The sequence below is a fragment of the Eleutherodactylus coqui genome, chromosome 3 (genome assembly GCF_035609145.1).
Source record: "Eleutherodactylus coqui strain aEleCoq1 chromosome 3, aEleCoq1.hap1, whole genome shotgun sequence".
Taxonomy (NCBI): domain Eukaryota; kingdom Metazoa; phylum Chordata; class Amphibia; order Anura; family Eleutherodactylidae; genus Eleutherodactylus; species Eleutherodactylus coqui.
This window is the reverse complement of record NC_089839.1, coordinates 200019269-200154285: the sequence shown is the minus strand read 5'-3', so window position 1 is coordinate 200154285 and position 135017 is coordinate 200019269. Positions and strand designations below refer to the sequence as shown.

The window sequence follows — 135017 nt, the reverse complement described above, 5'->3', positions numbered from 1 at the left end:
TCACGTGGTAGCAGATTGGATAGGGCGGATACTACTTCGTATCCCACGTGTATTTTCACCGAAATGATTGACTGTCACGTCCTGAGTTAGTAATAGCATAGACCGCCCATGTTATTCGCGTCTGTTTCCAGTAAAATCGCTGGGGAATTTTTGCGGTGACCGAAAAGCGGTACCCTGTCTCAGATGCGGTTAATTGTCTAATTTCTACTTCTCCTAAAAACACATGCAGCTGGACAAACAAATATATTTATATATATTTGGTTTCGTGTTAAATTCCATCTTTGTCAGCAGAGTTATAAAAACAGATATTTTCATATTAGCGGAAGTATTGCATAATTGTGAGTACATTTCTATAGTGGTGTGACAATCACAGTCCCATTACTCAGAGGGGAAGGGGTCCTCCCTGTATCTCCAGGTGAAAGCTACTTTCAAATGGATCCATATCCTCAGAATGTGCATCCAGCTGAAAACTAAGGCAGAGCAGAGATCCGTTGGCTCTCGTAGGGTCCCACACTAGTCAGTGTCCCCGCTCAGACGTAGCATGACTGCATTGTACCACCTGTGGAAGAGAATCCAGCTGCTCATTGTGGGAAAGATGTTATGCAAATTTCAGGTTTTTTTCTTTAACCCCTTAACGACCAGCCCATAGTGTTTTTACATCCTGCCAAAGTGGGCTTTATTCTCTGAGGATGTAAAAACATGCGTCCTGCAGAGAATAAAGCCCCGTGGGCTATGGACGTGACAGCTCCATGCTGTCGGTGTCCGCAGGTAGCCGACAGCATGGAGCTGTCATCCTGGGCTGTGGGGACCCCCCCCCCCCCCGCATTGCAATCGGCGCTATCCAATGGATAGCGCCGATCGCAAAAAAGTAAATAAAAGTGCCTTAAAAGTTAGAGATTCAGCTGCCCTGATGGATCGGATCCATCAGGGCAGCTGAAAATACTCACCCAGGTTCCCCGATGTCTGCCGCGGAGAAAGAGTCCTCCAGGACCCGGCGCGGCTCTTCTGCACATGCGCGCCAGACGAATGATGTCACACGCATGCGCAGAAGAATGGGAACCCCGGGGAGTTTAAAATCTCTTGGTCCCCGGACCCGCGATCGCCGCTATCCAATGGATAGCGGCGTTCGCGAAAAAGTTAAAAAAAAAGTAAAAATCAGCTTAATTTCACCTCCCCTCATGGATCGGATCCATGAGGGGAGGTGAAAATACTCACCCCCGGTCGCATATTTGGGATTTCAGTCGCACTTAAGCAGCACTGCTGATTAGAGCCACCTGATTGGCTCTTCGGCACCACGTGACCACACAGCGTGCCCACGGATTGCCTTCAGCAGCCGTGCACTACACACTACAGTTAAGCAGACGTGCACTACACACTACACTTAAGCAGCACGGAGTTAGGTTTAGGGTTACCTAAACCTAACCCTAACCCCAACCCTAACCCTAACCCTAAACACTAACCCTAAACCCTATATAGATAAATATTTCCATCTGTTTACTTTATTTAACCCCTTAACGACCAGCCCATAGTGTTTTTACGTCCTGCCAAAGTGGGCTTTATTCTCTGAGGACGTTTCTATATGATGTTTGCACATATTTGAGATATTGCAGTTGGAAATGTGAAAAAATGACGAGTTTTTCAAAATTTTCCCAATTTTGGTGCTTTTAATAAATAAACACAAATTCTATCGGTCTTTTTTTTCTGCCTAAATGAAGTACAACAGGTGGCGAAAAAACAATGTCAGAATCGCTTGGATATGCAAAATCTTTCTGGTGTTTTTCCATGTTAAAGTGACACATGTCAGATTTGCAAAATTTGGCCTGGTCATTAAGGCGCAAACAAGCTTGGTCACTAAGGGGTTAATCAGTACATAGAGGGTACAAGGAGACGACTACTGTGTGGGGGGCATGTAGTGTCCCAGAGTTGGTGGGGTCCCTCCAAAATGTTATATGTCTGTCTCGTGCCATTGTCTCGTCAGTGTCTTAGGCCGCCTGCACACGAGCGGAAATCCCGCCGCGGGATTTCCCGCGGGATTTCCGCCGCTGAAAGTTTGCATAGGAGTGCATTAAAATACGCACTCCTATGCAGACGGCCGCGGTTTGGCCGCGCGAAATCTCGCGCGGCAAACAAACCGCAGCATGTTCTAATTTTCTGCGGGGCACGCACTCACCCGGCCGCCGGCTCCGGTCTGCGCATGCGCCGGCTGCGCAGCAGCCGGCACATGAAAGAGCCGGGGCCGCCAGGCGCGAGTGAGTACGCGCTCGTCCCTGCAGGCGCTCGGGTCGGATCGCGCGGTGAGAATTCTCGCTGCCGGATCCGACCCGCTTGTCTGCAGGCGGCCTTATGTGTAGAATGCATTAGGGTTATGTGTATTGCACCTCTGCAGGATTGAATGGGTTAATGTCTGGAAAATGTATCGTTGTGTAAGTCATGTGACTATGTTTTATATATATGTATGTGTTTGCAAGGTGCAGAGGGAGAGCTGAGGTCTTCTTGCAAGAGTTAGCAAGTCAGTCTGAGAAAAAGTTTGAGTCTGCAAAAGAGTGAGCCACACATACACTGATCGGTCTGTGTGAAGAGAGAATGGAGGAAGCCGTGCGACTCGCTTATGCTTGGCCTGGGCCTAGTCTACCCAGGATATGCCGATGCTACCACTTAGCACTAAGTGAGAGAAGGACTGCTGCTTGGCAAGAGAAAGGCACAAGTAACGTGAGTGTTGACGGGTAGAGTAAGAGTCGCCGGGACCGGGATCACACAGATAACTTGGACTGTGTATCATCTGGAATACCCTGAAAATCCTCCCTGTCACACTACGTTATTTTATTGTATCTGTAACGAACTGCTGTTGTGAATTGGACTTTACTAAAGTTACAGTAAACAGACACTACCGACCATTCACGGATTGTGCAGAACGTTTTCCCTGTGTGTGGACTACGTTATTCTATCGTCAAGATTCACCACAGAGTATGGAACGGTGGGGTCATGTGTGACATTTGGGTTTCAGGTAACCTCTGGTTACTTTGCCCTGTGACCTCCCCCTGCAGTAACTTGGTCAGGTCCCGACCTACCCCCAGGGGAGGAGATGGTAGAGCCCCGTGACAAGGTGTTTATCTACCCCGCTATCTCCTCGGCTGTGGGCCCGCCCCTCGGACACTGCAGGCACAAACATTACTAATGTGTTAAAGGGGTTGTCCCGCGCCGAAACGGGTTTTTTTTTTTTTCAACCCCCCCCCCGTTCGGCGCGAGACAACCCCGATGCAGGGAGGTAAAGAAAGCTCACCGGAGCGCTTACCTTAATCCCCGCGCTCCGGTGACTTCTCTACTCACCGCTGAAGATGGCCTCTTCCTCCGTGGACCGCAGCTCTTCTGTGCGGTCCACTGCCGATTCCAGCCTCCTGATTGGCTGGAATCGGCACGTGACGGGGCGGAGCTACACGGAGCTACACGGAGCCCCATAGAAGACTGCAGAAGACCCGGACTGCGCAAGCGCGGCTAATTTGGCCATCGGAGGCCAAAAATTAGTCGGCTCCATGGAGACGAGGACGCTAGCAACGGAGCAGGTAAGTATAAAACTTTTTATAACTTCTGTATGGCTCATAATTAATGCACAATGTACATTACAAAGTGCATTATTATGGCCATACAGAAGTGTATAGACCCACTTGCTGCCTCGGGACATCTCCTTTAAGGCATATAGGGGCCATAAAAGGGGCACTATTACTGTTTGGTGGCACAAAGGGGGCAATATTACATAGAGGACCACACTATTAATCTATGGAGGCTCAATAGAGGCAGTTTTACTATATCAGGGCACTATTATTGTGTGGAGATACCAAGGGGAATATTTTTACTGCATGGGGCCCTCACAGGAACTCAATTACTGTGGGGCCTAAAGAGGGAACTATTACTCTTTGGACTGCACTATTACTTTGTGAAACAAAAAAATGGGGATACTATTACTATTTTGAGTATCAAGGGGGACATTATTACCATCTGTGGCACTATATTGCCTGGGGCACTATGCATGGTGAGTTTGTGTAAAAGTTATGGAGGGTTGTGGATGTGTTGGAAAATCCAAGAACCAAATAAATCAATGCATTACATTTTAGAGAGATGCATTGTGGGTGGAAAAAGTTTTCATGGTCGTCTGGGCCAGATAGAAAAGTGAAAGTGAATGACTCAAACCAGTAATAACATCACCTGTGAGTCAATGGATATCTTTATAGCCCCTAGCAATGCCACTGGGGCCCATGCATCTAAAATGGAAGGTGCAGGTCTTAAATTTGCCCTATGGCCCAAAGGACTTTAGCTACATCTTTGGTTGCATGTTGATATGAATGGGCACCTTGTAATATTCAGTTGCAGACAGAGGGATAGTCAGAACAGAAGGTTAACTGACTGGATGTTAGTTATTTAAAGGGCGATATCATCACTTCCTCATTGGTGAAGATCTTCCACCAATCATTACAATAACCAGTTTTTCACTTGAATGGAGCTGTGTTGCAGTTTGGACTCAGTACAACTGTCCACAGGAACTGCAGAAGGCACCTTTGCTCTTAGCTTTATTAGGCTCCAAGAGCTTATCCCCTATTGATTATGTAATATCATAGTCCATGATATACCATAGCTTTATATGGTGGGAATTCCCTTTAGCCCCTAGAGCACCAGGGATTTCACCTTTAACCTTATCACCATCATAGAACATGGTTTTCGGGCTATATGTGAGGCATACCCTAATGAATCACGAGGGCAATGTATCACAAAATGTAATTTTATATGGTAACAGAAATATGTTCCTACATTCAAGGGATGTGAAGGTCATATAAAAAGGGTTCTCTGCTTTGGACAATCGCTACTTGTTAGAAGGGTCCCTGGGCAATAAGCTGATCACAAAGTGTGCCGCTGTCGGGACTCCCTACTGTAATCTGTAGGGAAACTTGGCAGTAAGTGTTAATTTTCCCTACAGCGCCACTTCAGGGGAAAATTAAGTGTCCATATTTAGTGGCCCGGAATAATAGGGCCCCTCCATAAAAGTGTGCATACATTTGTCTAACTGCATTGTCAGTATCCTCTGTGTTGCATGATTGATGTGCATTGCATAGCTGCAGCACTGTAAGGCTGGGTTCACACAGGGCGGATTCCCGTTGGAAATCTCGCTGTTTGGCCGCAGCAAAAACCGTGAGATTTCCGCCGGGAGAACCGTCGCGGTTTAAGCCGCGGCGGCTTTGAAGTGGCTCGGCCGCATGCTTTTCCGTTGCGGCCGGCACTCCCATAGAGGAGAGCGCGGCCGCGACGTAAATAAACAAAAAAAAAGTAGATAGACATGCTGCTTCTTTTCAAACCGCGGCTGAGGCGGACGCAGCCGCGGTTTTAGCCGGATTTACCACAGCGGATTAGCCGTCCCGTGTGGACGAGGTTTCTGAGAAATCTCGTCCACATGGCTGGCTAATCCTGAGATTAGCGGCCGCGGGCGGTTTTGCCGCAAGCGGATCTGCTGCGGCAAAACCGCCCTGTGTGAACCCAGCCTAAGAGTTAACTGTCTGGTTTGTGAGATGTCTGTCTGGAAATGCATCATTTTATGTTGTGAGTTTGGAAGTCATGTGATCATGCTTCATATGTGTGTTTGCAAGTTAGAAAATCAGTAGTAGTAGCCAGTCAGTAGGAGTAACCAGGCAGTGTGAGTAGGCTGAGAGAGTAGTTGGAGAATGGAAGAAGCTGAGCGATATCCTGGAATTTGCCCTGGGACTACTACTCCCAGGAGTCATTCCCACTAAAGTAAGGAGAAGAAATCGCCAAGCAGAGCTGCAACGCATCCAAAAGAATGAGTGTTGACAGGATGAGAGTTTGGAGAAGAAAAGAGTTCATTTGTCCAGGAGCAGAGCTGCACAGATAACTTGGACTGTGGGCCCGATAGCCTTCCTGTGTTTTGCCTCCCTGTCTCATCATGACGCCTGGAGGCCAGAATGCCCTCTTTCTGTACCCTTCCACAATTCCCCAAAAAAGGACAAACACCTTTTTATTTGGATAATTTTTGGCCACAGCAGCCTTTATTAACAAAAACTCTACAATGATTACCAAAAATAACGAGGGGGGAGTCCTTAGAGTCACACAATCTGGTGCTACCACAATCAAACTGATACATGCTGCCCCACAGCCGGAGACAGGCTCAGGGGCAATGCAAGCCGCCCTTAGGTGGCTACCACACTTGGGGCTTACAGCCGGCGGAGGGTCTACTGCCCCCCACCACCAGCCAAGTCCCCGCACCAGATACTATACTGATTACAGAGGAGGAAGTCTTAACGGGTGGGACCGTGCCCACCCAACTCCCCCCTACACAATTTCCACTGACTCCAAGGACCCCCCCCACCCGCCACAGCCAGCACGGCTTAAACCTCAGCCTGCGCCGCCCCCAACAAACTCAAAGCCCTTTTGATCCCCTCTTGCACCCCCACAGCCCAAATATCAATGCCCACATCATTCAAGTGTATTCCGTCGTCTGCCTAATACTCTCCAACCCCCTTTTCTAACTCCGTGTGTCTCACGCAGACCCCCCGTTCTGTGCTATAAATGCAGAGATGTGCCTATTAATTTTTACCCTGGCCCTGTTAATGGCTATCAATGATCTGGCAAAACGCCACTGCTTACGTGGGATAATCTCAGACCAAACGATAATCATGTTTGGGTACAATTTTCTAAGTCGCAGGAAATCATACTGAATATCCCGCCTTAATTCCCGAGCAGGGCTACTTCCCAGATCATTGCCCCCCACGTGTAATACCAGTATATCTGGACTCCTGTCAACGCGCCCAAACCTCTCCACCTCCTTCAGTACTTGGCACCACTTCATGCCCCTGATTCCCAACCACCGGAGCACTGCTACCTCCCTCCTAAAGCCCAACTGCCTTCCGTTTGGTCGGACCTTGGCATGCTCCGCTGCCCAGTACACATATGAGTGTCCAAGCAGCCAAACCAGAGACGGTAGCTCCTGACCTGTAAAAGGATAGAAATCACATATCATTCCTCATTGTAAACCCCCGCCCTCACTTTACTTAATTATATAACAGAAAAATTTCTTTTTTTAAATTTTTTTTAAATTTATACATTAAAGGGGTTGTCTCGCGCCGAAACGTTTTTTTTTTTTCCATAGGCCCCCCATTCGGCGCAGGACAACCCCAAAGGATGTGTTAAAAAAAAAAAAAAATTTATTACTTACCCGAATCACCGCTCTGCGACGTCTTCCTTCTTCCTTCTTTTTCCTTCACCAAGATGGCCGCCGGGATCTTCACCCACGATGCACCGCGGGTCTTCTCCCATGGTGCACCGTGGGCTCTGTGCGGTCCATTGCCGATTCCAGCCTCCTGATTGGCTGGAATCGGCACACGTGACGGGGCGGAGCTACGAGGACCAGCTCTCCGGCACGAGCGGCCCCATTCACCAGGAAGAAGACCGCACAGCGCAAGCGTGTCTAAAAAAGCAAGAAGACATCAGAATTAGACGGATCCATGGCGACGGGGACGCTAGCAACGGAGCAGGTAAGTGAATAACTTCTGTATGGCTCATATTTAATGCACGATATATATTACAAAGTGCATTAATATGGCCATACAGAAGTGTATAACCCCACTTGCTTTCGTGAGACAACCCCTTTAATCACTCAACTAACTCTGGTCGAACGTAAAGCTGGAACCGTGTCGAGTTCCATCTACCTATCTTCTTTACCATGTCAGACCCCAACCCCGTACTTGCCGCCTCCGTTGCAGCTCCAATCCTGAACGTATGGGAAGAATACCTGCCCTCTAAACCCAACTTCAACATGACTTTCCTAAAAACGGCGTTAAACTGAAATTTTGACAAAAAGGACCCATCTGCATGAATAAACAGCGGGCCAGGCTTATCCGTCCTCAACTTTCTATACACCTCGAAACACTGTACTGGACATAACCTAGCCCCCGGCACTCGACCCAAAAGGACGCTTTTTCCTCTCCCAAACTGATCCGTCTTCGACTTCCTGAGCACAACTTCCAGAGCCCCCTCGCCCGAAGACACATCCGCAAACTGCAAACCCCCTCTTACCGCCCTGTTGGGTTACACCATTTCCCCCAACCTAAAAGCTCCATAAAAGACTAGTGTAAAAACGCAACGGAACAAAGCCTCTTCGAAGCCGTCTCTACAAATTTCCCTCAAAACTACCCCCATACTCTCCAAAATTGAAAATGTGACTGGACGCCTCCTATCTTTTACCGAATGACCCTTGCGAAAACCCCGCAGGGCTTGCCGCACCAAAAAACCTTTGGTAATGTCTTTCAACCCCCGAAGCTTCAAACCAAAAACCAAACCAGCGATAAAACGGTCCACCTTTGACACAGACCAACCCATTTCCATTGCATTCCCTAAAAAGGTCAACAAAGCTTCCACGTTAATACTCTCTGAATCCATTCCTCCCAGCCCGGTTACCCACTGCCGCCATTGTCCCCAGGCCAACTCATACGCCTTCCACGTACCCTGTGCCAACGACCTCTCAGTCAAACGTTGCGCAGCACGTCTGGCACGTTCCATAATTCCGGAGGACAAATCCGGCCCTCCTCGTCTGCCTCCGGTGCCAACGCCCGAAACTGCTCCCACTGGAAACGAGAAAGTGCATCAGCTAAACCATTATCTGTCCCAGGGACGTGAACAGCCACAATCCACGCGTTCAACGACAAACATGACAACACCAGATACCGCAGCAAATTCACCACAGGCGGAGATCGAGCTGTTACCCCATTAATCGCTTGTACAACTCCCATGTTGTCACAATGGAAGCGCACCTTCCTGTTCCTGAAACTTTCTCCCCATATGGAGACTGCGACCACAATAGGGAACAGCTCTAACAAAACTAGATTTTTTACTGCTCCACTCTGCCGCCATACCTCGGGCCAAGGAGCAGCGCACCATTGTCCCTTAAAATAAGCTCCAAAACCTGTCACCCCTGCTGCGTCTGTAAAGAGTTCCCAATCAAAATTATCGACCTCCTGGTCAATAAACAAAGACTGACCGTTGTACCGGTCCAGAAAGGATACCCAAACTGCTAAATCTGCCCGTATCTCCGCGGTAACACGTATAAAGTGATGACCTGCTTTTACCCCCGCAGTTGCTCCCGCCATTTTTCGACAAAAAACCCGACCCATTGGCATGATTCTGCAGGCAAAATTCAACTTTCCCAATAGCGACTGTAAGTCGCGCAGGGTAATCTTCTTTGCCTGACTCGCCTTCCCTAAATCATGGCGCAACGCCATCAACTTGTCCTCGGGCAACCGGCATTCCATTCTGACCGTATCTGTAACAATTCCTAAGAAACTCAGACAGGTCACCAGACCTTCATTCTTCTCCGATGCCAATGGTACACCAAACTTGTTGGCTACCCATTGCACCGTGGACAACAGTAACGTACAAACTCTGGAACCCGCCGGACCCACACACAAAAAATCGTCCAGATAGTGCAAAATATATTGCACTCCGGACACGTCCCTAACGACCCACTCCAAAAATGAACTGAACGCTTCAAAATAAGTGCATGAAATAGAACCGCCCATTGGCAAACATTGGTCAACAAAGTATTCACCTTCCCAAATGCATCCCAACAGTTGAATGCTCTCCAGGTGAACTGGTAACAATCGGAACGCCGATTCCACGTCCGTCTTGGCTAACAACGCCCCGTGTCCACATCTATGAACCCACCTAACAGCCGTGTCAAACGACGTGTAAACCACTGAACACAACTCTGGCGCAATTCCATCATTAACCGACTCACCTTTCGGATACGAAAGATGGTGAATCAACCGAAACTTACCCGGTTCCCTTTTTGGGACCACTCCCAACGGGGAAACCACTAAATTAGGAACCGGCGGAGTAGAAAACGGCCCTGCCATGCGCCCCAAAGCAACCTCTTTCAACAACTTCTCCCTTACCACTGATGGGAATTCCCTAGCTGAGCGCAGATTCCTAACGGAAGGGGGTACCCGATGCTCTGGCTCCGGTATCCGAAAACCTTCCGAAAACCCCAGCAATAACAAACGCCCCTTTTCCGTGTCTGGATATCTACTTAGAAAGGGGGCCATCTCGAGAACTCTCACCGGCGTCCTCCCTTTACCCTTCAGTACCCCCACTCTTTCCCTTACCTCGTCGAAAACACTTGGACGCCCCATGGGACGACCCACTGCAAATGGAGCAATTATGTTTGAAGCGACAACTTGCCCCAAACTTGCACTGGCCTTCATTATATTGCCATCAAAACCCTGCCTTCCTTTGCCCCAGCGTCCCTGCGCTTCCTGCCGAACTTCCTCCACTAGCTGAGCCGGGTGAGCCGGCGGCCCCGGGAAAGGACTGCCCGAAACGCGTTGGAGCCATAACCTTCAGCCATAACCCAATATCTTTATGATCCCAACGGATACTGGGATGCACCGCTTTACGCTGACGAAACTGCTCGTCATACCTCAACCATGCCTGACCACCATAAGTCCTATACGCCTCCCCGATGGAGTCCAAATAACAAAAAAGCGCAGAACAATTCTCTGGCGCCTTCTCCCCAATCACCCCCGCTAATATTGCAAAGGCTTGTAGCCAATTTGCAAATGTCTGAGGAATAAGCCGCCACCGCTTCTTCTCCTCTTGGTCTTTTTTAGTCTCAGTCCGCTTCCCCTTTTCCAAATTAAATTTCTCCAGGGGCAACAAGGAAAAAATCTCAACATACTCGTCCCTCCATATTTTTTCCTTAACCTCTTTCTTCAGGTGCGCCCCCAAAGGACCTTCTAAGCAAACATACACCTCTCCCCGAGCCTTATCGTCGAGACGAATGGCCTCGCCGTCCTTTTCAGTCTGAACCGCTACAGTAACCCCAGTATTCCGCACGCTACCTGAGCCCTCTGTAACCCCAGAGCTACCCCCGACCCCCACTTCATTTCTAGCGACCTGTGGTACCCACGACGCAACCGGGGACGGGGCCCCAACCCCCGCCCCCATGCCCGCTTCACACCGCTGTAACAATTCCCGAACATTACCCATAAGTTCCCTTAACTCACCCCCAAATACCCCCCTTAAAACACTATCCTCCCCCACATTAACACCTGCTCCCCTTAACCGACCCACAAATGCATCATTAGACAAACAAGACAATGAGCCATGCTCACCTGGCTGCGTGGAGGCTGTGTCCCCACCAGCCGGCCCTGCGAGGTCCTGGACATCCGCGTCGCTACTGGTCCCATCCGAATCGTCCTGCTCCTGGTGTCTTTCATCCCGCTGCGGAACGAACACGACTGACTGAAGCCTGCCCGCGCCAGTCCCAGCGGATCCCTCCTGGATCTGTCGTCGGCTGTTGCTGGACCGGGTCCGCCCCCAGGCTGGCACTTCACCAACAGGGGCCACCGTGCTGACTCTCCTCCTCTCCCTGCCGCTGCCTCCGACTCTCACAGCCGTCCCTGCTGTCTCCGATCTGTTGCAAGATGCTCCCCCGGCCGGTACATCACCAGGGAAGACATCCGTCCTGGAACTCTGCTGTACGATGTCCGACGCCGCAGGCCCCGCCCCCCGACGGGAACGAGTGGTCCTGCCCGCCGTGCTCACCGGCCGCTGTAACGGACTCCTCCGCAGCCGCGCCTCCCTGCCCCGAGGCTTGGGGAGGGAAACAGAACTGCGAGGGTCCCCTGAGGGACTCCTGAGCCGCCGGCGAGCCCTGGGAGCGCTGTCCTCCTCTATCAGTCTCTCAGGCGGTCTTGCCCGACGTGACCTCCGCTCCGGCTCACATGGTCCCGCTGCTGCTGCCGCTGCTGCTCCGCTACCCAGCACTCCTGCCACCTGAGCCTGCAACCAGTCTGGACCATACCGGCTTGCAGCTGTCCTAAGCTCCTCCAGCATCTTCTCCACGTTCTCCATTTTACCAGGTTGGATTTTTCACTCTCTAATCTCTCACTCTTTACTCTCTGCTATCTCCTCTCAAAGGTGACCACCCACGAAGCCCCCCACTTTATATAACCCCCCTCCCACTAAACTTTCCACCTATCCTGACACTTTCCACCTATCTTCTAGCAATTTCTACCCCCACCTCCTCACAATATTAACCCCTTCCTGACTACGGCTATCTGGCCCCACGCGTCATGCGGGGCTTTCTCTTAAAGGGGCCACAACCCCTCCTGCTCCAGCCCGTGACTTTCATGCTGCCTGCACCCGTGCTAAGCTTTGGCCAAATTATTGCTGGACAGTTTGAAGTTGGCATATTTCAATAAAGCAACATTGCTGACCGTTCCCGGCTTTGTTTTCATCTATACTCTGTGTGTATGTGGAATCTAATTTTATTATCCAGTATCACCGCAGATGAAGGAGCGGTGGCGTCACGTGACATCGAACTATAAGCTCTTCAACACCGCTTGAATTGTTCTACACTTGACGGCTCCCCTAGCAGTGGCCTGGACAGGTCACGTTCTTCCCTTACGGGGGAGTTGATGGTAGAGCCACAGTGATGAATGACATCTTAAACCCCGCCATCTCCTTGACTGCGGGCCCACTTGTCGCCCGCCGCACATATACATCAAATCAACCTTTATAGAGTTACAGGCCACTATACACAGTCTCCATTTCTTTGAGTTTGATCCAATGTATATTTAATGCTTTTGTCAGCTTGCAGCATTGATATGATGATTACAGCGAGACGATAAGTGCATTAAATATTCCTTGTAATTATCTAAAGAAGCTTTGAGGAGTATATGACATTTAAGATTTTTAACATGAAAAAGAAGTATCAGATGAAGTGCGTCGCAGGTGCTGACAGGAATGTATATTTAATGTCTTTGCTGTAACATTAGGAAGGTATAAGAGTTGTGCTGAAAAGATTAAATAAGGAAAATTCATCTTGCACTAAAATATTACTGGTCATCATCTGCATTTCGTCACCCCCCCCCCCCCCCCAGCTTTTCTAGACACCTGAAAGGCTAGATTTGTCAGTCATCAGAGAGGTCTGTTGGTCATTAGATGGCCATGTATATTGGTCATTATGTACTTACCAATTGAAGGTGTAGCTATAATGATATGCCCTGAAACCCAGATGCATAAAGGGACTTTGTAACTTTTTACTATTGACAACCATAGGCGTACTGTCATGGATCGCAGTGGCAACCCGACCCCTGCACTGAGGGGGCCAGAGGCCGTCCTCCACCATATATATATGCACATACTTTGCATAACTGGCTGGTCGCTCTGTCTGCAGCACCACAGCGATCACAGGGCAGGCAGTACAGCCAGCCTAAGAGGAAGCAGAGAACAGGAGGAGGAAGGCAGCCACACGGACGGACTGGCAGGAAGTTGAGCACAGTGATGATGTAATTATTGTGCTGCCCCTGCCTCCTGCTGGACAGAGGCTGCTGCATCTGCCTGTCCTGCTGCTATCAGATGCAGAAGTGGTCCGGGCCCCGGGGTATGTGTATATACACGTGTCTATCTATCTATCTATCTAATCTATCTATCTATCTATCTATCTATCTATCTATCTATCTATCTATCTATCTATCTATCTATCTATCTTCAGTGCTATTGAAAAGGGATTGTCTGGTAGCTGTACAACCCCTTTATTGCTTCATTAACCCCTTTTCTTTTTCCATTTTCGTTTTTTCTCCCCCCTTTAAAAAAATCATAACTCCTTTATTTATCCATTGACGTCGCTGTGTGAGGGCTTGTAATTTTTTTCAATTATTTTCTGCTGCCATCTTCTGCGTGCAATAAATTTGTTATTTTTCCATCGACTTAGTTGTGTAAAAGTAAATTTTTGCTGGATGTCCTGTAGTTTACGTTAAATACAACTTTTTGATCGCTGTTTATTGCATTTTTTCTGGAAGACGGTAACTGAAAAAGTGCATTTCTGGCGTTTTTTTTTTTTTTTTGGACAACGTTCACGGTGCTGGGTAGATTTTTTAAATATAGATATAGCAAAAGGGGGGTGATTTAAACTTTTACAACTTTTTTTTACAATTAATAAAACTTTATTGCTCTTATTTTCACTTTTCTTTTAAGACCCCCTGGGGGACTACAACATGTGATGCTTTGATTGCTCCTGCAGTATAATGTAATGCTACAGCATTACGTCATACTGCGATTTGACAGGCAGTCTATCAAGTCACCCCACTGGGATGGCTTGATAGGCAGTCTCCTAAGGCAGCCCTGGGACCTTTCAAAAGGCCCCCGGCTGCCATGATACCTGCACGTCTCCCTGATCTCACCGCGGGGGAGGGGGGGGGCGCACTGGACCCCCGAACATAGTTTGGGGCATTTAAAGAGTTAATAGCTGCGATCGACCGCGTGGCCGATTGCAGCTATTGCCTGTGGGTGTCAGCTGTAATAAACAGCTGACGCCCGCGCTCTATGAAGAGAGGTCACCCCGTGACCTCTCTTCATACATACCCCAACGCTCCAGGATGTAAATGTACGCCCTGGAGGAGGAAGGGGTTAACAGTACTAGACCTCACGGACATTCCAGCATTTTACTTTCTGTTTTTAACGGATCTTTTTTTTTTTTTTTGTAATGAAACAGAAACCAGTTTCCAATTTTTTAAGGGATCCAGTAGACATATCTGTCAAAAAAATCTGTCATTTCTATCATTTTGCTTCTGTTTACATCCGTTTTTATCTGTTTTAACATCTTTTGTTATTCTTCCCTTCCACACACGCTCATTTGGGCTCATTCACATGACAGTGATTTCACTGCGTATTACATACACGACGCACGGCGCGTAGTATACAGTGAATGGAGTCAATGACGCTACATTGATTTTCATTGATCCATTCACATTAACATGTAGACACTGTGAGTAGATAAGCGTGAAGAAGATCGCATCATGCTCTATTTCACCGTGTATCACGAAGGAACAGCCCTATTCTTCTCTGTGAGTAGCCTATGCAACGCTGTCTATACGCAATATATAACGTATCAGCGAAATTGCATACGCAACGTCGCTATGAGGGCTTATTCAGATGACTGTAGGCACAACTACGCTCACCGGTACGGAGTGTAGTTGCACCTGAACGAGGGGAATCGCTTCCTCTTCACCAGCTTTTCAAACTCCGCGCCAGAATGCAGAAGTTTGAAAATAACGGCAGGAAGGTAGGTGGCGCCGCTCTTCCCCGCATGCAGTATTTACCACGTGCAGGAAAAATAGGACAGGTCTTATATTTTCTCGGCCGCACAATTAACGGGCGAGAATCCCCAAAAGTGAAAACGAAACCACTGAAATCCATTAATATGAGTGGTTTGGTTTTGTCTCGTTATACGGCCGATTAACATACACGGAAAGCAGGCGGCGCCAACGAACCGAGCATAACTGAAGCTCAGAAAATCCCATTGAAATCAATAGGAAGTAAAATGGAACCGTTTTTTCCCAATTTTGCCGCTTCTCTGGATAACTAAGACGCTGATGTGCGCAGCCTTACCTGACTGAAACGCACTTATGAGGTCACATCGATGTGACTCCACAGGTCGTGCCGCAGCATCTTACATGACTGAAAACTACTTGTTTACCTGACTGGAAAACACCCATGATATAACATTGTTTACCTGATGGAAGCCCACCTGTCATGTTATAATCCTAGTATTTAGCTTCTCTTCAACAAACAACATCCATAATATCAAATAATATTACCCACATCACCTCTAGATATTTACCTCAGAGAAATAAGCTATTTATTTTATTAACATAGACTTCCTCTCATCCTGTCAGATGGGATGTGACAGATACTGGCTGTGCTCTGAGGTAAGGGGAGAGTACTGGCAGCCATTTTAGATGTGGGAGCTAGTGTATAACAAGCAGAGCCGTGGCACTGCCCAGCTAACCAATCAGATTGCAGATTTCATTGTGAAATGGAAGGTCAGAAAATGTAAGGTGTAATCTGATTGGTTGCTATAAGCAACCACAGTGTACTCCTCTCTGGCCTTGGCTCTCCAGTTGTCTCTCAGGCCTGAGTGTGGGGTCTCCTGCTGTCACTACCTGTGAGTAGCTGCAGATAAGGCTGTACAGCCATTACCCCATTACCGTGTATTTTCTTCTTCAGGCCTAAAATTGCCGGATTAGGAGATTTATAGGACGTTTCTCTCACAGTATCTGTTTGTGTATGTAAACAGTCCAATAAGCAGCCATTGTGTCAGGGCCTTGTTTTGGCTGTTCCATGTAGTGGTAATAGGTGCAGCCAGAATTTAGAATTTGAGTGGAAATTTGCTGCAGAACCTCATAATACACACGTCAGCTGCTGCAGAACCTCATAATACACAAGTCAGCTGCTGCAGAACCTCAGAATACACACATTAGCTGCTGCAGAACCTCATACTGCACACCTCAGCTGCTGCAGAACCTCATACTACACACGTGAGCTACTGCAGAACCTCATAATACACACGTCAGCTGCTGCAGAACCTCATACTGCACACCTCAGCTGCTGCAGAACCTCATACTACACACCTCAGCTGCTGCAGAACATCATACTACACACGTCAGCTGCTCTAGAACCTCATACTATACACGTGAGCTGCTGCAGAACCTCATACTACACACCTCAGCTGCTGCAGAACCTCTTAATACACACCTCAGCAGCTGCAGAACCTCATAATACACACGTCAGCTGCTGCAGAACCTCATAATACACACGTTAGCTGCTGCAGAACCTCATACTGCACACCTCAGCTGCTGCAGAACCTCATACTACACACGTGAGCTGCTGCAGAACCTCATAATACACATGTCAGCTGCTGCAGAACCTCTTACTACACACCTCAGCTTCTGCAGAACCTCTTAATACACACCTCAGCTGCTGCAGAACCTCATAACACACCTCTGCTGCTGCAGAACATCATACTACACACCTCAGCTGCTACAGAACCTCATAATACACACTTCAGCAGCTGCAGAACCTCATTCTACACAACTCAGCAGCTGCAGAACCTCATTCTACACACCTCAGCCGCTGAAGAACCTCATACAACACACGCCAGCTGCTGCAGAACCTCATACTACACACCTCAGCTGCTGCAGAACTTCATACTACACACCTCAGCTGCTGCAGAACTTCATACTACACACATCAGCAGCTACAGAACCTTATGATACACACCTCAGCTGCTGCAGAACATCATTCTACACACCGCTGCTGCAGAGCATTTATGAATGGCTGTGCGCTGCCTGTGATTGGCTGAGTGCTTAGCCAATCAGCACAGCCCTTTCAGGAGGCGAGGATTTTTAAATCCCCGCTGCTGAAAGAGCTTCACAGCAGTGCCGGAGCATGCGCCTGAGCGGCGGAGAGGTGAGTATATAGGGTTTTTTTTCACCAGCAAGGGATGATTTTCATTGGCTGCTCACCACTTGTGAATGCCGGCAGGGGCCGCGGCTCCCCGGTATTCTTGTATTATGTCGCCACCGAAAGTTAGGGGTGGCAACATAATACAGGGGTTTGACATGTTGTAATTCCCCCAGCCTATCAGAAGCTGGGGGAGTGTGTGCGATGGAGGAATCTGCAGCGGACAGAGCGGAGGGAGCAGTGGCGGACAGAGCAGAGGAATCGACGGCAGCACAACACGTTGCGCCGATGGCAGCAGCAGGGACGCTGGAGGGAGTGGTGCCGGCAACAGGAGACAGAGTGCCGGCGCGATGAACACAGCCATTGCTAGCGGAGGCTGGAGGGAGCGGCAGCAGCAGCTGGAGAGCAGGACACGGAGCGTCTGCAGCACAGACTGTGGGTACGCTGTGGGGTGTCGCTATTACTACTGGGGCCGCTGTGGGGTATCCATATTACGCAGGAGTCCGGTGTGGGGTGACCATATTATGTGGGGGGGGGCGCTGTGTGGTGTCCATATTACGCGGGGGGGCGCTGTGGGGTGTCCATATTATGCAGAGGGCTGCTGTGGGGTGGCACTTTGCGATAAATAAGTTGGTTTCGGGTTGCAGTTTGGGCACTCGATCTCTAAAAGGTTCGCCATCACTGCTCTAGATCGTGAAAACTTGTAGGCTGTCAGAGTTGGTGTCCCAAATGATCCCACACAAGTTCTATTGGTGATAAATCGGACGACTGGGCAGACCACGAAAGTGTGACAATGTTGTGGGGGCTCCTGTGACCCCCTTGTGTGTGCGGCTGAGCATTATCCTGCTGCCTCTTGGAAGCCGCCATGAGAGGAACACATGTGGCTGCAGGATGTCCTGAACATATCGCTGAGCTGTCATTGTCCCTCGTACCACTACTAGGGGGACCGACTGTCGTATGCGATGCCCCCCAGACCATCAGACCAGCAGGGGGCAGTGTGCCGCTCCACAGCAAAGGCAGAATTAAGGAGCTTACCATGAGGTCTCCAGACATGAACACTGCTGTTGTCAGTGCAAAAACTAAACCTAGATTCAACTTGCTTCCATTCTGTAGCTTTTGTGGCGTCCGAGTGAAGGCAGACCAATGCGGGGGAGACCACGGGCAACAAAATTGATGTCACGCGTGGTTCTACGATCCTTCCTGACAATGGCGGCAAAACGGCCCAGCACAGTCGCGCGTAGTGGAACAGGGGTGATAGCTATAGTGACTTGGTTTAACAGTTGTGTCACGTGACGCCAGTACCCTGTGGTGATGAACTTCAGTAGGTGTTAATGAAATAACTGAGACAAGTCCACCTTAGCTTAGTTGTAAGCCGAAGGTACACAGTTTACTCAGCAGTTTGTCAAACATGAAGATTTGTACAGCTCACTGTGATGCAGGGTCCAGCTTAGCCTACAAATAACCGTCCTTCAAGTACATCAATAACACAAGCAGATTTATCTTCAACACTCTCTCTCTTTTTGTTTAAGTTTACTCAAGACAGAATCCCATCAGTCTAAGGTATCTGAAGGTTGTTTCCTGAGGATTACTATGCAGATATTTTAGTTATGGGGAATTGGGTCACTTGTTCTTACCCTGGCTTTGGACTTAGCAGGGGCTTGTACCGCTCGCTGTTGTGTAGAAAGATCCAACTTTTTCTCCTCCACGCTGCACTTGGTTCTGAAGCTTGTAGTTTCTCACTCTTCGCTCCCAGCAATGCTAGATCCTGCAGCACCGCTGTACACCTCCGGAGGACTACTCTCTCAACTCCTCCTTCACTTCCTGTCTCTTCTCCCGCACTTTCTCTAAACCCCCTCTCCCACCCTGCTCACTTTCCTGGGCTTGCATCTCCTCCACCAATCAGGGATTTTTATAACAGCAACCAATCCGGAGCCAACCGTTGCCAGGCAGTACAGCCTATGCCCGTAAAGAAAGGGGAAAGACAGGGTCTTTCTCACGTACAATACCTTTATGTCTCCAGAGGCATACATAAGCAGATATTTTTAGGACTGACGATTGTGTGACCATCCTGTAGCACCCCGGGCCGTTACACTTTGTCATTCACGACATCACTGCAAACGAAGGTGATGGTGGGTGTCAAAGGCAGTACATGTAATGGGCCCCATGAGACCAAATGTCCTTCAGCTAAGTGCCTGGAAATTGTTCCGATAGACACAGGGGTGTAACAATGCCGCCCCCTGTCTCTGGATGGCAGACAGCGAAACAGTTGGAGCTGCTCATGCTTGTAGGACAATCAGACGATCCTCTCTACTGGTGGTCTGTCGAGGGCATCCTGAGACCACTTCACACAAGCGGAGGAAGAGGTCACTACACACAAGAAGCCTCTGAGAGCTTTTATAGGCCAAGGGGGAACCACTTTTAGGGCCTCCGGTGCCAAGACCGTTCATCTAATCACCACAACTCTCATCATTTACATATCTGCCTGAGATGGAACTGCATGCCGAGTTTCGCGGCACAATGATGACTTCTTCTAGGTGCTGGATTGTCAATGAGTATAACTTCCATTACCTCCGCAGGTGACTTCCTGATCCCGCTATCCTCCTATACCGCCGGGTCTATATGTTTTATTGAGTTTTTTCTCTTTGTTTACTTTTCCTCCAGGCTTAAAAATGAATCTCAATGTTTGGAACATCAAAGACATGTTCAGCGTTCCTCCAGGAGCCGGGTGAGGGGTTTTCTGTATTTATAATGTAATTTATTTCTACTTGCTACTGCATCAGGTTTAATTCGTGGAAATAAAAGGATTTTAACTCATGGGCCTCATGGGTTTGCTTGTTTCTACGGGCGGCCATCGCATAATTCTCTTCTGAAATGAGCAATTCCATATGCTGAAGGCATTTCTTCCGTCACATCTGTTCATCACAGCTGCTAAGGACACATAATGTCCTACATTTATTATTCAGTTTTATGCCTGATTTGGCCGTAAATTGCACGGGTTAAAAAGTCACATCTGAAATGGTGCCAAAATTGCAACAAATTTGCAACATTTGTCATCTCACTCCATAAAGGCAAACAAGCTAAAAAAAGTCGGACGTGGTCAAACTGTAAATGTACTCTTAGGATGAGTGTAAACAGGGTGGATTTGCTACGGAAAAATTCTGCAGCACTTCCGCAGGTTACCTAAGGGGTTAAACAGATGGGTGCATGCGCTAATCCGCTCGACGCTACAGTGCGTATTAGCGCTTGTACCGGGTTATTTGTTTTTGACTGTTCAAACTCTGCCCTATCTTTTCTCGCACGTAGTATTAATGTGCGATGATCCCTATAGTGAAAACAAAACCATTGAAATCAATGATTTCGTTTCATCCTGTTTTGCAGCCATGACTATTACGGCCACAAAACGGGACAAAAACACACCCATGTGTTTAAGCCCTAACAGCGACAAATCGACACTTGGTACTATTAACCCTTTCCAATCCACTGTCTGACGTCTGAAGACATTATGATTTAAGGCTGTACAGCTCTGATGTTGGAAGACATCCACCAGGGTTCACTTACTGTATATTGCCAGCCTCTCTGCTGTCGGAGCCTATCCAACGTGTCACCTCATGCAGTACTGGCTTTAGTCAGCATAAGGCGCCATTGTATAATAGCAGAAAGAGTAAACCCCCTAGGAAACCCAGGATACAAATTGGATAGGAAAGGGTTAAACAGCCAATGGCAGATTCAGATCTCACAATACAGCCGTGGAGGCTGGCGATCTGGTCTTTTGATGTCACAATAAGGGCGCCCACCCACTGGCGATTTTTTTTTTTCTTTGCGTTTTGCGGTTTTTCTCAAGAGCAATTAGAATTGAATGTACTCCTGTCCACTGGCGTTTTTTTTTGCGTTGCGTTTTTTAACATAGGAACTGTCAGTTGCATATGTGTCCTTATTTTTCTCCTAATGCACCCATGAAAGTCAATGTAAATTAATGGAAAAGCCGCGAAAACGCCGCGAAAACGAAAAACGCCGCGAAAACGCTGCGTTTTTCACGTACGAAAATCGCAAACGCCAGTGGGTGGGCGCCCTAAAGCTCCTTTTACATGATCTGATCTGCCTCATCTGCCGCACGAAATCCGTGGAATGAGCGCTTGCTCATTCATCAGGTGATCATCGGCATCTATACAAACCACGATGATTGGGCATAGGAAGGTTCTTATGAACTTTCCTGTCCGAAAATGAGCCCTTCAGGATTCTTAAAGACATTGTACCACATGGGACTGGAGATAAAGGTATGATTGGTTTCACTGCTGAGATCCTCACCGATCCCAAGACGGGAGTCCCGTGTCCCCACCTTCTCATCACTGCGGCTCGCTGCACTCACCCGCCGTGATGTGGAGATTGAATGGAGTGACATTCTCTCATGCGTGGCACCGCTCCATTCATTTAAAGGGGTTGTCTCGCGCCGAAACTGTTTTTTTTTTTTTCAATAGGCCCCCCCGTTCGGCGCGAGACAAACCCAAGGGATGGGTTAAAAAAAAAAATATATATATATATATATTATATATATATATATATATATATATATATATATTACTTACCCGAATCCCTGCTCTGCGACGACTTCTTTCATCCTTCTCCAAGATGGCCGCCGGGATCTTCACCCACGATGCACCGCGGGTCTTCTCCCATGGTGCACCGTGGGCTCTGTGCGGTCCATTGTCGATTCCAGCCTCCTGATTGGTTGGAATCGGCACACGTGACGGGGCGGAGCTACGATGACGACGCGGGACCAGCTCTCCGGCACGAGCAGCCCCATTCACCAGGCAGAAGACCGGACTGCGCAAGCGCGTCTAAAAACGCCAGAAGACAGCGAATTTAGACGGATCCATGGCGACGGGGACGCTAGCAACGGAGCAGGTAAGTGAATAACTTCTGTATGGCTCATAATTAATGCATGATATATATTACAAAGTGCATTAATATGGCCATACAGAAGTGTATAACCCCACTTGCTGCCGCGAGACAACCCCTTTAAGGGGGGCAGATGGAAATAGATGACTACATTGGCTATTGTTAAATAAACCTCCTTTCAATCTCCTTCTCAGTTGCAAAGGGCGCAGTGAGGCAGCAGTGAGATGGAAAGCGTGACACGGGACCCTGCATCCATACAATTGAACCAGCCACAAATCTCCCATAATGCAACACACTTATCTTCTCTGTAGTACTACCAAAGATATCCACAGGATAGTCTAATTGCTGGGACCCCCATTAAACCCAGGAATGGTGCCCCTGAATTTCCCTCTGTGAATGGAGTGGCAGCGCACATTCATGACCATGGCTCCATCGACTTCTATGGGACTGAGTAAGATTGTTGAGCACATCAGTCTCCGCCTCCCCCATAGAAGTAAATGGAGTGGTGGTCGAGCATGTGCACTGCTGCTGCAAAAATTTGGAGGATTCAAGGGCGACCAGTCTCATCAGTGGTCGGACTGGCAGTGATTGGCCTTTTATCACCGGTGGACAACAGATAAATGTCTTTGATGGTAAAACCCCTTTAAAGGAATTGTCCAGGATTAGAAAAACATAGCTGCCTTCTTCTAAAAACAGAGCTATGTCTGTCCATGGGTTGTCTTTGGTACTCCAGCACAGCTCCATTAAAGTGAATGGTACTGAGCTGCAATACCACATACAACACATGGACAGGTGTGGCGCTGTTTATTGACAAAAGCAGCCATGTTTTTCAAATCTTAGACTGCCTCTTTAAAGGGGTTTTATCATCTCAAACATGCATGGCACATATCCCAAAGAAATGCTGTAAATGTCTTTTAGGTGGCGATTCTACCTCAGGGATCTGCAGTTTTTGGCAGAACCAAGATTCCCTGTTACCTGTCTGCTATGTGGGGAAGTTTACCTATGACTGATCTCTTCTGTTAGGGCTGATATGTGATCTTCCAAAACTGTGAAAGGAATCTGAGGACTCTTTCTGAATTAGAAAGACACTGACATGCCAAAAATCATGGGAAAGGAGCTAATATCGTGTTGGACGCCCTCTAGCCTGGTCAACTACAGCAACTCAATGTGGCATGGATTCCACAAGCGGATGGAAGATGTCTGGAAGGCTGTTGGGTCGTGTCACCTGGATAGCCCCCACAGCTCTGTGATAATCTATAAGTGCAGGATCTCGGGTGCAAATGGACCTCTCCACCACATCGCATAAATGTTTGATTGGGCTCATATTGGGCAAACGGGCTGCTGCATGGACAACTTGGGCCGGATGACACAGTGCATTATACTGCAGGAATATCCCATCATTGTGGGGGGACATGAAGTCCATGAAGGGCTACAAATAGTCACCAAGCAATGAAATACAGTGGCAACAGTCAGTGATGTGTTTAGGTGGACTAGTAGACCTAACCTATGCCAGGAGAACAACCCACACCAGTATGGAGCCACCACCAGCCTGCACAGTGCCTTGTTGACAACTAGGGGCCATGACTTCATGGGGTCTGTACCACACATGATCCTTACTATAAGGCCCGAAACATTTGGTACCCTGACTTATTGGGCCACGTCACATGTTGCCAGTCCTCTAGGGTGCAGATAGCAACCTCCTGAGCCCAAGTGAGGTGCTGTGTCTGGTGTTGTGGTGGTTCCATCAAATGGAAGGTAAAGAACATTACTCTGACCAGCGGAATATACATGTGGGGCCTCCTGTACTGAATGTGGATGTGATTTCTATTCGCATGGTCAATACTAGCAATATGCCACCGGCCGTGATCATTAAGCACCCGTGGGTGACCACTGCACTGCCCACTGTGGGTGGTAACGCCTTCTATGATATATTCCTGGTACACATGACACTGTGGAGTAAAGAGTGTTAAATGCCCGCATAACTTTGGAAATGGAATGTCCCATCTGGCTGGCACCTGCTTTCACGCCTCAACCAAACTCCGATAATTCACAACGTCTTCACATGAGTCCGCTGGCCAGGGTTCAACCTCACTCAGAAAATAACCCCTCACAATTTATACAGGTGAGGGCGCTCCTGAGCATCACCCGAGGTCACTTCACTTCATCATTGACTTACCGCTATCCCAGGAGTTTTGGCATGTCAGTAAAAGCTCCAAGCTGTTGTCACATCACTTCCCTCATTCTTGTAATCTCATACAAGCTACATTATCCAGTAGGGGGCACTGATGAGCACAGTATGAAGCCCAACCCAGGAAATTTGTGCTTAGCCCTAAGCAATGATGACATTTTAAACTTTTATTTCTCTCTCTAAATATGAAGAATGCTGCATATGATTATCTTGTTACATATTAATTAATTCACATGTGATGATGAATTATTATAGGATTAACAAGTCTGCAAACCGTAATGCTGCGCAAAGCGACCATTCCAGCCTGAGTGATTCCCAGTTCCTCTTCGGTTCACAGTTTTATCCAGATGGGTCTCAGCAGGGATCCATGGATTACACCCCACAGTCAAAGTATCAGAGAAACTCCAATCAGAATTCCCAAGATGTAAGTAATGCCGTGTTCATAATGAGTTATGCCTGCGCCGTGGGCAGGCGAAGGCATACAACATCAGTTTAGGGCAAATTAAATAACACTATTTATGGAATCAATGTGAACTGATGCCAGAATGATCTTATAATCTACTTGCATGTATCAATCAGGAACAAACCTAACCCAATCCAATATGCAGTTTCAACCTTGTTAATGATAAAACATAAAGCTCCAATGAAGAAGTACAAGTAAATGTACAGATTCATACCACCATCTGGTGGTTAGTATGTGAATCACTACCATTTGTTGAGCAGTATCTACTGTAACGACAGGGCTACACAACAAGGCAGTGAGATTTGAAGCTTGCACAACTCCGTTCATCTTTTTGCTATTTTCATGGAATTCAATAAACACGATATCTTTCGCCTTGAAGACCAAGTGAAGTGAATTGTCATTTATTTTACTATCCTTATATTATACTCCAGAGATGAGCTTCCTGGTCTTCTGGTGGAGTCACTATATACATACATTACTTTTCTGATTTTGAGTCGTATCCTGTATTATACTCCAGAGCTGCACTCACTATTCTGCTGGTGGAGTCACTGTGTACATACATTATCTGCCCTGTACTGATCCTGATTTACATCCTGAATTATACTCCAGAGCTGCACTCACTATTCCAGATCAGTGCAGGATAAGTAATGTATGTACACAGTGACTCCACCAGCAGAATAGTGAGTGCAGCTCTGGAGTATAATACAGGATGTAACTCGGGATCAGTACAGGATAAGTAATGTGTGTACACAGTGACTCCACCAGCAGAATAGTGGGTGTAGCTCTGGAGTATAATACAGGATGTAACTCAGGATCAGTACAGGATAAGTAATGTATGTACATAGTGACTCCACCAGCAGAATAGTGAGTGCAGCTCTGGAGTATAATACAGGATGTAACTCAGGATCAGTACAGGATAAGTAATGTATGTACACAGTGACTTCACCAGCAGAATAGTGAGCGCAGCTCTGGAGTATAATACAGGATGTAACTGAGGATCAGTACAGGATAAGTAATGTATGTACACAGTGACTCCACCAGCAGAATAGTGAGTGCAGCTCTGGGGTATAATACAGGATGTAACTCAGGATCAGTACAGGATAAGTAATGTATGTACACAGTGACTCCACCAGCAGAATAGTGAGTGCAGCTCTGGAGTATAATACAGGATGTAACTCAGGAGCAGTACAGGATAAGTAATGTCATGTATTTATGAGGACGCTTAGCTACTTATGGAGATTCATTCTATTAAAAAAGTAGCGTTCAAAGATGGACATACTGTAGACTTTATGTAATATCCTTGAGGCTTCCTACACACAGGCGAGCGTGATAACGGGCCATGAAACCCAGCCGATATTGCGCTCTACGGCGTGCTTTTATATAAGGGATGCAAGACATTTCCCTGTCAATCACCTCCTATCCCTTCAGAAAAGTAGTGATTTTTTTTGGCGCGGCTTTCAGCTGTAGTAGAGGATTGGCAAGTGTTTCCCATTGTTTTCAATGGGAAACATCACATCACATGCCGTGCAATGTGTTTTACTATCCCATTGAAAATGTTAGGCGATGTGTTCCAAGGAACACGCAAAGATAGGACAACGTTCATGTTTATAACTCCATTCAAAAGACACACAAATCTTGCACGATTTTCACTGCCGTGTGAAAGCGGCCCAACGCTTACATTTGCAATAATGTACTAAGTTCATATTTCTTACAGAGTGAACCAAGTATGTATCAGAAATACCAGGTGAAGCCTCCTCTGTGCAGCAGTGAGTCCAAAGAAAGGAACACATTTCATGCTTTCGGGATGTCAAAACACAAAGATATTATAGACCAATTTGGAGAAATTAAGAAAAGAGCGAAAGAAAGACATGAAAGGTAAGTTAAAAGAATAGCGTATAATTTCATTACAGCTGAATGTGTATGAAAAAACGTCCAGATAAAATAATGTCATGTAAAAACGGGCGGAAAGAAAGAGAATTCTGTGTGAAGCTGGAAATTCAGATATTAAAACCTTTTGTGTGACTTTTTCTCCTAAATCAGTGAGCAATTACATCAGCTGATTTGCAACATTCAAGGAAGCTTACAGAATGTGAGTAACTATTAAACTATACACATACTTCATATTGACAGAGTAGAAGACTTATGTTTTTCCTGCTTTTCCTTTTTTAGCTGAAAGTACCATTTTTCAACCTAGAGGAAAACACAAATTTAAGATGCCAGTCAATACTCGACAGCATTAATGCAATTTCTAAAGCCTGTGAGTTGTTACCAATTCTTCCATGTTTTGTTTCTTACCACTAGAGGGCACTTGATTCCTGTAAATCATAAACTGCCGACTCTCAGGGTGTGTTCATATGTAATCCAACGTGGTTTCTTCAAAGAATCCGGGGCAGAAATCTAAGGATTGACACTTTTTGTGCCAAAGATGCATTGCGGATCTACACAAGGATTAACCTCGACTTTTCTTTACAAAATTCATAGTAAATATATTGCAGATTGAAATCTGAACGTAGCATTTCCATGGCAGGTGAATGGGGTTGCAGAAACTCATTTACTTGCCTTGGAAGAGGATTGTGATTGGATTTGACATAAACGTCAGTACTGAATCAGTGCCAAAAGTTGTGTTAAAACACACGGGCGCATGCGTAATTACGCTCGCCACTACGGAGCGTAGTTGTGCATGAACCGGGCTTTTTTAGTTTTTCAGATCATTCAAACTCTGCGCTAGTATGAAAAAAAAATCCTTAAAGATTAGAGATGAGCGAGCATGCTCATCCGAGCTTGATGCTCATTCGAGCATTAGCCTGCTCAATGAACTCTCATCCCCAAAATGGTCTGCTGGCACCCCGAATTGTTTTTCATGGAAGGGCTTTAAACATAAGCCCTTACCGGAAAAGCAATCCTTTGTAAAAAATAAATAAATAAACTTACCTCTCCGCCGCTGCCGTATCCCCCGCGGGGATGAAGAACACATCTGCCACAGATGTTTTCTTCATCCCTGCTAGTAAAAAGAATTCCCTGCTGCTACATCTGCCACATCTGTGACAGATGCAGCAGAGGAATTCTTCAATTTCCTACTGCAGCTGTCACACATGACAGCTACGGTAGAGGATCCTGCTGCCGACACCTGGTAATTGTTTTTCAGGGAAGGGCTTTAAACATAAGCCCTTCCCTGAAAAACAATAATTTTAGTGTAAAAAAAAAAAAATACCTGTTCGCGCTGCCATGTCCCCGCGGGGATGAGGAACGCATCTGCCACATGCGGCAGATGTTTCCTTCATCCCCACAAGGAAAAAGAATTCCCTGCTGCACCTACCACATCTGTGACAGATGCAGCAAAGGAATTCTTCATCCCTGTGGGGAATAAAGAATTCCCTACCACAGTTGTCACAGATGACAGCTGCGGTAGGGGATCCAGCTGCCAGCATCCTGAAATTGTTTTTCTGGGAAGGGCTTTAAATATAAGCCTTACCCTCAAAAACAAGAAAAAATGGTGAATAAAATAAATAAAAAAAGAATACTCTCCTTTCTTCAGCTGCCGGGGCTCAGCTGCGTCCAGCCGGCTCTTTTCCCTGCACTGCTCTCTGTAGTATTCAGCATTTTAAATTTTTACACTAAAATTATTGTTTTTCAGGGAAGGGCTTATGTTTAAAGTCCTTCCCTGAAAACCAATGACAGGGTGCCGGCAGCAGGATCCTCTACTGCAGCTGTCATGTGTGACAGCTGCAGTAGGGAATTGAAGACTTCCTCTGCTGCATCTGTCACAGATGTGGCAGGTGCAGCAGCAGGGAATTCTTTTTACCGTTCTTCATTCCCGCGGGGGACATGGCAGCGGCAGAGAGGTAAGTTTTTGTTTGTTTATTTATTTATTTTTTACACTAAAATTATTGTTTTTTAGGGAAGGGCTTATATGTAAAGCCCTTCCCTGAAAAACAATTCAGGGGTGCCAGCAGACCATTGATTTTAATGGAGCCACCGGCAGCAGCCGCGCCTCCATTGAAAACAATGCAGAGCATATGTCACCATGAAAGATGCTTGAGTCTCCCATTGACTTCAATGGGGTTCGTTACTCAAAACGAGCTCTCGAGCATTACAAAAAGCTCAGCTCGAGAAACGAGCACCCGAGCATTTTGGTGCTTGCTCATTTCTATTGAAGATAGGTCCTGCCCTAGGAGTATTACCTACAAATCCATTTGTTAAAAAATGAAATGATAGCAAAATGCTATTAAAATAGAATTAGATGGAAAGCATTTCCATCACCTGTTGACTATATTTATGTAAAAAAAAAAAGTCAAAGGTTCCTTTCAAATTCACTTTCTGTTATTTTATAGCAGAAAAAAATCAGTGTAGTCCGTGCTATTTTTTTCCATTAAAAAGAAGGTAAGCAGACAGAATGAAACTAACTGAGCCTGACTGAAGCTCAGAAAATCCCAAATAATGGAAAGGAAATACAACATTTTTTTTCCATTTTGCTGCTCCTCTGACGGAACAGCTGAACAGAAAGCAAAGCTGCGGATGTGACCGAATCCTTAAAGGAGTTTTTCGGGCATAAAATAGAAATTCTGAAAATGCTAAAATCTAGGAGGTACAGCTAAGTAGCGGCAACCTGGACCTTTTATCTGCCACTCTAGAACCTCTTTTTCTGGTGCAGACGCCGATCTGCCACTGTGGTGCAAACTGTTGGCTACACTTCCAGCATGTATACAGTTTGTTTCCTGGCCAGCACTGTAGCTCCGCACACAGCTCACAGGTCCTGCAACTTACTCGTACCAGCTTTCCTTTTACTTAGGGCTCATTCACACAGGCCAGTGGTGTAACTATAGAGGATGCAGGGGATGCGGTTGCACTGGGGCCCACGAGCCTTAGAGGGCCCATAAGGCCTCTCTTCTCCATATAAGGAGCCCAGTACTATGAATAAAGCATTATAGTTCGGGGCCCTGTTACAGGTTTTGCATTGGGGCCCAGGAGCTTCTAGTTACGTCTCTGACACAGGCACATTGTCACCGCGTATTATACACGCGTAACACACGCTTAGTGGGGCAATGAAAGTCTATGGACTTCCATTCTTCCATTTACACCTGCGTGTGTGCACAGTGTATCGATACGCAGGAGAATAAAAAAATCTTATTTGTATAGCGCCATCTTACTCCACAGTGCTTTCAAGGAGAAATAAATTGCGGCATGCACTATTTCTCCATGTCACAAATGCAGCCCTTGAATTGGCTATGTATGAAATGCTGTCCATCCGCAGGCATTGAGAAGGGGTAGCGTTTGAATATGCAGCCTCACTCTGTACAGAGCGGGGAGTTTGAAATAAAAACCACACTGTGTATGTCCGTGACGTCACATTCCCGGGCATGCGCAGTGCCAATCGCAGACCGTACGTGGTCTCAGCCAGCTGTCTGCCAGCAGAGTGTATGGGCTGTAATGCCTGTGCGAATGAGTCCTTAGAGTGCCAGAAAAAGCCTGCCGAAACAGACAGATGCTCCTGCCCTCCCATCATGCACTGCTCACAGGATGTTGGAGGCTATAGGGAGGGGAGTATCAAATGTGGACAAGACGTCCAAGGAAATGGAGATACTGGTCACATGACATAAATAGAAAATGAAGAAAGTAGCTAGACAGGTACAGGGAACCTATTACCAATTGACTTACTTTAATGATGTACATTACATTTTAAAATGTCAAGTCTGTGCCCAGAGTATCCCTTTAAAGGGATGCCGTTTACTTAACCTTTGACTTGACTTTTGTGGAAGTTATGAAAAGAGCATTGCTCAGCCAAGCTTGGCTGTTTCGTCAACTTAGCCACCTCGAATTTGCGGTGTTTCCATGGTAGCCATGTTTGCCTGAGAATCGAACACCCCTTTAATTCAATTTAAGCAGGTTTTCCAACAATAAATGTCTATGGCATATCAGTAAGGGGTTGTCTATTTTAGAAAAAACATTCATTCATCCAATGGAGGAGGTTCCACATTGAGGACCCTCACCTATTAGCCAAAGTGGCTAAAGAAATCCTCTCTATCTCGCTGGAGGACCAGGCAATTCTTCAATTACACATTAGTCCATTGATTTCAGTGGGAACTGTGTAATGCTTTATTTCCCCTGTGTTTGTGTTGCAGGGAATCGAACATTTGCTAAAGTAGACATCCCCTTTAATGCTGTTTATCTGCTGGAGTTATATATTATATTTATATGGTTGAGATTTTTTAGTTTATATGGTCTTGAGGGTTTGCTGCATTTTTTGTCTCATCTGTTACATCCTTATGGCATTTTTAATTCATTGAAAAAACAACAGAAGCAAAACAGATATAAAATGACATCAATATCTTATGTTTCCAGTACAGGAAAAAATATCATCTTATCATGAATCTATATTAAAAGCGGTACCCCTGAAATCTGATCTGGAGCAAGCAATGTTGGAGTTGGAAAAGAAAATACAGTTGGTGAGTCGGATTATTTGGGATGTGCAGAAACTTGAGCTTGAGGGCTTATTCAGACGTGCGTATATCGACCCGGGTTTTCATGCCCGTCCAATATACGCTGCCCCTCTCCACCCCTTGCCACTGTTTGCAATAGGAGGGTCAGGACGGGGGCAGAGCTAAGTTCCGCCCCCCTCCCATTGCAAACAGTGGTAAGGGGCGGAAAGAAGGTGGGAGCTCAGTGCACTGCTCCTATCCCGTCTCCTCCACTTGCAGAGTGGGGCAGCATATATCGACGGGGCGTAAAAACCCGACCAATATGCGCTTGTCTGAATAAGCCCTAAGGCCTTATTCACACGACCAACTTTATGCATGTATTTCGCCACATAAAAAATTGCCCAAAAATCGTAAGTATTGGAGTATTGGATTTCAATGTATTCATTCAGATAAACAATTTTTGGCCGCCTAAAAAAATCGCAACAGGAAAAAGAGCACATAGGTTACAGTTTTCGGACGCTGATTTTATATGCAGCGTGAAAAGATAGGTCTTACCCTGTCTTTGGCCGAGATAGGCAGGAAGCTCCCGTAGACTTTTATGGAAGCTGGAAAAAGGCAGGGAGTTACCCGGCGTACAGCGCTGGTGAAAGAAAACAGTGGTCCGATTTAAGCGTTTTTGGTCATTCTGAGCATTTTACGGCGATCAATGGTTTTCATTGCTTTTGCCTATTTATTGGCCGATACACAGCAGCTGCCCGTGTGCATGGCTGAAAATACGTGGATAAAGATTGGGACTCGATCGCTGCAATTATTAATTCATGCCCATATACTGTGCGTACGGGCAAACGTCAAGATGCTTACGGTCGTGTGAATAAGGCCTAAAATATCAGACTGTATAAAGCTATGAGCACCATGTACAGCTCTGTACCTTTAATAGTAGCTTTGACTGGTATTATAACTCAGCTCCATTCACTTGAATGAGACAACGCTGTATTAGCCAATTAATGACCACTAATATACCTTTTTATGGTGGTCACCAAGGGGCTCTAAACCTGCCAAAGCGCCTTTTTATGCTTCAGCAGGTTTAGCCAGGTATAGAAGTCCGGTGCTAGGAAGAGCAAAAGCTCAGTTGTCTGATGACAGCTGGGCTTCTGCTCTAAGGCCTCATGTTCACAGGGAAAATCAGGCCCGCCGCGGATTCTCCATGCAGAATCCCGCAGCGGGTCCCCCATGCAGAATCCCACAGCGGATCCCTCCTTTCCCGTGGACATGAGGCTTAAAAAGAAGATTTTACTTACCTTTCCCTCCATCGCGGCCGGATCTTCTGTCTTCGGCCTGGCGGATGTGCTGGGCACGCCAGAAGCATGCCGCGCGCATGCCCCGGGCACTCTATTTTTTTTTAACTCCTGCTCTCCCGCACCAGAGAGCAGGAATTCAGCTTCAGGTGTGCCGCGGATCCAGACGGCTTCCATAAACTTCAACAGAAGCCTGCGGGAGACCCGCACTTAAAATGCAGCATGCTGTGGGTGTTTTCCCGCACACGCGTTCCGGGCCTCAGGGGAAAATGACATCCGCAGGTATTTAAGTACCTGCGGGTGTCCAATGCATCCCTATGGGGCGCAGATCACACGTGCAGCACACCCGCTGCGGATCTCTCCCCGTGGACATGAGGCCTAAAGGCTGGGATCAGAGAAACCTTCAATAGGAAAAGCAGTTAAAATAAGTAAGAATAAACAGTCAAATCATCGTAAGCCGCGGCTGAACTCCATCTGCAGGGAAAAGGTGAGTATCTTTTTTTTTTTTTTTTTTTTTTTACACATTTCAGGATGGTTTTCAGGGAAGGGCTTATATTTTTAAATATAAAACAAATAGTAAATTGTCCCACCTTGTGTGCTTATATTTTTAAGCCTTTCCCGAAAATTCATCCAGCACTCGCCAGCAGCCCATTGACTTCAATGGAGCCGGCTGTATTGCCGGTTCCATTGAATTCAATGGGCGAACAGCGGACAGCACTCCTTTGATCGGGCCCATTTCGCCGAAAGCGCTGCTAGCTGCAGATTTTTCGGTGAATCGTCGGCCCCCGTCACGCAATTTGTGGATGCGCATCCGTCATGCGATCCGCAAATCGCACGAAAAAACGCCCGTCTGACTGAGGCCTTACTGTTCATCGCTTCGTGCTGGATTTCTCTGCCTTTCCTGTTGCTTGTTCTAGATTCCTAGCATTCTGGGATTACTATATTATGCTGCACAGAAACCTTCAATCCTGGCCGTTTAAACCCATAGATGCTGCAGTCAATGCTGACCATCGCATCTCAAAGTTTGACAACAACTTCCTCTGTCAGCCATTGGCTTCATGCAATCCTAAGTTGCAATGGGTTGCAATGGCAGCCAGAGGCCTGACAAGGGCCTCTAGGTCTGCCATGTAACCCAGCCTATTAGACTCTGCCTCCAGCAGGTTCTGAGAATTGGCTGCTATGTGTTCAGCCTTGTATGGCACAGAGTGTTAAGGCAGCAGAAATGTGGTATTAAAGGGGTTGTCTCGCGGCAGCATGTGGGGTTATACACTTCTGTATGGCCATATTAATGCACTTTGTAATATACATCGTTTATTAATTATGAGCCATACAGAAGTTATTCACTTACCTGCTCCGTTGCTAGCGTCCCCGTCGCCATGGCTCCGTCTAAATTCGCTGTCTTCTGGCGTTTTTAGATGCGCTTGCGCAGTGCGGTCCTCTCCCTGGTGAATGGGGCCGCTCGTGCCGGAGAGCTGGTCCCGCGTCGTCATTGTAGCTCCGCCCCGTCACGTGTGCCGATTCCAGCCAATCAGGAGGCTGGAATCGGCGATGGACCACACAGAGCCCACGGTGCACCATGGGAGAAGACCCGCGGTGCATCGTGGGTGAAGATCCCGGCGGCCTTCTTGGTGAAGGAAGAAGAAGGAAGACGTCGCAGAGCGGGGATTCGGGTAAGTAATGAAATTTTTTTTTTTAACACATCCTTTGGGGTTGTCCTGCGCCAAACGGGGGGCCTATGGGAAAAAAAAAAAAACGTTTCGGCGCGAGACAACCCCTTTAAGCTCTCGCTCATGACCTGAAGGTTGTAGGTTTAAGTGGTGGTTCCCAAGTGGTTCAGGTTGGTAAAATGAAAACCCAGCTTGCTGGGGAGTAAAAAGATGAGTGGGGAATGCAATGGTAAACCACCCCACAAAAACAGTCTGCCTAGAAAATATCACAATGTGACATTACCCCAAGGAGTCTGTCATGACTCGGTGCTTGCACCAGGGGACTTTACCTTTACCATGTGTGGTATACTAAAGATGGAATGATTGCATCTTCAAAAAGCAGTGTTTAAAAAGGAGCAATAAATAGCTATCAAAAACTTGCAAGTTTTCCAAAATGGTACCAATGAAAACTACAACTCATCCTGTAAAAAAAACAAGACCTCAAACAGCTTTTTTAAACCAAAAAATAGAAATATTATGCGCTTTGTAATACAGCAATATAAATATAATTTTTTAAAATATATTATTATTGTGCAAGGTAGTAAAAAAAAACTAAACTAAACAATATAAGGCCCCGTTCACCTCTGCAACCTGCAGTTATGGTGTATTTCCGTTGTTTGGCTCTGTCCTCGGAGCCAAACATCTAAAATACTGGAGCTGTCAGTTGTGGCACACGCTGGACCCAAACACGTTAAATAGATCGCATTGACTTTAATGGGGTCAGCCCGACTTTCAGCTTTCCAACCAGCACTTGCCCGGATGAAATAGCACAGATGCAAAATAGGCCACTCACTAAGGGGTTAAACTGTAGCACCACTAAAATTATCAAGCTGTGCTACCTGGTGAGCAATGAAGGAGATGCTGTTTTCTAGTGACATTGACCCTATTAACCCCACCCTTGGTTTGGCAATATTTACCTGAATTGCCATGGGTCTGCTCAGATTTGCCCCAACGCCTGTCCTGAAAGGCAGCATTTGTTTTAAACAGTTGACTTCTTTGGACAATCCCTTCTCATATTCCCAACATTCTGCCCTTTCAGCATTCACTACTCATCCTGCGTGGCTCTCGTCCCTGGAGGACAATTTACTGACTGAACAAATGGCTTTGTATTGTATCTAAGGCTTCTAGTATAACCTGTCTCCTGCTTCTTGTAGAAAGATACAGAAATGACAGATCTAAAATCGAACATACAGCTGCTTTTACTGGCCTCGGATGCAATAAAGTCACAGCAAAGCGAGAAGCACCTGGAGTTGTCAGAGAAATTAACACAGTTGTCAGATTTCATGCAGTCATCGGAACAAAGAATATTAAGCGAAATCTGTAAGAACAAATGGATTTCTCAACCGACCCGTAGCTCGAAAGATGAAACGACACAGACTTCCCCCCTAAGTGTCCAAGACCCGTCTGCTAAACAGCATCTCATAACATCAGTAAGCACTTGTCCAGATGGGCCTTCACCGGCTAATGTCCCTTGCACATGTGGTGGAATCAGCAATACCCTTTCTGTACGGCAGAAAGGAAATCATTGTGTTACAGAAGAAAAAGGTAGAAAAATCCTCAATGTAACATCTGTGCAAAGCGTTAGGGATGCTTTGGCAGATCAAAGAAAGTGGAAGAAAGCAATCACTGTGGATGATCCAGCTGTAACATGTGTACATAATCTCCAACATGTACGTCAAGACGATTGCTGCATGCCGGCTCGGCGTGGCAAGCCACCGAGAAATACCACTGAGAAGGAGAATCAGGTAGTTGTAACCAGATCTAAGAGCGAAAACAACACTTTAAAAATGCCAAACACAAATAAGCAAAGCAGAGGCCTAAAGAAGAAGACAATGAAGAATACTAAACAAGTTCCTTCCAGAGCGAAGAACTCAAAACCTGCCCTGGTCAACAAACCATTTAGTCAAAAACAGGCTAAATCTGTCAAAGCCACTCAAGATTGTTCTACGTTTTTATCCCAGACCTGTGCATCTTCATCTATAGCTGCCATACCTGCGCCGCTGAGGAAAACAAGGAAGAAGAAAAGTTTGAAATTTTCATACTCTAAGTCTCAAGAAATTGCAGAACAATCCAAAATAAAAGAAGGAAGCTCAGGTGATTGGAGCAGATTTGTCAAAGCAGAACAAGAAGCTGGGCATTGTGAGGTGCCCTCAGGGGACAGCAATAATCCGTATTGTAGTGAAGAAGATAAAATGGTCTGGTTTCCGTCCTCAAGCCCCTTACACAACTATAGCACAGCACATCCCACCCAGAAGATGGGCCAAAAGGGTCTTTTCACTTTGTTTTTTGACAGCAGTGATGACACTGATTAAACTGATAAAATTCCAGTGTCAATTTGATTGTTAAAGGGCCACTCAGCTAAAAATACAAAACTCACAAAAATGCTAAAATCTTTCACTCACACGTGTGTAAATGTTTCTAGAAATGTTCAGAACTGGAGATGTGTGAGACAAAGGCCTGGTGATGACAGGGAGCAATAGGCTGCATTCAGTTGAATGGTAGATTCAGATTAAATTAGACTTTCTTTTTTTTTCATTGTAAAGTTTTGCTTTGTAGATTAATAAACTAAAGAAATGACAGTTCTCAGCTTTCTGTATCTTCATAAAATTATAGCAAAAAACTCCTATAATGATTATTCTTGCTTTTGTGATTTTGCAGCATGTTTATAGAGTATTCATGGTGTTGTTTAATTGAAGCCTATGTACACTGAATGTGTACATAGACTTCTTTGTTTGCTTCCTTGGAAGTTTTCCGTGGATCAGTTTCAGTGTGAATCCACATTAGATGGGAAAATCCAGCGATCTGAGCAACTTCTAGAAAGACCGGGTCATCAGTACTAGACTAGCCGGGCTGGGTTTTCTCGTGCAACGGTGTGGAGAGTATACCGAGAATGGTGTGAACGAGGAAATAATCCAGTAAAAGGGTATGCTGTGGATATAAACAACTGGTTGACAAAAAGGATCATAGGAGGACGTCAAAAATCATTCTGTTGAACAGGTGTTCCACAGCCTAAGGCCTCATGTCCACTCAAAAAATACAATCCGTGCAGAATCTGGAGCATGCCGCGTTTTTTCTCCCGCGCATGAAAAACGCAATTCTTTTAAAATGCCATCCGCAGGTGCAAAAATCAATTTAATGGACCCGCGGATGGCAATGATTCCCTATGGGCAAAATCCGCTGCTGGTGGAGGTGTAGTAATACAGTAGGGAAGGTATTCTTGACACGCTCTGGGTCTTTTGAGACCAGTGCATGGACACCGTAACCAGTAGCTGCAGTTCTGAAGGCCAATAGAGGTCTAACATGCTACTAGATGGGGGTCTCTAATACAGGGGCCATTCAATTTGGTCATGTGTGGTATCCAGTGTCAGACTTGGTTTATCTAGGGTGTAATGAGGGCAGGCTTAACTTATATATATATCTCTTGTGAGTGACTGCCAAAAATTGTGATAGCCTGTTTATGAGGCCAACCTTTAGTTGTGGTGTCCTGAGAGAGACGCCAACTTTGTAACACGGGGCTGAGGTATAAAATATATACAAGTATATACACATCCTGTGAGTGGATTTACAGGAATGAAGGGGGTAGTAGTTGTCAGTTCATAACGCCACTGGTCCATACATCGGCATTCGTACACGGCGGATAAATAACACTGGACAAATGTATAGTACCCCGGGTTCTCTGGAAAGGTGGAGGCCCGGTAAAACTTTACTAGTGACTCTTCAAACACAATACAGCAAACTTCAGCAGGCAGAGTTTACAGTGCAGGAAAACGTAATAAATACTCAGCAATACTTGACATGAAAGTCAATGGCCACAGAAGGGCAGTAATGATCTCATAGACTTCAGCACACGTAGGTGTCAGTTAAAGGTGTACCACTATACGGTGATCCAGACTTGAGACGGACGCTTAGGAATCATAAAACAGATTTAGAATTATCTTCTATGAAATATATTGTCACTAGATGAGGTAGTTACTTAAAAAAGGCATCACTCACTCCCATGCGCTTAGCATACGATTTGGGTAGTCTTTCCTTCTCCTCCATATTCAGCGACACAAGGGCTGATGGTGCCCTCATGCGTCTCTGTGGTAGATGGGTGCCCCTCAGCAACAAAGACAGAACTCATGAACTGGAACCCAATCACTCCTACTTATAGATTCCTCCACACCACGTCACATGACACTGTGAGGGTGCATTCACACGAACGTATATCGGCTCGCTTTTCACGCCGAGCCGATATACTTTGCCTCTCTCTGCAGGGGGGGGGGGGAGGGAATGGAAGAGCCAGAAGCAGGAACTGAGCTCCCGCCCCCTCTCTGCCTCCTCTCCGCCCCTCTGCACTATTTGCAATGAGAGGAGGTGGGGCGGGGGCGGGGCTAAGGTCCACGAATTAGCCCCGCCCCGTACCACCTCTCCTCATTGCAAATAGTGCAGAGGGGCGGAGAGGAGGCAGAGAGGAGGCGGGAGCTCAGTTCCTGCTCCTGACTCTTCCATCCTCTCCCCCCTGCACATTAGGACGACGTATATCGGCTCGGCGTGAAAACCGAGCCGATATATGTTCGTGTGAATTCACCCTAGGATAGATACATTCAACATGCAGTCAAGCTTATGATTAATTATTTTAACAGAGTTAACCCTTCAGATGCAGCAGCTGTGCAACACACATACAGAAAATAAACATGACAGTTTGGCACAGTGCATCCACATAAGACAGACATTTTTGACAATAATGGAGGGGTCCAGAATGTTGTTCTGGGACACTACAAAGGTTCACCAATTAAATTTATTCTAAGAGCCCACTGAACAGTAACATGCAAATATTAAAGGGGTTGTATCATAATTTTAAGTTATCTTCTTGCTATTGTTGTTAGCCGTTTAGTTGTTCACGACCCTCGGTGACCCAAAAGGCAAGCTCCCTCCATGTTTTTCGGTTTTGCACTGCTTCTTGCAGTTGTGTGATATCCATGCCAGTATCAGCTTTGACATTATCAGTCATCATGTTCTTTGGCGACCAGGTCGTCTTTTGCCACTGTCCAAGCATTATAGATTTTTCTAGCGACTCTGCTTGCATTACATGGCCAAAATACGTGAGTCTGAGCCGGGTCATCTTGTCCTCGAGTGATATATCAGGTCTTATATGATTCAGCATTTCTCTATTTGTTACCCCCACTGTCCAGGGCATACGTAGCAACTTTCGCCAGCACTAAAGCTCAAATGCATACCCACAGGATAGGGCATAACTTGCTGACTGGTGGGCATCTAATGCTGTCACCCCACCGATCTTGAGAACGGGACTCTTGTGTCCCACTCACTTGTCACTGTGGGGGTTGCTTCTCACCTTGCAGTGACATCACTCTAAATGGAGCCATGTCCACACATGGTGGTCAGCGCTCTATTCATTTCAATGGGGCTGACGGAAATACCCGAGCAGGTGCCCCTCGGGTATCTTGGCCGTCCCACTGAAAGTGAATGGAGTGCTAGTGCGCTTACGCAACCAACACTTCATTCAGCTTCCTCCTCACTGCAGGGTGTGCAGTAAGTCCGCAGTGCAAAGGATAGGAGATATGGGGCCACCATTCATTAAATAGGCAAGATCTCAGCAAGGAGGCCCCCACCAATCAGCAAGTTATTACCTATTCTGTGGATCAAGAATAACAAACCCTTTAACTGTCTAAGATGCAGTACTCTGCCTATCAGTAGGGATTGCGGTGGGTGTCCAGCACTGTGCGCTGTTCATGTGGAGGGTTGGAGGTCCACTCTGGCTCAGGGACCACCGAAGGATTCACCTGTTCTCATGTGGGCCAGGCTGAGCCTAGTGATGTCATTTTCAGATTAGAGCCAATATCACAAGAATTAAATGAGGACTAAAGAAGATACATTATGATCAATAGAGGAAGTTCCTCCTCTCCCCATACAAAAACAAATCAGACTGCTATTTTGTCTTCTCCTGTAAATGCCCCCGAGGACATATGAGCCTGTGTAATGTTACATGCTATCATCGGGAATGACATCACACGTCATCTTACTTGCTCAGGGCTATTTATGAGGTAAGAACAAACTCCAAGTAAAAACAAACATCTATTTCTGTAGACTTTAATGGGCCACAAGAATGTCCCATATAACTATGAAGAGGCCGTGGTATCTCTGCTGCACTTTTATAGGGCAGTCTGTATTTGGAGAGGCTCTTTTATAATTACCTTAGACAGACAGTATTTTCAGTTCTTTGGTAATTGCATAGATTGGAAATCCAGCAGCATTCCAGGTTATGGTATAAAGCTCTGATGTACAATCCACGCATTCCTCTTGTTTATTCTTCAGGTACAACAGGATTGGTGCTTTGAAAAGCGTGAACCATGACGATTACAATGTGATATGTATCTATAGCACGTTTCTATAGAAAATATATTACAAATACGAGGCTGTCCTGCGCTCATCTTAGTTAAAGGGTTGTCTAGGGTTAGAAAAACATGGATGCTTTCTTCCAAACACAGTGCCACCCTTGGCCATAGGGTTGTGTGTGGTATTGCATTGAGAATGGGAGCTGAGCTGTAATACCAGATACAGTCCAGAGACAAGGACGGCGCTGTGTTTGTTAGAAAGCAGCCATGTTTTTCTTACCCTAGACAGCCTCTTTCATCGAGGTTGTACCAATACTGACTTTTATCACACGTCCACAGGATAGGACTTCTGAGAGAGGGGTTCCCTGCCCACCACTTCTCGTCACTGCGGGCTTACTTTACCCACTCGCAGGGATGCAGAGATAGAATGGGCGGCATCTTTGCATTAATTTCAATGGAGCTGAAGGAAATAGGATAGCACATATCTCGGGCAGTGCCATTGAAGATGAATGGAGCAAGACCACACATGCACGTTGGCCACGTCAATCAATCTCCGTCTCACTGTGGCAGGTACATTTAGCACACAGTGATGAGAAGAGGGGGACATGAGACCCCATTCTCTGAATCAGTGAGGGGCTCAATGATGAGACCCCCTCCCACACACTTGCGTTCTTTTAACACTGCGTTCTTTTAACGCAAATGTCAATGAGACTTTCTAATGTTAAAAACGTATCGCAAGTGTGTGCTTTGCAATTTTTGTACGATGCGATTTTAACATTAGAAAGTAGAGATGAGCAAGTAGTGCCTTAGCCGAGTATCTCCCCGCTCGTCTCTAAAGATTCGGGGGCCAGCGCGGGTGACAGGTGAGTTGCGGGGGGAGCAGAGGGAGCGAGAGATCTCCCCTTCCTTCCTCCCCGCCCCCGAATCTCGAGTAATGTACCTTAGCGAGTATACTCGCTCATCTCTATTAGAAAGTCCCATTGACAATCGTGTTTAAAAAAAAAAGGTGTGTAGGTGCCCTAATATAGATACAACTCATTTCTTCTCACCTGCAATGAACTCATAATTATTTTTTTTTTTACTTTTTCAGCAGCAGCGACTGAGTTAAGGTTCTGAATTCCAACTATTGCTATGCCAGTCTTTGTTTTAAGCTATGTAATGTAAGCAGAGGGCACTGTAATGACTAAATTAAAGTTTGTGCCTTCCAGGCAATACTTTGAGTTTGATGCATGTGTCTTGGCTTGTAGCTTAGTATTTTTGTTTCAATGCTTTACTGTAAGCAGGAAGGAAGAATTGCTTCTAGGTGAACGGCCAACTTCCCGTTAAAGCTGATTCATTTTGGATCCAGGAAACCAACCATTTGTAAAGTTGCACAATAACTGCCCAACAACACCACGTTCTTCTCTACTGGTGGTCTGCAACTGGTGTCCTTCTACCTGGTGGTAAACTACTACTTATAACATGTCCTGAAAAAAGTGGGCATCAGGACATGTTAAGAGTTGCTGTTACAGAGCAGTTGGTACATCACAGGTTCCTGGCCATACTTCTGTATTGTTCCAACCAGACCATATTATCCCCACAAGACCATATTCACCTAAGTATAGACTAAACGGCAAGTAGTTATACCATCACTGTAACGGAAAATGAAGACATGGCAGCTCTTACTATAATCCAATAGATTTGGCAATTTATGTTTATCAACCCAGTTTCACACGAATGGTTGGCTGAACCAAACTCTCAACATAATAGATTCCTATGATGTTGTCAGTTCTAGTTAGTAGACCTGCAGTCAGGCTGGGATACTCATCCGTATTATGGATGCATATATGCACCCATAATACGAATGTCTGAGACTGACTTAGGGCTTCTTCACATGACCATTTTAATGGGTTCATTCTCGTGAGAATGCACATGCGGAAAACCGTAGGACCTGCTCTATTTTCCTGATTTTGTGCAGCAAAGGCCCCATAGAAGTCAATAGGAGGTGTGCAAATATGGAAAGGGAAGTGTGAAACACTGTGCAAAATGCATGGAAAAGAACACGTCTGGAGATCATTAGGATAATTAGCCTTTTATTTCACGGAAAGGGTGCATCACACGCATGTGAACTGGCCCTGCATCGGCAAAAAGTACAATCAGCACAGTCTTATTCATATGCAAACACTTTGCACTGCGGAAAGCGTTTTTGTGCATACGCCCATGTGAAGCCGCCCTTGAGGGAAAATAAACTGAGTATACAGGCCAATGAGCTTTTTCCCTCACTTGCTATCCATTGTAAGAACAGACACATTTTTGGGTACATATATTTGTGCTTCAAACACACCCTGGGGCATATCTATTAAAGTTTGGGTGCCAGTTTCCTGGCATACAAAAGTTACAAAGTATGCTTTTTTTTTTCAAATACATAAATTATGGTCTTTTATATTCCAGCCACCAGCACTTTTCTAAAAGAGTGCAGGTCTAGGAAAAAGGGGCGGGGTCACACTAAGCCCATCAGATTAATTATAGGTTTCAGTCTGGAACACGGAAGTGCAGTCAGGTATGATAAATGTATTATGAGGCTTGTGGCTCTTACACAGATACAGACTTGACTTAAGGACCATTTACACAGAGCGATGATCACTTAAATGACAGTTTGAGTGACCGCTTTGAGCGATCACTGTGCATAAACTATTAAGTAGCTACTCAGCTACTTAATAGCAATTTAGTGTTCAAATGAAGCCTTAGCTAATAACCGTTAATAGCCCGAGGGCTCTTATCTGCATTCATTTCTTGTCCTCCAACGGGAAACAATGCTGTTAGCACTCCCCATGGAGAACTGCTGATAAGGCTGAACGAAGATTTTTCGGTTGGACTGAATTTAATGATCAGCTAGCAGTGCATGATGGCCGCGCGTTTAGACACAATGATGATCACTCAAACTATCGCTTTTTAGTGATTTTTGAGCGATCATCGCTCTGTGTAAATAAGCCTTTAGACTGGTGTATGAATAAATATACCCCCAATGTTTGTGATGGAAGAATAGGAAAGGTACATCCAATGTAAGGATAAAAAGAGCTATAAGTTGAACCTTGGCGAGCCAGGCAGGATGATTTTGTATGGCGCTATAACTCTTTACTAGTCTTTGTAAAGTTTATAATTCGCACAACTTGTGCAAAATAAGAAGGTTCTGGAGTTAAAGCAGAGCTACTAGAAGCTAAAATGTGACAAAAGCTGCTGGACTCACCTGAGGCTAACAGGAAATTGGCATCCAGAGATGTTGTCAGTCCATTTTGCTTATAGAGGAGTCTATGTGGAAGGCAAGCAAAGTTCTGCTTTATCATAGGCAAGGCATTTTGGTACTCAAGGCAAAGTGGGGGTGGAGAAAGGTGGAGGCACAGTTCCATAGCAACCCAAAATAGTTAAAATTGTTCCACTTCTTCACCTTCCTGAATTGTTCTTCAAGCACATGAGTTACTGTATTTTATAAAATATTTTGGAGTCATTTTTTTCCTTTTTTTTTTTCTAGTGGTTTTCTTTTTGGGAGTTTGGTCGAAATTTTTACGTGTGACCCATTTATGAAGCATGTGCAACATCATTTCCTACAAAAGACAAAAAAAAATCAGCTGGCTAGCTTTCACTAGATAACACATGGCTTACAAGAAGAGCTTGTAGGATGCAGCATTTCACATTTGTTTCCCATTGTATTTCTTATGGGATAAATCAGCGACAGGTTTGTTTACAAGAAACTCTGAAGTTCCTTTAAGGGCTTAAACACATGGGCCGCCTAACGGGACAAAACAACCACTGACTTCAATGCTTTTGTTCCCACTATTGGGATTCTCGGGCGTTAATACTACCCCCAAGACAAGGTAGGACTTGCTCCATCTTTCTCACACACAGTTAATACTATGCACTAATACACTAGTAAATGTGATGAAGGGAAGCCATTGATTTCAGTGGGTTTGTTCTGCTGAGCATGTTTCTTGTGGCCAAATTCTGTGTGCAAGAAGAGCTAGGACGTGTCCTATGTTTATGCATTTTATGCAGAAAGCTGCCATAGAAGTGTATGACAGGTTAAAAAAAAAAAAAAAAAAAAAAAAAAGAGGGGGGTAAGGCTTCACACGGGTGAGGTTCGTGCGTTGTGAGATGCACAAATCTCATAGGAATGTAAACACTATTCTTTTGCTTGGGGTCATACATATGAGCGATTCTTTCCCCGCATGGCACCGCTGTCTCCCCATTAACAGCCATGGCGGAGGATCACTAATAACACCTCACACCCGCGGGAAAATTACAAGCCGGCAAGCCTAATATCGCACTTGCCCATATGAAGTTAGCCTAAGGCTTCTTTCACATGAGCGCATATTGTCCAACGTTTTCACGGCTGGCTGATATGCCCTGCGATCTGATGCATTGGATTCCAATGCATCACATCATATGGGCAGATTTGTGAGACGTAAAAACGCCTGGCCGAGTCAATATAGCACCAGGCGTTTTTACGTTGGACCCAAAACATCGTTCTGGAACTGTGTTTTCGCCGGAAAACATCAGCCGCTGCATGTGCTCCTATGGGAGCCCATGGCAACGTCCATAGGTGGGAGGGAGTTTAGCAGCGTGGCTAAGTGCCCGCTCTCTCGCCAGTCATCAATGGGAGGAGGCAGGGTGGACAGGGCTTAGCCACGCCCCCCTTTTGCCCCCTCCCATTGCACAGAACCAGCGGGGAGGAAGAGAGGCGAGCGTGCAATGGGGAGGGAAGAGAAGTGGGCGATTTTATAGCCATTTTTATCAAATGGAAAGGGAGTAACACACGTGTATGAACTGGCATTTTGAGTGCATAAATCACATATGAGCCTGTTTCGTGCCATCTCCAAACCTTGTTCATGCACAAATACAATCGCTGCAGCGGTGTGTATTTGTACACCACGCTCGTCTGTGGAAGACCTTATGCAGACCTTTTTTTTCTGCCGTTCAAACTCTGTACTATTGTGCGCAAGTTGGAAAACGAAAGTGGGTAAGATAGGGCCAGCTCTATCTTTTTTACACGTAGAAAATCTACGTGCGGGAAAGTCAAGTCCTTTCCCCCCCCCCCCCCCATGATAGAAAACGAAACCACTGGAATCCATAGTTTCGCTTCCTTCAGTTTTGCGGCTTCAAAACAAGCCAACCCCCCCCCCACCCCCCCCCCCCACCCATGTGTTTGAGTCGTAAGGCAACCTTTACAAATTTTGTAGCAACTTTAATAATTGCAGATCTGCTGCAGGATTTTACCCTTGTACTTCATAAATAGACAGGCTGCGGATTTGTTGTGGAACGATTCTGCACCATGTGATAAAGATTTTCCAATTCCCTCCTCATGGATTATATTGTAAATGCTGAAGAATTTCCCAACAATTCCGTCAGCAGAAATTCTGCATTTCTGCGGCGCGTTTTTGCTGCGGTTCAGAAGCGCAACACTAAGGCCGACTTCACATAAGTGGGGAGAAAAACAAACAGCACCAGATTTGTGCCTTGCAAGACACACATATTATGCACAAATATGAGCTGCGATGCTATGCAAGAAACAAATCGCAGCATGTTTTACCATGCTGTGTGATCTCACATCGCAGCACCCATTTTTTCAATGGGGCTGGCGACAACATCACACCATGTGCTAGGTGCACGCGATGCAATGGGAGGTCTCCCATTGAGAAGACTAGGAGAAACCCTGCGAACCTCCACTAAGGCTGACAGACGCAGCGTAGTTTCCATTCATCCCCAAAGTGATGCGAGGCCATTTTCTCATGAAAACGCCTCACATCCCTGGGTTTTATACAGTGACACTCCATTCAATGCCTAAGTGCTGATGGAAGCAGACAGGTACTACTGTATCACAGTGCCATAGCCTGAATAGAGGAGCAGGGTGAATCCATGACCACCACTACTCCATTCATCCTTCTTCCTTGCTGCTGTAAGAGGCTCCCCTAAAAGGGTGTAGTGGGCCTCACAATGGAGCACCAAGATGGCCACTCCAAACTGACCTAAGCATGCTGTTCCCTAGGAACATTCTAGCGAGATGTCAGCTCTATAAGAGTAATTTCTGCTGCACCACAGTGTATAGGCTGTGTTAGCAAGTGGAAGTGCCACTGGGAGCTGCTGCTGCCAAAGAGGAAAAGGAAGCAGGATCCTGAACCTTGGTATGCATGAGGGGCCGCTCTAGCTACTGCACGGTCTGAGTGATGCCATTGGATGCTGCTGCATGGTCAAAGATGCTATTGGATGCTTACAAGATGAAAATGGTGAATTGGTTAAGAATCATATTAAGAAGGCTGAACTTTTAAATTCCTACTTTGTATCAGTTTTCTCTCAGAAAGTAGATGGAACATCAACTGATCTTCTCTGTGCTATTGGGAGAATAAAAAAAGACTGCAGGCTATCTGTAAGTAGAGAGATTGTGAAGGAACACTTAGCTAAACTTAAATGAATTCAAGTCTTAAGGCTCAGATGAATTACATCCTAGGATACTAAAAGGAAGCAGCAGAGGTAAATGCTGAATCACTCGCCATAATCTTTGAAAATTCCTGGGAAGAAGGTGGATCCAGGAAACTACAGACCTGTGGGCCTGACTTCTATACCGGAATAGACATTTGAACAAATTATTAAACTGCATGCATGCAAGTACTTGGATTTATAGGATGGAAACAACAAACCCTAACGGGTTAAACGAACAACTTACATTTAATTGCTTTATTTGAGAACAAAACAGAGAATACCAGCTTGATAAATATCAGCTCTAGATGAAGGATATCCAGCTACACTGGAACATGGGAATTATAAACTATTAAGAAGAATGTAATAAATGGATCTATGCAATACTACATATAACTACCACCTTGTTATATTATATTCTATATGCTGCAGCTATATATATTTTTTATGACTTACCTGGATTTATTTCCACTAAGATAAACACTATACCCGCATGAATGGTATATATGTACAATAGATATCACTATGCTGCACAACAATTTATATGTAAATATCATATATACCTAATCAGATATATGATGAAAAACAAGATGAAAAAATGACAACACTCCAATCTTAGTGCATCTTTATTACATCACTGCGCATATTAAGATCTTCCTGCATGTTTGATGCCATGCCGTACTCCCCCCGTTGTAGTGATATTGAGTGACTAGTGGCTTATTACTATCTTGTATCTCCCCTTGAGCTTATCTTGAGTACCTCTGACCAATCAGAACTAAGTCACGTCATCATGCGTTCCTCCTTATATCTGTAAATGCTGCCGCAATGCAGAACATCATGGATGAAAACGCGATGACGTTCATGTGACGCGGTGACGTCAGTACGTCGTCCGCGTGACCGGATCACATGACCAAAAGGTCCCGGCGCGTCGGCACTAAGCGACGCTTGTTAGACGCGTCATATGATGCACCGCACCATAAAGTGGGGTCAGGATGAATAACGCGATGACGCATATGTGACGCGGTGACGTCAGTACGTCGTCCGCGTGACCGGATCACATGACCAGAAGGTCCTGGCGCGTCGGTACCAAGCGATGCTTGCTAGACGCGTCAGATGATGCACCGCACCATCGAATGGAGCCAGGCCCGTATATACCTCATAAACAAAATACACAGGGAGGAGCTATGACGCTGCGGCGCCATGGTAGCGCATCAGAGACAGCGCCCCCTCAAATTAACCAATGAAAAGGCTGGAAATACGGCACAGCATATTGCTAGGACACGGCATGTACACAATGCAGAGCACAATATTGGTATTGCTTGCAATCCAAAGAAGAATAAAACGATCGATATATATACTCTTCCCCCCCGAAGAACAAAGAAACAATAAAGATAATTATAAAGGGGGATTAGTGAAGCATAGTATGTATAAATATAATAGTTTATAAAGACTCCCGCCCATCTCTATGATCATTGGCCAACACCTGGGATACCTCCCCTAGGGGGAGGGGAGAAGTCAGCTTTATATAGCTCAACACTGAAACATCACACAGATAGCCCTGACCTACCACCAAGGCCAGAGGCGCTACCTCTCTGATCCTAAGACATATGGACACTCCTATAACATAGCAGAAAAAGATGAGATAATCTCTAGCAAAATTGCACCTCTATTTAGAACGCTAGCCGAACTATGTCAGTTTTTGACACGGTTTTGTTTTCTAGCATACTGTGATTCCTGCATACACTTTGCAGTCTCACAGATAAATTGATGCGGTTGACCTATTTAGGAGATGGCAATAAGATATAGGTCATAATCTCTATATGGTTCAATAACTGCATCTATCGCAGGGTTATACTACCCCTGCTAATTGAGTGCAAACAACTTTAACAAGAGCAATATGCTTATTATGGCCTAATATATGAAAAACTAGTTTACTGGGTATCATAGCAACCTGTGAGTCAAAACAAAGAGAGTGAAAATAATTCTGTGTGCACAACGTACAAACTTCTAGCACAGTGTACTGGATAAAATGCTCTCTTGACTCACTAAGAATACCCTTATAAGTAAACATATTATTCATATATTAAGTGTTTACTGGTCTAAACAGTTAAAAACAACATACTGAAGACACTTGCTAGTGAGTTTTTCTGCCCTTATAAACAGAAAGGTAATAGGAGAGAGATACATTATATATATCACCGTCCTCCAAAACGCTGGAACAGTTATGATGATACATGGATGGTACTAACCAAACGATGATACATGGATGGTACTAACCAACGAGATCTCCTGATGATCCGTTCTATGAACGGGGAAACGCGTCGAGATTGAAAATATGCATAGTACTACTAACTGACATCTGATTTCAAACTGCCGATCAGAAAATATATAGTGGTCGTCTTATGAGTAACCTCTAAAAGAGTGTGCTTTGTACTTTTCTCCCTTATATTACGAGAACATTTATATGAACATACAAGGTGACAACATTGAGACAACTGGAGATTGTCCAACATCATATACTACCTGTGCTTATAAAACTGTCACCTAGGGAACTTTGTATCCCCAAAATAGAGGAGAGACAAGCATATTCCCACACTATATCTTTCCAAAATACGCATCACTGAAAATATCGGGGTGATGATGATATCTAATCAACCCCGATAAAATACGAATGCATTTAGAAGAAAGATATAGGGACGAGGAAAGTTAATCAAGAAAGGAATTTTTCCACTCATTAGTTTTTGCGTTTTGTTGTTTCACCACTCTACCAGGCTTATACCCATAATAGGGACCCTTGGTACATAGAATAACAATTAAAAAGTGGTGATAGTCTCCGTTTGAGTGAGACTTGTATACCTCTTGAGATATAGAGGATTTTTGTGTAGTGCCCTATTTGTGTCAATTGATTTTAAATATATCTATTAAAGTTTATTTATTTTATTTATACTTTTGTCTAAACTGTGAAGGGCGTTCTAGTTCAATATTAGACAATTCTGCCCCTGTGATTTACTTGGATAAAAATGGAGTAATTAACCAGAGCCGGCATGGGTTTGTAACAACTCATGCCAGACAAATCTAATTTCCTTCTATGACAGAATCACCGACTTAGTTGATCAGGAAAATGTGGTATATTATGTCTTGACTTTAGTAAAGCATTTGACAAAGTATCTCATACCATAACTATTGAAAAAAAATAGCCAAATATGGGATTGACAAGGCGACTATTAGGTGGACTCACAACCGGCTGAGTGATCGTACTTGGCTGTGCAGCCATTTATGACCACTCTCTAAGTGAAGAATGTATTTCAAGTGGGGTACCACAAGGCTCTGTCCTAGGCCCAGTGTTTAACATTTTTATAAAATGATCTGGAGGAGGGAATTAATGGGAAACTAATCAGTTTTAGTGAATCCTGCACTGAGCAGAAAGTTGGACCAGAGAACACCATGAAGTTTGTTGTCAACAAGTTGTAAGTGAGATCCGCCTCAGTAAAAACTGCTAGGTGTGCACACTGTAGGCATACAAACCGTTAAACAGGCCTGTTTGTTTAGAACTTTGACTGTACTGGTGCTCGCAGGTACACATTGAGACACTGTCACAGGGATGCAAGGCTACTGGATAGAGACATATCTTTGGGACTTTGCACGCTGTCTCAGATGGTGTTGCTGGTAGTAAAGTGTTAACCCATTAAACATAACGTACAGACTATGTAATTTAACAGGGCTGATCTCTTTACAACATTGATACTGTGTTACTGTTATTTCATATTGTGCAGAGTATAATTTATCCTAGGATTTTGTTAGCATCAGGTAAATCTATGGTAAAAGATAACCACTTAGTACAACATTACTCATTTTCATTCCTTTGTTCATGAATATACATTGTATATTTTTGTAACTCCATCTGCTGCATCGCATCCCAAATCTGCTTCACGACACCCCCTACCCATGACACTGGTCATACAGCGAGAATGACCGCAGGCTCGGGATCCTTGTTCTACTGATCATGGCAATCCCAGCAATCAGACAAACATCCTTCGGGGGAACAATCCCTCTAACGATATGTCTATAGTAGGAGATTTGTGCTAGAATGTATAAATATTCATATACAAAAATATAAAAATAACCACCACAATGTATTAAGAATTTTTAGTTTTTTCATTTATTTTTAAACATTTGTAAAAAAAACCCGAACATACAGCAGATATTTTCTAGCCAAGAACATGGTCTCCAATCTCATCCCCAGTGTTTCATCTAACAGAAGAAAAAGGCATTAGGTGTGAATATTTATACCTTGTATCTTTACAGCAGCAGGCTGCAGCCAAGTGGAGAGAAAACAGTACAATGTCAGATTCAAAGACCAATAAAATAAATACTAGCATCTTTTTGCCATTTATTGGGGTCGCACTATACAAAGTAAAACAAGAGTTAAAGGGGTTGTCAAAAATAAAAATGATGGTTGCAATACCACCGCTGTCTGCAATTTGTGGCGCTACATGTGCAGATTCCCCTGAAGAGATGTACAGTAATATAGTGATCAGTTATATGCTGCTTACCTGGGTTAGTCGTGTATGCACACATAGGTATGATCAACAATCCTCAATCTGCTGCTGATTTCAGATGCCTGAGGTTCAGGTGAAGGGATCACAATCAGATTCTACAGCTAGGAAGGAGTACAATCCGGCGCAGGTTGTAAGAGGCTTTTAGGTTACATTTACTTTATTGATTGTAGAGCTTTACTACGTGTTTCTAGTCTGTACAGAAGCAAGAATCAGCTACGAATTTGAAGTGCATAGTGAAAGCTCCATGATCAATAAAAGCAGTTTATGGTGACTTCTATTAGAATCTCTACTCAGCTGTACTCCATCCTAACTGTAGAATGCAGTTTATGTATGGCATTACAGAACAGCCACATTCACTTCACTGAGCTGCAATACCAGAGACCGCTCATGGACAAGTGTGGTGCTGTTCAAAAAACACCATGTTTTTCTAATTCTCTGCAACCCATTTAGAAACTTTGACATCCTACAGTAATATTGAAATGAGAGGTAAGGTAAGCTTTATTAAAGGGGGTGTGTCCTATTGAAGTGAATGGGGCTCAGCCTGCAGTACCAGCCCAAGCCACTGCGCAATATACAGAGCTGTCTGCAGCGAAACAGCTAGAAGAGGGACAACCCCTTTAACACTTTTGAGCTAAGCAGTTGCTGCCATGTTCCCTCACAGATTACAATTACTAGAAGTCCAAGCACATGTACAAACTGTTGAGCTTATTGCCATGGAACCCTTCTAATAAGGAGGGATCAACCAAAACACGCAAGAACAGCACAGAAACAGCACCACACTTGTCTGTAGGCTGTGTCAGGTATTACAGTTCAACCACTTTTTTTTTTTGCCTATATCTGGGATTGCAGTATTCAAGTAGACTCCCTCTCTAATCTTGTACAACCCCTTAAATGGCCACTTTCATGAAACTATGATACTTTAAATAAGGGCATCTATATTAGGTTAAACTAGAGTTTAGGGGAGCTGTACACTACCGCAACAGTCCTCAATAGGAAGTGTGGGCAGTGCATAGGGAACCCATCAGTCCGTTACTCCCCTCCAGTCAGTTTGAGAACACATAAAAATCTCCATATAGCGTAGCATAGCCACTTGTTATGAACATGGTGCCCTCTTGGGCTTTACAGTAATTGTACCCTTAATATCCTATGCATATTTTTCAAAAATCACAGCAATTCATGTATAGAAACATGGAATCAGTGTTATTATATAGAGATCCGGGATCCATTTCTATACTGAATTCTGTATGGTAGCAGCAGCAAGACTGCTAAATGTTCAGTAGGTAATTATTTAAACACTAGTCCCCAAATAGTTATATTACCAAACCAACTAAGAGCTTGTTCACATCTGTGTCCGGGATTTCAGTCTGGTCTGTTTTTTGAGTAGAAAAAAAAAAAAAATTTGCTATTTACCCCCCTTTGATTTCAGTTTGTTTCAAAGAAATGTATTAATCTTTTAGACACATTGTGCCATATGCTCTTAAAAAAAACGTAAGCCAATAGGAGGGGGGAGGAGATGGAAACATTTCTGTTTAATTTCATTTTTCTGCTCTACAAAAACGGAACAGACACAGAAAGTCCTAACACCAATGTAAATGAGCCCTAATTTTATTCCATTCAATCTTATTATTTTTGTAAACTGCATTGGGATGCACGGTGACAGCTGAAGGAAATCCGTCTCATCTCTTAAAGATGTATTACTGGGAGTAAGATCTTTTTTCCAAGTTTTCAACCATCTGCTGGATGGGAGAAAACTGATAGATTGGTGGCGGTTTGACTGCTGGGATCCCACCGATCCCAAGAATGGGAGAAGGTTTCTCCCCCATTTGTCAATGTAGGATCATTTATCCCCATTTCTCCAACACTGCAGCAAATAGGAGGCTGGTCGCGCATGTATGGCCGCTGGTCTACTTAAATCTCTCATTTCTATGGGGTAGACGTAGATAGCCGAGTACTTTGTCCTCTGTCTGCGCCCCACTGAAATGATAGGAGCCGCGGCTGTGCATGCATGCTGCCACTCCCTTCACTTCAATGGGTGAAAATTTGGGCCCGTTTACTGTGAATGGAAATGGGTGGGAACGATCCCTGGCCTTCTCTGCCTCCATTTGCAGAATGACGATTGTTCATTTGTGAAAGCAAAGGAGCTACGTAATGTGGCTCAGGGAATGGGGCGTGGTGTTTTATACTCACCGGACGCCTTATTCCTGCTCCGTGTCCCCTAAAACTCTGCACGCACCAGCAGTGTGACTCTTCAGCCCGCTCTGTGCGGGCGCTCTACCATTCATCCCTATAAAAAAAGAGCTGCACTGCTGGCATGTGCAGACTTCAGGGGAACACAGCACAGGAAAGGGGCGCCTGGCGAGTATAAGACAGCACTCCCAGACTACCCATTCCCCGAGCTCCAAAAGGTAATGACAGGTTCCCTTTAAAACTAGTTGTGATTTTGAATTATGTCAGGTCTTATACTCTAGTCATATACAGAGCTGCTTCCAAATTATTTTGCTTGCTCTTGAAAACCGGTTATAATCTGTACTTTGCTGTCCGACGTAAGACCCAATCTGAACACACATAATGTACTGGACTCTGAAGTACCAAGAAATTAGCAGAACTTTGAATGCAGCTCTGGAAGTTTTACATGGTATGTTAATGTATCATTCCCCCTTTCCATTGCAGTCCTGCAAGTCACTACGTACAAGGCCGACACAGGGGGCCACCAACTATTTCATCAAAGTAATGTCCTTCTTTGCCAGAGTCTTGTTCTCCTTTCACTTCCTTCTAAAGACACAATGTTTTATGATTTGTCTGAAGACAGAACAAAGTGGATCTTAATCCCATTATTTATATACACTTTCTCCAAGTGCTCGCTCTGGTATTTCCATATTTTGTTAAACAATTTCCTCTGGCTTTGGACAACATTCTCCACGTGACCGGATAACATCCTCTAACTGCTCACGTGCGGCTCTCAAGTATCCACAATTAGGCTTTTTATTGTATCTGGAAAGAATATAGCCAGACCTCTTCAAAAGAGAATAACTAACTCCAAATGCCCAGTATAGAAATAAACAGAATAGGATGTCTTATTGTGTCTCCAACCACCACTAGGGGGAGCTTACTGCATACAATGTATATATTGAACACATTGAGACAGATGACATCTGCTATTTGTATGCCCTAGTAGAGAATATGATCATAGACCAGGGTCCTCTGCTTGAAAACCCTCTCGATATCCTACAAATTAAAGCCCCTCAGTAAGAGCAGCTACTGTCTTGGCAGACATTTTGCCATCTTGCAATAACACACTTCCCCTGTAGTGGCCGCTGCAGGTGAAATGTTAGGACAACCGGCGCGTCCCTCAGCAAAATCAGTCATTTGCCAGAGTCCGGATATCCACATGTTTGGCAATCAACTGATAACGTCAAGCCTTGCATTCAAGAAGGGCATGTGCATTTTGACACGCCCCTTTAAGCTGTTTGCAGGAAAAAGGAGTTGCTTCAAGCAGATGGGGCTGAGTTACAATACCAGACAGAGTGGCACCATTTCTGTAAAAAAAAGTTTTTTCTAATACAATCCCTTTAGCTTTATGGCCATGTAAAGGTTCTGGCACAGAAGTGGATCGGTAAGTCAGCCAGAGGAATTGACTCATCCCTAATGCTCACTTATCCCTCTCTGCTGATTAAGACACTGCAAAGTGAAGTTTACCATATAATTAAAGGGGTTGTGCCAGGATTGGATACTCAGCAAGCCTACTTAAATGAATGGCGTGGCACTGGCCACGTGTGACAGTCGCTTCTCTCACCGCAGGAAGTACTGAAACACTGTCCTTGGGATTGTTGGGGTTCCCCAGTGCTTGGACCCCCACTATCCTAAAGTTACAGTTGTAGCAAACATTAACTTGACTATTAGCACGTTACATGTCAATTTTAAGTTTGCTGTAATTGTACATTTTATGGTTTAAAGTGGTTGTCCAGTTGAGTGGCACGGGTATGCTAACTGGGATGCCCACCAATAAAACGTTCTGGGCCAATACACTTGTGCAGTCACTGGTCTCTGCAGGAAGTAGATAGCTCTGTGAAAACTATAGTGGCCTGGCTTAGTATTGCAGTCAAAGTTATTCATTAAAGTGAATGTGTGTAACACCAAGCATGACCACTGCAGTAGGAAGGAGCTGTCAGCTTCCTGCAGAAACCAGCTCACTGCACAAGTGCATTAGTCAAAAGAATAGCTAATTGGTGGGCATCTGAAGTAGCATGCCTTCACCAATCTACTACTGATGATCTATCCTGATAAGCCGTCAATAGTTTAGCTTGACTCTTAAAGGGATTGCCCATTTGGAAGGTTGGCTGTATCCGTACCCACTATCCTGTGGATACGGAATAACTTTCAGTCCTGGCACAACTCCTTTAAAAACTTTCAAAATACAATACTCTCAAAAGGATTCCTGTGATAAAAATATAACGGCCATATATACAACCTATCAAAGAAGTCTATTTTTCAAAAACCAGAACAGCTCAGCAAGCAGCACTGGACATGTGCAAAGTTGAATTTTAACGGTTTTTTTCACTAGTCTTTGTAGTCCTTTAAAAAAAACATGCTGCCCATTATAGTTTATGGTCTCGACTGCATACAGTCTCTATAAGTTTGTTGTTCAAGACATCTTCTTCCTCAGAACTGTAGAAATGATTCCTTGAGATATAGGAGTAAAGCTGAGATTTTGTATCACAAGTCATATCGAGCTGGTCGAAAGAATCACTAGACAGAAAACTGTCATCACTGATGACACTCGATGGCCTACTTGGACTCTTTGGAGGATCTACATTAGGCATTAATAGATCTTCCGTTGATTCTGAAAGCTTGAGAGTCGAGCAATCGCCGGGAAGGTCCAAACTGGCGGAGAACCGTCCATTCTTTTTTAGAATGCCCTTTTTTGTTTTTGAGTGCTTGTCAGACTTTACCTTTTCTTGTGGAACTGTGAGGTAGGTCTTCTGAATTTCTGAGGTTGCCATCCTCTCTGGAGAAGAAGAATAACCTGATTCCATCTCACTTGTTTTTTTCAGGATCCCCTTCTTTGGCACGTTGAAAGTGCATTCGATATTAATGGACCTGTGTGGCTCGTAGGCGGATGTGGTTTGTGCTTCTCTGTCGAGCTCCAAGCAATTCTCAGACAGGTTTTCTGAGAAATTCGAGTTTGGAAAAGAACTGTCAAAGCTGCTCCTTTTCTTCAAGATCCCTTTTGGCTTTTGCCTGTGAACAATGAGTTCAGGTTCCTGCTGAGACTGATTAATGTCATTCTCCTTTTTGGACTTTCTTAGACACCCTTCATATTCATCCTCTTCCTTTTGCTGGCTGTTGCAGTGTTCCTTCTGTGCTTTTTTGAAACACTGTGTGTTCTGACACTCAATATACCGAGCCAACAGGGGAGACTGGCATTCGGGTACCAGATCACAGTCACAGACCATGGTGTCATAACCCCAATTAACCCACCAGTGATTGGCAATGTCTTCAATGGTAGCTCTCCTGGATGGATTTACTGTTAGCATCCAGTCGATCAGTCCACAGGCTCCTATATAGAGAAAGGAGAATTGTTATCCTTGACTACTTCGTTAACATTATAATTAAACATTGTAAATTATAACTGGGTCAAAATATGCCATTAGTTTAGGTCAGGATTAAAGGAAGTCTGTCATTGTTACCATCATAAATCAAGCCTAACCAAAGAAGGGGGATGTAAATTCAAGCACAATTACAGTTTTTCATTGCACAGCCACTCCACAGCCCCAAAATTGCTGGTTTTGCACAGTATGCAAATTAGCTGCAACTGCTCTAGCAGGCATTTCACTTGCAAGATAGAGGAGGACAGAGCCCAGACCAATCAACTCAAAACATGCCCCTTGGCTCTTGATTGACATCTCCAGCTGCATGACATCAGCAAGCCTGATGGCCCCAAGAAGTCACTGTGCATGAGGAGACTCCAGAAATATGCACATGTGCGGAACACACAGCATCTCCAGGTCAAGGAGCTAGAGTGTTAATCAAGAGCTGTTGGGTGTGTTTTGAGGCGTTTAAGGGCGTGAGATCCTAGACCCATCCTGCAACTGAGATTTTTTTTAAAATAAATGCCAGCTCCCCCTGCAATAAAACATCAAATAGCCATATACTCACCTCCCCCTGCTCCTCATTGTATCCCACGCTACCGCTCTGGTCTCCCCCATGACGTCACATTTACTTATGGAATGTCAGCAGCCAATGACAAGACCTCAGTGATCGGTGCGGAGCTTTGTCATTGGCTGCAGCAGCCTGTGATGTCCCGTAAACAAGTGAGACTGCAGCCTGTAGACAACCGGAGCGAGAACGGAGCAGCAGCGCAGAATACAGAAAGGAGAGTATACGCCGAATTGTTGTTTTATGGCAGGGGGAGTTGTGACTTCTAGAAAAAAAAAAAAAAAAAAAGGCGCGATATTTAAACATGTCTGGCAGCTTGAAAACTCAATGCCGCGTTTCAGTAGGGTACTGTCTGACGAATCTTACTGGGTGATGTTTAAGGGGCTCAGCTTACAGTTTGTCATGGTTGTTGGAAAAGACAGCAAGGTAAAATTTTTAGCAGACTTAAGGCCCATTTACACGCAATGATAATCTTTCAAATGATTTTACGTTTTATCAATCTTTTTGCATAAAGAGTTAATGGACATTAATGTCCATTAACACTATCATTTTCATTTGCATGTAAATTAGCCCCCAGGAACTGTTTGGAAGAGCAGAGTGTGTGATTAGTCACACACTGGGCTCTGCAAACAGCTGCATTGTTCTCCTCCCGGGCTGCCAGCAATGATAATGTTATCTGCCGCCTCCCATGGAGAACACAGAATGCGGTCTGTTGAGAGAGACTATCGCACTGTGGCTGAATGATGGATTTTAAGTTCACCTTAAAAATCATCGTTCAGGTGAAAAGTGCACAATGGCAGCGTTTACATGTAACGATTAGCACTCATTTCTGGTCGTTTAACAAATTGAGCAAGAATTGTTGCGTGTAAATGGGCCTTTAGAAGTTAGCCATTTTGGAAATCCCTTTTCAATTAAAAAAGTGGCTCAAAAGTAAATGGGTTATACATTCCCCTACTGCCAAGACCCTCAGCGATCAGCTGAAACCCAGTAGAAAGTTGTTTTCCTACAGCACCTTCGCAGGAGAAATCAGATCTTACACAGTTCTCATTGAAATCAATCAGCTGGCCATGTAACATATGGATATGCTGGGTCTTCCAGAGAGATTGTCTTTGTAGTCACTTTGCCCTTACTAGTTGATGGCATCCACAATGCTATTAAGGCCAGTTTCACACGGGCCACAAAAACACATGTATATGTAGCTCATTGTTTCCAATGGGTTCTTTAAGGCTACAAAACATCTCTCATGTGAAAGAACCCAATGGAAACCATGGGCTTCACCTACATAGCAAGATTCTGTAGCCTGTGTGAAAGAGGCCTTAAAAAGGAGTTTTCTAAAGCAGGCAAGTCTTTAAAAAGGCATAATTCTATATTTTATAGCCATCATATTAGAGAATGAGAAGTAGACATGCACTGACCAGACAGGTGAGGAGGCTGCCTGTACAGTCCACTGCCAATCTGTTCCGCCAGTGTCTTATAATTGCTGTTATCAAATGGCATGCTTCCATAGATCATTGCATACAGCAGCACACCGAGGGCCCAGCAATCAACCTGCGGACGAGAAATGGATGTTATGAATGGCACTAATACGAACAAATGAGATAAAATCAATGACATAACTAAAGAGGCTGCAGTCTGACATTACAAAGAAAACCCTGAACATGGCATTCCTTGTCAAGGCTTTGAGGCTCCTACAAGGTCACCCAACACAGCTGGATTCCTATTAGGATAATTATTTTCTGTGAGTTGCAATATATCACACCCTGTGAAATTCAATGAGACCGTGACGATGCAATGTCGCCGCTCTAACATGTGCCAATACTTCAGATGCCCGTATCCAGCGGGAATTTGAACGATCATTCAGTGTAAATGCCCAACTTAACGACAAACGGGGATTTATTTGTTTCTCATTCGTTGTTCAGTTTTCACTTATGAACGACCACCTGTTTATTGCGAATGAAGTCGGGTGGGCAGCAACGATCGCTGACCCGCTTCCCATGCATTCACTAGCGATGCTCATTCTGGTATAAAAGGACAGGAATGACTCGCTGGGATGACCTGATGGGCATCTGCACCTGACAGGTTGTTCTGTGTAGAAGGATCCTAATCTAATCTCTAGGTAGATTAATAATCAATCAAGGAGGCATAAAAGTTGCTTTGTAACATCTGCCATGCTGCGCAGCAAGCGTTTAATTTCTCTGCTGCGTCACTACAGAGAAAAGAAAGGATTACAGGTTTCTAATTGAATTCAGTGAGCTGTCTGTCTAATGAATGGATATGCTGAGTCTTCCATTCTCTACTCTTCATAATAAGTAAGGGTTCAGAATGGAGGACTTAGAATTTTCTTATAGGGTATTTGACAATCTGTTTGCTAAATTAAACAAGCCTTTTAAAGAGATTCTCCACTTTCGTGCAAAAAAAGTGTTCCTTTGCAATAGGTATCACAAAGTGTCCCGTTAGAACCCCCACTATTCGGCTGAATACTGTGCTGAAACGTGGCAGTTAATTTCCCCTGCAGTGCCCCACAGGAGATATTAGGCATTATACAGTCAATCATGTGCATTCAAATAAATTGATTGGTTGTGCAATACAGGACAGGCAAGTCCTCCAGACCGAGAGAGACTCTTTGGAACCACTGTCTACTTTGGCCAATAGATGATAGGGATCCTCCGCTCAGGATCCTCTAACAACTCTAAATTCTAATGGGGTATATAAAAAATGGTTTCCTAAACCACGCAATACCTTTAAGTGGTAAACTGTATAGTGTTGCATGCCAATGTGAAATAGCTGTACAGCACAGCATTGTACTGTAGGTACATAGCATTTACCTCTGGTCCGTGGTATGGAAGACCCTTGACAATCTCTGGAGATGCATACAGAGGGCTTCCACAGTACGTTTCCAAGACCTGGTTCTTGTGATAGAGATTTGAGAGGCCGAAGTCTGCAAGCTTAAAATGAGATAAAATGGTGTTAATTCATTAATATGGAAACAAACAAACAAAAAAAAAAAATAATATTTCGAAAAAGATCAAATATTGCACCAGTATGGAGTTTACATGTTCCCTTTGCTTGTGTAGGTTAAATGAATTCACCAATTTCATACAAGATTGTACTATTTGAAAGTACTCATCACCAGATCCTGATTGCTTAATCCCCTTAGAACCTGGGGGTATATGCCATATGATAGACAAATCCTTGTTTCTTATATTTAAGGACTCTATGCACCAATCCTGTTGAACAGACCCCGTCACTATAGTCAGCGGGGTGCCGATATTTAAAAAGTGGAGCTGGAAACTACAGCCCAGTAAGTCTAACTTCTATTGTGGGTAAAATGTTTGAAGGGTTTCTAAGAGATGCTGTCCTGGAAGACCTCGAGGAAAATAGCTGTATATCAGCATGGGTTTAGGAGAGGTCGCTCCTGTCAAAAAAACCTGATGAGCTTCTATGAGCAGGCCAGTTCTAGACTGAAGCGGGGACATTCATTGGATTACATATATATTGACTTATCATAAGTGTTTGATGCTGTGCTATATAAAAGGAAAATGTTTGGCCTGAGTGAGAATGTGTGCAAGCAACTGGCTCAGTGATAGAAAGCAGAGGGTGGATATAAATGGTACACTGATTGGGTCACCGTTGTGTGGGGTACCACGGGGGGGGGGGCAGGGGCAGTACTGGAGGGGTTACTACTGGGGTACCATAGGGACAGTACGGTATCCACGTTTAAAAAATATTTATTAACAACCTGGTAAAAACATTAATATTTGCAGAGGATACAAAACTAAGTAAAGTATTTAATACAAGAAGGGACAGAATGAGGTTCTGGATAAGCTGGAGGCTCAGTGAATGGACGCCAGGATCACTCCAGCTGCCCACCTCCATTCACAGTAAGCAGGCCAATTGTCGTTTGATTTTTATGCCTGCAGTAACTGAACGACGAGCAAATTATCATTCGCTGTTCAGTTGCTGCCGGCATTTACACTGAACGATATGTCAGATTTCTGTGTGCCAACGAGAATATGAACAATTATCGTTCAGTGTAAAAGGGCCCTTATACAGCATTAGAAAAACATGGCCGATTTCTTTTAAAAACAGCACCAGACCTCAAAACAGTTTGTGTGTGGTATTACAGTTCAACTCTATTGAAATGAATAGGACTGTGCAGCTGTACTAAGCACAACCTGGGGACACACGTGGCACAGTTTTTGGATGAAAACATCAATGTTTTTGTTTATTCTTGTACACAAACTAGGACCTGCTTCATAGAAGGCCAATTAAAGGCATAGTTGTACAAGATAGGAAGATAGGCAAACACTAGACAGCTCTGGGAATACGTTGATGCTATATAAGTAAGCGGAAACGAATAGTTTATACAACATGGATGCCTATGACAATGCGTAATCACATTCTACCCCCTACATGTCAAAGTGACAACACAAGACTAAGAGCCGGCCCGAGAGAATACACAAAGGATCCGGATTGTTTCCTTGAAAGAGAAATTCCAGGAATGCAAATACATCCTGCGATATGTCGGGAAGAGAATGAATTGCTGAAGACTGATCCAATTAAATGTTTTTTTTTCTCCTGTGCAATACTAAAACACAGACATTCTCATCATTCTTCTGCACCATGTTAAACCCGCCATACCTTCCATAAAAGGCGACTGCACCGGCGGGATGTTAGTCAGTGGCAGAGTCAGGTTATTTTTAGTCAGCCCATGAACCTTTCAGCTATTTCTGCCTGGTTGCACTTGAGCTGTTCGATACGTGGAAAATAGGTTACTTTTTGGCTCCAGAATGGTTCCTTTCGTTCCCACAATTTATCACTGCTAAAGTACACATGGTCATTAAGGAGCTGGCAGGGCGTCCGGCTCAGAGGCCATTAGCATTCCGGCTGCTTGCAAAGCGATAGTCCCGTCTGGAGGATTGTGAAGTTTTTGCAAAAGTACTTTAAGTGGGGAGTTAGTGATTTGGGAGCCTAGATGGTTGCTGCACAGAGGTATTGATCCTTTATGCATTACATCCAGGGAACACCATCAACAGTTGGACATAGGATCGTCCATCCAACAACCGTTTCCCTTGGCTTGGCCGAACGTTCATGTGTTTAGGAGGATCGGGCGTTGAAATTCAACATCCCTAATTGTTCTTTTAGCCAACATCATCTGTAGGGGAAAGTTGAGCAGCCCCATATACGTTCTAGAGCGGTCCAGCTCCGCTGTTATCAGTGGGTTTAGACAACAAATCTTTAGTGTGTATTGGGATGTTGAGATTGGTGGGGGACCCCTACTACATCCCAGACTATACCTAACCACTACAGTACAGCAGTCACATATATAAGAGGTGGACACACATGAATGAGGTCCTCTTTACTGCAGTCTATTGGAGTTACAAGCTGTTTGTGGTCACCCCTCCACTTGGATCACTGACACTCAGTGAGATGGGTGGTGGATGTCCAAAGCCAATATGCCCCATGTGCCCTTCTAGTTATGCCTCAATGGTTTTGCTAGAATCATCTACTATGAAGGCATGCACACCATAGTGGCAGACCATGCAGCGGGTTTTCTGCATTTGAAAAGAGGGAGGGGGGGGGGGGGGTCCAGCCCTGGGATAATATGTGACAAGAATATGTACACAACTCCTGTCTGTTTTTTAAGCAAATAGGTGTGAAAGGTCATGAAAAAAGCATAGCAAAAAAAAAAAAAAAAACAGACTAGCTCCCTTCTGTCCTGGGTGGCAAAACTAGGCAACATAACAGGGGATGGGGGGGGCATTTTAATCTTTGCTACGGGGTCTCATCCCATCTATGCACAACATATAAAGAGCATTTCACCGAAAACTCCAAAAGTCTTCAATTATTGGGTTGTCCTCAAGATGTTAAAGTAACTGCACTATTGAAAAGCTTTTAAGATGTCAGAGTGACCTGTCCAAAGTTTTGATCAGTGGGGGTCTGGGTGCGGAGACCCTTCCTGATCACTGAAGGGGCTGCAATGCTGGTCATCATTGCTTTTCTGCTCTTGTCGGCTGCTGAAGATGAACGCAAAAATGTCTACTAGAAGTCTATGCTTCCTTCTTCAACTGCCAATAGGAGCCAACAGGCAACGATGATAGCTGGGGGGGACAGCACTCAGACACCTACTGATCAAAACTTTTCACGTATTGCTCTAACATGTCAAAAGTATTTAAATTGCAGCTACTCTTTAACAATACTATGCACATGTGCCGAATTGGGGCCTGATGAGTGCCGATCATAGAGAATGGCACTCCTATGCCTAGCCTTTCACACAGGCCGATTCAGACTACTTGGGGAAGAACGATCGTTCATATGATCATTTGTCCCCCACGTCCTCCATTCAGTGTCATCATACTAAGCAGCAAATCCTGTTGCCATTTGCATTACATAGGCAGTCATTTTTAGATGAAAGACTTCCTGTTCACACAGGCTGATCGTCATTTGATTTTTTTTATACCTGCACGAGCCAAACAACAACTAAGCAAACTAATTTGTCTTAGTCGTTCAGATTGTGCAGGCCTTTACACTGAATAATTATGGTTCAGATTCCCGCGATCTGAGCGATAATCGTTCCGTGAAAAAGGGGCCCAAGGTGGGCCATATGCACTTGGATGTCCTGGTCTCAGGGGTTGAGTTTTTCCAAATCCTCCACTCACCTTTGCATTGAGGTTTTCATCTAGAAGGATATTCTCCAGCTTGATGTCTCGGTGCACAATCCCATTCTGCAAATAATGAGAAAAGATAAATAAAGACTCAGTAACGTAATACAGGTCATGTTATTAGTACTGGATTAACAAATATTCTCTGGATCATCAGAGGGTTGCCCTCTTCATAAAATAGCACCACATCTGTCCGTAGATTGTGTCTGGTATTACAACACAGCTTGACTGAAGTGAATGGGGCTGAGCTGTAATATCGGCACAAGCTGTGGACTGGTGTGGTGCTTTTTTTTGGTAGAAAACAGCCATATTTTTCTAATTTTAAAAGCAATATATCATCAAAATATATATTTTTGACTAAATTAAACCCAGATAGTGAAACATTTTCCATATTTCTGTTTTTATTTTCTGGTTGTAGATTTTTTATTCTATTGTTTGCACCTGACTATGGGAGCAGCTATCTCGCCTGAGTTGCAGTTAACAACATTTAGAGATATGCTGCTTCACAGGCCATAGACACAATGGACAGGAAATAATCCACTCACTTCCATGCAAGTGTGTTGTAGGCATGCTCTGTGACCTATGCAGGGAGGGGGTGGGAGGTGTGCTGTGTCCTTTACCTTTTATGAATGGTGGATTCTCTGATATCTATCTATGTGTCACATTTCATTGTAAACCTGCCTGTGATGATGAGACTGCTTAAAAGTTCTCTCTACAGAACAGGAAGTGTCAGACTATTAGTCTTAGTTGTCATTGTGAGAAATGCAGGACTTTAGTCTCTTTTCTTTAAATACACATCTTGACATAGACAAATTCTAAAACAAGAAACCTTGATTCATACAAATAGGTCATTTTCTGATGACACATTCCCTAAAAGTACATAGATATGTAAATAAACTACAACACAAAAGGCAGAGGACAAATCAATTCAAAAGGAAAAGAAAATCACTGCCAGCGGCCATACTGATATAAATACGTATGCGAATATAGAAACATGCCTGAAAATAAAATATAAGAGAAGCCGCTGATTAAGTGTACTTACGTTATTATTAAAGGGATTTTCCATTACTCCAATACTGATTACCTGTCCCAGGATAGGTCATCAATATCTGATAGTTGGCGGTTCGCCACTCGGGACACCTGATCAACTGTTTGAAGAGGCCATGGTGTTTGACTGAGCACCACGGGCTCTTTAATGCATACCAATCACAGCACTGTACATTGCTTAGTGGTGGTGTCTGGTATAGCAGTTCAATCTCATTCACTGGCCTAAAAAGAAGCATTTGGCAGTCACTCCAGCAAGTTGCTCCCTCTGCAAACAGCTGATCGATGGCGGTGCCAAGCAGCAGACCCCCACGGATCAAAAATCTTAATTTCGGAAAACCCAATGTTTTTAGCCACTCTAGGTGATCTAGAGGCAATTTAGTTATATTTAGGTATTTTATAAGTAAAGACAGACCCGGAGTGAAGTGCGCCTAGTTTATTAGCCTCTTAATATACTAGGCACGTCTAGCCAGTCCCATACACTGAAGCTGGTGTAGATTTCAGCTGTCCTTTGCACCAGTTTCTGACCTAAATGATAGTAAATCCGACTGCCCTCTGAGACCACGCCTTTTTGTTAAGCTACACCCAGTTTTAGTAAAGTGGCAAACAGGGCGGTAAGTGGCATAAAGTCCCAAATCTTTGCACAGGTAGGTCTTTTAATGCCAGAAAACTGGTGTAAAAGGGTTTATGATTTTCCTCCAAGTTATCTTCTAACACTGGAAACATGAAGACTTGTTTGCGCCCTTTATTAAGTGCCGCGGTTGCTAAGGTTTTCTATAGTAAGTCATGAACGGAGGGCGATTTATTGTCAGTGTCAGACATTTTATTATCTCCAGTGGTCACTGCCAGCAGTAATAACGTATTGATTGAAAGAAGAGGAAGCGGCGATAAAGCACATCACTCCGGAGATAATACGCACACGCAGGTTACCCCGGGAACCAGAGCAATGTTTCTCTAGACAGCGGCGAGCCAGGGCGGCTGACGGGGGCTGCAAAAAGTCAGCCTCAAGATGAAGAAAACTCTGAATAACTAATAACTGCAAGGATATAAAACACATGCTCTATTAAACTTAGAAGAAGCAGAATCTGGACTACAGATGTAGCAGAGCCGAGTAGGTCATCACTCTTTTCTTTTGTGTATTGGGATAATACACGGAGAATGTTTAACTGCAGTCCTACGTAAAACCACATGAGCTGCAGTCTTGTTTTAGGGTCCCTTTAAATGGACCGAGAATCAATCTGATGTGATGAGCACCGACCGCCAAAGAACGTTGATCACTCTTGTTCACACATGGCAAAGGATTGCCTCTATAGGGATGAATGATCATGTATACTCTTGATTTTTCCAAAGTGTTTGATACTGTGCCGCATAAAAGGTTGGTATATAAAATGAGAATGTGTGTTAGTGGGTAAGTAACTAGTTAGTGATAGAAAGCAGAGGGGGGTTATAGATGGTACATACTATGATTGGGTCACCAGTACTGGTGAAGGACATTTTTTTTATAGTTTTGCAGTGAAATACCAATATTTGCAGATGATAAGAAATTATGTGACGTGATTAACATGAGAGGGAACAGAAGGTGGCCATACAAAGATCTGTACATGGTTGTAAGAGGATCTGGATAATTTGGGGTATCTGGCAGAAAAGAGCCAAATGAGGTTTAACACTGATAAATATAAGGTTCTGCACATGGGCAGAGGAAATCAATGTCACCATTACACACTAAATGGGAAGCCACTGGGGAACACTGACACTGAAGGAGGACTTGCGGGTTTCAGTTAACTGTAAGCTTAACTGGAGCAACCAGTGTCAGGCAGCTGCTGCCAAGGCAAATAGGATTATGGGGTGCAGAAAAAATAAGTCTAGGGGCACACGACAAGCACATTGTTCTTCCTCTTTATAAGTCACTGGTCAGATCACACATGGAATATTGTGTATAGTATTAGGCACTAGTACTCAAAAAGGACATATCAGAGCTTGAGCAGGTACAAAGGCAGGTAACTAAAGTAATAAAACTAAATGGGCGGACTACAATACCCAGAGAGGTCATTAACATTGGGATTATTTAATTTAGAAAAAGACGTCTGAGAGCTGAACTAATGACTATGTATAAATCTATCAAGGGAAAATACAAGAATTTCTCACATCATCTACTTATACCCAGGACTGTGACATGGGGGTGCCCTCTACACCGACAAACGGGGTTCTTTACTGTAAGAGCAGTGAGACTATGGAGCCCTCTTAAGAGGGGCCTGGATGCCTTTCTTGAGCAATGCAATATTATATGTTATAACCATTAGTAAGGTCAGACAGGTCGGTAATCCAGGGATTATTTTGATTGCCAGACTGACGTTGGGACAGACTTTTCCCCCTAAAATGAGCAAGATTGGCTTCTATCTCATTGGATTTTTTGCCTTTCTCTGGATCAACATGGTGGAAGGGGGAGGGTACTAGGCAGACCTGAATCGACAAGTCTTGTCAGCCTTAAAGCTTATACACACAAACGTATATCGGCCATCCGTTTTCACGCCCGGCTGTTATGCGCTACGATCTGATGCATCAGTTCACACAGGTGTATTCCCGCGGCGTAGAAGTGACCAGCTGGCCAATATAGCGCCTGGCAGGAAAGATAGTCCTGGAACTATCTTTGTGCCCAGAATTTGTTGGCCGTTGCATAGACTCCTATGGGAACCAATGACAGCGGCCGAAGATGGGAGGTGGGAGAGCATTTAGCAGCGTGACTGCTAAACTCCCTCCCCTCTGGCTTTTTGCAATGGGAAGAGGTGGGGCTAAGCTCAGCCCCCTCACATTGCTGGCTGTGGACAAGGGGCGGAGCGAGTGCTTAGCTCCACACCCATCCTGCCCAGTCCCATAGCAAACAGCTTGAGGGAAGGAGAAAGAAGGAGAATCAGCGAGGGAAGGGGAGGCAACGGCATTGCTGCCTTGGCGTATATATGTGTCGGGCTCATGCAGTCTGAACAGGCGCAAAAACGCTCGTGGGAAGCAACCCTTATGCACTAGGTTAATAAGATCACTTCTCTCCGTAGAGCTATAATTTTTTGGCCGCACATCCCTCTGTGTACCCCAGGAGATGTTCAGCTGAGTGGTGAGCATTTTTATGTTCACATAAAGGATACGATTAACCAGCGAACAAGCTCGTTGTTAATTAGCTAATAATCTGTACTTTCACATGGCCTGATAATTGGACAAATGAATGTTTAGGTAATAATTGGGCCGTGTAAAAGCTTATGAAGAGCTGCGGAAGTAGTCGTCGTCGCCGCCGTCATTATTATGCAGTGTAAAAGCTTAAGAGCAAGCTTACCATAAAGCCAGATAAAGGGGCCCATGCAGGGGCCAAGACTATTTCCCCCCCATTGTCGTTCTCTTGGTTAGCATGAGCCTGATAAGACTCACTCCCTGCATTAGTAAATAAGGGGAAGCAGTACAACGGCCAATGAGGCGATCTGTGCGATGATTCACGGGTAAGCAACCAACGATTCCGCAGAACTACAAGAATAGTCAAGTAGTAGAAAGACTGAAAATCAGCACTAAGAAAGTTTACACATATCTTTAGAAAGTTATATCTCATTCCGCGGCCATTTATAGAAACGTCCAGAGCTGCAGCATCTTAAGAAAGTGTTATTCACAGAAAAAGCCAAAAATACCTGAAGGTCTGCAAAGCAGACACGGTCGCCATAGGCACGATCGCCATAAGGCAGGCACAATCGGCATCATTGCCGTAGGGCAGGCGCAATGGAGATATGCAGTCAGCCAGACAAAGTGGAGGAGCAGCTTGTTCTTGGCAGGCTAATATGCAGTCACCCACTCAACCCATCCTGTATGGTGGGTCACCATCCATCTATGGCTGGCATCTTTGGTATCGTTCACATGTGCAGGCTATTATATGCAGTCACTCCTCCCCAATCTGGGCTGGGTTGAGTGGGTGACTACATATTAGCCTGCCAAGAACAAGCTGCTCCTCCACTTTATTGTCTGGCTGACTGCATATCTCCAGGGCTCACGGCCATTGCGCCTGCCCTACGGCGATTGTGCCGATGGCGATTGTGCCTGCCTTATGGCGATCATGCCAATGGCGACCGTGTCTGCTTTGCAGACCTTCAGGTATTGTATTTTTGGCTTTTTCTGTGAATGTCTTTGTTTTTTCCCCTCACCTCTGTGATTTTATCTTACGAAAGTGCAATCAGCCTCTTGTATGTTACGAGGAGGCCGCTTACATTTACACATACATAAGGATTTAAAGGGATTTTAGTAGAGATGAGCGAGCATACTCGCTAAGGGCAATTGCTCGATCGAGCATTGCTCTTAGCGAGTACCTGCCGCTCGGGAGCAAAGATTCGGCTGCCGGCAGTGGGCGCGGGAGATCGGGGAGGAACGGAGGGGAGAGATCTCTCTCCCTCTCCCCTCCCCCCGCTCCCTCCTGCAACTTACCTGTCACCCGCGCCGGCACCCGAACCTTCTCTGCTGAGCAGGGAGATACTCGGTAAGGACATTGCTCGATCGAGCAATTGTCCTGAGCGAGTATGCTCGCTCATCTCTAGATTTTAGTTATTGGTGAGGGGAACAGGGCTGTCTTGCTATTTTAATGGGATTTCCATCTTTTTTTTACATGCATTTCAAATATTCCCTCCAGCACTGATTCTATGGTCTTGGGGCTCACTGGCTCTCTAGGCAATTTTCTAGGCAATAGCAATGACACACTGTACTTGTCATGTGACCATGGTAGTCATTCGCTCACTGCAGCAATGACATGCCGAATATATCATCCGTTCTGGAGTCATGTTAGTGGTCACTAATTGGTCACACGTTAACCCCTTAGTGACAGCCAATATGCCTTTTTACTGACCTAAGTAATGGGCTTCAAACCTGCACATACATCCTTTTAAGGCTGTAGTTTAGCAGACTACTGACAGCCAGGCTCCTGCTTTAACTGCTAGGAATGGAGAAACCTCAGATCCTAGCAGTTAAAATACTACTGATGACTTATCTTCAGGATAGCTCATCAATAGTTGAGTGGCTGGGGTCCATTGCTCGGTGCCCGGATCAATCAGCTGAGCAGGCACATACTGTCAGCGCCGCAAATACACAGATCGGAGCGGAAGTCTCTGCGCCGACCTCTATATAGTGTCTGGCGCTTGTAACTTCAGGCACGACTCATTGAAATCAATGCTCTGACCTCTGTGTATTTGTGGAGCTGACAGCATGCGCCCGCTCAGCTGATCGGTCGGGGTCCTGAGCGATGGACCACAGCCGATCAACTATTGATCACCTATCTTAATGATAGGTCATCAATAGTATTTTCCCTGAAAAAACCCTTTAAACCACTTACATACCACAATCAATTGCAACTGCAGCATGCAAGCAGATGATAAGAGACTATCACAAATTAGCATCCCATAGTGCGATCGCAAGCTGTTCGCATTGCAGCCGGAACCCTGACAAAGTCCTTCATGTCTGCCATGCAACTCCCATAGTGTCTAATAGGCTGATGTCACAGGTTTAGTAGAATACAATACATAAGTAATGCAGTGTACTATCCTAGTGATTGAAAAATCACATCTTCAAGTCCAAAAAAAAAAAAAAAGAAGTTTGGATGTCACTGTATGACATCATTTGGCACTTTATGGTGCGGTTATGCACCGGCCGTATGGTATTACATGCTCACTATAGTGTTGTTATTTGCACAGTAACTATTATCGGTACTATTAGTGCACCGTTCAGCATTATGCATTTACTGTATTGCGTTCTGTTCATTGTATGACACGGTTATGTATTCGGAGTTTACCTTGTGGCAATAGTGAACAGCAGAGACAATATGTCTGAAGAACCTGCGTGCTTCGCTCTCCGGGAGCTGGTGCTTGTTATTTATGAAGTCGTACAGCTCTCCATTACTGGCATACTCCATGACAATGATGATCTTCTCTGTGCTCTCAAACACTACAGGAGAAGTGGGAAAGGTGGTATATTCAGAATGAAAAATTTTAAAGCATGCCTAACATCATTTTTATTTTTTTTTGGGGGGGGGGGGGGGGGGGGGGGTCCCATCCCATGACAGTACTTGTCAGAGTTCTGTTTGGTTCTCTCTGATCTCTCCCACCTGCTGCTCCCTCTCCCCTCTCACTGCATACACAGAGAAACTGCATCACCCTCATCTCCCCTCCTGTAATTCCCAGTAATCCTGTTAATTTAAAAAGTATCAAAAAAGTTCCTTTTTTTGAACACCGTGTCCGTAACAACCCAAGCAATGAAAATAGTGTTATTTATCGCGTTTGCTGGACACCATAAAAATACATTTTAAAAAGAAATGCCAGAGGTGCCATTTTCTTTGCCTTCCACAAAAAAAAACAAAAAAACAAGCAAATTTAAAAAAAAGTCACATGTACCTCAGGATGGTACCAATAAAACAAGCTCTTGCCAGAGAGAAATAAAAAGTTTATGTTCTTGTAATGCATCAATACGGATTTAATTGCTTTTCTTTAGCACAAACCACTCACATTTTTCTAAAATAGTAAAAAAAAAAAAAAAAAAATTGTATAAACTTGGTATTTTAGTAATCATGCCGGTCCAGATGAGAAAGATGGTGCTATTTTTACTGAATGCGTAACATCATGAAAACAAAACCCAACAACAATAGCAGAGTTTTGGGAAGGAAGAAGGGGGGCGTTTCCATCTCCCCCTCCCCAAAAATTTTGTAAAAGTTCTACAAATACATTATATGTACCCTAGAGGGCTGCCATTAAGGACCCCGGTTCCGCTGCGGGGGAGCCACTGTCCATTCTCTGTGGTGAGCCTATCTGACAGACAGGCTCACCAGGGAGAATTGCTATGATTCTCTGCTCGTAGACGCCGCGGCTGCGCTTTCCATAGCAACGCTATAGTAAGCATTCATTGCGTTACCTGCGGCTAGATTATCACTGCAGGTAATGCAATGAACCATCGCCTGTGGACAGGCAGCCTAAAATATACAACTCATCCCAACAAAAAACAAGCCCTCATACAGTTATGTCAGCAAGTTGTTATGGTTCTTGCAATGAAACTAAATGTCGCTTGGTCCTTAAGGCATAGACAGGCAGGTCACCAAGGGGTTAAACATGCTGGCCACATGATGAGTGCTGGCTAGTCAGAGCAGCATGTAGTGCCTTAAGACTACATGGGAATGCTAATACACAGTGTACATCAGGTAGTCAGAGAAGCGGTGTGGCCATCTTTGTTTCTCCAGTCTCGAAGGGTCACTTTAATAAGAGTATATTAGGGAATTACTATTTCTACACTTGTCTAATACAAGGACGTGGCCTCCCCGTGGGGGAATCCGTGTTAAATAAGATGCATAGATCTTTAGTTTTACGGAGAAGCAGTCAGAGTTTAGTACTTCGTGAGATGAATATATCATACATGACACTCAATACTTTAATAGCCAGGTATTGTACATCCACCCTACCCCACATACCGGTTTGTCCATGATGGACTGTGAAATGAAATTTTACGCATCCTTCCTCTTATAATCTGTCTCTGCTGTTACAATTGGTCACGGTCTGGGACGAGAGCACATTGACAGTCGCACTGCTACATTAGTAACTGTCAGTGTTGGCAGCCTTGTCAGACATGTACAAGGCACAGTTTTTAAAAAGGGACAAATTGTAGGATTATACTATAAAAAAAAAAAAAAGGGGTTGTGCCACGTTATAAAGTTAACCCCCCATCTACACGATCACTCGGACCTCCACCAATCCTGAAAATAGGGGTCCTGAAGATCTCCGCATAATCAGAGTGGAAGTAGTGCTTGTGCCACCATTCCATTCATTTCAATGGGAAGGTCAGAAATTGCCAAGTACAAGTGGTTGACAATATCTGGCACTCATTGAAATGAATGCAGCAGCAGCACGCATGTGTGACCTCCGCTCCATGCATGCAGTGACCTTCAAGACACCCATTCTGGGGATTGGTGAAGGTCCAAGTAGTCATACCACTACAAATAAAAGTTAAAGTTATAACCCCTATCCCTATGGATAGAGGATGACGTGGTACAACCAACCCCTTTAACGGATAATAAAGGATAGAAATCATGCACAAAGTCATAAGATTGCTTATTATTGAAGGGGCAGCTTTATAGTATCTATATTCTTGTACATAGAGGCAGTATTCTTGTAGTTCTATTCTTGTACATAGGGGGCAGTATTATAGTAGTTCTATTCTTGTACATAGGGGGCAGTATTATAGTAGTTCTATTCTTGTACATAGGGGCAGTATTATAGTAGTTATATTCTTGTACATAGGGTGCAGTATTATAGTACTTATATTCTTGTACAAAGGGTGCAGTATTATAGTACTTATATTCTTGTACAAAGGGTGCAGTATTATAGTACTTATATTCTTGTACAAAGGGAGCAGTATTATAGTACTTATATTCTTGTACAAAGGGAGCAGTATTATAGTACTTATATTCTTGTACAAAGGGAGCAGTATTATAGTACTTATATTCTTGTACAAAGGGAGCAGTATTATAGTACTTATATTCTTGTACAAAGGGAGCAGTATTATAGTACTTATATTCTTGTACAAAGGGAGCAGTATTATAGTACTTATATTCTTGTACAAAGGGAGCAGTATTATAGTACTTATATTCTTGTACAAAGGGAGCAGTATTATAGTACTTATATTCTTGTACAAAGGGAGCAGTATTATAGTAGTTATATTCCTGTACAAAGGGAGCAGTATTATAGTACTTATATTCTTGTACAAAGGGAGCAGTATTATAGTAGTTATATTCCTATACATAGAGGGTAGTATTATAGTAGTTATATTCCTACACATAGGGGGCAGTATTAGAGTAGTTCTACTCTTCTACATAGGGGGCAGTATTATAGTAGTTCTATTCTTGTACATAGAGGGTAGTATTATAGTAGTTATATTCCTACACATAGGGGGCAGTATTAGAGTAGTTCTACTCTTCTACATAGGGGGCAGTATTATAGTACTTATATTCTTGTACATAGGGGCAGTATTATAGTAGTTATATTCTTGTACAAAGGGAGCAGTATTATAGTAGTTATATTCCTGTACATAGAGGGTAGTATTATAGTAGTTATATTCCTACACATAGGGGGCAGTATTAGAGTAGTTCTACTCTTCTACATAGGGGGCAGTATTATAGTAGTTCTATTCTTGTACATAGGGGGCAGTATTATAGTAGTTCTATTCTTGTACATAGGGGGCAGTATTATAGTAGTTATATTCTTGTACATAGGGGGCAGTATTATAGTAGTTATATTCTTGTACATAGGGGGCAGTATTATAGTAGTTATATTCTTGTACATAGGGGGCAGTATTATAGTAGTTATATTCTTGTACATAGGGGCAGTATTATAGTAGTTATATTCTTGTACATAGGGGCAGTATTATAGTAGTTATATTCTTGTACATAGGGGCAGTATTATAGTAGTTATATTCTTGTACATAGGGGGCAGTATTATAGTACTTATATTCTTGTACAAAGGGTGCAGTATTATAGTAGTTATATTCTTGTACATAGGGGGCAGTATTATAGTACTTATATTCTTGTACAAAGGGTGCAGTATTATAGTACTTATATTCTTGTACAAAGGGTGCAGTATTATAGTACTTATATTCTTGTACAAAGGGTGCAGTATTATAGTACTTATATTCTTGTACAAAGGGAGCAGTATTATAGTAGTTATATTCCTATACATAGAGGGTAGTATTATAGTAGTTATATTCCTACACATAGGGGGCAGTATTAGAGTAGTTCTACTCTTCTACATAGGGGGCAGTATTATAGTAGTTCTATTCTTCTACATAGGGGGTAGTATTATAGTAGTTCTATAATACTACCCCCTATGTAGAAGAATATAGTAGTTATATTCTTGTAACTAACTGAGTGACTGATATCTTTTTCCATATCACAATCGGCACTGCTGATTTCTAGCGCTGCCGTTTTCTTATAATCGCTGAGGCGCCTTTGAATCACCCAGACACCAACCATCAGAAGCAACTGCAACCTCAGCACAGATTTTCTGTGAACAGTAGCAGCTGCAGATAGATATGAGGGTCTGATAAAAGGCAACCATTATATTTTGGATACTGCTCTGCATGAAACTAGAGCATTGTACTGGAACTCAATTTTAGTACAAGACAAGTGAAGTAAACTTTTTGCAGAGCTTCACAAAATCTCTAGAAGAATTCCGGCGTGTGTCAGTAAGAATGATTTGCTCCTTTTATGCCAGACACGAGTCCCTGTGAACAATTAAGCTACTTAATCCTATTAAATGAAGAGATCTGTGGTGCCCCGGGGAATCCTCTGCCTCTGACGCACTCTATGACATATGCCCCAGGCCTTCACTGACCTTCAAAGACCTTTATAACATGCTCATGTTTCAGCAGTGCTGTGATCTCAATCTCTCGTTGAAGATGGACCCTGTCCAGCTCATCTGTGATCTTGTGTTTTTGAATGGACTTCACAGCAACCTAAAAAAATAAATAAAACAACTAACATTATATGGCAATTAGTCAGCAGATGATCCCTGTGTTATTGCATAAAGTTCTGTAACTTTCGTTTTCAAGAATTCCACTTGCTGAAAAACTTCCTGGTCTACACAAAAGTGTTGGAAGCACAATCAACTTATTGCCTAATCATTTGATAGAATATGTACTAAAAGCCTGATCATGAGAACTGGGGTCCTGTGCTCCCCTCTCCTCCTCACTGCACCCCTTGCAGTGAAGAGAAGACTGGATGGAGTGGCTATTGCACATGTGAGGTGAGGCTCCATTCATCTTCAATGGAAGTGTAGAAGATAGCTGACCGCCACTCCATTTCATCTCCACATCATTGCAGGTGGGTGTAGCAAGCCAGCAGTGAGAAGAGGGGTAAATGGGCCCCCTATTCTCAGAGGTGGTGTGTGTCTCAGCGGCGAGACCCTACCAATTATACTTCCCTTATAAATAGATGGTAAAAGGATTGCATCACAATCGACTTAAGAGACTGAAAACTGCCCAGGGGCGTAGTAATAGAGGATGCAGAGTTAGTAGTCTCTAGCAGGCTCTGAAGCCTTGAGGGACACTAAGGCCTTATGTCCACGGGAAAAATCAGGCCCGCTACGGATTCTCCATGGAGAACCAGTAGCGGGCCCCTCCTGCTCCGCGGACATGAGAGCTGAAAATAGGAATTACTCACCTCTCCGCATGCTCCGGATCTTCCCTTCTTCGCGGCCTGATCTCTCCGTCGCGGCCGGATCTTCTTTCTTCGGCCTGGCGGATGTGCTCGGCACGTCGGCTGCGTGCCGCACGCATGCACTGGGCACATCCGTCGGGCCGAAGAAAGAAGTTTCCGGCCGCGAAGGAAGGAAGGAAGATCTGCATCGCCCGGAGCAGGCGAGTTTAATTCAGGCGCGGGTCTCCTGCGGATCCGGACGGCTTTCATAGGCTTCAATAGAAGCCCGCGGGAGACCCACACCTAAATGGAGCATGTCCATTTTTTTTTTTCCATGCTCCAGAATTTTTTAAATTCAGTTTTATTGACCATCCGCGGGTATTTATCTACCCGCGGGTGGTCAATGCATTCCAATGGGGCGCGGATCCGCATGCGGGTGATCCGCTGCGGATCTTAGTTCTTCTTTTCCCCGTGGACATGAGGCCTAAAGCCCCTCTATCACATAAAAATACATGAGTATTATAAATAGTACATGGTAGATTGAGGTCCCAGTTACAGATTTCACACCCGGGCCCAATAGCTTCTAGTTATGCCGCTGCGTAGCCCTTTTCACACAGTTTAGAGTTTGCCATTATTTAGACAAGGCTAGACATATCCAGCTAGTTTGACATTCCAGACTCCAGTATTTCATCTGCACTGATACATTATAACAATGTATTTGCTGCGGATTGCTAGCCAACCCATCCGTTTTGCAAGCAGGATTAGGTCAGAATGGACACTTATCTCAACTGGGGTCCCTCAACCCTACTTTTCATAATATTGTACAATGTTAAGGCTTGATCTACATAAAACCATGAGATGACTGACAAAAGACAAGAATTCCATTCCCTCCATAATCGCAGCGCTGAAAACCTCTACATGCATTGATCTAGGTAGGTGTGAGTTAGGGTGGTAGGGGGTCCTGTCGCAGATCCAGCTGCAAATACCAGGAGAAAAAGCGCTGCATGCAACGCCTTTCCTTCTGTCCCAAAACCGGACAGAAATTAGATGGACCCCATCGTAGTCAATGGGTCCGCCTGGCGCTGTTCAGTTCCGCCCAGAGATGGAACCGTTTGGCTGCAGGGATTCCCCTTTCCTGCTCCCCAAACCCCGGGGGCAAGTGTAAAAGCACCATTACATCAGCTGCTCTTCTTATAACCCTTCTGTACTGTTTCAAGCTGCTGACGAGGTTTACAAACTCAAAAACATCACGCGCTACAATATCGGTAACATTAGAGAGGGAACATTTGGGCTCTGCAGACACAATGCGAGTCCAGACCACAAGACCCGATAGTTATATAACAGTCAGCACTCGTGTCTAATTTTACCTTGGTTTTGCAATCACTGTCCAGTCACAAGGTCCTAGTAAACAGCACGAGACGGTAAACAGCAGCACACAGATCATGTTTAAAGCCAAACTTCTATCGCAGGTTTATAAGTGCAATATCTGTCCAAGTTTCGCGGACCAATATCACTCTCATCCGTGTAAATGCATCCCAAAGCACCATTCACGCAAACGTTTCATCAGCCGGCGAAGCAAGGGGAAGTGAGTTTAGCATCGCCAAACTCTTACCCTTCCTTCTCCCCAGCCCCGGCTGATGGGATTCCAGGATGCGGTGTATATACGCTGCATTCAGTCGTGTGCATGGAGGCGAGAAAACGTGAGATTGGGATCTGACTTAGTCATGGCTTTTTTCTTGTTCATGCGATTTTTCAGCCATGATGCGGGCGGCAGAAAATTGCAACGCCCGTGTGAATAAAGCCCAAGTATATATCTGATGTACAGATGAGTTTTGTTACAATTGCATCTAGTTTAGGCAATCCCCGGACTGATACATTGTAGCAAACTATCAGGCCAGGAGAGAGATTTGTGCTGATGATGCATTTACAGTCGCAATCAACATTTTTCAACAACCATTGCAAATTCTGTTTGTTTGCCAAGTTTACTTTCATCTGTCTGCAAAGAAAATGAGCAAAAACAAAATTTAAATGCACACAACTTATATAACAAGCGGTTTCTCCAAATTCATCACTTTTAGGCCTCCTTCCCACGAACGGATTTCCGCCGCGTAATTCGCGGCGAAAATCCGCTGCGTTGCCCGCAGCTATTAGGTTCTATTGAACCTAATAGCACAATGCTCACGATGCGTAATTCCAGCGCGGAATTACGCACCGCGATTTCTCCCGTCCTCACCCGCAGCATGCTCTATTTTCTGCGGGTGAGGACGGGCTGTACGCACTGACGGCTTCCATTGCAGTCAATGGAAGCCGTCCGTTCACGCTATCTCCCGCTGTAACCAGCGGGAGATAGCGTGAAAAAACGCTTTCCCGCCCACCGCCGCGCGTCATCTGACGCCAAATGACGCGACCGGCCGCGTCACGTGACGCGGCCGGCCGCGTCACGTGACACGCTCGGTGACGCGGCGGTGGTGGGCGGTGACGGGCGGTGACGCGGCGGTGGTGGGCGGGGAAGCGATTTCACGCTATCTCCCGCAGGTAAGTATAGGGGCTCTGGGGGGCGCCGTGACGGGCTTCACTGCGTAATATTACGCGGCGGACCCCGTCACGCTCGTGGGAAGGAGGCCTTAGGCCTTGTTCACACAAGTGCGGTTTTCACGCAGTATAAGTGCGTGAAAAGATAGCAGCTATACTGCACTAACGATCGCGTGAATTCCAGCTATTTTAATTAGCCTGTTCATACGATCGGAGGTGCGTGGATTCCAGCTCCCATAGGAGTCTATGGAAAACATGCACCAAAGATAGGTCAGGTCTAAGGATGAGCCAGTATACTCGCTAAGGCACTACTCTTTCGAGTAATGTGCTTTAGACGAGTATCTCCCTGCTCGTCCTTAAAGATTCGGTGGCCGCCGCGGGGCGGGGAGCTGCGGGGGAGGAACGGAGGGGAGATCTCTCTCTCCCCTGCTCCCCGCCGCGACTCACCTGTCAGCCGCGGCAGTCCCCGAATCTTTATGGATGAGCAGGGAGGTACTCGTCTAAGGCACATTACTCAAGCGAGTAGTGCCTTAGCGAGTATATTCGCTCATCCTTAGTCAGGTCCTATCTTTTCTCACACCACGGACCTTAGATGAAAATTTACAATCCATGTTCTATCTTTGATTGGTGAGAGCTTTTTGCGCGACTAAAATTCTTTTGTGTGAACACTTCTATAGGAATCCATTCGAAGCGATTTTTCACGCGCCTGTAATGTGTGAAAACCGTGAACATGTGAACGAGGTCTTACTGACTGGTGCAGCTTGCAGATTGCCGTATTTAACCCCCTGAATAGAATCCTTCCTAGGGCTGGATTCACATGCCCGACTGATATATGCTGCCCCTCTGATGCATTGGTTTACAATGCATCAGTGCACGTGGGCGTATTTCTACGGTGTAGAAGCACCCGGCCAAGATGGTGCATTTCGGCCATGCGCTTTTACGCTGACGGCAGCTGCATAGACTTCTATGGGAGCCTATGACAGTTGCCGGAGAAGGGAGCAAGTTTAGCAGCAGGACTGCTAAACGCCACCCCATTTCCTGCTCCTCTCCACCCCTTGCTGGCTGTTTGCAATGGCAGTGGGCATGGATAAGCTCCACCCCTTCCCATTGCTGGCTTCAGCAAGGGGCAGAGAGAGGGTGGGAGTTTAGCAAACTAGCTCCCGCCCCGTGCCGCCACCTCCCCTTGCAGAGAGACTAAAGAGCAGACATTTGCAAATTAAGTTTTGTCTTAAGCACACCTGATGTAACTAATCAAGGGCTTACTTAGTTGTATCAGGTGTGCTTCAGTTAAAACACATCAAATACCTGGACTGGCTAGGGCTTTGTTGACTGACAGCTACATAGTTTTGATTCCAACTGTAACTCAGAGGTTTGCCTAGACTGGATATAACTAACAAACCCTCAGCTGTAAGAAGTATTAGATCTTGAGAAGAATGTTTCTATTTACTAGAAGCAAGCAGAGGTCTGGAATAGAGAGGAACTGAATGTTTAGAAAGTTGCATTTACATAAAACTGAACTTTTGAATGTACAGTTGTATTATGGCTATAAGGAATCACAGTGACTGACCGTATCAATAGACAGTTGTAAGGAATGGCTGGTTGCCCCTCTCACATAATGCAGGCGGCTGTAATACCATAGAGGTTGCCATCAGTCTTGGCTTCTAGATAACTTACTTGCTTTGGGTCTTATTCTGTTCGGAATTCTGCAATGTTATTTTGTATTTATATTGCAGCTGCTTCCTTCCCTCTCAGTGTTGGCACAATGTTACTTACCAAGTGCGTCGCAAGCAGCAAGAGACTGGTGCATAAATATATGCAGCGGTAGAGCCGGGCATGAACAGCTCATATCAGTTGCCCACAAACAGCCCATTACACTGTCAGGCATGCTGGAAGTGGTAGTTTAGAAAGCGGCAAGTTGGAGAGAGAACTGCTTTATGTAGTAAGGACTGTAATAGGGGCAGGCATAGTGACTATATGGAGTCCATGGAGAAGGTGCAACCCAAATCAGTTTGTCCTGTCCTCTAATAGTAGTGTCAACCTTAGTCTTCTGACACACTGGCGGATTTGGGGCCATCTGTAGTCAATGTTCATTTACGGACAGCACATATCCCCATATATTTTAATGGGGCTATGCAGATTGCCCTTTTTCATGTGGACTGGTTCCATAAATTTTAGGGTCCCTTTACAGTTTAGCCACGCTAAGCAATTGCCAAGAAAATCTATATTATTCTAAGCTTTTAGTGAATATTAGCATATTTATAAATATTTATAGCGCCCCCCGGTGGTAGTCCGGTACACGTGCAGCTGACCTGCTGCTGGAACAACGTCGGAACAGATGTTCTTCTGGTGGTCTATGACTTGCAGCTCTAGGAAGCTTTTATCTGTAGCCTGATAAAAAGACAACTCAGCTGCTTCTGAGACACTTAACCACATCCTCCTACAATCAGTGCGTCCGCTGCATCATGCGATAAGGGGCGCAGATACTTCTCTGTAGGAGACCCATCTCATTCATGAGGAATTCTGGGCTATAAATGTAACATAACTCTGTGCCCCGTATGACCTCTATTCTACACAATCCCCCCCCCCCCCCCTTCCCCCAGATATAATCGGTCCAAACTTTTCACTCATTACCCATATCCCAGAGTTATACGGGAACAATACATTGCAATCCGCTGCAGGTATATTGCCTAAAACTGGTCACAAATCTAATAATCCATTCTGAAATTATCATTCCTCTTACACATGGGAACCTGCATCATCAGTCTAAACCTTTAGGCTGCCTGTCTACGGGCAAATTTTCATTTTGTTCCCCGCGGCGAACGCAGTGAACGCTTTCCATAGCATTGCTATGGAAAGCGCAGGCTTTCTGGTCATATTTCAAGGGTCTATTTTTTTTCCAGAAACAGTGCCATTTTTCTTCAGTGGCCACATTAGGTACTGCAGTTTTGCCAAAATTAAGTGAATGAGTCCTAGTTTCAATATGTGACACAAACCACTTCTTAAGCGGTTCTGTGTCAGAAATTCCATACCCGGATTTTGCCCATTCACAAAGGCTTAACACTGTGGCAAAACCCATGGCAGAAATATGTGGCTGAGCTACAGATCTCTACAGCAGTTTTAGAGGGGAATCTCAGGAGCAGTGCTAGATAATACCCCTTTTACACAAGTCGATTCTTGTTTGAACGAGTGCAAGAGCGAGTGAAGTCGCCTCTAATTCGTTTGTAGTTGTTCGCACTTCAGCAGAATGTTTAGACTGGCAGATCATCATTGAGAATCATTCACTTCTTGTTCAGTGATAATCGTGCAGTGTAAAAAAATCATTTACCATTCATGTTTCGTTATCAAAGAAAAAAAAAACAACCCCCCCCAAAACCCCCCCCCCCCGAAAGATTGCGAGATTCTTGCCAAGTTTAAATGCTGCCCACTCAGCGCTTCACATAGAAGTCAGCGGTGAAGTCTACCTGTCCAACGTTAACAACCTTAACAGTGACGTCAGCAGTCATGTAGTCACTTCTAATGGGAACATTAGAAGCCCATGTGACAGGTTACAGGACGTCGCCTGATAAATGCCGTGGCACCAGCACCACGGAGAGTAGGTTACTTTTATATAATTACGGGCAAGGGGCGAGGGTGCGGGGTGGGGCTCAGCTTCTTGCTAGTATTTAGCAGCATATGTTATTATCGTACACGTGGGTCCAGATCGGTGCCATTCTCACAGCATGCAAATGTATTGTGTCTGTCCCTTTAAATCTGGAATCTTCAGCCTGCGGAGCATGCACATCTGCACCGCCGACCATCTCATGGACCACCATTCATGAAAGAGAAAGTTTTCCTGTCTATTCCCCCAGGAATCTCAGATTCTAATAATTCTTTCTATAAAATGCTTTGCCTGCTCTGGGAATTCTGCAGGAATGTTGGCAGCGGCTGAAGTCATTCAGATTCCTTCTAGCACATTCTGGGCCGAGAATACGGAGAAAATGAAGGTGGGAAAACAGTGAAAGAGAACCGAAGGAAAGTCTCATGCTGTTAAGATAAACCAAATGGGGCCGCTTTGATCTTCCCATCAGAAGTGCATTGGGGAAAACGCATGCAGCTACATTTTTTTAATCTGCTGTCAACAGAAATAGCAGGTGCTGGATTAGCAGATATTCCGGATTAATGGATGGTCATAGCAGTCGATATAAACCTCACCTTGTGAGGGTAGAAAAGCCTGGAGGACCTTTCACACAAGACACAATGCAAACGTGGATTTTGTCAATTAGGGATTTTGCAGACGGGCCATTTAGCGCGCGCACGCACGGACACAAAAAAAGGAATAGAGCCCATTGATTTCAATGTGTTCCCTTACAGTCTGTTTCTGTGCAGAATTTTCACATGCTTGAAAATATACACAACATGACCCATTTTGTGCATAAATGCATAGCAAATTACTATAGGAGCCTATGGCAAATGCGCACTTCTTCTGCACTGAACTGCGCAATTTCGCTATGTTAATTTATAACACGGGGGACTCATTAAGCTGCTTAGCTTGTTCAATCACAGTGCAGGCGTGTCCCGTGTCGATGTGAATGGGCTCAGCAGCGCAGAAAAGAAAGATGTGCGGATACGTAAGCAATAGCGTTCGCTTCGCAGCACTATTGTGCCATGCCATCGCAAGCGTATGCACACCTGCACTCATGGGAAGCAGCCTTTAGTTGCAGATCGAATTCTGCGGAACGTCTTGCAAAATTTTTTGTAATCAATTCCGCAAACTTTAACCCTTTCCAATCCAATTTGTATTCTGGTTTTCCTAGGGGGGGCTTACTCTTTTTCTGCCATTATACAACAGCGCTATATGCTGGCTAAAGCCAGTACTGCATGAGGTGACACGTTGGATAGGCTCTGACAGCAGAGAGGCTGGCAATATACAGTAAGAGAACCCCAACAGGGGTCTTCCAACATCGGAGCTGTACAGCCTTAAATCATAATGTCTTCAGAGGTCCGACAGTGGATTGGAAAGGGTTAATTGCATTTCTTCTATGTTAGAAATCCCCAACCAGATGCCCCTAATTCTGCAGCAAAAAAACGTTTCTGCTGCAGAATTTAATCTTGCAGTTTAAGTAAAATTGCGCAAACAGGTCCGGAATTCAAGCCCCATAGGGATAACATTGTAGCGCAAAATTGTCCGTACGGATAGATTATGTCCCGCGTGAAAGGTCTCTCAGGGAGAAAGTCTGAAATAAAATGCGCTGCTATTCCATTAGTCGCCTGTGAGCTGTGGTGGGACCTCAAGGTCTCGTTATGAGTCAAGGGGGTTGGGGCGCAACTTGTATCATTCACCAAAACTGCACCCATATCAGAATTCTTGCTATTGCCAACCACTTGTTCCCATATAAAGACACTAGTTGTGCGGGAGCGATAAGCCACGATTCTCCCACATCGGCTGTGATCTAATGTGTACAGCCACCGTACACGCGCCATTCTGGACCCAAGGGAAGTCCAGGCTATTCCAGCTTTGGCTACAGACATAACAAGTTTCCCATAAGTAGATAGAACTAGTAGTCGGATGAACACAACTTCCAGACAGAAGACGACTCGAGGCACAAGATTTCTCGGATTTGGGGCATGATGCTTTTGCATTTTGTCTGGCTTTTGACACAGTGCAGCTGTATGACAGGCACACGTGGGCACGGCCGCCGAGCGTGTTTAGACGAGTCAGCGCCCCGTTCCTGCACAGTGTACCGTATGACACATTTTGTGGAATTCTTGTTTTCAGCATTACACATTTATCTTTACATATGAAACATCTGCGTAGGCTGACGACTTGAGAAATAATTACTCCCAAGTTTACTGTAGTTCATTCGTGGGTGGTGCAACACTGACATGACAACAAAAAAACACCACTTTAAATTCACAGAGTTGCTTATTTATGCAGATTATGGGATTAAAAATGTGTACAGGAAAATTGTATTAGGACATCTGACAGTCCAGAAATTACAGTAAGGGAGAATTCACACCTGCGTTAGGGTCAGTTCAGGGTTTTCAACTCTTTGCCTTCATTTTTGTAGCAGAGAAATGTAAAGAAAAACGAATCCTTATGGAAGAGAAGCAAATTGAAACCTTTCCATTTTTTTTAAACTCCATTGAAAATCAATAGGGGAAAAAAAAAAAAGAAAGATGGGTCAGTTTATTTCTCTGCTCCAAAATCAGAGCAGAGAGACAGAAACCCTGAACTGACCCTAACACAGGTGTGAATTTACCCTTAGGCCGCCTGCAGACGAGCGGGTCGAATCCGGCAGCGAGAAATCTCGCCGCGCGATCCGACCCCAGAGCCTGCAGGGACGAGCGCGTACTCACCCGCGCCTGGCGGCCCCGGCTCTTTGATGTGCCAGCTGCCGCGCAGCCGGCGCATGCGCAGACCGGAGCCGGCGGCCAGGTGAGTGCGTGCCCCGCAGAAAATTAGAACATGCCGCGGTCTGTTTGCCGCGCGAGATTTCGCGCGGCCAAACCGCGGCCGTCTGCATAGGAGTGCGTATTGTAATGCACTCCTATGCAGACTTTCAGCGGCGGAAATCCCGCGGCGGGATTTCCGCTCGTCTGCAGGCGGCCTAATCCAGTAAAATAATCTGAATCATCATAAACCACAGCAGATTGGTTGCCCACGGTAACCAGTTTTTTTGTTTTTTTTTTAATTTAAAGGGGTTATGCCAAAATAGAAAGTTATACCCTATCCCGTTAAAAGGGGTTAATCTAATCAGTGGGGATCCAACCAATGATACCCTACTGATCCCAAGAACGAAGGCCCCCACATGAATAAAATGCTCCCATTAAAATTAATGCATGACAGCCGCTCCATTCCTGTGGGAACTGTTCTCCTGATCGGTGAGGGTCCTAATGGTCCAACCCCACCCATTAGAAAGTTGGAAAGGGGATAACTATGTATCTTGGCAAAATCCCTTTAAGCCTGATTGGATGCAGTAAAACAGCAGACAGGTGCTTTATAGGGGCTGTCCGCAGGATAGGTCATCAATAGTTGATCGGCTGGGTGTCCATCACTCAGGAACCTTGACAATCAGCTGAACGGCACATGCCATCGGCGCCACAACATACAGGGGTCAGAGGGGAAGCAGGTGGCTCCGACTCCTGTCTAGTGGCTGATGCTTGTAACTGCAGGCACAGCTCCCATTGATATCACCCTGAATCATGTCTGCTAATTTTGGAGGACCTTCTGCATATTTTGCTTTAGGTCCCAAGAGCTTCGAGCTACTCCTCTAGGACCAGACCAACTTTGCATGACTTTGATGTCATACCTACCGCCAGCCTCAGGCTGGTATTATTCTACCATCTGTCGCACACGCTTGCCACCTTATCCACTAGCACACAAGTCTTTACTGTCAGTTTCTACGTCTTAAACAGCTGTTCTGGTCTGGGGTCTGAGGATTTGGTCTATTTTTAAAGGCACAAGGATGCAAGACTATCAGCTGACTTAGTTTTTACATCTGTGCCAAACTATTTATTTAAGTTGGCAAGGACGAGGCGCGCTGCGCGGCGGACTGTCCTCATTCTCATTGCATTCCAGCTCAGTTCTGGAGATTTGTCAGTTTGTAATCACTGAACATTGTCAATTTGAGAATTGTCTGCAGAAAATCGGAGAGTGTTCTCTACAAGCCAAAATCCTAAATATATACCGCTGATCAGATAAGCGGTGCGAAGAGTGTGCCTTTACAGGCTATTGACAACCCTTACAAGGGTGCTGGAAGCAGAGTTATCAGACGCTGTATGCATGGCTTTAGAGGTGAGATGGAGCGAACACTAATAGCCAACGCCTCCGAGAAATTAGCTTAGTAGTTCACTGCAGGACACCATTATAACGGTGACTCACACAAGGCTACATGTCAAGGAACTACTAAGGGCCCATTCACACGTGTATATTCTGTTTGTACAAAGTCCTTGCGTGTGCAACATGCAGAGAGAAGGACCCAATGATTACCCCTTTTTTTGCACACGCATTTCTCACGCGCACAAAATAAGCCTAGTACATAGCGCAAATATGTAACGTTGGTGAATGCGCAAAAATACATATACCCAGGTTAAGAAGTCCTTACACACTTTATTTACTATGCACATTGAACCGCCATAGCCTGTAATATGCATAAAAATAGGACATGCTGCGGTTTTTTATACAGCTGAGAACACACACACACACACACACAAATCAATGGGCTTTTATGACTGCGTATTACGCGTGTGAGAAATACACGTATAATATGCAGCCTCCATACACCCTAACAAGGTCTGGCGGGAAGAAAACAAATAAAAACTTTCTACAGTGGGGGATAAGAGGTGTCAGATATATCCGCTACTGCTATGGCTTCTTTTGCATGGGCGAGTGCAATATCAGTCCGAGAAACTCAAACAGATATCACACGTGCAAATCTGCAATTTCTGCCTGCGAGCGCGATGCGTATTGCAATAAAGCTGCATTGCATCACTACGCTTGCAGGTTTATGACACATTCAGCTCCACTACATCTGCATCACCCATTAATGGGAAACACAACATACAAATGAACCGTGAGCTGCACTTACCATCATGCCAGTGCTTTTATCCACTGCCCTCTTCACTTTCCCATACGTTCCTCTTCCAAGCGTCTCCAGCATCCGGTAGCGGGGTTTAATACTGTGCTTGTGATGCTGCTTCTTTATGGCACCTGACATAGGAGCAGCATCGGACACCCTGCAGGGGTCACACCTGTCCCAACTAAGGGACCTCTCCTCTTCTTTTCTATGCCCATTTGCTACTTTGCCACCCAACATGACCCCTTCCCCTGCACTGTCCTCCCTGGTCACCCCAGTCATGGCATCAGTCACTTGTATTAGCAGCAATTGCAAAAAAAAAATAATATTTTGCTAATTAGATATGCAAAACAATATTAAATAATTCTAATAAATTACCAAAATATTAGAGATATACAGTATTATCCGAGTGCAAAAGCTACAATTACTTAGGTTGCAAAAGTTGTCACCTTCAATTAACAAAGTGCCCAAATCCTGTCACAGCGCTACCTGGAGCAGGATCTGGGGGTTACATGTACCAGAGCTGTTCCTCTACTTCTTTACCCCCCTTGCAGGCTAACCCTGTCTGAGCAGGCAACTGTCTCCCCTCAGCAGCTGCTATGGGCTGCAGGCAGCAAGCATTCTCTTCCACTTGCTGCTGAGCTGTGGTTCTCTGTGTGTGATCCCCTGGCAGTCAGCATGGACTGAGCTGGAGCCTGGCCTTGCATTCTCATAGTATGACTGGGAGGAGACAGATTTGGGAAGTGGGAGAGGCCTCCTCCCTGGGAGGATGAGTGATGTTACCATCGCCTCGGCTTCTACCTGCTGCTGCGGGGTGTTGTAAATGCAGAGCAGATATGGGATATGTACTATATAATAATAATAGTAATGTGACTGCAGATATCAGTGAAAAGCATTATAAGATTATCTGTAGGAGTTTGGCAACTGCAGTAACTTGAAGCTCATGTACTGTTAACCCTTTCCAATCCACTGTCTGATGTCTAAAGACATTCTATTTGAAGGCTGTACAGCTCTGATGTCGGAAGACATCCAGCAGGGTATTCTTACTGTATATTAGTGGCCGCTTCTGTTGTCGGGGGCCTCTCCAGCATGTCCCATACCACAGTACTGGCTCTAGCCAGCAGATGACGCTATTGTATAATGGCAGAAAGAGAAAGCCCTTAGAAAACCCTGAATCCAAAATTGGATTGCAAAGGGTTAAAGGGGTTTACCGATATTAAAAAAAATTCATGTTGGGACTGGATCAGCGCTGGCAACCCAGTCCCCTCCACTCTGGTCCTCACTGAAGCAGGAAGCGCTAACTTGACATTCATCACACATATAATTGCTATAGCAGGTTGCCAAGGTCGGTGGCCATGTGTGTGTCAGGTGTGGTGGGGCAACACAAGACTCAGGATAATACGATGCAGCAGACTGAGCCAAAGTTTGTAATTTATGTCAGTTGATAATAGAACAGATTATAGAGTAATAGAGTATCACCAAAAATGGTTTCATTTCCAGAAAGGACATTAACACAGGTTAGCGGTGGTGCTGAAAAGGACCGTGGACGGTCTTCCTGCAGCTTCGAGCTGTTTTGTTCCATCAGTGTGTGTATAGCGGTAGATGGTGTTGTGACGCAGGATTCTGGATACGATGCAGCAGATGGAGCAAAGTGTGCAATATTTATTGATCAACACAGAAATAGAAATGAGCAATAATATTATGGCCAGCTGCATACGACTTGATAGGCATTGTGGAAGCGGGAGCGGGCGTCCACCTCCGGGGTCCGCAACAAATACCACTCATTGCATGCTATGGAAAAGCACTTTTTCCTGCACACGAGCGGAAACCAATTGGGATTTTCCGCTCGCGGAGGAAAAATCACAGCATGCTCTATTTTTGAGCGGTTTCCGTGCAGGCTGCTTCCATTGAAGCCAATGAGGCAGGAGGAGAAGGTTTTCTAAAAAATAAATAAATCTGTACTGCGCTTGTCTGACGGCAAGCTGTGCGGATCAGCCGCAGTACACAAGAAAAGACAAAATGAGAGGTATGCACAGATGCCGCCTGGGAACAGGGTCGGATTCCGCTGCAGGCACCTGTTCATGTGTAGCCGGCCTACAGCAATAATGGTTATGGACCTAAGGCCACTCTCACAAAGGTGTTTTTTAGAGCATTTAGCAGACATTTGGGGCTTCTCAGATGTGCGTTTTAGCTCAGCATTTCTGATGGTCGCTAAATTGAACGATGTATGTTTTATGTTTCGGTGTTGCAGCGCCTTTTAACACACCCCATCACATCACCCATTGCTATGATGAGGTGCGTTAAAAACACTATTGAATGCATTTAAAAACACCGTTCTAAAACGCTGTAAAATGCTGCATTTAAAATTGAGGCATTTTTACAAATGCCGTGTGAGAGTGGCCTAAATCATCTGTCGCTAACTACGGGGAATCCTGAGGATAATTCATGTACAATAGGAAATGATTCTGGAAGTACAATATCAATAACACTTGATTATTATGAGTGCCATTTCACACAGTGACACAGCTTCCCCTTAGGGGTTAATACTCCAATACAGTCCCTTAGAAATACTATTTCCCGTATTCACATATAATGTCCCTTTAAATAACACTGTTCATAACCCAGGTTCGAGCATCAAAAACTTGTACAATGTTAGTGTGTGCAATATGAGCCCTATCTCCTATAACAGGCCTGCTAAATCTTTCCTTGGTGTGCACACCTACTGTCAGATTGAGGCTAGCCGCACTTACAACATGTTGTGTGAAAGCACTCATTTTAACTGACCCAGGCTAGTCCAGGGTCAGAAGTGCTCCTCCACCACAATATCCATATATCCTTGTCACTGTTCAGGTGTCCCGCTGGTCTGGAGACACAACACTAACTCTCTCTCTTAACTTCAGACACCAGGCAGTCTCCAGTCACTGTGCTCTCTCGCCAGTACCTCCAGCTCTGTTCAGCACTGTCTCTCCACTGTGACAAAAAGGTGTTTGGGCACTGTCAGGCACCAAGGCCCAGCTGTGGATACTATCTATGCACAGTATAGTTATGCCCCTGGTAGTGGCAAAAAAATGTCATATTCCAGGGCAATATCGGCCATTTTCATAGTCAAGCTTGTCTGAACTTGATACTGAACTTTGTCATGTCTTTAAGGTTAGGGCTACATGGCGACTTTGGTTGTGACACATCCCGTGGCCAAATCCAGTGGTATTGCCATGCGACATCACAATTTAATGTAAGTGATGGGCTCATGCCCACGGACGAAGCGGGATACGCCTGCATGATACGCAAAAAAGTCCCTGCTGGTGATCGCGTAAAAACACGTGTTTTTTCATGGTCTCCATTAATACTATATTAATGAAGACCTCCCGCCGCGGAAAAACGCGGTAAAATAAACATGCTGCGTATTTTCCCTGCGCAATTATTCCACAGCAGAATCCTGCATGTGAGGACTGAGCTACTACGTTCAATAGAACCTAATAGCTGCGTTATTCCGCCACAGATTTACGCCATGGGAACCGCGGTGCAAATCCATCCTTGGGCATTAGCCCAATGTGGTCATGTTGTGACTTTCAAGTTGGCATGGTCTTGTCCCAACAATCACAAAAAAATCCAAACTCACTAAATTTCAACTAGGTAGCAAGTTATAACAAGACTGCAGACACTTACATGCGATCTTTGGCTCTGTGACTTGTGTTGTAGCCAAAGTCGTAGTGTAATCCTAACCTAATGGTCAATACACATGACATAGCCATAGGCATGGAGAGGGAAAGAAAGAAAAGTAGGAGAGACAGCACCATAAGGTTTGTGGAACTGAGACAATAGAAAGCCTTTCCTTGAATTTGCTATGTATTTTGGGTTCCTGATTATGTCACCGTGACCTTGTTTGTGACTCTGCCACAGCTACTACAACAACTGAAGAAGTACAGGTAGCCTGTATGTCCCCAGTCTGACTGTACCACATATACGATATATGATATCCATTAACTCCAGGGAGAATGCCATTCACATAATACAGGCTACCGTAAACATTATCTTGAAGAACAACAAGCTTTGAGCTGTGGCTGACACCATAGATAATAGCTGTAGCAAGCTGTGGAGATCTAAGCTCCAATTCTCACATAATTATAGTAGGACAACCAGAGGTGTAACTAGACACTCTTGCAAAATATGTAACCGAGTCCCCTACCTACCATGTGTAATTTATAATGCTGGTGTTGTATTATGTGATAGAAGGATTTGTACCCCCTAAGGCTCCATGGCCCGGTAGTGACTGCTACCTCTGCATCCCCTATAGCTATGCCCCTGGGGACAACATCTATAATTGAGGCCATGTCACTACTGACCGCAACTCCTTGACTGCTGACGGAGTCTATATTAGCAGTGGTTGTAGCAGGAAGATGTAGGGCATAAGATCTGACCGGTTATTATAATTGTGCCACAACTATTGATTATGAGTCTGATAATCTCATTATATCAGGGAAATTGTTACTAATTATCACTATTAAGACTAAACATACAGTTGGATCTCTATGTGCACTATGAGGCGGTGATCTCCATTGTGATCTCCGATGTAGTCACCCGCCGTCATCCAAAGGACAACTATTAAGCCATAAACAGTCTGGGTCAAATATAAGCTCCATGAGTGTCCCATATGATGCAATGTTCCTCTTACTCATACACAGCATGGTCTACACCAGCCCTGAACACCACATTGCGCAACGTATGCAATTCAGAACGCAGGAATCTATCAGATGAGGATGACTTGGAAGACAAATGGTGGCTAAATCCAGATGGGGAGGAAGTCAGCTATATCGCACTACAACCGCCCACTCCACCCCCAATAATGCAATTGTAAACTAGTACAAAAATGCAGCAACTTCTAATCCAAAAAAGGCAACTAGGCAAAGTATTCCGTCTTTAATGGGTTTTGGGGGAATACACAGTATATTAAAATAAATAAATCTTGTTATTGGTATAGCGACAACTTATTCCACAGCACTTTCAGTTAATTTTACGTATTACTTCCCACCAAGCTTGGTACTTATTTTACCGACTTCGGAAAGATGAGTCAACCTTGAGCCAGCTACCTGAACTATGTCGGGATTGAACTTGCAACCTTTACACTGCTGCCTTTACACTGCTGCCTTAACACTCTGTACCACATGAGTATATGATCCCAAAGAGTCCTAGCCAAGCACTAAATATGTATCTGAATTCCCTGACAAGGGCAGAGTGTTGCCCACTTTGCACCCTGACTCTAAGAGGCATATTCCACCATTATCCCAACTATGACTCTGTCATTGTGCTTGTGCTTGCCATGTAAACAGTATAAGCATATACTGGAGTTATAGGGTTCTCCATGCAGATTCGCACATTAATGGAGAACACCGCACTGCTTTCAGAGTCCCCATTTCATGGCCCCATAGATGCCACTGGGCTGCTTCTATAATATATATGTTCTTCCAACTATCTAAAGAATAGAGTCACCACCACCCCCCACCCATTATCATTAGATGAACAAAGATGAACAGCATTCCAAACATGTGAATACAGTAGCATGGATGCATGGCTCCTCTCTGGGAATAATCCCAATTACTCAACCATTTTGGAAAAAGGCTATGCTCAGCTGAAATGTCGCACCTGATTTTATGGAATAAAAAGATCCATTTTCGACACCAAACTTTGGAAGCTGCCTTCTACTTCTTCTGATGCCGTGCAATGGAATAGTCTTCGGTCCAAGCAGACCTCCTAAGTAGACAAGTGTGGGGATAGCCTGGGGGTCTGTGCTGGTTGTATATTGCTCTATAGCAGGGTCGTATCTAAAGGTTTAGTGGCCCGAGTGCAAAACTTCAGCTCAGGCCTCCCCCCCCCCCCCACACACCCGTACCCATACGTAAATCGTGCTGCATACAGCTGCAAAACGAATTTCTATACATGATCTGCCCCTTGGTGTAATCTTTTCAGACATGACGCATTTCCTGCACTACATGAAAATTTGTTTGCAGCCCCTTAGGCCACTTTCACACACACACACACTGCTTTTTACCGCTATTAGCGTGGCTCCTATCATTTCTAATGGGGTTACTCAGACCTGAGTTCGAACGCAGTGTTTCGAATGGTGTTTCTAATGCTGTGATTTTCGAGAGCTATCTGTTCTATTTTTACGTTTTCGCAAACGTAAAAAAGCCCATACAAAAGCACTGTACCATGCATTCAAAACCAGGAGGCAGGAGCAGCACAATAACATCACCATCTTGCACACTCCCTAATGGGCTATGCTCTGCCTCTCTCCTCCTCTTCTCTGCTTCGGCTTCCTCTCCGGCTAGTTGCACTGCCGGTTGTGTAATCAGAGCAGTGCAGCAGACAGTAAGACCAGCCGGTAATGCACTGAATGAGCATATGCATATTGCAGAGGGCGGCCATTGGGCCCCCTCACCACGCCGACCCCTGATGGTACGCCTATGCTCCATAGTATGTTATAGGGTGATGGGCTATTCAATGCTGGTTACATGAGAGCAGGCGTCTTACCCACAGGACAATCATTTGAAGCAGCAGGTCTTTGGGTTGTTCACTCGCTCCGGCTGAAGGAAAGTTCTGGGCAGGATGGTGCTGGCAGCTGCACGGGGCTAGCCTGCTGGTGAGAAGTCCAGGGAGGAGGGACAGATGGAAAACTGGAGGCTCTCCCAGGAAAGGCAGTGGGAGGCATCTGATGGGGTAGGTGACTCCAGGGGATTCTGCTTTGCAGCCTGCTAGGGACAGGGAGTTTGGGTAGTGTTTTAATAAATGGAGTGCCAATAGAGTAAGATGGCAGTTCTGGGCAGTCAGGCACAAGTTATGGGGCAGTTTGTGTCTACAATTTGTGCCATATAATTTCATTCTGTCTCTAGAGTCCGATGGCATATAAGGTCATTGGTATGATAATTCTGTTACGCAATTATATTTTTTGAGCAAGTTGCAAACAGCCTATTACAAAAATTTGAACATAGTCTCTCACAACTTTTTTTCTTAGAAATGCAAATTATCAGAACATCCATGCGTGTGAGGAAGCAATTCCAATTATATCTGAATATTAATGAACTGCTATTTAAGCAGTTTACATACACTTCACATTACGTCATTTCTTTTCCTACCCAAGAAATCAAGTATATTGCTGCTGCCAATTTCCCTCCTTTGTTAACAAAGTGCTCAATAATTACAGCAATTTAAGTCTGGAAGGAGGAATTTCGTTAATGTCATGGCCAGTTCTGTGATTTATCTGGAGCTGATCTCCGACCACAAATACCTGATATTCTGCCTTTTGTCTTCTGTAAGGACAGCTGTAGGCCAGAGGGATAAAAGGTGAGTCAGGAAGAGGGTAAAGAAAGAGGCACCTATTGAGTCACGCAGCTGGGTGCAAAACATTGTCTACAGCCCTCGGGGCCAGGAGCAAATTCCTAATCCTTTTCTCACTGCAGAAGAAAGTGTCCTTTGTGGCTGCGGCAGACAGCTGTTCCTGCCAGAAATCAAGGCACATCAAGGGCACACTGCTCTGAAAAAATGTATGCAGACCTGTCTTTGCCTATCCAAAAACTTTTTGGAAAGTTTAAGATGTCTGAGTTAGTTTTTGGGAATGCAGTCCATGCCAAATCCATTGCACTTTGTGTTCCTGTGTGGGATTGCATTATTTGGGGAAATTGAAAGGACAGCACTATATCAACATTCCTGACGTCCCGCTGGGATAATTACTATTAAAGGAGATGTCCCGCGCCGAAACGGGTTTTTTTTTTTTAACCCCCCCCCCCGGTTCGGCGCGAGACAACCCCGATGCAGGGGTTAAAAAAACCACCCGCACAGCGCTTACCTGAATCCCGGCGGTCCGGCGTCTTCATACTCACCTGCTGAAGATGGCCGCCGGGATCCTCCGTCTTCGTGGACCGCAGCTCTTCTGTGCGGTCCACTGCCGATTCCAGCCTCCTGATTGGCTGGAATCGGCACGTGACGGGGCGGAGCTACACGGAGCCGCTCTCTGGCACGAGCGGCTCCATAGAAGACTGCTGAAGACCCGGACTGCGCAAGCGCGGCTAATTTGGCCATCGGAGGCCAAAAATTAGTCGGCACCATGGAGACGAGGACGCTAGCAACGGAGCAGGTAAGTAAAAAACTTTTTATAACTTCTGTATGGCTCATAATTAATGCACAATGTACATTACAAAGTGCATTATTATGGCCATACAGAAGTGTATAGACCCACTTGCTGCCTCGGGACATCTCCTTTAAGTTGTTTGGAGGGGCAAGACCAAGGCTTTTTTTCATAGGAGGAATTCCAAATGGTATTGTAGCAAAAAGTAAAAATTTGAATTTGAATTGCCTAAAGGGAATGTGTCATCAGAAAACGACCCATTCTATAAATCAAATATTTGTGTTAAACACATTTTTGAATGCGGTTGTCTGAGATAAAAAAAGTTTTTTAAAAGCAGGTCCCCCAGTGTGTAAACATAATAAAGAGTTCATAGACTTGATACATATCACTCACTGCTCATTCCCTGCTGTCGATACAGGCCTCCGCTGTGCTGTTATGTTTACAGACTGCAGTCAGCCTGTGACATCGCATAAACTTGCTACTGCAGCCAATGACAGAGCTCAGTGATGATCACTGAACTCTGTCATTGGCTGAAACAGCTTGCTTATGGGACGGCTCAGACTGGCTGCAACCAGCAAACATTACAGCAGCAGGAGGCCCGGAGCCACCAGCGGTGGGCAGTATCAGCTCTATGTGGTCTTTATTATGTTTACACACGAGGGGACTCGTTTGTAAAAAATGTTTTTTAATCTCAGACGACCCCTTTAAGAATTTTTGGTGATTTAAAAAAAAAAAAAAGTTTCAGTCACAATTCACATTTGGTCATAAGCTGTAACTATTGGGTGTCCCTCCCTGCACAATGACTTCTGCAGAGAGCACAGAACATACCTAGAACAGTTTCCCATACAAGACAATGGGTCAGCTCTTGTCCATGAAGCTGCTGTAAAACATATTTTAAATGCTGTTAAATGTAGCTCAGGGAAGATGGCCACCCCCGTAGTCCTATATAGACAACAGAATAAAAAAATTCTATAATCAGAAAATAAAAAAGATTAGAAAAATAGAAAAAGTTTGTGTATCTGATTTTAATTAGTAAAAAATATAGGTGATTTATTCCCTTTAAGGCCAGTTGCAGAGAGTTGTTATTTTAGGGTCAGTATTACAACTGCAATACCTGGACCTTCATGGTTCTACTGAACTGAACGTAAGGGCCCTTTAAGCAGCCCAAAGATTGGGTGAGAATGTCCGTAGAAATGGGGAATGCGCTGCCTGCCAACAATGTTGAAACTGTATGAGACACAAACAATCGTATGACTAGAAATTACTAAAGGGGCCCACTGTGACTCTGTCACCCAAAGGGCCATGTAAACTTGAAGCCAGCCCTGCCAGGTAATGTATGTTTAATTCTCCTGCAGCACCACTGCAGCAGAAATGGAGTATTGAATAGCTTCTATTGAAATGAATGGGCTGCTGTGGATGTGCTGAGTCCTCCAGAGCAAGAGACACTCTATTCTTGTTAAATACATGAAGAACATTAGCTTGTTTTAAGAAAGTGGTGGATGTTAATTATGGTAGTTGAAGGCAGGCTCGGAGTGGACCACAGATGAACAGCTGGATCCCCTGGTGACCCTGGCCAGGAGTGGGCCCCTAGCTCCCCATGAGTGGCATATCACAGAGTACATTAGCTGCAATATATACAGATGCACACAAATCTCAGATAGCCTATACTATTGTATCCATGTAATAAATTGGGTAAAATGTGATTGTTCTCATTTTGCTCTACTGGCTAACACGGTACCAGATCTTTGTTTTCATTATAAATTGGGTAGTTTACCTGTTTCTAAGTCTCATAAGTTATCTAAGATGACATAAAGGTGCAGTTGACTTCAGGGTATATCCTCTCTCCTTGGGCACCACTCAGTGCCATCTTAATGTATGGGCCTGATGGACACTTGCCTGGGGTCCCCACAAGCATAGGGGCCCCATACTAATCAATGTATGTTAACATTTCAATGCACCTTGTATCATATATGATAATGTTGTGTGGCGAGATATGAACTTGGCTCTAATCTGTCTATGCCAGGTGTGAAGACTTTAATTTTGTCACTTTCTGTTTTAACTTTCAAATTACCCATGATTCCTATTGTAAATTATCCATAATAATAAAATAATAAAAAGAGAGATTTCCCAGCAAATAGATCTGTGTATGATCTTGTGAAGCGTAGTACTTTCTAGTGTAAAGTAGCCTGGCCATATGAACAAAGAGACATCTACAGTGCAAGAAGAAAATGGACCCTAGAGACTTCCAGTTCTCCGGTCTAGGTCGCTGGTTACTAAATCACTTGTCCGCTTTATTCCTGTTAGTAGTTGTCGTAGGGGCCCCAGTACACTGCTTTGCCCGAGGGTCCATAATGCTATTCAGACGGCACTGGCACCACTTGCTCAACAATGCTGTGGTAACCCACCATCATCATAGTGAACTATAACTCCCAGCATGCCCCAACAGCTACAGATCTTCAGGTTCCTGCAGGGTGCTGTAGTTTTCTCCATAATTTGCATTCCACAAGAAGCCTTGTAAAGCCTCTGGTCACACAAAAACCACGCTGACATGCGGTAAAGCAAGTCGGAATGGCCTTCAAATTGACAATTCATGGACACACGACTTTGTAGGTAAAACTGCTCTTCACCTTCAAAACATTAAAAGATCAATTTACAAAACTCTTCCGTTTTGTGATAAAACTGCATGCTAGTGCACTGTTCGTCCATGCTGTGGTCATTGCAGGATATGCCATGAATGCCACCTCTGGGATCTGCACCTATCAGGTGAGCAAGAGTCCACCAATTCCCGCCCAGCACACTCTCCATATGTTATACATGGCCGTGAAGCAGGTAATATTTGCATGTATTGTACCTGTACCGTGGGCCCCAGAAGGAATTTTTATTAGTGGGCCCTAGGCAACCCAGTCTGATACTGGTCGAAGGTCTTGAATGGGAGACCTCCCTCTGTTAACTCCGAATTTTCTAATCAGGTCAGTGGATTTTATAAGCCAAACAGCCATTTACTATTGAAATATTGTTAATATTTTCCCTGTTACGTTCCGTTGTGTAGAAACGCTCCATTGTGCCACAATACAATTTAAGAACATTTTTCTTGGAAATAATAATGGTTTTGGAAGATTTTGTACGGAACCATCTGTTCTCCCGGCTCCCGAGAACCTGACTATATTTGTTTGCATTGCCCGGTTATTGCTACAAATTGAAGGAGTGTTTGTAGAAAATAGCATCTGCCAAACATGTGCTGGTGCTCTCCTAGGTGGCGACGTGGGACCCGGCCAGATCCTTCTTTGTCTATTTTTGTTTGTCTTCATGTCATTGGAATGAACTGTGGAATTTTCTTGAGCGGGGACGGCGCAGGGTGTATCGCTGTTGCTTGTGTTGTTCTTGTGGAAGTGTTCCCTGGTGGCACATCTGAGCAGTACTTTTGCTCCTGAGTACATAGCATCACACCGTGTCTTATCTGCCCTCATTCCCACACACAAGTTATACTCCTTTTCCGAGAATTTGAAGTCATCTTCCTAAACATAAAATCTGGAGGCGTTATTCTCAGAATTATCAATATTTTTGCAATCCTGGGTCAATACCACAGAATTGCAGGTCTACGTTATATTTGCTATCACAAGGATGCTTAATCACGCTTGTGACTTTGAAGAGGATGGCCGAGGTGGTGGTTGGGGTATGTTCCTTTTTCCCACAAGGGAGCTGATGATGTTGGAGGTGCAGGTTATACCATGTATAGAGATTTGTGATTCATCTTGGATGCCTGGAAGTTTTATAAAAGTCCACAACAGATAAATAAAAGTGTTGTCACACTAAGTTGGAGTTCCAGAAAAATCTTTAAGCCATTTCCGTCTGTATGGGCTGCGTACCCACTGATCAAGTATTAACCGGTAACTTGTCTGCAGCTGGCAAATGCATACTCCTGCAATAACAATCTATAAATTCCTGACTCACCTCTAGATACACTTCTATATTGTTCATGTTTTCTCAAGCACATATGTTGTGGCTGGCAGGTTTGCCTAGTACCTGAAGTCACACACAAGTGGGATTTTATCGAGGACCGTCCTCAACTTACAGTTCCCCATGCATACTTGGTACCTCAGTCCCGAGGAGATGATTAAGAGCTGCAGAACAGTGCCCCATTTCTCTAACAGTCTCAGGTCATAGTCTGGAATCTGTAATTTCACTGCTGCCTTGCCAGTGGTAGGTTCCCAGGTTCAAATCCCCATGAAGGTCAGATTCAAACCTAGAACTCCAGCATTGCAAGGCAGCAGCGCTAAGGCAACACACCTGTCCTTTCTGCTCAAAGCAGAGAGCCAATTTTTTTTTGCCATTTTTGCTCAAATTCAGATCGGGATCATCCAAACCGATTTAGCAAAAATCACCCTGCTTTTATCGCTCCTCCGATCACAGCAAACAACACTAGTCTATAATCTACCTCCTGTTTCATTATAGCCCTAGGCTACTGTTATGTTCCTCGTCCCTTACATTCCTCCTCCATTACATTGTTAACTTCTGTATTTAAGCAGATGCCCACCACAATTTCAATAGCAATTTGTATTGTATCCAGCATCGTATTAGGCTGCAATTTTCTTGACTGTGCAGCTCCTGTTTCTCAGAATGATTCTTGACATCCTCCTCTGACCCCTTTGAGTTACAAGTTGTTTATGTCCACTAGATTCCCTTTTGCAGGATGTTTTACCTCAATCACACCATTGTTCTTATACTCTTGACACTGCTGCATGAGAAAACCCCACGCGGTTGGCAGTGAAATCCTGGCTCCGGCTAGTCTAGCACTGATGACCATGACCTTGTTGGAAGTCTTTCAGATTGATGTATTTTCCCACCTAATGTGGATTCACACTGAAACTGATCCACGGAAAACTTGTCACTTGGGTCACGTCTCTAATTTCTATACAGAGAAACTCAAACCATTAGTGGGCTGAGGGCTCTAATGAAGTGGCCATTCAATATATACGGTATTATATCATGATTCCTACATATTGCATAGCTGGTGTTAATCCATGCAGCTCAGCTGACTCTACAGCTTGTGCATACTCCCTGGATATACTTACACAAGTGGTTAGATTCTGGCAGGGAATCAAGCTATTCAGAATATTACTTCTAATGCATTTTTGATAGCTTTACAGCACCATCTGCAATCATGGACTTGTCAAAGGGCTCTGGCAACAGCTGACAATTCTTGACATGTCGACCAGTCATTCTCTCGTAAGGATGGTGCCTATACATGCTCAAGAATGGATGTCTAGCTGCAGCTGTCAAGCTTCCTCGTTCCAATGTACTACGCAATGAATCTGCGCAGAACATTTAAGGTACCTGCATACATTTCGACATTTTTCTTTCACACATGGTTTTAAAGTAAAAGCTTCATCTTGTAAGGCAAAATTCAAAGAATGTGCAGCATCCCTTAAAGGAACCTCAACGTCAACACTCGTGGGAAGTTGAGTTTCAAAGTAAACCCACATAATCAGTGAAAGTGATTGAGGAGCTCGAAGAGCAGTAATTGCTGTAATTGCCATATAATTATACTAGTGGGTTTATTTATTATTAGGATGAGGAGATACAATACTTATGGTCTAGGTTTTGTAATAGAATATGTTGACAGATTGTATCCAGTGCAGGCTCAGTGACAATACTACCAGATACATGTACAGAAATGTATTTAGGTCCACTTTTGTGACTCAGAGCTCCATTCTGAATTTTGCTCTGGAGCTATTTTTTTCCTTTGCAGAGGGGTGCCTTTGCAGAGAGGGTACAATTCATTTCTGGGGAAATGATAGAAAATTCTGAATTACTTTGTGGGGGCCACAATTACTTTATGGGTAGCTACATAGGGGCTATTATCATGTTATAAGGTGGAAAATTGGAATTATTGCTATGTGAAGCATTAGGGCTTATTATTACTGCGTGGGGGCATGAAGGAGGGCACTATTACGGCTGAGCACAATTGAAGAATTTTTTTCTTGTGGTGGGTACTATCGGACAATTATTACCGTATGGGGGCACTATTACTTTTTGGAGCACAAAAGGCAGCACTTATAGTTCGGGGAGCACTGAGAGGGGCGTCACCTGTGATCACTGGAGGTAACTGCACTTTGGACATAACTGCACTGTAACCACTATTGCTATGTAGAACTGGTATCTATTATTTGATGACTGTATTGAGAGGTACTGTATATAAGGGCTGATACTCTCCACTATAACTAATCCCACTGCATTCTAAAATATTTTTTAGTGATATGCTTTCTCCGATATATACAGTATATTTTGGAATATATTTCTTGGGGCTTGTGCAACTCATCATTTTAGACCCTAGTAATAGCCCTGGCTGCTATCAATGGGTCTCAGAGATGCAAAGAAGGTTCCAGAGCGCAGCCGGAAGCCATGGCAGGTAGTTGGTGGGATGCAAGCTGAACTTTCGCACCAGGGCCCAAGAGTCTTTAGCAAGACCCATGCATCCTTGCATGACAGTCAAGGAGCTATAATTTTTATATCCTGGACTCACCTATCATCATGTCCCAGTTTGCGTTTCACTGAATTCAATAGGCAACCATGTAACACCACGTAACTATTTTCTAGAATAAAAAACAGTCAGTGTAGTGACCCTCCTCTTGCTAATAGTGATGGCATCTTCTTTTATGATGTACGATGTCCACATATCTTACTGCGTCATTCCACAGAATTCCATGCTGCAGCTTATTTTTCCCGTGATATGCCTGTGTGAATGGACGAGAAATTGCTAATTAAGTTCGGGACTCAATCATGGCTATTCTGCATTAATGTGACTTTATGATGCGTGCGAGTGGCTGTAAAAACGCATACACTTGTGTGAATGAGCGTACTCATACCATCTACATTTGCGCTGCGACTTTTGGCTACCCGAATCGCGTCAGAAAATTGCATGATCGAGAGGCAGCCGCGACCAAGTCGTGGCTACATCTCCTTTTTTCTTGCCAATGCTGACGGCCGGGTGCGGTATGTATACACCACAGCCCGGAACACCGTCGCCCGCCCGAGAGAGTTCAGCTTTGCTAAACTACCTCCCCCTCTCTGCCCCTTGCTGGCTGCCGGCAAAGGAAGGGGGCAGGAGCTTAGCAGAGCTAGTGTGCTATCTCCTTCCCCTCCCTCCCCGGCCTAGAGGAGTTACCGGCAAGGGGAGGGACTTTAGCAATGCGAGACACTGCTAAATTTCCTCCCTCTTCCCTTTTCTAATGTTTCCTATAGGCTACCATAGGAGTCTGTGAGAAAGGCCGGCGTTTTCCGGCAAAAGATAGGGCAAGACCATATGCGCTATCTTTTCTGGCCGGACGATTTTACGCACCAGAAAATCACCCATCTGAACAAATGCATTGGAATCCAATACTTCAGATGCTCGCGATTTTCGTCGTAATAAAAGCTACTCTTGTGAAACTAGCCTTAACCCTTTCCACTCCAATTTTGGATTCAGGGTTTCCTAAAAGGCTTTCTCTTTTTGCTGTTACACAAGGGTGCCATCTGCTGGCTAAAGCCAGTGTGTGTGCGCCAGAGAAGCTCCGACAGCGGAGTGGCTGGCGATGGACGGCAAGCATACCCTGTCGAACGTCTTGTGACATTGGAGCTGTACAAGCTTCAATCAGAATGTAGGAAGACATCAGACAGTGGATTGGAAAGAGTTAATGAAACGTCCTTAAAGTCATCTGCACTGGTGAATCCAATTATGATATTTAAACCCTTAGGGTGACTGCACACGGGCGGATTTCCGTCGCGTATTACGCGGCAGAAATCTGCCGCGTTGCCCGCAGCTATTAGGTTCTATTGAACCTAAAAGCTCAATGCTCACGATGCAGAATTCCACCGTAAAATCACCCGTCCTCACCCGCGGCATGCTCTATTTGCTGCGGGTGTACGAGAGGACGGCTTCCATTGCAGTCAATGAAAGCCGTCCGTCACGCTATCTTCTGCTGTAGCACAGCGGAAGATAGCGTGAAACCACTTCCTCACCCACCACCAGCCGTGTCATGTGACGCTGTGGGTGTGTCCTATGGCGCAGCTGGCACGTCACATGACGCTGCCGGCGCGCCACGTGCTCTATTGCGCATGCTCGCTGACGCGTCATGCGGGGCGGCGGATCCGGAGTTAAGTATGGGGTCTCTGGGGGGGCGCCGTGACGGGCTCCGCTGCGGAATTCCGCCTACAGAGCCCGTCACGGCCGTGTGAAGCCAGCCTTAGATAGAATGTTGATTGTATTCATATACACTGAATGACCACTTTATTAGAAACTCCCATCTAGTAGCATGTTGGACTCCTTTAGCCTTCAGATTTGCAGCAATTCATTGTGGTGTAGATAACAAAATGATTTCATTGCTCTGCAGAAATATCGGCCCCTGTGGACAGGAAGCTTCGTGTAGTTGCTGTAAATTAAATGGAGGTGCTGAGATGTTCTGACCAGCTGACAGGAAGGGGTCATCGACTCATGCTGCTTGTGCAAAGTTCTGATCCTTGCATCAGCATGGTGCAACAGAGATCTGGATTCTTCTGACCAGATGTTTTTCCATTGCTCAGTGATTTTTTTTTTTTTCTCCTTTGCCCGCTGGAGTCTTGTCTTCTTGTTTCTCTTAGACACAATGGCGCTGGACCTGGTCATCTGCTGTTATAGCCCCTCCATGCTAAAGAATTGCAAGTTGTGCATTTGGACATCTTAGTTGGAGCACCCACATTGCATTTGGCTGCAGTCTGCTTGGCTACATAGTGACTGTTCATCAGAATGGTTCCTAACATTCTCCTATGACCGCTTTCATTGACTAGTTTTTCCTGTCAAAGAAACCCCTTTTCTACATGTTTTACTTTTTGGGTGCACAGGGAGTGCTCCAGTGTTTATACAGGGCACAGAATTGGCATGACTACCTTTTGAGGGGGACACACAATTGAAATTATTACTCTGTGGGCGCCCATATTTCTCATTGAAATCAACATGAGATGTGCCTGCAGTTACTAGCGCCAACCACTTCACAAAGGTCGGAGCAGAGACTTCCACTGCTTCCGCTCCAACCTCTGTGTATTTGTTACACTGCCAGCGGCTCATAATCAGCTAATCGGTCGTGGTCCTGAGCAACAGACCCAAGCCGATCAACTGTTGATGACCTGTCCTGAGGATAGGTCATCAATAGTATTCTCCCTGGAAAACCCCTTTAAGGGAAAAGGTTTCTTTGATATGTATATACTATGAATAAGAGGGTTTCAAAACATATAGTTTTGTGGACTTTATTTAAGATGTAGAATAAACATCAATTGTTCTTATAGGTTCTTAAAGACAAGATCTGGATTTTTCTCTTTTCCTTTGGATTAAATGAGTTGTCCAGTCATGAGTTATTGATGGCCTTTCCTCCTCCATCAATAGCAGATCGGTGAGGGTCCGCAGCCCAGAACCCCAACGATCAGCTGTTCAGCAGGCCACAGCACTTGTGAACTTAGATGATTTTTGCCAAAAGCAGACAGCTCCGTTCTCAGTGCATTGGCTTGTATTGGTATTGCAGGCCACATTTCCATTGTAATACCAAGCAGGGCTACTCTCTGCCTTGTCTGTGGAGTAGAGAGCTGAAGTGGAGACTCAACTGATAATATCAACGTATCATACTGAATGAGAGCCTTTTATTTTGGGTCTACCTGATGCTTCTGTTGCTTGAAGATGACCTTACTTGTGCGGGGCGAATAACATGAGGGGACTTGTGATTTGAGCTGTGCAAATTTTCTCATCTGGAGTCAAACTTTAATAAAAGCCATTCAAAGAAGCCGTGGTAATGCTGTTGGATTTATTTTGTTGCAGATTGCGATAGATAGATTGATTGATAGATAGATAGATAGATAGATAGATAGATAGATAGATAGATAGATAGATAGATGAGATAGATATATAGATACATAGATATGAAATAGATAGATATTAGATAGATAGATAGGAGACAGATAGATAGATAGATAGATAGATAGATAGATAGATAGATAGATAGATAGATAGATAGGAGACAGATAGATCAGATAGATAGATAGATAGGAGACAGACAGAGAGATAAATAGGAGACAGATAGATAGAGAGATAGATAGTCAGATAGATAGGAGACAGATAGACAGATAGATATGAGATAGATAGATAGATAGATAGGAGATAGATAGATAGATAGGAGACAGGGAGATAAATAGGAGACAGATAGATGGAGATGATAGATAGATAGATAGATATGAGATAGATAGATAGACAGGAGACAGATACATAGACAAATAGATAGGAGACAGATAGATAGACAGATGGATAGACAGATAGATAGATATGAGAGAGTTAGATAGATAGATAGATAGGAGACAGACAGAGAGCTAAATAGGAGACAGATAGATAGAGAGATAGATAGGAGACAGATAGATAGATAAATAGATAGGAGACAGCTAGATAGACAGATAGATATGAGATAGATAAATAGATAGATAGAAGACAGACAGAAAGATAAATAGGAGACAGATAGAGAGAGAGAGAGAGAGAGAGAGAGATAGGAGACAGATAGATAGATAGATATGAGAGAGGGAGAGAGAGAGATAGATAGATAGGAGACATAGATAGATATGAGACAGATAGATAGATAAATAGATAAGAGACGGACAGATAGATAGGAGATAGATAGATGTGAGATAGATAGATAGATATCATCTTTTTGTCTGATATCTAACTATTTCAGATCTATCTAATTTAAAGAAGCTTTATTAGGAGAATTAAAGGGGTTTCACCATGAAAACAAGTTACCCTTGTCCAGAGGATGGGGGATAATTTGCTGATTGGTTGGAGTCCAACTGCTGGGATACTGACTGCTCCCAAGAACGGGGTACTGGCACATCCCTGAATGAACAGAATTATGGTCACACATGTGTGCCAGTGCTCCATTCATTTTAAGCAGGTGAACTCAGCTATCTCTGACGGCCCCATTGAAATGAATGGAGCAGTGACACACAAGTGTGCCACTGTTCCATTCATTTAGGGACACCCCGAAGGCCCGTTCTGAGGTTTGGTGGATGTCCCAGTGTTTGGACCCCCAACAATCAACAAGTTATTCCCTATCCTGTGGATAATGGATTAAGTGCCATTAGACATAACGATTATCGCATAAAAATCGCTCAAAAGCAGTCTTTTGAGCGATAATTGTTGTGTCTAAATGCACAGCCATCGTGCAGTTTTCATTAATGATATGCTCATCGTTATCTTATCACTGATGAGTCTTATCAAAACCGTGTGCTGAGTATTCAGCGGGATACCGCTGATACTATTGTTTCAGTTGGTATCCCGCTTGGAGAATACAGCAGGAGTATGCAGCGTTCTGCATACCCCGCTCGTAGCGCACAGCTGTATACCAGCTGAGCGCTCTGAACACAGCAGGAGTATGCAGAAGACAGTACTCCAGCTGTGTTCTGCATACCCCGCTCGGAGCGCTCAGCGAGATACCAGCTGAGTGCTCCAGCTGTCTTCTGTATACAGTGGGACCCTTCATTTACACACTAATAATCTCTTAAGTAGTTAATTAACTACTTAAGAGATTATACAAAGTGAACGCTCAAAACTGTCACTCAGGGTGCATTCACACGAACGTATATCGGCTCGGTTTTCACACCGAGCCGATATACGTTGTCCTCGTGTGCAGAGGGGGGAGGATGGAAGAGCCAGGGCCAGGAACTGTGCTCCCGCCCCCTCTCTGCCTCCTCCCCGCCCCTCTGCACTATTTGCAACGAGAGGAGGCAGGACGGGGGCGGGGCTAAGGTCCGGGAATTAGCCCCGCCCCCATCCCGCCTCTCCCCATTGCAAATAGTGCAGAGGGGCGGAGAGGAGGCAGAGAGGGGGCGGGAGCACAGTTCCTGGCCCTGGCTCTTCCATCCTCCCCCCTCTGCACACGAGGACAACGTATATCGGCTCGGCGTGAAAACCGAGCCGATATACGTTCGTGTGAATGCACCCTTAAACTGCTGTTTGAGCAAATTTTGAGCGATTATCTTGCCGTGTAAATGCACACAATGATTATCACTCAAAAGATTGCCTTTGAGTGAATTTTGAGTGATAATCATTGTGTCTAAATGGGCCTTTACTTGTTTTTATGGTAAAACCTATTTCGGTATTATCATTGCAAATTACCATTGCCAAAAAAGTGGGAAATAAGAGAACGAGGAATAGGAACAAATCCAGTGCATGGTTTACAGCAGTCCATGCACATCACGTTCCTCTCAGTCTATCCACTGTATTACTTTTTCCTTATGATACACAGCGGCTGACCCCGGTGGTCTCCTTCTGCTTTTTATTATCCCTGTAGTCAGTTACGTCTCACACACTTCCGGCTTACAGTACGATTATGTACAGACAAAACTATCACTTTGCACCACTTGTCTTAGTTTCCCTGTTTGATGTGGACATCTGGTTTCTGACAGTTGTCAGACAGCTGCCCCCTAGGTGTAATATTGCTGTGTCTCCTCACTTCCCACAGACCGCGATGTCAGACACTTCCCTGGAAGCCGGTTTGAGGAACCTTGCAAAATCCCACATTTAGCAATCCTGCTCCAGAGGTAGTGATTAGTCGCTTCAGGTGGAGCAGATTAATTACACAAAGACAATAATCTTATTATAATTAACCTTTAAGGGCTTGTCTGTGTGTTACTATCTATTCTGCCACAATAAAGGGCTACAATTAGGGTACATGTTAAAGTGGAAATGCTCCACACTATGAACTGTTAAAATCGGAAGATTCTTATCAACTAAAAAAGTCAAGCCCCAATAATTCTGATACAATAAAGAGAACCTTATATGGCCCCCGTCATGGCTAGCCTTAGCTAAGTGCAACCTGTCCTGTTGCACATGGTGCTGGCCACCAGCTTGTAGGAGGGGATGCCAAGTGGATTTAGGTTGGGTGCGGTCATCCACTCAGGTCTACCAAGTCAGATGATTTTCTTTCTTCATGTTGCAACATCTTGTGGAGCTGCATGAAAGGATCTTCCTGCTGGCTCTGTCTCCTCACCTTTGATGTGCCACTCTTAGCCCATCAGAGTCCCCACAAGTACAATTGTTTGGGGTTGTTTCATGCTATATTATCTTTTGAGCTTGGTCCTGGTGCTGTATTTATGTTATGAGCTTGGTTCTAGTGCTGTATTTATGTACCAAACTAAGTTCTGGTGCTGTATTTATGTTATGAGCTTAGATCTGGTGCTGTATTTTTGTTATGAGCTTGGTTCTGTTGCTGTGTTTATGTCTTGAACTTGGTTCTGATGCTGTATTTATGTACTGAGCCTGTGTCCGGGCTGTATTTATGTATGAGCTTGGTTCTGGTATAGTATTTATTCACTGAGCTGTCCTGGTGCTTGTACACTGCCATCTTTAATATATATAGTTTTTTTCTTATTATGGGGGAAGGGTGCAAAAACAATTCCTCACAGGATGCTATGTAACGTAAGGCTGGCACTGGCCCCTGTTGACATCAATGGACCATCTATGAAATACATAGGTCTGCCTGGTCCACCAACCTATCCTTCTTTTGCTCCCTCCATAAACCTTAATAGAGCATTTTAAAAATAGTTGGTCATAGTGGACCACTCCTTTAAAATGCTGTGCTAACCACCTCTGAGTGCAGGTGGGTTGTAAAACAAGTTAGCTGATGGGATTTTCACAACTTGCACAACTTTTCACCCTTGAGTCACTCATCAATTGAACTGCTCTTTATCTGTGGGCAGCATGTTATAGTTCAGGACATGCTAAATAGGTGTAAGGATGACAGACAGTAGGCGTCAGGGCTTGAATTCACCTATAGCAATCACTTTTCCCAGGTACCAGTACTCATATACTCCCAGGACTTTCAGTAGAGCCAAATAACATAACAACAGGACAGTAGAATGAACAAATATATGAAGTATATATATCAAGTAGTAGGTAATGCAAAAATAGTAACTGACCAACAGATGACAGGAATAGGGTGGCGACGGTAATCGGATGATGGAATGGCTGATGGAAAGAGGAATAACAGCCTAACAATACCTAAGCCTAATATAAGCTCTCTCTAAGTATTTCCCTAATGTATCCCTGATGCTGACCCTAACGCCAGACACCACTGTCCCTGAGTCTAAAGATATCCCTAATGAAAACCCCATCTCCAACACTGACCTTGACAACTAATGAAAGGGCATTAAGACACAAAGACTGGAAAATCCCAAGAACAATCTTTAGTGACAAGAGACAAAGCTAGGCTAGAAATAAAGGACTGACAATTCTAGTCTAGGAGCAAACTGCTAGAAGCATAGAAGAAGTACAAGCGCTCGCAATCTTATGTGCTGTCATTCAAATGAGTGGGGTGGCACCACATGTGTGCAACCTCTGCTCCATTTATTCGGGGGCCCTCAGGACTTACATTTGTGGGATTGGTGGGGTTTGCAGTGGTTGGACCCCCACCAATCATAAAGTTATCTGTTACCTATGGATAGAAGATAACTTTAGATATTACTGTATTTACAGTGGTAGTTTCCAGATCAGTCTTAGCACTTGTTCTACATAAGGCTAGACTTTAGATCCGTACATTGGGGGTGTAATAGCTTCTCATCCGGTCTCTGTACTTCTATAAATTTTTATCCTTTATCTCCCATATACGAGATCTTGTATGTTTTGGTTTTACTGAAGCTATGTGAGGAATGTAATGTGTAGGTTTAGCACCCGTCTAAGAGGATAAACTACAACATTAGGAAACTATTAAGAGTTAAATCAACCACATCACTGCTCCAATCACAAGAGTTCAGATTCACGTGGGAACTAGCGCCATCTACTGTTGATATGAGATAATACATGGGATAATGTGCATTTTACATAAATTATATTAGAATCCACCGTATTACAATACATTACAAGTCATGACATTCTCAGGAGACTTTTCATATTCTTATTTATAGTAGATAGTGCATTATTCCTTATAATATACACCACAGCTGCTGCAGAACCTCCTTTTCAATAGTAAGGGAAACTCCAGCTCTTGATTGATAAGGATCTCATTAAACCATTCTCAGATTGAAGCTTTGCAGAATGTGCATTATGATGTTCTGTGGCAGCTGAAGTGTGCATTATGATGTTCTGCAGCAGCTCCAACACAGCAGAGTTTATATGGTGGTACATCACACACATACATATGTAATGTATCTAATGGAGAATGTAAGATATATATATATATATATATATATATATATATATATATATATATATATATATATATATATATATTTATCTTACATTCTCAGCATTGCATTGTCCACCCTATCACTATACGATTTATGGAGCTGCATGTGATTCCTATTGACCCCCTAGTGGTGATGATGGGCCACTGCAATATGTGAGTATTTTAGGAAAAGCGGATTGGGGTGCAGGCTGGAGACCACTGCAGTCTAAACCCTGATGATTTATCAACAGTAAAACCTGATGAATTATCTATATGGGTGTCACTAGTTAATTATTATTGTGGTTTAATTATGTACTGTCCACAACAGACACGTCTAATTAATTATTTACATGCAGCACTTTGAACATTTAATTCATTTTGTGAGGAAGCGGTAAAAGCAGATCGAAAATCTTCCTGGATGCCTATGACTGGAACAATAACATCATCATCATAATCTCTAGAAGCTCAGATAAATCATTAATCAGCAGTCATAAATACACTCTTTGTGAAAAAAAAAATCCTGTCTCTAGAAGCAGTTGTTGTTTTGCTATAAAACTCGGCCTGCAGTTACATCTACCGTGTTTCCCCGAAAGTAGGTCCTACCCTAATAGTAAGACCTACCAGGTTTTTGGGTGTAGGCTTGAAATATAAGGCCTCCCCCGAAAATAGGACCTACCTAACATGCCCCCCCCCAAAAAAAAATCTATACTCACCTGGTCCGCAGCATCCCGATGGTCTCTGGCTGCACTGCGGCAAACTTTAGAGTCCTCCCCGTTTGCCATCTCAGCTTTGCTGGTGATGGGGCTTTGAATACCCCTCCTCCAGCAAAGCAAGTGCTGTGATTGGCTGATTGAGCGCCAGCAGCCAATCACAGCCAGCGCTTGATCAGCCAATCACAGTCACTCAGCAATGGCTGTCACTGACTCATTGAGCGCCGGCTATCATTGGCTGCTGGCCCTCCATTAGCCAATCACAGGGCTCGCTTTGCTGGAAGCAGGGTATTCAAAGCCCCATCCCCAGCAAAGCTGAAATGGCAGATGGGGAGGACTCTGATGTTTGCCGCAGCGCCGCCGGGGACCATCGGGATGCTGCGGACAAGGTGAGTATAAGACCCTCCCCTGAAAAAAGGACACTGTGCCTCTTTTGGGGCAAAAATAATATAAAACAGTGTCTTATTTTTGGGGAAACACGGTAAGGCAGATATGCAAATTATTAGACCGCGGGGATGAAGGAATCCTCTGCCACAGCTGTCACAGCAGAAGTCCCCGGCATTCTATCCCATTGCTTTCAGTGGGATCAGCACTGCTGCCGATCCCATTGAAAGCACTGCTTTGTGCCAAGCCCCACAGTAAGATTATCGGGGAAGGGCTTGAAATATAAGCCCTTTCCGGATAATCAGCAAAAAGTGTAAAAAAATTTTTTTTTAAATTACACACCTCTCCGGCGCTCAGACGCGTGCTCCTGCTGGCTCCCCTGCATTGCTATTAAGCTCTTTCAGCAGACGGGGTTTAAAAATCCCCGCCTCCTGAAAGGGCTGTGCAGATTGGCTGAGGGCTCAGCCAATAGCAGCTACTGCTTAGCTATTGGCTGAGCGCTCAGCCAATGACAGATAGCCCTTAGCTATTCATTCATGAATAGCAATATCTTAGCTATTCATGAATGAATAGCTAAGGGCTATGTGTCATTGGCTGAGCACTCAGCCAATAGCTAAGCAGCTTTTTAACACTTTTTGCTGACTTATATTTCAAGCCCTTCCCTGATAATCATACCGCGGGGCTTGAGAAAGCAGTGCTTTCAATGGGATCGGCAGCAGTGCCGATCCTATTGAAATCAATGGGATAGAATGCCGCGGACTTCTGCCACAGCTGTGACAGCTGCGACAGCTGTGGCAGAAGTCCGCGGCATTCTCCCTATGTTTTCAATGGGGCTAGCACTGCTGCCGCTGGCCCCATTGAAACCACTAGCGATATGCTGGTTCTATACCGGCGTCTTTCTTGTGCTGCGAGGCGACAGTTTTCATGTGCTCTCGCAGCGCAAGAAAGAATAAATCGCCAGTGAGCGTCCACCCTTAGTCAGACGAGCGTTTTTTTTTAAAACCTATGTGCTCAAAAAAATGCACTCCACGCATGTTAAAAATGCGCGTGACCGAAGTTCCATGCCCGTTGCTTTCAAAGGGTCTGGCGCTACTGCAGCCGGCCCCAATTAACGCAATAGGATTCAGGCAACTCTTGCAGTGATTTTTCAGGGAAGGGCTTGAAATATAAGCCCTTCCCTGAAAAATCATCCCTAGCTGCTGTAAAAAATAAAACAAGTATTTACATCACCTCTCCGTCGCTGTTGGGGCTCTGGCGCATCTTCTTGCTGGCTCCCCAGAACTGTTCTGAAGTACTTTCTCCTGGACGGGAATTTAAAAATCCCTGCCTCCAGAAAGTGCTAGGTCTGATTGTCTGAGCGCTGCCTGTGATTGTCTGAGCGCTGAGCCATTCATTGAATGATAGCTGAGTGCTGCCTGTGATTGGTCACAGCGCTCAGCCAATAAGAGGCAGCGCTCAGCCATTCATTGAATTCAATGAAAACAGATCAACTAAAAATGGATCTAAATGTCCATTCTTTTGACACATCTGTCTCTGTCTACCGGATCTGTTACAAAAAAAGGGATGCTGTGGGTTCCATCTGGTTCTGTTTTAAGTTTGTTTCTGTTTGTATCTGTTTCATTTGAAAAACACAGATCCTTTAAAAAACTAAAGCAATATGCTAATGGGAACGAGCCCATGGGCAACCTTATACGAGGGGGGCTGATAAGTCTTTGCCTTTGTGTTCTTTTTTGTTTCTATGGTAAAGAATGTTACATCACATGAAAGCCTTATGTGTCTAATATATGTTTTCAACATTTTGTGTTTGTAGCTTATGGCAACAGTGATGTTGGCACGCGGGAAAACAAAATGGTGGAGTCTAAGGCGATATTCACAGCAAATGAGAGCAGAGGAGTGATAAAATTCTTGTTTCTGCAAGGAAAGTCCGCAAAGGATATTCATGGTGATATGTCGCAGACATTGGGGAATCAATGCCCTTCATATTCTACAGTTAAAAACTGGGTTGCCAAATTCAAAACGGGCCACTTCAGCACCAATGATGAAGAACGTCCTGGACGACCGAGAGAGGTTGTTGTTCCGGAGATCGTCGATGCTGTGCACAACCTCATACTGGAGAATTGGCCAATTTCAGCTAAAGGAATAGCAGACATCCTGGGGATTTCTCATGAACGTGTTTGTGTCATTATCCATTAACATTTGAACATGAAGAAGCGATCTGCAAAGTGGGTCCCCAAACATTTGACAACAGATCAGAAAAGCATGCGAGTGAAAACGTCCCGGTCCATTTTTCAGCGTTTCCAGACTGATAAGAACATCCTGCATCAACTGGTCACTATGGATGAGACCTGGATTTATTTGCATGACCCTGAAACCAAGGAGCAGTCAAAAGAGTGGAGGCACAGTGGTTCTCCTCGCCCAAACAAGTACAGGGAGCAAAAATCAGCCACTAAGGTGATGGTGTCTGTGTTCTGGGATAAGGAGGGCGTGCTGCTAGTGGACTACCTTCAAAATGGTTCCACCATCAATGCAAGGCATTACATTGAACTTTTGGACCAATTGAAGGCAGCTGTGAAGGCCAAAAGGCACGGCAAGCTGTCCAAAGGAATCTTGATCCTGCAAGACAAAGCCTCCGCTCACACTGCACAAGCGACCACGGCAAAACTGGTGGAGCTAGGCTTCCAGCTGGTTGACCACCCACCTTATTCACCAGATCTAGCTCCCTCCGACTATCATCTGTTTCCAAACCTGAAGAAACACCTTAAGGGTACCAAATTTCACACCATTTCTGATGCCATATCTGCTACGGATGACTGGTTTGAGGCACAACCCAAATCCTTCTTTTTGCAAGGCTTACAGAACTTGGAATTCATATATAAGAAGTGTGTTGACATCAGAGAGTATGTGGAATAAATGTAAAGTTTCATCTTCCTATCTCGTTTCCTTCTGGGTAAAGCCAAAGACTTATCAGCAGCCCCTCGTACTAGAATGAGGGGCACTTTATTACCAAACAATACAGTTTTAAGTAACTTCAATCTAATATCCAGGACAGTTGAAAGATGTACACAAACAAAGGCGAAGTTACCGGCTGTCGTACATCCCATGAATGTAGGGCACCATATGGCAATAAACGCTGCATAATCTGGACAAAAGTTCTGGTGAGGTTATTTTCTAAAATTTCAGGACACAACTGTTCTAGGGATCCCGTGGTATGAAGACCCCGAACAAGAGAGAATTGTCTTTGCTGCAAGTAAGTTGTGAAGGTTTGAATATATATGAGTCATCAGGGTCAGCTGCTCGGGTCATGTAGTCCAGACTCTAATACAATTACACTTCACAAGTGCCTGCAGCAAGAAGCTCTGTGTCACCTTGACCAGGTGGAGCGTTAGTGGGTCAGACATGGCTCCCTGATCGCTGCTCTTTTGTCATAACTGTGAATCTCCACAATCATCCCATTCTCCTCCAAACAAGTAGTCAAAGGTCATGGTGACTCCAGATAATAGGGTCTTCACCTCCATCTCAATTTTTTAGACCTGCTCTATAGAGATCCTACTATATTGACCATCCCTCCCTATGACGTACCCCACTGATTCCCCTCATCATTAACCTCATACAACTTTTAATTCTGCGTCGCCTAACACATTGACTTTATCCATGACATTTCCCCAACAAATCAGGTGGCAATATAGTTCCTATCTAGCCCCGATCAGATGGAGCAGGGCTGATGTCAGCACCAGGCAAAAAAGGACGAATTCCAGGAACCACTGTGCTTAAGGGGTCCATGCTGATGTAAGTCAACATTCTCTCCACTTGTCAAGCCAAAGTTGGGGAATATAGAGGGCCACAGTATTACCTACATGTAAGAGAATGGGAGACACTGTTCATTCAATATTGTGTGGTTTTATTAATGTATAATGTTGTTTACAGTGTTTATACATAAATTTAGCATGAGGTGGTGGTAGGGAAGCAAGGGGGTGCAGTTGACATCTTAGCTTGCATCACCTATGTGTAATTGGGACATATGTACTACAGGGCTTCCATGTTGTAGAGCAGGGGTGTCAAACTCATTTTCACCGACGGCCACATCAGGCTTATGGTGAGCTTCAAAGGGCCGATTATAAGGCCGCCTGCAGATGGCCGGGTCGGATCCCGCTGTGAGTGGGACCCGAGCCGAACCCCTGCAGGAAACAGTGTGGCACTCACCTGCTCCGGCAGCTCCAGCTCTGTGATGTGCCGGCTGCCCAGCACAGAAATAGAGCATGCCGCGATTTGTTTTCCGCCGAGATTTTGCGCAGACAAATCGCAGCCGTCTGCAGAGGATTGCATTTTCTAACCCAATCCTATGGCAGCTTCCACGGGCAGAAATTCTGCTGGAAATCCCGCCGCAGAATTTCTACCTGTGTGCAGGGGGCCTAAGACAGTATAATAAGGGCTTGTTCACACAAGCGTATTTGCGTACATACTATGCAGTGAATAGAGGCCATTGATTTCAATGAGTTCATTCACATGATGTATATTCTCACACAGCATGACCTATTTTGTTGTGTACTGCGCACCACGATAGGCCATTGAAGTGAATGGGCCGTGCAAATACGTGGTGAATGTGCAGGAAACCTGTGTATTCACTGCATATTTGCGCACCATTTCAGTGGGCCCATCTGTGTTCCTTTTTACGTACGCAAATATACAGGCATAAGCGATTTTTCGATTGCGCAAATACGCAGCGTATTTGTGCGACCGAAATACAATTACACCCGTGTGAGCGAGCCCTATTAGTGACCCTGATAGTGGCCCCAGTAAAAATAACGACCCCACAGTGGCCAAATTAGTAATATTAACCCCCATAGCAACGTTATAACTATAAGTCCCCTTCCCAGTAATAAGCCCCCCTCAGTAATAATAATAAGCCCCTTCAGTAATAAGCCCCCCGCTCAGTAATAAGCTCCCACCTCAGTAATAATAATAAGCAGCCCTACGCCCCCAGTAATAAGCAGCCTCCCCCCCAGTAATAAGCAGCCCCCTATAGTAATAAGCAGCCTCCCCCCCCAGTAATAAGCAGCCCCCACCCCTCAGTAATAAGCACCCCCCCCCCCAGAAATAAGCAGCTTCCGCCCCAGAAATAAGCAGCCCCCCCAGTAATAAGCAGCCCCTCCCCCAGTAATAGGTGCCCCCCCAGTAATAGGCAGTCCCCCACACCAGTAATAGACAGTCCCTCCCCCCAGTAATAGGCAGTCCCCCCCCAGTAATAGGCAGTCCCCCCCGTAATAGGCAGTCCCCCCCCCCAGTAATAGGCAGCCCCCCCAGTAATAGGCAACCACCCCCAAGTAATAGGCAGCCCCCCCAGTAATAGGCAGCCACCCCCCAGTAATAGGCAGCTCCCCCTCCCCCAGTAATTGGCAGTCCGTCCCCCAGTAGTAGGCAGCCCCCCCCAGTAATAGGCAGTCCCCCCGCCCAGTAATAGGCAGTTCCCCTCCCCAGTGATAGGCAGTCCCTCCCCCCAGTAATAGGCAGTCCCCCCCCAGTAAGAGGCAGTCCCCCCCCAGTAATAGGCAGCCCCCCTCAGTAGTAGGCAGCCCCCCCACTCAGTAATAGGCAGCCCCCCCTCAGTAATAAGCAATCCCCTCCCCCCCAGTAATAGGCAATCTCCCCCCCCAGTAATAGGCAGTTCCCCCCCTTAGTAATAAGCAGCCCCCACCACCAGTAATAAGCAGCCCCCTCCCCTCCAGTAATACGCAGCCTCCCCCTCAGTAATAAGCAGCCCCCCCAGTAATAGGCAGCCCCCCTCCTCAATAATAAGCAGCCCCCCCACCCCCAGAAATAAGCAGCCTCCCCCCAGTAATAAGCAGCTCCCCACCCCATATACTTACCTCTTCTTTCCTGTCAGCGTCGCTCCCTCTCTGTTTGCCCTGAGCCCGGGGCACACTGACGTCAGTGTGTAGCCCGGCACGCTTCCTTCCCGAGTCCTCTCCTGCGGAACTAATGAGCAGGGGACTCGGGCAGGAGGATCCTGGCTGCACACAGACGTCAGTGTGCGCTGGGATCAGCGCGATTACCGGCAGGGAGCTGCGGCACCCCAGCTGGGAATCGCTTAAGTGGTGAGTGGTGTCGACACGCCGCGGGCCACATAACACGAGGCAGCGGGCTGGATTCGGCCCGCGGGCCTTGTGTTTGACACATGTGTTGTAGAGGATAGCATAAAGCTTAATAAGTAGGTACAGAGCTTGTGCAGTGAACTTTGAGACAGTGTGGCAAAGCAGCTGCTGAATAGTTCTGGGTCCAGCTAACAGGAAGAGAGTGCCAGAAGAATATCCCAAGTAATGTAACTTGTGAAAGTTGGGGCTACTGGAGTTGCTCAAGTGGACCAGAGTGAATACAGCCACCACTTCCATTTGTAGGCCTATCAGCCAGTTCTGTACTGTTGCTCCTGTTGAGACTAACTTTAGTCCAGTTTTTGTCTCCATTAAAGACAATTTCTGCATCTACCATAAGTCATTTTTACTTCTTACAACTGGTGTAGTCGGCAGGATTTGACACACAATAAAACCTGATGACATCATAGCAGAGAGGTGATGAGTGAGACCTTGTGGAAGGAATGGGGGCTCTAGCTATGGTGGACAGTGCGCCTAAAAGAGAGGGTCCAACTTAGGAAGAGACCCTGGTGGGTGCTAGCTCAGATGGGACTAAGTTGCAGAAAGGCTATTTGAGCTATGAAGGTGATGTCACAGGCCAAAGAAGAGGCCGCAGTGTTCACCTGAGCACCATGGCCCCTTCAAACTGCTGATCAGCGGACGGTGCCAGGAATCAATATTTAAATTCCAAAAACCCCTTTAAATCATGATATCTTAAATTTTCATGCTATAATGATGCACTCTCAATAACACAAGCATATGAGCAAAGCAATGAGTCACAACCTGAGTAATCTGATGGCACTGCTATCTTGTTTACCCTGCAGGCACTTGTTGTCAGCCCTCACAGCACCATGTCTGATTGTACCGTGTCTGACTTTCATACGGCTTTTGTCAACCATGTCAGGACAATGTAGAAATTTCCTTTATGTGTCTGGAGCAAAGACGGGATTACAAGATTTTACGTGACCAACACTTATCGTACATTGCATTGACTAAGAATGATGAAAAACCCACACTGCCCCCTGGTGTTAAAACCTGTTCTGGCAGTTATAAAATAGAATTTATCTAAATAACAGGTAGAAGCAGACAGGGATATTACTGAGTTTATGAACTGCAACAACATGAGCCACATAACTGTCGGTCTGTAAGAGGACACTCTGCTAGAAGAAAATGTTCAATGCAATTTTATTTTGTAGTCTGAATGTCAAAGATATTTGTTTTCACTGTAGTTTTAACGTCTATACGGCGCCCACTAGTGGTACACAACAGGACAGACACTTTTGTTTCCAGTTTCGGAAAAGGAAAAGAGATAGATCTTTTTTTTATTGCATTATACTTAATGGGAGGCAGATAGAACTTGAAGATAATTCGTTTTTCTGCATGGTGGTGGTTTTCTGCATGGCTCAGTGGTTAGCACTGTTGCCTTACTGGGCTCTTAACTCACAGAGAAGGAAGCCAAATATGAAACCCCTGATATATTGCAGGACAGGCTCGATCGCCATGTTCCTTGATAGCATGCAGAGTGCCAGATTGCAATAAGAGACAGCAATTTGTTCAGTGCCAACTAAAGTGCAGCCACACAGCTCAAAGCAAATTGAGGATTATAACCCATACTGACAAAGCTTCCTTTTCTGTGAGTTATGTCTTTGTACATTTTTCTCTCACCTCTGTGATTTTAATCTAGTTAATAGTGAGATAGCGTAGGTTCTGACGTATGCATGGTGGGCTTGCCGCGGCACGTCACCTTATGTGTCTTGGCCAAAAGGCTAACTAACACCCGCATTTATCAGTATTTATCAGTCTGCTGTAGATGCTGAGGCAGCCCGGGGTGTCACACCAGTATGGCACACTGTGGTAATACAGGGCAATCCACTGCTTTGCCAGTATGGGTTGTTATCCGGTATAGTATGGCGCACTTATCTATGGCTGACATCTTTGGTATTGGTTCACATATGCAGACTATTTTGTCTACAGTCAACCCTCCCCCAATTTGGTGCGTGGCTGCATTTTAGTCTGCACTGAACATATTGCTCTCTTTTTTATTGAAAGCACTGGAATGCATGCCCTTGAACCATCATATGTTGTTAAAATGATTTAATTATGTCAAAAATAGAAAAAACGGAATTACCGTTCCATTGTTGGGTTATACATGTTTTACAAGCAATCTGGATACGTATTATTGGGGTGCGTAAAATATTTGGAAGTAGGACGTTTAAGAGAGCCAAGACAGGGTTAGGTAACATTTGAATCTTAGTGAAGCTTGTGATAAGTTGAAAGGCCTGGCCCTAGAGACTGGAGACGTACGGGCAATCCCACCACAGATGCAGCAAGATTCCATCTGATGCTCTGGACCTCCAGCAATTCCTGGAGAAACGAGCAACCATTTTGTTCAAAGAGCATGTTGTTAAGTACCTTCTGTACAGAATTTTGCAGGAGTTTTCAAAACGGTTGGCGCACTTAGAAATTGAGCCAACTATGAAGTATGCCTCATACTATTTTTCGGAAATCTGGCTTTTTAAATTTTCCTCCCATTTTTTGTTGATATTTTCCATGGGGTCTATTAAAGGATGGTTAAATATGGCATAGCAAGTAAATAATCCTTTATTTGATCCCTGCAAGGATGAAAGCCAAGCATCAAGTTTAGAATACACATTAATTCTTGTGTGGGGGTGGGAATGACTTCAGAAGATGCTTAATCTGCAAGTATTTGAAGGAATCTAGTTTGGGGATTTTAAATCTGTTTGATAATTCTGAGAATGTTAGAAGATGCCGATTCTCCCAAAGTTGACTAATATGGGTTAGGCCTATTGTTTCCATCTCGAAAGAGAGAGATTCTCAATGGCCATTTCCAATATGGTTATCTCAGCTTTGTGCAGTGGGAAGGAAATTAATCCCAATTTAGGGAATAGTTAGTCTATACTTCTCAATAGATACCCACTCTTTCATAGAATTGTTTAGCCATGCAAATCTAAGTTGGTCTAATATGGTCACTCTATAATATTGTATAGCAGAAGGAGATCTGAGGCCACCGTTTTTCCTGTGTATAAATAGGATGTCTCTTCTAACCCTGGATTTCCTTTTCCCACAAATGAAGGCCAAAATTGTGGATTGGATGTCTTTGAGGAAAGAAATTGGGAGGAAGATAGGCACGTTTCGAAAGAGATATAAAATTTTAGGGAGAATTATCATTTTAATGGCCGATATTCTGCCCAACCAGGAAATCCCATAAGTTTTTAACTTATTGAGTTCCGTTTTGATGGATGTAAGGAGAGGCTTGTAGTTTTGGTCTATTAATTATGATGAAGGGAAGGGTAGTTTTATACCCAAGTATGGAAGGACTTCTTTAGTCCAGGAAAAGTTGTATTCCTTTGCGAGGAGAGAAATTACAGATTTTTTGATACCTATGTTTAAAATTAGAGATTTGGAGTTGTTAATTTAGTAGGAGATCTCAGAAAATTTATTAATTAAGGCATTTACTGCTGGCAGACATAGGGATGGGTTTGTTAAGGCAAGTATAACGTCATCGGCATAAAGGCCAATTTTATGTTCTCTGGTACCCATCCAAATTCCAGAAATTTCCATGGATGACCTGACGTGTTCTACGAATGGTTCCATTAAGAGCGCGAATACTAGTGGGGACATAGGACAGCACTGCCTAGTACCACTGCTAATTGAGAAGGTTTTGGACATAAAGCTTGAGGAATAAACCTGGGCACTAGGGAAAGAATATAGGAACATTGTAGCAGATAAAAAAAAATTCCGCCAATCCCAAATCTTTCAAAGACAGCTCTCAAATAGCCCCAATGCACCCTATCGAATGCCTTCTCCGCATCAAGGAATAGAAGCAAGAAAGGGATCCGACCAGACTCAACCAGCTAAACCAGATGAATAAATCTCCTCATAGTGTTTGAAGTCTGTCTGTTTTTAATGGATCCCACCTGGTCATTTTTGATTAGACTTGGTAAAATGCTGTTTAGCCTTGAGGCCAGAATCTTGGTTAAAAGTTTTCACATTGGAATTAAGGAGTGAGATAGGCCTAAAATTTGCAGGGATAGTATGTTGTGTGACGATCAGGATGCTCAAACTCTCTGGAGGGAAAGATCCCGTGTGGATAGCATAGTTTAAAATTTTTAGGAGGTATGGAGCTAGAATGTTTGCAAACTCTTTTTAATATTTGTTAGATAAGCCGTCAGGTCCAGGGGATTTGTCCTGTTTTAAAGGGGTTCTGACACAAATAATGTTTTTATGCTTTAGCAGCCATTGTTCCCTGGTCTGCCTAATGGACCCAGGGAACCCATGGTTTAATGGCTGCTAAAGCATAAAAAGATAATACTTACCTGTTCTTCTGTTGTTGTTGACATTGGGGGGGTCATCTCCCGGCAGGCGCTGCTCCTCCTCTCCTGTCTGCACGAGCCGCGCCGCTCCGGGATCGCGCGCATGCGCAGTGGAGAGGTGCCCTCTGACAGGAGTCAGGACGGGCTGCGTCTCCACTGTGCATGCGCAGCACTCCGGAGTTCAGCAGGACGGACGGGCCGCCCACAGCAAGCACTGCTTGTGACGTGCTTGCTGTGGGCGGTCCGTCCGTTCACCTCGGAAGTGCCTGACGGACGGAGCAGAGCCAGGAAGCGGTCTTTTTGACCGCTCCTGCTCTGCTTTAAAGGCACAGAAGAAGATGCCGGCTGGAGGGGACATGCCTGGCGATCAGGCCAGGCCAGGCAAGGTGAGTACAATTTTTTTTTTTGATGTCAGAACCCCTTTAAGGAAGCAATGGTGTCTTAGTATTTTTTGTATGGACATCTCTTTGTTGAGAAATATGAATTGCGATTCTGAGAGGAGAGGAAGAGAAACACTGTTTAAGGCCACCTGTTCACGGCCGCGACAGAATATCGCTAGCGATATTCCACCGCAGGGTAGTAGGGGGGAGCACTAAAAGGTCTCCACGATGAACCTATGTTAATGATAGGCTCACTGTGAAGCATCGCGGCATGCCGCAATTTTAATCATGAGAGCGGAAAATTGCTATGATTTACGGCTTGTGTGCAGTAGGCTGCACTTTCCATAGTTATCCTATGGAAAGCGTGTCATGCGAGCTCTGCGTGCGATTTATCGCTGCGGATCTTACAATGACACCTCGCCCGTGGACAGCCAGCCTAAGAAGTCTTGAATGAGCTGTAAGTTGGGATGTGTAATGTTTTAGCATCTTTCAGATTGTAGAGTGAGCTATAGTAGTGTGCAAATTCCTCCAAAATTTTGATGTTGATGATTTTATTATTACAGGAGTCAAGTAGGAATGGGATTCTAGTTTTTTTTTGATTGGCTTGAAAGCTAAGAGTTTGGAGGCCCTGTTTCCTTGGCTATAGTTAATGAGTGAGGATCTGCGAAGATGAAATTCATATTCATTTTGCATGAGGTTGTATAAACAAAAGCGTGAGTTTTTTAAATCTAAGGTTTTGTTTAACCCCTTTAGTTGCTTAATATGTATCAAGAGGTCATCTGTTTCTTTCAGCCTTTTTTTCTTTTCGTTCTCAGCTTTTTTTTTTACAAAGTGACGTCTTATCACAGCTTTATGGGCACTCTAGATAGATGAGATTGAGGTGTCACCTACATCATTTAAAGGGAAATATTCTTCCAAATGTTTTCGAGTTTCAGCTGAAAGGTGATGATGGGGCTAGGTTAAACACCTCGCTGATAGCCAAGAAACCAGGAGCATTGTCAGACTAGGTTATAGAACCTATGTCAGACGAGTACCCATTTGTCTACTGGGAAGTAATCGATTTGAAATCATATCTTGTGTGGGTGAGAGAAAAATGTATAGTCTCTCTCGCTGGCGTGTTGTATTCTCCAAACATTATATAAATCATTTTGAAAGGTGAGACCTTGTAATTTCCATGCATTGCTAGGGAGGTATGAGCTACTTTTGTCGAGAGAGTTGTTGGGGACCATATTAAAGTCTTCACAAATGATCAATAGCCCTTGCTTAACGCTTGGGGGATGATGTAAAACTTTACTTTCTAGAGTGGGTTGTTTAGTGTTTGGTGAATATGTTGTGAGAATAGTGTATGGAGCGTTGTTGATCAGGCATGACAATATGATAAATCTCCCCTTCTCATTAGCAACATCAAGACATTGGAATGCTATTGCCTGTTTTATGGCTATTAGAACTCCCCTAGTTTTATTGATAGCATGAGAATAAAAGATATGTGGGAAATTTATTTTAGAGTCTAGTAGTATCTTTTTCATTTAATGACCTAAGAGTATCAATTAAAAGAGTATCAATTATCTGAAGATTGACCAGGTGCTCTGTAATGAGTTGGGAATCTTGACCATGAGAACAAATAACATGTGTAAATGTAAGAAAACAAAAAAATAACAATAGTCCTGGTTCTACATGAACCAAAATGGTTGCTATAGGCAAGTGTGGCAGGAGAGAGATCCACGAATAATGAGACTTGCTAGAAGCGGTCTGGGAGATCTTTAATTTGCAATGAAGCTTTTAAGATAGCATCTTTGAAATTAAAGAAGTGCAATCTTGCAAGAACATCTCTGGGTACAGCAGCTAAAAGATTTTTGGGTTTAGATACCCTGTGAGCCCTGTCGATCAGGAGGTTGGATTGAGGTGCATCAGGAAATATTACGACAAAAAGGTCAGTGAGGAATTCCACTAGTTGTGAATCATTTATGGTTTTTGGGATATTTCTAAACTGGAAGAGTGGTTTTAGAACAGTAGATTTTTATGTGAACCACTAAGTGGCAGTGAGCAGCTGCATACAGTAGATAAATGATATGAGAGAACCATAACTTGGCTAGACTAGGTCAATAGCTTTTTAGCAAGTGTAGATAGTGAGGCCAGCATACAGTTCCTCTGAAAAAATTTGGTGTGGAGTACAGGAGAACAGGATGCAGTGGGTCTCCCAGAGCTAGCTGCAGAGCTTTGTTAAAGAAATTTTAAAAGACAAGGGGGCTATGGGTGAGAGAAAGCTCCTAGCAGGTGACATGGTCGGCGGAACACTATGAGGTGCTGTGGAGATCCAGTGAAGAGATTCCCTCTCTTCAGCGATGTGGCCAGCAAGGAAGGGAGGAATTAGCAGCCGCTGGGCTTCAGATGTGAAGATGGCTCTGCAGGCAGCTGGCGCAGGCCCCAGCCATGGCGGTCATTCAGGAGCGGCGTTCTCCGCGGTCCGGTGAGTAGAGGGGAGCCTGAGTTCTGTCTGACAGTGGCATCTCGCAGCAGCTCCCAGCCAGCGGCACTGAAGCTTCAGCAGCCCACAGCAGGCTGCAGGTCAGTGCCGCGGCTCAGCAGTGAGTCTTGTCCCCACAGCGCTTACACAAGGTGGAGGAGAATGGGATGTCAGAGCATGGGGCTTTTGGGTATCTTAGGGTGCTAGGGTGAGCAGGTATTCCCTAGTTTTCCGTGATTTTATCAAGAACAATGGCGCCTTGCGACTTTTCTCCCCCTGCGCTAAGCCACACCCCTTGTTTTGTATTTTTGTAGCTCCTCTATAAAACTCTCTCTTGAAGGACAAGTTGAACTGTATTATATTATGGTCACTATTTCCCAGGTGCCCCCTAATCTGCACCCTTGTTATTCTGTCAGGTCTGTTGGTTAATACTAAGTCCAAAATAGCCGTCCCCTAGTCGGGTCCAGTACAAGTTGGGTAAAGTAATTATCATTAGTAATCGACAGAAAGTTGTTACCTTTATAAGATCTGCAGGTTTCGGCTTCCCAATTTATGTGAGGATGAAGTCACCATAATAATTACCTCATTGTAATTTGCCGCTTCATCTGTTTGTTTCAATAATAGATTTTCAGTAGCTTCTGTTTTATTTGGTGGCCTATAGAAAACCCCTTTGAGGGTTTTATTGCTTTCCCTCCATGTATTTCCAACCCATAGAGTCTCCACGTGTTCATCTCCCTCACCTATATCTTCCTGTAATGTGGGCAATAGAAGATTTTAGATATTAATCCACTTTATATTTAATTAAACTTCCATGCCCTGTTGTTTACATAGATTACTAGATTCTTCCAGTCTTGTGTAGGGATGTGGCAGGTCTTCCAACTATCTGAGATTCAGTGGACAGTCCTGAATTTGTGGGGTTGTCCCACCATCCAGGAGGCATGCCAAATGTCCTGCCCCCCTACCTCCCACCAGCCACACTCCCTGCTCCAGTCTACATGCATTGGCAGCAGTAAAACTGTCTTCATAACTTAAGGTCCATTTAGACACAACGATTATCACTCAAAAGATGTCTTTTGAGCGACTTTTGAGCAATAATCGTTGTGTCCATTTACAGCGCAAGGTCATCACTCAAACGTTGAGTGATCACCTTGCGCTCCGAGCGGAGGATGCAAATGGCAAGCGGGGCCACTTGCCTTCTGCAAACAGCTGTTCCCCGCTTTGAGCGCCTGGCTGTTATACAGCTGAGCGCTCCAAGCAGAGGATGCAGGAGACAAGCAGGGTGGCCCTGCTTGTCTTGTGCATCCAACTGTTCCCCGCTCAGAGCGCCTAGCTGCTACAGCCGAGTGCTCCGAGGGGAGGATTCAGAAGACAAGCGGAGAGGGCCCCGCTTGTCTTCTGCATCCAGCTGTTCCCTGCACGGAGTGCCTGGCTGTTATACAGCTGAGTGCTCCGAGCGGGGTATGGAGAGCAGAGCTGAACTGCTCTGTTCTTCATACCCAGCCTGTCATCAGGGAGCAGGATACAGCTGAAACAATAGTATCAGCTGTATCCCGCTGTGAATCCCTGATAAGGCTCATCATTGTCTTTCAGCACACTATAAGTAAATGAAACCACAGAGGGGCGATTATTACTTTAGTGGGGCCACAGAGAGGTCACTATAATTAAGTGGGGTCACAGAGGGGGTACTGCAACTAAATCGGGCCACAGAGCGGCACTATGAATAAGTGGAGTCAGAATGTTTTTGGATAAGCTAGCATTCCTGTTCCAGATGGACTGGGCTGAAACATCGCTTTTTAAAGAAAAGATGGTGTACTCTTTTCTTGAAACCTGGAAAAGTTTTGCCAGAATGCTTCCACACCGAATAAAGGAGAAACTGATTGTTTCTACCATACGTGTTGGTATCAGGAACAGATGGTATTGGGGGATCCTCCCCTTTAGGGTGTCACAATTATCATGTCGGTGCCGTGGGGGGGGGGGGGGGGACTCCAGGATTCTAGGCCAATTCTCCATTTTGTTAATCGGGGATTTGTCTCAGGTGCATGGATGCACTGAAAATAGTTATATAATGTCTAAAGAATAATAAGTGAAAAGAGAGAGATGGAACATAATTTTGAGGTCATAACAGGTATGAGTTTGTTTTCATGTGCTTTTTCTTTTCTTTTCTTTTTGGTTACTTTTGATTATTAGTTTAAAAAAAAAATACTAAATGTATATCGAGAATATATCTATGCACTAATCGGCTGATAGACAGTCACAATGTGTTCCAGAAGCACAAATTGATCCAGATTCCGGTTTCCGGAAAAATCAAGAATGACTGATTAACTGATGTAATGTGGGATGTGTATCTTGATTGTTTAACCCCTTAGTGACCAAGCCTGTTTGCGCCTTAATGACCAGGCCAAATTTTGGAAATCTGACATGTGTACTTTAACATAGAATAGCTCCGTAAAGGTTTTGCATATCCAAGTGATTCTGACATTGTTTTTTTGCCACATATTGTACTTCCTTTAGGTGGTGAAAATAGTCCGATACAATTTGTGTATATTTATTAAAAGTGTCAATATTGGGAAAATTTTGAAAAAATTATCGTTTTTTCACATTTTCAATTGTAATATATTAAATATGTGCAAACATACTGTACAAACTTTTGCTAAGATATATATTTCCATCTATTTACTTTATTCTGAATGCACATTTGAAAAACTTTTATGTTTTTTTAACCATTTAGGAGACATACAAATTCAACATTACTTTTCAGCATTTTGAAGAACATTTTATTTTCCTGCACCAAGCCAAGATAGCAAAGGCTCATGAATGTCAGAATAATAGATACCCCCACAAATGACCCTATTTTAAAAACCACACCCCTTAATGTATTCAATGAGGGGTGTCATGAGTATTTTGACCCCACCGTTTTTTTTTCAGGAATTAATTCAGTTTAGAGGAGAAAAAGTAAAATTTCATATTTTTGCAAATATGTCATTTTAAAGACATATTTTTTTTTCTATAGTTTACATGAAAATGAGGATTTACCCCCCAAAATGGATTCCCCTGTTTGTCCTGTGTTCAAAAATATACCCAATGTGGCCCTAATCTTATATCTGAGTGCACAACGGGGCCCAAAATGAATGGAGTAGTCAGTGTCTTTCAGAACAGAAATTTTGCTTGAAGGCGTTTAAGGCCCCATAGCACACATGTAGAGTTCTTGAGCGCCTAAAACCATAGTAAACCCCCACAAATGACCCCATTTTGAAAACTAGACCCCTTAACAAATTTATGTAGGGGTTTACTGTCCATTTTGATCTCAGAGTTTTTGAATAAATTCAAGCAAAGCAAAAGGAAAAAATTGTGATTTTCATTTTTTTGGCAATTCTGTCATTTTAAAAACAGCTTTTTTTGTACAGCACACATATAAATGAAGACTTGCACCCCAAAATGGATACCCCTGTTTGTCCAGTGCTCAGAAACATACCCATTGTGGCCCTAATCTTCTGTCTGGATGCACAATGGGGTCCAAAATGAAAGGAGTAATCGGTGGCTTTCAGAACATAAATTTTGCTTGAAGACCTTTTAGGCCCCATAGCACACTTGTAAAGTACTTGAGCGCCCAAAACAATAGAGAACCCCCACAAATGACCTCATTTTGAAAACTAGACCCCTTAACGCATTCATCTAGGGGTGTACTGTGTATTTTAACCGTACAATTTTTTTGAATAGATCTAAGCAAATCAGTAGGAAAACAATTACAATTTTCGTTTTTTGGGCGATTGCCTCAATTTAAAAACTGGGTTTTTTTGTACAGCACACATATAAATGAAGACTTTCACCCCAAAATGGATACCCATGTTTGTCCTGTGTTCATAAACATACCCATTGTGGCTCTAATCTACTTACACGACACATGGCTAGGCCTATAATGAAAGGAACACCCGTTGGATTTCAGGGTACAACTGAATAAATTCCAGGTCCCATCGCCCACTTATAGAGCCATTGAGCAGCCAAGACGATAAGGAACCCCCTCAATTGACCCCATTTTTAAAACTAGACCCCTTAAAAAATTAATCTAGGGTTATACTGCGTATTTTGACCCCACAGTATTTGACTGAATCTTATCAAAGCAGAAGGAAAAAATTACGATTTTCAATTTTTTTGGCAATTTTTTCAATTTAAAAACAGGTTTTTTTGTACAGCGTACATAGGAATGAAGATGTTCACCCCAAAATGGATACCCCCGTTTGTCCCGAGTTCAGAAACATACCCATTGTGGCCCTAATCTACTTACAGGACACATGGCTAGGCCTATAATAAAAGGAACACCCGTTGGATTTCAGGGTACAACTGAATAAATTCCAGGTCCCATCGCCCACTTATAGAACCATTGGGCGGCCAAAACGATAAGCAACCTCCTCAAGGATCTCTTTTGGTATGCCCGTGCGGGAGAACATGTGAAGTAGTTCCTTTGCAATACCCTTGGATGACGTATTGCGTAAAGGAACGGCTTCGGGGTAACGGGTGGCGTAGTCTACAACCACCAATATATGTTGGTAACCCCGGGCAGACTTTACCAAGGACCCAACTAGGTCCATAGCGATCCGCTCGAACGGCACCTCTATGATGGGCAAGGGAACTAAGGGGTTCCGGTAATGGGGCATAGGAGCTGTTATTTGACACTCCGGGCACGACTCACAGTACCGTTTTACATCACCATGTACCCCAGGCCAGAAAAAACGCTGAAGGATGCGTTCCTTAGTCTTTTCGCTCCCGAGATGACCTCCCAGCACATGCTTGTGCGCCAGGTCTAAGACCATCCTACGATAGGACTGAGGTACCACCAGCTGTTCCACAACCTCCCCACGGACCTTGTCAACCTGATACAACAATTCTTGGTTGACTGCAAGGTGTGGAAACACAGTATCAGCCCCTGGGAATTGAGGCTCCCCATTTATTACTTTAACATTTTCCCTAGCTTTTACTAAGGTGGGGTCTCGGAGCTGCTCAGTTCCGAAATTGGCACGTGAGACCTCTAAGTCAGGCATAGCAACCACTTCGTCCTGTACCTCCGTCTCACCCGCTAGTACTGTTAAGGGAAAGTTATCCCCATTCTCTTGGGTCACCCCTACTGCTGGAACCGTACCCTCAGGGTCAAACGGTTCTGGACACACATCATACACATTTGCATTATCATGAACCTTATTTGCAGACGACCCTCGGTGTCGCCACAAGTCCCAAAATAGGGGAAAGTCTCTCCCGAGGATCACGGTGTGCATTAAGGATTTTACGACGCCCACCTCATGGGTGGCAAGTCCACACGGAGTATCAAGTCGTACAAGGGCAATAGGATACTCCTTGGTGTCCCCATGCACACAAACAATCCCCATGCGACGGCTGGTGAAGGTTGTGGGATCGACCAGGCTGGAGTGCACCAGCGTAACCAAGCTCCCTGAGTCCAGTAGAGCTGTCACCGTAAAGTCATTCACCTTTAGGTGACATAATGGTCGATCAGTCTCTGACGCAGTCTCTGCAGAACACACTGGCTGTGCGAACATCGACCTCCGCCGGGCAGAGTCACAGTCCATTGGTTCCACGGTAAGTGGACGGTTGGCAGCAAGATGCCCGGGCTCATGACAGCGCCAACATCGTATGGAGGCCCGGTCTCCTTGGGGTTCTACCCAGGACCCGAATGTCCATTTGGGGCTCCTCCTCTGCCCCAAACGATCCCCCTCTGAGCCACCTTCCCTTGGGACACTTTTGACACCCCTTACATATGGAACAGTCTTACCAGAGGCTCCAGCCGACTTGCTGTTCCCGGGGTTGGAACGTCCAGGAGGCACGGCTTGCAGTAAGTCCTCCGTGGCTTTATACCTCTCGACGAGGCTCACGAGTTGGTCCACGTCCTGGGGACCTCCTTGTCCCACCCAGCGCTGGATTGCGGGGGCAACGAGCGTATAAACTTATCCAGAACCACTTTCTGTACGATCTCTGCCGGGGACGACTCCTCCGGCTGCAGCCACTTTCTCACCAGGTGGAACAGGTCGTACATCTGGGAGCGAGCTGGAAGGTCGTCCGTGAAAGTCCAGGCGTGTACGCGTCGGGCCCGCACATGGGTGTCCACGCCCAAGCGTGCCAGGATCTCACCTTTCAGCTTATTATAGTCCTTGGCATCTTGCTCACCGAGGTCAAAGTAGGCCTTTTGGGGTTCTCCCGTCAGGAAAGGCGCTACTACCTCAGCCCACTGAGGCGCCGGTAACTTCTCCCTCTTGGCCACTCTCTCAAAGACCGCGAGATAGGCCTCGATGTCATCGGTGGCCGTCATCTTTTGTAAGGCCGTCTGTACCGCGGTACGGGTGGTGGGGAGCGAACCAGACGACCTCTGCACACCTTGCGCCAGGAGAGCATCAGTCTCGGCCTGAGCTCTCATGGCCTCCTCATGGATCTTTTGCTGGGTCGCCGTCACTTGTTGCTGCTGGGCCAACGCTTGCTGTTGCTGCACGTTCTTTTGTACCAGCTGCTTTATCAGTTCCTCCATCTTGGCAGTATCTGATGGCTGTGCCGTTGCAGCTTTCACCCAGGACATGGGGGTTACAGCACTCTCCAGTTCAATCTCTCTTGGGCGGTTGCCCTTAGCAACGGTTCACCAGCTGCTGCAGCAAAATGTCCATTAATTGGTGTATGTCTCCTTAAGACCGCTGCCCGCATCCAAACACCATATGTGAGGGATTAGCGTTTAGGATCGGTAGCAACCTGGGCATAAGCAGTCAGACAGTGACACATAGGATAAAGTCTTTAGTCCAGGCTTTGCCTGGGTTTATTTCCAAGCAAACAAAAGCAAAATACAGGCCTTAACATCAGGCAAACATAACGTAAATCCTGCTCGTCCGAGCACTTACTAAACATGTAGCGTCCCTGTCTACGTACTGGTAAACAAATGGCTGCTGCACACAGCCAGCCAGGACTCTCAGACCTGCAAAGGTCTCAGCTCTCCCTCCTGGCCCTGTAGGCCCAGGCTTTATAAGGCCTGGTACCAGCCCCACCTGGTACGTGGGAGTGACCATCCCACCCTTCGCTTTGGTCACTCCAGGAAAAGCCGGCCCGGATTATGTGGCTTGGAGCCACTTACACACTACAACGTGTTTAGCTTAATGCTACTAACACTATACTGCCGGCTTCCTCCACCGAGCTCAGGCTGCTCGGTGGCACGTATCTGCCCAAGCACTCCCCAAGGCAGCATAGGAGAGCATCCTAGGTGACACATACCTGCCCTCCGGCACCTTGCCGGTCACCGTCTCACAAGCTAAAAAGAAGAAGGAAATCAGTTTTCTGGAGTTTGGGGATATATTCTGAATCTTTTTGTTCAACAGGGCCTCCGGTGGATTTTTGCGCAGGTTGTGGTATGTTACTGTGTAAATTAGGGAGTATGTTCTAATCCAAAGCCTGGGACTACATGTGCGATTCGAGTGGGGATGAAGTACCAACGTAGAAGAATTTTTTTATATCATGTTTCAAACATTAATATTTTATGGGCGCCACAATTGGTTGATCTCCACATCTGACATCATTCCTCTTCATCCAGAATGCCCGCCAAGTCTCGCTGCCATTTTGATAATATGATAATTGTATACGGATTTGAAGGGGGTAATGGTGTATGAGGATTTTGATGCTAGGATTTTAGTGAGGATTTTTATATCTTGTTGACCATCGCGTATCGCATTAAAATAATTAGCAAGATGGATGTGAAGAAATGGGGAAATTTTTTTTATAGTAGGTGGCGGAAAAGCCGTCCAGCCCCGGGCGCTTGTTCACTTTCAGTGTTTTTTATTGCATCTTTGACCCCATTTGGAGTGATCTTTGCTGCCAGGTGGCCTAAAAATATCTCGGGGAGTGTGGTATCTCGGAGGTACGTGGTTAGTAGTTATGATGGTGTATTTTGTGGTTGGGAATATAATTTGGCTAAGAACTGTCTGAATTCAGATATTACAGTTAAAGGGTTTGCCATGACTGTACCATGTTTTGTACGGAGCCTGAAGAAGGGGCTCACAATTGGGTGAGCTCGAAGTCTGCGAGCTAGCGGTGTTGTCGGCTTATTATTTAGTGTGTATTATCGCTGGCGGGACCAATGTAACTTCCTCTCAACTAAATTCGCAATACATAAATCTAGCTGTGTCCTAGCTTGAGAAAGTACTCTCATATTCTCACGAGAAAGATATTTTTTGGCCGCTTCTTCCAAGTGTAGAACCTTTTATTCTAATTCTAATTGTCTATGCAAGCGTTCTTTTTTCCTCCGAGGCGATATTTGGATGAGGATGCCTTTTAATGACACTTTATGGGCTTCCCATAAGGAAATGGGGGAAGAAATGGAAGGGCTATTGATAGCAAAGTATTCCTCGAGTTGAGGTGTTATAAAGGACACTATATCAGGGAATGCTGATAGAGAGTCGTTAATGGACCAGGAGGTATTAGTGGGTTTTGACATTAGGGAATCACAGGTTATTGCCACTGGACTATGGTCTGACCAAGGCACAGAGAGAATTTTGGAGTGCATTATTCGTGGCAGGAATGGCGCAGGTACTAATATGTAATCTGAGAAGTGTGTAAAGTCTTTGATAGCTGGATTAGATTCCCGCCAGGAGTCAACTAGGTGATATTGTGAGAGGAGTCTTTTGAAGTTTTGTGATATGGAATGTTGTGCTTGTAGTTGGGGCGCTGGGAGAGATACTGTGTTCTTATCCAGGCTCGGGTCCAGGATACAATTGGAGTCCCCGCATAAGATGACTGTACCATTTTTATTAGCCTCTACTGTTTCAAGTAGCTTTGTAAGTAAATTAATGTGTCTTAAATTTGGGGCATAATGCACCACGAGGGTTATTGGGACATGCTGGATTACACCTGTTAAGATTAGAAAACAACATTCAGGGTCCGATATGGTTGTTGTATGAGTAAAGGGAACAGAGTGACCTAAAAATATTGTCACTCCTCTTGTTTTAGATGGTCCTGTTGCCGAAAAGAAGATAGGGTAATGAAGAGAGAGGTAGCGTGGGGAGAAGTGGTTAGAGAAGTGGGTTTCCTATAAGCATACAATGTCTGCGTGAATGCTTTTATAATAGCAGAGAGCTTTGGATCATTTATTGGGGGAGTTAAAGGAGATTTCTCGAGGAAGCAGTGAATTTTTTTTTTTGCCCAGTCCCCCCCATTAAGCATACATTACTAAGCCCCCCTGTAAATGACATTTCTAGCTGGTTTGTACTTACCGTTCCAGCGTTTCAGCAACTTATAAAAGTTTCCCCAAGATGGCCGCCGGCTCTTTTCCCGTCGCTTGCTGCAGCCCGACGTGCGCGCTCCCGAGACGCTGCCAGCTGTGTCTCCATGACAACACGACGCCCCGCAGCCGCCGACCGGACCCCTGGAGTGAACACGGCCGACCAGTCACCCACCGCCAGGCAGAACGTAACCGGCGCAGCCCCCCCCCCAATCACAGCGGCAGCCCCCCCCCCGGCCCAGCGACAGCCCCCCCCCGGCCCAGCGCTAGTTCCCCCGGCGCAGCGACAGCCCCCCCCGGCCCAG

General features: G+C 44.8%; 2 protein-coding genes across 2 annotated transcripts; one reads left to right on the top strand and one right to left on the bottom strand.

Moving 5' to 3' along the window:
- The first annotated feature begins 19970 nt into the window (after positions 1-19970).
- IHO1 (interactor of HORMAD1 1) lies at positions 19971-36577 on the top strand. The gene is made up of 7 exons (XM_066594933.1): positions 19971-20026; positions 24641-24809; positions 26563-26723; positions 26889-26937; positions 27018-27105; positions 31188-31291; positions 35420-36577. Exons 1-7 carry the CDS (start codon positions 19971-19973, stop codon positions 36575-36577), a joined length of 1785 nt encoding a protein of 594 aa, XP_066451030.1.
- Positions 36578-51183: 14606 nt separating this feature from the next.
- LOC136621326 (NUAK family SNF1-like kinase 1) lies at positions 51184-88409 on the bottom strand. Its single transcript, XM_066596760.1, has 7 exons — positions 87750-88409; positions 75848-75968; positions 71272-71423; positions 64422-64487; positions 60588-60707; positions 59178-59310; positions 51184-57163 (listed from the first exon to the last, which is right to left on the bottom strand). Exons 1-7 carry the CDS (start codon positions 88017-88019, stop codon positions 56202-56204), a joined length of 1824 nt encoding a protein of 607 aa, XP_066452857.1. The 5' UTR covers positions 88020-88409; the 3' UTR covers positions 51184-56201.
- Between the last annotated feature and the right edge of the window lie 46608 nt (positions 88410-135017).

Excerpts from the sequence above, each read along its gene's own strand:
- IHO1 (XM_066594933.1), top strand. The coding sequence starts at position 19,971 with ATGAATCTCAATGTTTGGAACATCAAAGACATGTTCAGCGTTCCTCCA. Across the intron at positions 20,027-24,640 it reads AGCGTTCCTCCAGGAGCCGG|GATTAACAAGTCTGCAAACC; the intron begins GTGAGGGGTTTT and ends GAATTATTATAG. Across the intron at positions 31,292-35,419 it reads TGGAAAAGAAAATACAGTTG|AAAGATACAGAAATGACAGA; the intron begins GTGAGTCGGATT and ends TGCTTCTTGTAG.
- LOC136621326 (XM_066596760.1), bottom strand. The coding sequence starts at position 88,019 with ATGACTGGGGTGACCAGGGAGGACAGTGCAGGGGAAGGGGTCATGTTG. Across the intron at positions 71,424-75,847 it reads TGTTATAAAGGTCTTTGAAG|TGTTTGAGAGCACAGAGAAG; the intron begins GTCAGTGAAGGC and ends CTTCTCCTGTAG. Across the intron at positions 64,488-71,271 it reads CTGTTCACTATTGCCACAAG|AATGGGATTGTGCACCGAGA; the intron begins GTAAACTCCGAA and ends CATTATTTGCAG.